Source organism: Xenopus laevis, chromosome 9_10S (assembly GCF_017654675.1).
Source record: "Xenopus laevis strain J_2021 chromosome 9_10S, Xenopus_laevis_v10.1, whole genome shotgun sequence".
Taxonomy (NCBI): Eukaryota; Metazoa; Chordata; class Amphibia; order Anura; family Pipidae; genus Xenopus; species Xenopus laevis.
Window position 1 is genome coordinate 116,520,913 of NC_054388.1, and position 111,030 is coordinate 116,631,942.

The 111,030-nt window shown below is 42.0% G+C and overlaps 1 protein-coding gene across 2 annotated transcripts; it reads left to right on the top strand.

Moving 5' to 3' along the window:
* Nucleotides 1-14,708: 14,708 nt before the first annotated feature.
* Nucleotides 14,709-88,949, top strand: LOC108704218. 2 transcript variants are annotated; one of them, XM_041577892.1, is made up of 15 exons: nucleotides 14,709-14,904; nucleotides 23,192-23,521; nucleotides 23,736-24,035; nucleotides 26,574-26,858; nucleotides 28,780-28,881; nucleotides 31,025-31,339; nucleotides 33,904-34,254; nucleotides 34,476-34,784; nucleotides 41,283-41,630; nucleotides 43,282-43,596; nucleotides 46,094-46,441; nucleotides 67,124-67,429; nucleotides 85,660-85,950; nucleotides 86,334-86,630; nucleotides 88,427-88,949. In XM_041577892.1, the coding sequence occupies exons 1-15, from the start codon at nucleotides 14,850-14,852 to the stop codon at nucleotides 88,573-88,575; spliced, it is 4,101 nt and encodes a 1,366-aa protein (XP_041433826.1). In that variant the 5' UTR covers nucleotides 14,709-14,849; the 3' UTR covers nucleotides 88,576-88,949. The 2 variants fall into 2 exon arrangements, with proteins under 2 accessions (XP_041433826.1, XP_041433827.1); XM_041577893.1 differs by lacking the exons at nucleotides 14,709-14,904; nucleotides 23,192-23,521; nucleotides 23,736-24,035 and adding an exon at nucleotides 24,362-25,644.
* Nucleotides 88,950-111,030: the final 22,081 nt, after the last annotated feature.

Here is a 111,030-nt window from a genome sequence, read left to right on the forward strand (position 1 = left end):
ATTTGGGTATAATGCCTATTTGATTAGGTATAATTCCTAATTTTAAATTACATGTTTATGGATTACAATCGTAGTTAGACTTTAATATGAGTAGTACCTAAGTTTATCCTTGCAGCTGTTTTATGCAGTTTGTTTTAGTATTGCAACAATTGTTGCTATAAGTCAAAATTTGGCTATTTTATTTTACAGTGTGTTAAGTTGTATATCACTATTTCAATTAAAAAGTGGATATATTTATATTGCTATTTCACAGCCATGAATATTCACAGTTTTGTGGACATTATGAATGGTTACTTCTACTGTTTGGACATTTAACTTTGGAGTACCTAATGAGTGGAAGAAGAAATCACTTAGCAGCACTTACAAATTAATTATACTAATTTACAGGGGTGGAGCTGTAAGGTTGGGTTGGTTTTATAAGGTGTGTTTGTATTTTTGTACCTTCACGTGATAAAGGATCCTTCTGATACAAAACATGTTGTGATTCAATTAATAATTATCTGCGGCAGACACTGCGTCTTATGTTCTCCATCCAAACCTATATTTGCTGAAACTGTCTGTGGGTCTTCTGATGTGGCCTGACTGGAGAGTGAGCACGATACACAGGTGAAGGTGACTGAACGAATTTGCTGAAAGCTACAGTTTCTTAGAGTTTCCAGGGGCAAAGCTCTTGGATTGGTGCAGCATGGCTGATCCCAAAGGTCGCCACAAGGTGTCGCTGTGCACCAATATAAAAGGAGAATGCCATGTGCTCACACATCCATCTTGATTTGGCCTGCCAAGGCTGGGCAGGATCCTCCAGTGCCTGAAAGCTCGACCAGGAGGGTTGGAGTTTGGATTGCCGGATTTTCATGTTCACACTATGGAGAGTGTTGAGAGCTGCAGTTCAGCAATGAATGTCTGGAGGCTCACACTATAGACAGCATTGGGAGCAAATACCTGAAGGATTTAAGCCTTGATATGCTCGGCTAGGGGAGCCTGGAGTTAAAAATTGCATCGCTGTGGATGCCTGTCAGCTCTGTGTAAGACTACCAATCTGTGTGACTCCCTTGGGGTGAGTGTTACCTGAGGGAAGGGGTAGGAAATGATAAAGATCCAGAGATCTCCTGTTTGGAGAAACAGGCTGTTTGTGTACCTGCCACATGGGACCAAGCACTTTCCAGCGGGAAAGTATGTGGGCAGTTAGTGCTACCTAGGACTGGTACTCTTTTGGGGGACAAGGGATTGAGAATCTTGGGCTGCCAAAATAGAGTAGTGCGGGACTTTTCCTGGCAGGGAATTACCAGGACTGGACTGCTACAGGTTCCTAAGGTAGTAGGCATTTATATTAATGTGAATGTAAAGTTTTACTTCCCCTTTAAATTTACATAAAAGTTATATTTGTTATATAATAAAGTGTGTGATTGATTTGTTGTCCTAATTGGGCCACTCCAGGTGTATTCCCAGATCCCATTAGGTGGATGTACTGCCAGAAAAGCATTCACAGTACCCTTTCATCTTGCAAAGGGGACTCAGGACTCGAGTTGGTAAGCAGGTATGACCTTGGCACCAGGGGGGTTGGCCAAGTGGGCATTACAATATTCTTTACCTTTATATCTAAATATTCTTTAATTTCTTCCTTAGCTTCCTGTAACTCCGTACTCACATCTTCTCCTACAGATGGAGTCACTTTTTATGGTACATTCAATATGCTGTAACGTTAAATAATTGGCAGCAAGTGAGTTGTCCCATCGAGTTTATCACAGTTACCTGCATGCAGTTCCAGCTGTTGCCACTAGAGGTCGACAAGCGCAAGGTATTTCTATAGCTACTGGCTTGCTGTATGTGATTCACAGTGAAAAATTATAATGTACATTTTACAACATATTAAGCCCAATAATGATATATTAAAGAAAATAAGGAATGAAAAGACACAGTGCCACCATAAATTTTCCAGGGTGGCTCAAGCAATTTCATGACATTTAGCCCCACCAAAAAAGTCCATTCCTGGATAATAAATAATTTGATGGTACCACTATATCTTTTCATTCCTAAACTGCTTAAAGGACAAGGAAAGGCAAAAAACTAAAATCCAATGTTTAGTTTCTTTAATGAATAAGAAACCGATCTCCAATATACTTTAATTAAAAATGCAGTGAAATTCTCCCTTCATTTACTGCTGTGGATAGGAATTGTCAGACGGTCCCTAACTGCTCTGCAGGGAAACAATCATACTTATGTACAGCAGGGGGAGCCCCCGCCTTACTTCCCAGCCATGCAGAACTCAAGCAGCTTTGTTTATGACGATCCCTAAGCAGCCCAGACCACACTGAGCATGTGCAGGGTCAGGCCAAGATGTATAACAAAGTTACAAGATGACAGTCCCCAGTGGCCAACTTTGAAAGCATAAATCATTTGTTAGGCTTTATGGAGCAGTAAGTTCATGTTTATGTTTAGTATACTAAATACAGCATTTCTAGCCTTATTCTATTTTACACTTTCCTTGTCCTTTAACGTGTCATAAAATGGAAATTTCACATGTCAAAACCAATTAAAGAAATTAATACAATTGAAGGCAGAAAAGGTAATTAAACTCATGACATTTGGTTTTAAAAGAAACCACCTAAATCGTTTGGCCACCAATAAGTACATTGGTTTACAGCAGTCAAAACTATATGCTGCTAATACCTGGCCAACTACAGTGTGTATGTGCAAATGATGGTGCTGACATTTTAAAAATTATTGGTGCCACTGTTGGTGTTTTATTCTTCAATAGGGACAGGTGACTTTACCTTTTTTTACAGAAAATTCGCAAAATAGTGGGTGAAGCTCATTGAAGTCAACGGGCATTCTTGGGGTTTCATGATCAGTATGCACGGCTGCCACTAATCTCTCAGTGTGGTCCTCTAGGGCACTCATCAATTATGGAGCGTTAGCTCTGTTGCTTCCTGGCTGCATATTTTTTGCAGTTTTCAGACTAAGAGAAGCAGTGAACCTCCATGCCCCAGCTCTTTTTATCTGCACAGCTTGTACTTGTGTATAGAACAGAGCCGGGCCACACCGGGCAGGCGCCCAAGGCAAGTCGGAGTTGGAATGTGTTGGAATGTCTTGGAATGTCTGATCCTTTTATGGAGCTGGCAGGTCTACCCTTTCTGCTGTGGAGTCGTTTAGGATGAAGCTGGGAGTGTTTTTGCCAAGAAGGATCTGGAAGAGTGTTTAGTCCCGGGCTATGCTTGATGCTTAACATATGGCAATGTGTAGAAATAACAAATCTTGTGATGGAAACTCTTTGGGTGATCTCTGATGCTATAAAAGAGGTTTTAAAGAATAGAGGTGGGAAATTGTACATACTAATTAATGGGGGGTGCTCACCTCACAGATACACACTTTTTGTAGTGTCAGGTGCTGAACTGGAAGACCCACTCCTGTCGCCGGGTCATAACAATATGCAAAAAGGAAACCAGCAGCACACTGTGTTGAATTACAAAAGTGCACCTAAAAATTTAGTAAGCCCACATCATACACAAAGTCAAAATTTCGGCATACCAGGCCCTTTATCAAGCTTAATGAAGGGCCTGGTATGCCCAAAACATTGCCTTTTTGTATGATGTGGGCTTATTAAATTTTTGGTGCACTTTTGCAATTCAACACATTGTGCTGCTGGTTTCCTTTTTGAATAGAGATGGGGTGTGAGATCTATTGTCTGTCACATACAATGCTGTTTTGGCACATCTCCATGGAAGGTTGAATAACACATCAAAGCTCCAATCTTGCTAATACAATCAACACCTAAATTAGTGACATTGATTGGAACAACATTCCAGAGGATATAAAGCAAAGCAAGATCCTATGTACAAGTTATTCTGAATTGAGAAAGCCAGTTGGATGACTGATGAAACGTCTTCAAAAACACAGCAAGTCCAGTTGATTTGACTTATTTCCATAGATATATGGTGTTAGTTTGTTATTTAGCCAACAGGCGGCAGTATAGTTAATACAGTAAGTTAGTTGTAGTACTTTACTCCAACCACTAGAGGCACAAGGGTATAAATGGGCAGCCACACACCCACGCTAGGTGTCTTCAATGGGAGGGAACAGTCAGCGTTACTGGAGAAGGAGAAGAAGAGAGGGTTTAGGTACAAGAGGGTTTGATGGGCTTTGGGCTGGTGGGCTGCCAGTGAGGAGACCTGATCAGAATAGTTAAAGGGGTGCTGAAAGAGCCTGCAAATAAAACTGTGGATGTTTCACTTGCAACTCTTTTTTTCATCTCTGTATGGGAAAAGGAAGGGCATGGCACAGGTCTGGAACTAGGGGTAGGCAGAAGAGGCACCTGCCTAGGGTGCAATAAAAGGGGGTGCTGGGAAGGTTCTTGTCTTCTGCCTACCCCTAGTCTATATTCGTTGCTCTCCCTCCCTGCCGGCTTTTTTTCCTCCCCATCATTGCTTTCCCCTCCCTCTCCATTCCCCTCTTGCACTCACCACTCTCTCTCCACCACATTCCCCTCCCTCTTACCTAAGGCACTCTCCCCTGCCTTTCCCTCCGGTGCTTTGTGTATGTGTGTATACACTGCCCACACATTGCCATCTATCAATCTATACCCAGCAAGCTTCAATCTTCCCATCTCTTACATTACTTTACATTTAAAATTCCCCCCATATACCATAGGGAGAGAAAAACCTACCAAATCCTCTGCTTTTCCATATCAGTCAAAGATGACCAATCACAAGAGGACTTTTCAAACCAGGTTAACAACATAGTCCTTTGCCTAGACTCTATGACAATTTGACTTCACCGCTATCCCGTAATACCATAGGGAGAGAACAACCCACCAAGTCTCCTTCATTTCCATATCAGTCAAAGTTGACCAATCACAAGAGGACTTTCCAATCCATGTTAAAGACTGCCTGGCAACAACATAGCCCTTTGCCTATTATAGATTATCCCCTTCCATACAAAAGAATAGGAAGACCCAACCACTTCTATCACAAGAGCTGTCAGTCACATAAATCTTTGCCTAGACTCTATGACAATTAGAGATTACCCACTTACATGAAAAGGATATAGGATCACCCCAAGCACTTCCATCACAAGAGCTGTCAGTCCAACAAATTGCCATGTGTCAATCTATAACCATCAAACATAAACGTTCCCATCTTTTCCATTACTTGACTTGCAATGTTCCCTCATAACATAGTCAGACCCAGATTTACAAATGTATAGGCCCAATATATTCTACTGTGTCCTTTCCAATTATATTAAAGCAACAATTCAGATTATTAAGGGTGTGATATACATTAGTGTGCCAGTTTTAGGCACAGCATACCCTACTCTTCACTCCAAAATTGGTTTTGCAAGGCAAGTAATGGACTAAAGACTTATAATAACTCTCAACCTACCAAAGACATTATTCAGCACCTGCACTGCTCCCACCTTATTGGCTCATCATATATTGGCCCATCTTATTGCTTTTTATATCTTTGTATTTAGCACCAGTCAGGGCCCTGCAATAATTTAGCAGTTTCCCCTTAGCATCACATACAGAGATAATGATATTTACGGCACTTATGGATTTACTTCAGCATTATTTCACTGGAAACTGCTCACATTATATTCACATTTACCCATTGTCTTGCACTTTGCAAGTTCCTTATGTTACACTGAAGTGCTGCCTATGATACAGAGACACCAATGTGTTCTACATGAGAATTCCTCAGCTGCCCTCACCAGAAACCAACATTTCTGTAGCAGTATAGTAAGTGGCACATAGATTCTTTGGAAAGCACAGGATCTCCCAGAATCCATCACTTCACAGTGGAATAAGATGAGGGAGGTGTTGTATGACACTTTGAGCCTGAGGGATGATGGGAACTGGAGTTTCATGGTTCCTATCAATATGAGGAATCAGCTGTGTGTGTAACAATAATACATGTATATTTATATCTGTCCCCCACTTTTCTACATACCCCCAACTCACTAAGCTCATGTCACACAGGGGAGGAGGGATATTTCCCCTTTAATATCACACAGACACAGTATTGGGATTCCTATCAATGTGAGGAATCAGCTGTGTGTGTAACAATAATACATGTATATTTATATCTGTCCCCCCTTTTCTACATACCCCCCAACTGACTGAGCTCATCTCACACAGGGGAGGGACATTTCCCCTTTAAATCAAATGGCACTGCTGGAAATTCTGTTGTCTCTGACGTCTTTCCTGGAATAGTTGTTTCTATTTCCCAGAAAGAATCTAAGCAGTGTCTGTGTAACAGTGGGGGGAGGAGGAGGAGGATTGGGGCCAGTGCAGATTATGAGACATACAGAATGAGGATAAGCACTGCGTATCTTGACAGCGCTATATAAATAAATGATGATGATGATGATGATACAGAAGGGCTATTAAATTAGATTTACATATTGGGGTTCCTATTAATCTGAGGAATCAGCTGTGTGTGTGTAACAATAATTCATGTATATTTATATCTGTCCCCCCTTTTCTACATACCCCCAACTGACTGAGCTCATGTCACACAGGGGAGGAGGGATAGTTCCCCTTTAATATCACACAGATACAGTATTGGGATTCCTATCAATGTGAGGAATCAGCTGTGTGTGTAACAATAATACATGTATATTTATATCTGTCCCCCCTTTTCTACTTACCCCCCAAATGACTGAGCTCATGTCACACAGGGGAGGAGGGATATTTCCCCTTTAAATCACATGGCAGTGCTGGTTATTCTGTTCTCTCTGACGTCTTTCCTGGAATAGTTGTTTCTATTTCCCAGAAAGAATATAAGCAGTGTCTGTGTAACAGTGGGGGGAGGAGGAGGAGGAGGATTGGGGCCAGTGCAGATTATGAGACATACAGAATGATGATAAGCACTGCGTATCTTGACAGCGCTATATAAATAAATGATGATGATGATACAGAAGGTTATTAGATTAGATTTGATTTAAGAGATAGAGAGCAGAGAAAGAGGGGGATGGTGGCAGCTGATTGGATTTTATTATTATTTGCTCAGCAGAGATGGAAGCATAGAACTAGCAGTAGAAGGGCAATTAAAGGGTTACTGTTCTCCTTAGTTGTCATGGGAAAGCAGTTTCTGGGGGTGAGATTTGCAGCTCATAGAGGGAAGTGATACTCGGCCAATCACAATGTCTCCTCCATGATCTCTCTCACATGCTCTTCTCTTCCCTGCAGGACTGGGGCTACAGAATGTGCAAAGCAATGTCATTAGGCTGAGACTCTATAATAATATTATTATTATTATTATTATTATTATTATTATTATTATTATTATTAATAAAACATATCTCAAGGGATATTTATGGAACGCAACTTCCTTCTCTTCAGTTTGTGCTGAACTCCAACTCCTTATTTTAATTCTACTCCCTATTCTCATCATGTTCCCATCCTGAGAGTTGCTTAAGGGGAGGAATGATCACTATATATAAATATATAAGGGGATATGATCACTATATATAAATATATAAGGGGGATATGATCACTATATATAAATATATAAGGGATATGATCACTATATATAAATATATAAGGGGATATGATCACTATATATAAATATATAAGGGGATATGATCACTATATAAAAATATATAAGGGGGATATGATCACTATATATAAATATATAAGGGGATATGATCACTATATATAAATATATAAGGGGATATGATCACTATAAATATATATATATATAAGGGGATATGATCACTATATATAAATATATAGGGGGATATGATCACTATATATAAATATATAAGGGGATATGATCACTATATATAAATATATAAGGGGGATATGATCACTATATATAAATATATAAGGGGATATGATCACTATATATAAATATATAAGGGGAGGAATGATCACTATACATAAATATATAAGGCATATGATCACTATATATAAATATATAAGGGGAGGAATGATCACTATCTATAAATATATAAGGGGGATATGATCACTATATATAAATATATAAGGGGGATATGATCACTATATATGAATATATAAGGGGATATGATCACTATATATAAATATATAAGGGGGATATGATCACTATATATAAATATATAAGGGGATATGATCACTATATATAAATATATAAGGGGGATATGATCACTATCTATAAATATATAAGGGGAGGAATGATCACTATACATAAATATATAAGGGATATGATCACTATATATAAATATATAAGGGGAGGAATGATCACTATACATAAATATATAAGGGATATGATCACTATATATAAATATATAAGGGGAGGAATGATCACTATACATAAATATATAAGGGATATGATCACTATATATAAATATATAAGGGGAGGAATGATCACTATCTATAAATATATAAGGGGGATATGATCACTATATATGAATATATAAGGGGATATGATCACTATATATAAATATATAAGGGGGGTATGATCACTATATATAAATATATAAGGGGATATGATCACTATATATAAATATATAAGGGGGATATGATCACTATCTATAAATATATAATGGGAAGAATGATCACTATACATAAATATATAAGGGATATGATCACTATATATAAATATATAAGGGGAGGAATGATCACTATCTATAAATATATAAGGGGGATATGATCACTATATATAAATATATAAGGGGATATGATCACTATATATAAATATATAAGGGGATATGATCACTATACATAAATATATAAGGGGGATATGATCACTATACATAAATATATAAGGGGGATATGATCACTATATATAAATATATAAGGGGATATGATCACTATATATAAATATATAAGGGGATATGATCACTATATATAAATATATAAGGGGGATATGATCACTATATATAAATATATAAGGGGGATATGATCACTATACATAAATATATAAGGGGATATGATCACTATATATAAATATATAAGGGGGATATGATCACTATATATAAATATATAAGGGGATATGATCACTATATATAAATATATAAGGGGAGGAATGATCACTATACATAAATATATAAGGGGATATGATCACTATATATAAATATACAAGGGGGATATGATCACTATATATAAATATACAAGGGGGATATGATCACTATATATAAATATATAGGGGGATATGATCACTATATATAAATATATAAGGGGGATATGATCACTATATATAAATATATAAGGGGATATGATCACTATATATATAAATATATAAGGGGATATGATCACTATATATGAATATATAAGGGGATATGATCACTATATATAAATATATAAGGGGGATATGATCACTATATATAAATATATAAGGGGATGTGATCACTATATATAAATATATAAGGGGATATGATCACTATATATAAATATATAAGGGGATATGATCACCATATATAAATATATAAGGGGATATAATCACTATATATAAATATATAAGGGGACATGATCGCTATATATATATGGGGGATATGATCACTATATATAAATATATAAGGGGGATATGATCACTATATATAAATATATAAGGGGATATGATCACTATATATAAATATATAAGGGGATATGATCACTATATATAAATATATAAGGGGATATGATCACTATATATAAATATATAAGGGGATATGATCACTATATATAAATATATAAGGGGATATGATCACTATATATAAATATATAAGAGGGGATATGATCACTATATATAAATATATAAGGGACAGTAGAGAGCGCGTCTAAGCTGATAAAGGAAATGGAAGGGATCAGTTACACTGGAAAAGAGACAGTTAAGGGGAAATGATCACTATATATATAAATATATATGGGCTTATACAATTATTTATTCAGCAGTAGCTCCTCCCATCAGACAGGAGGGAGCCAATGTGATTAGAGGAAAGGAGGTTTCATGTTAAGGAGGGTTTGATACAGTGAGAGCTGAGAAGATGTGGAATTGTCTCCCTGAATCAGGGTTACAGGCTGATACATTAGATAGGTATAAGGAAGGGTCGGATGCTTTATTCCCCAGTAGCTCCTCCCAGCAGACAGGAGGGAGCCAATGAGATTAGAGGAGGGAAAGGGGTGTTACAGGGAGAGCTGGGAAGTGAATCAGGGGTACAGGCTGATACATTAGATAGGTACAAGGAAGGGTCGGATGCTTTATTCACCAGTAGCTCCTCCCAGCAGACAGGAGGGAGCCAATGAGATTAGAGGAGGGAAAGGGGTGTTACAGGGAGAGCTGGGAAGTGAATCAGGGGTACAGGCTGATACATTAGATAGGTATAAGGAAGGGTCGGATGCTTTATTCCCCAGTAGCTCCTCCCAGCAGACAGGAGGGAGCCAATGAGATTAGAGGAGGGAAAGGGGTGTTACAGGGAGAGCTGGGAAGTGAATCAGGGGTACAGGCTGATACATTAGATAGGTACAAGGAAGGGTCGGATGCTTTATTCACCAGTAGCTCCTCCCAGCAGACAGGAGGGAGCCAATGAGATTAGAGGAGGGAAAGGGGTGTTACAGGGAGAGCTGGGAAGTGAATTAGTGGTACAGGCTGATACATTAGATAGGTACAAGGAAGGGTCGGATGCTTTATTCACCAGGAGCTCCTCCCAGCAGACAGGAGGGAGCCAATGAGATTAGAGGAGGGAAAGGGGTGTTACAGGGAGAGCTGGGAAGTGAATCAGGGGTACAGGCTGATACATTAGATAGGTATAAGAAGGGGTTGGATGGTGTTTAGCAAGTGAGGGAATACAGGGATATGGGAGAGAGCTCATAGTACAAGTTGATCCAGGGACTGGTCCCATTGCATTTTGGAGTCAGGAAGGAATTTTTCCCCCTCTGAGGCAAATTGGAGAGGCTTCAGATGGGGTTTTTCACCTTCCTCTGGATCAACTGGCAGTTAGACAGGTTATATATAGACATAAAAGGTTGAACTTGATGGGTGTGTGTCTTTTTTCAGCCTAACTTACTATGTTACAATGGTACCCTGAACTCTCATGCTCTCTCCGTATATCATCCATATCCAACACCCAGTACTGTATCATCTCTCCATCCAGTACCTCATGACACTGGTACCAGGGACACTGAGCTCTCAACCTCCCTCCAGTAGGGACAAAGTTATTTACCAGCAGTGGCGTAACTAGTTGTTACTGGGCCCCATAGCAAATTCAATTTAGGGTCCCAAAATATTTATAAGTTGGCCTATTTTACCAAGATATATTAAAATTGCTAATTAATTAGGGTCTCACTGGGCCCCCTACACTCCTGGGCCCCCCTGCAACCGCAGGGTCTGCTTCCTCTATAGTTATGCCCCTGTTTAGCAGTTTGTGTAATAGTCGCTTCAGGAGCAAACATTAGAGGCAGTGTATTTAGTGAGCAGCTTTCAGCTCCAACAAGGAGAGTAGTTGGGGTTAGCACACTTGGGGTGATCAAGCCACCAAACAGAGACATGAGTGGGTGAGCTGAGGTGCAGGGACAGTGCCAAGGAACAAGATACCCCGTGGCACCCCTAGTGCTGGGGAACATCACCAAGACTATACTGTACTACCCCTGAGCCCCTGAGAGAGTTACTACTACTAAATATACCATGTGTGAAGGATTTCCACTATTTGCACTGAATGACTTTGAAGATGTAATTGGCTGACTGCTGTGAGACAGATCCACTGTCATTCTTCAATAAATAAGTTACTTGTCTGAAGCAATCCTCTGGACTGCTGTCACTTTCACCCTGGTTGTCTGTGCATCACGAGGCACACATGATCCACCTGAGGGGAATATGTTTACCTAGTAACATAGTAACATAGTAAGTAAGGTTGAAAAAAGGCACATGTCCATCGAGTTCAACCTTTTTTTTTTTTTTACAGGGTTAAATAACCCCCTTGGTTGGGCATGGGAGGGTGGCATAGAAAAAGGTTAATTTTATAGTAAGGTTCATTATCCCTTGAAATAAGGTCAGCCTGTTGGAGGGGTTTTGTACTGTGGGCTGGTATATTAACTAAGTTCAATGTGATTGGCTGCACTGGCCCCTTTAATTATAGTGTTGACAATATCAGGGTCCAAGAAGTACAGTGAGGCAAACGCTCGATTGGTTGGAAAGAATCCAAAGTGCACCTTCCAGCTCTGAACCCAATGCAGTGTATAATAAACTGGGAAAGCAACAAGCTGCAAATACATGGTTGTTTATTATACCTGCATTGAGTTCAGAGCTGGAGTTCATAGAACCCTTGGACCCACATATTGTTTCCTCATTAGATTTTCTCAGTCCAAAGGCTGCATCTTGTACAACTAGAAGTGGCATTACAGATGCACTGGTTCCATATAATGGTTTGGGCTGAGAAAAGCATCTGACCCATCTGATAACGATTGCCCCAGTTCTGAGCTTGGAAACACAATGGCATCACCTGAGCTCCCACCAATACCAAAATCTTATTACATTTACTGGTAAAGCAGTAACAATAATATTAAGCAATAATCTGTACTTGTGCAGCCAGAAGTACTTCCTATAGTTCTACTACTGGTTCAGGATATGACATATCTGATAAACTTACCCACCAAGCAGTTTGGCCAATTGTTTTTTGATAAAACTTTGAAAAATCTTGTAATTTTATTACTGTTCTGAATAATGAGCTCCTCCTCCACATCAGAATCAGCAGAATCGGTGTAGGAAGAGATAATGAGCTCCTCCCCCAGGAATCAGCAGAGTCAGTTTAGGAAGAGATAACGAGCTCCTCCCCCAGGAATCAGCAGAGTCAGTGTAGGAAGAGATAATGAGCTCCTCCCCCAGGAATCAGCAGAGTCAGTTTAGGAAGAGATAACGAGCTCCTCCCCCAGGAATCAGCAGAGTCAGTGTAAGGAGAGATAATGAGCCCCTCCCCCAGGAATCAGCAGAGTCAGTTTAGGAAGAGATAACGAGCTCCTCCCCCAGGAATCAGCAGAGTCAGTGTAAGGAGAGATAATGAGCCCCTCCCCCAGGAATCAGCAGAGTCAGTGTAGGAAGAGATAATGAGCTCCTCCCCCAGGAATCAGCAGAGTCAGTTTAGGAAGAGATAACGAGCTCCTCCCCCAGGAATCAGCAGAGTCAGTGTAAGGAGAGATAATGAGCCCCTCCCCCAGGAATCAGCAGAGTCAGTTTAGGAAGAGATAACGAGCTCCTCCCCCAGGAATCAGCAGAGTCAGTGTAAGGAGAGATAATGAGCCCCTCCCCCAGGAATCAGCAGAGTCAGTTTAGGAAGAGATAACGAGCTCCTCCCCCAGGAATCAGCAGAGTCAGTGTAGGAAGAGATAATAAACTCCTCCCCCAGGAATCAGCAGAGTCAGTGTAGGAAGAGATAATGAGCTCCTCCCCCAGGAATCAGCAGAGTCAGTGTAGGAAGAGATAATGAGCTCCTCCCCCAGGAATCAGCAGAGTCAGTGTAGGAAGAGATAATGAGCCCCTCCCCCAGGAATCAGCAGAGTCAGTTTAGGAAGAGATAACGAGCTCCTCCCCCAGGAATCAGCAGAGTCAGTGTAGGAAGAGATAATAAACTCCTCCCCCAGGAATCAGCAGAGTCAGTGTAGGAAGAGATCAGCGCTGGAATAATAATAATTAAAGAGATACAGGACAGTTTTGTGGTGTAATAAATAGAAACATTAAAGCAGAAGTGGCAGCATGAGAAATGTTGTGGCTCTCACGTGTCCCCTGATAACAGCAGCTGTTGGCTGTACAGAATCACCTCTGTCACTAACTAGTTGTCCTGGCTGTACAGTTGTCACCTGACTGGTAAGTTACTGGTCTGGCCGGTAATACTGACACTTGATGCCAATGTTATTAATAGGGAAGCGGCAAGAATATCTCCTGACCTCTGACCACTGACCTCTCACCTCTGACCACTGACCACTACGACACTGCTGCCCCCTCCCCTTCCTGGAAATCTGGACCTACAAGACCCCCCCTCAATGGCTTCTGGACCTTCTGTCCCTCAGTTCTGCTGTTTAATAGCAATATAAAGAGCCCCCAATCATTCATGAGGAGCATGGGGGGGGGCAGGGTTAATAGGGAGGGTGAGAGGGGGTCTCTCTAAGCTGACTACAACTACAGGTAAGCAGGTAGTTAGTATAATAGGCAGGTAGTTAGTATAATAGGCAGGTAGTTAGTATAGTAGGCAGGTAGATAGTATAATAGGCAGGTAGTTAGTATAGTAGGCAGGTAGTTAGTATAGTAGGCAGGTAGTTAGTATAATAGACAGGTAGTTAGTATAATAGGCAGGTAGTAAGTATAATAGGCAGGTAGTTAGTATAATAGGTAGGTAGTTAGTATAATGGACAGGTAGTTAGTATAATAGGTAGGTTGTTAGTATAATAGACAGGTAGTTAGTATAATAGACAGGTAGTTAGTATAGTAGGCAGGTAGCTAGTATAGTAGGCAGTTAGTTAGTATAATAGACAGGTAGTTAGTATAATAGACAGGTAAGCAGCTTCATATCTGTGTTGCATTATTCTCTTCTTTCCTACTTGTGCTGTGAGAGATTTTATTATGGAGGTGACAATGGGGGAAGATGAAGCACATGTGGTGAGGGGGGGTAGGGGAGGGGGTAGCAGGGGGTTATAATAGTTTGGGGGGGGTCTCAGTGGCTGGGTTGGTGGGTCCTTAAAGTATCAGTCCCTCATGGTACTTGGACACCGCAGTCTAACACTACTCAAAGGTGCAGGTTGGGGGGAGGGGGTGAGTAAGTACAGGAGGATCACTTACCCTTTAATAACAAACTGGATCTTTATTACACACAGATCTATTGCTTATATGGGGGATGTTCCCTCATTATGGGAATGTCAGTGAGTAAGTGGAAATAGAAAGTGAAAGTGATTTGAGCAGAAGCTGCAGGACATGGAGCGACAACACATTCTCCTCATTTTCCTCTTCTCATTCCTCCCCCAATCAGGTAACATTCGTCTCTTTATTATCAGCTGGGGGGGCACAATATGTAGGGTGGGGGCATAGATTTATTTTGCTGCCGGAGGGTCACAGACCCCATTACTGTATGAGATCCTATGAACAGACACAGACAGTACAGGGTTAATAAGTGGAGAGATGACAACTGAGCGGGGGGGGTTTGCTGCCCCTCCCCAACTTCTCGTAATGACCCAGAGTTTCTCTCCCCCCCCATTACACAGACTTGATATTCACAACTGTATGGGAAACAATTATCTGTGTTTAGGATCAGGAGTTTGCTGTGATTCAATCAAATGATGTAACAATGAATATCCACAATATCCACAATATCTGCTTCTGGGGCAAAACAGCACCAAATACCTCATCTGCCTCTCATGGTGATACCACAATAGCGACTGTATCAGGGACATGTTTAACTTGATATAATAGTGATACCACAATAGTGACTGTATCAGGGACATGTTTTACTTGATATAATAGTGATACCACAATAGCGACTGTATCAGGGACATGTTTTACTTGATATAATAGTGATACCACAATAGCGACTGTATCAAGGACATTTTATTTGATAAAATAGTGATACCACAATAGTTATGTTACATATGGGAAGGATGGGACACACAATGAAGTGAATTTAGCAGATATATAGTGAATAAAGTACCCCCTATTGTAAAATATAAGGATACTATAAGTTACTGAGGAATTTCATGACCATATAATAACACGAGGCCAAAGGTCATGGAACTAAGAGGTAACTTCTAATATCCTCATATTTTACAACTGGGGGTACTTTATTTATTATAATACACAAGTTTCAGTGAGTCATGTGACAGAAATGACATCAGAACTCACCGTTTATAACTGATGACATCAGAACTCACCGTTTATAAGGATATAATTTACAGGATATTCATGGCTTTTGTGTATTATATAGTGGATAATGTACCCCCTACTGTAATTTATAAAGATATTATGTTACCGAGGAGTTATGTGACCATATAAAAGCACGAGGCCGCAGGCCGAGTGCTTTTATACAGGTCACATAACTCCGAGGTGACTATTAATATCTTTATAAATTTTCAGTGGGGGGTACATTATTCATTATAATCTACAATTTCTGGGTTTAGTTTGTACTTTCTGACGAGTTCTTTGCTTTTTAAATTATGCCATACTTTAGTATATTTAGCTGGGTACCTTTATTTCTTCTTGCTATTGTCATGTCACATGTGTGTTGCAGCTGGGATGTAGTTCTTTCCTTTTTTTCTTCACAGGATTCCTCTCCATTTTTGCGCCCCCCCCGCATTACCAAAGTCTCCTCCCCTTCGTATACACTACCTGGAGTCTCTCTCACCCTCCCTTACATTATCTAAGTCTCGCTCCGCCTCCCATCAACTCTGAAGGCTAGCTCCCGCACTGTGTGACATTTTCTTTCACTGCATCACAGACGGGTGAAGGCAAGGGAAGGAGGCGGAGCGAGTCTTCAGAGAGTGGACGGGAGGTGGAGCGAGACTTTGGAAGGGTAAGGGAGGGGGGGCGAGACTTCAGATAGTTGATGCGAGGGGGAGTGAAAATGGAAAAGAGAAACGCTAGGGAGGCAGCTGCAGATAATGTTTTACTGAAGTGAGATCTGCTATGGAGGAAAGAGAAGCCGAAGGGAGGGGGTGGAGCGCGTTGTGGGAGGTAAGCAATGCAGAGCAGAAAGCTATAGTGGTGGGACGGTCGGGTAGAGGCGATGGCAGCAGCTGCGAGTGCTGTCCCTTTAAGTTTATAAACGGCGCGTTCTGGCGTCAGAACGCGCTGTTTATAAGAATATAATTTACAGTCTGGTCCCATTGGGAAATGACCAGACTGTAGATTATATGAATATATCCTCCTTGTAATGCTTCTGATATAAAGTTCTGCTACTGTTATATATGTAGGGGGTGAATCTATTTATCTTCCCAAGGGATCGAAAGGGAAAGTGAAGATTATTTTGTTTTCATCAGTTTATTGTGAATAGAAGGTCAGTGGGGTGTGTGTGTTACGTGTGTAGGGATGTGAAAATGTTAGACACCCTTACACTTTACAGACAGGCACATCCCTAGTAATATGGAGACCTCAGTGGTTCCTTATGGGGACCTTGTGCTTATGTAACCCCTGTAGTTCACACAGTGTACACCAGATGGCACTGTGCCAGAGTATAAAAGGTTTAGGAACCATGGGCTCTGGGTCCATTGCTTTAGCCCTACCAAGCAGGCTGGAAGGGAATGGGTAGTGCTGACCCTAGGCGCCTTGGCCCTAGTAATTAGACAGCTATACTCATTTATAGATCACTCTAGGAGAGATAGAGAGGTTATTTAGTTGAGCAGCTCAAGGCTCCGCCGAGGAGATTAGAGGGATTAAGATCCCAGGGTATTACTGACCCAGAGTAAGGAACCAAGTGTTGAGATAGGGATGTCAGGAGTTCCCCTAGTCTGCCACTGGAAGATATCCTGAAAACTGGGCAATACCCATCACATGTTGTCAACTTACTCTCTGCTGTATATTCCCTAGCCTGTGGGGATTGAGCCTATATGTGCTGTGAGTATATGCTTCCTTTATGCTGCTGTGTATGTTCTATACTCCATTGTGGATCAATGTGCTAAATGATCTCTGTGCTCTTGTTCAATAAATATTGTTCTTTGTTCAACTGTTAAAGAACTACTGGCGCCCATCATTGTGCTATCGCACCTGGTTACAGTTACACTACACCCTGCCTCCACCCCGCTGCAAGGGCTTATCCCTGAGAAAGAGAGCTCATCTGTGGTCTCAGCCCACCAAGGAAAGTAGCTAAAACTGCCCTAGCACAAGTCAGTTTACTATAGCGCTATACGTGTATATTTCATGGTTCTTCGTTCTCCTGGTGCTGCAGAATCTGTTGGTGTATAATAAATACATTGTTAGTGATAATGATCAGCAGTTATAGATGTAATAAAGGAATAAGCAACAGCAGCTGAATCAAAGTGCAACACTTGAAACACAAACTGCACTTACACTAATACCACTAACTATTGCACTTCATATACTTCATATAGTGAAACAATGGGGGTTTAACTGTATTTCACTGTAGTGCCTTGTGGACATGGGATTGTCCGTGTCTTTATACTGCCCTTATCCTGATCCCTGTCCTCATCCTCCACATGTCACATAAATACAGCGACAGACGCAGCTTTATACAAACTATGAGGGGAGAAACAAATGAAATATTGATATTGCTTAGGTTTTCCTTATGTGCCCATGTCCCCATGTTATCCTGAATCTAGTTGTAGTTGCACAATCCTGCATGTGAGAATAAGCACAATTATGTGGCAGCAATGAGCCAATGGCAGCACTTTCCTGGGTTTGGGACAAGCTGTTACATTGTGACTCCCAATTCTCCCTATTAAAAGATTGAAAGGGAAGCAGAATGTTAGAACCTTTGCAATTTGCTTTGGTTCTCATGTTTGTTACTGTTGTTCCACTACAACCCTGAGCCCAATTCTATTACACTGTGTCCATTAAATGTTTTATACAAATATTAAACTATAACAAATACACCTCTCCTATAGACACTGCTGCACAAACTGAGTGCATCTTATACTTACACAGAAACTACACACTGTATCTCCCAACAGTCCCGTTCTCTGCAGGACAGTCCTGATTTTCACAGCTCAGCCCACAGTCCCGGGTTTCTTACTGAAATCATTCAAATTTCTCTTTGATCTCCTGCACTGACGCCAGAAAACCATACAAAGTTTCTGAAACTTAATTCAGATAAGAGGCTTTTTGGCAGAGAGCCCAGAACACCTGCACTTTGATACATTTGTAATTATTTAAGATAAGCAAAGATACAACTGTAACTATTTAGGATAAACAAGTCTCACTTCTTAAAGGGCAATTTCAGCTTCTTTAGCAAAACCGTTCATTAAAAAAATAATACATAAAACATGGCCCTAAAACGCCCAGAAATGAGCTCAAACTTTCATAACCTGCCAAATTTAGTAAAATGGACTTGGTAATCAGAGTGTGTGGCCATAAAATAGGCGGGGTCAAAAAGATCCACTGGGCAACGTGCAACTGATGTTTTTGTCCCTCTTTACATCCTTCAAATGTTGGGACGTATGTAAACTGTGCAGGACTTGTTCAGACTCTATTTCATTCTGCTGGGTCACTTTATGTCAGTTCCCTTCTATTGCTGAGACAGAGGGGCAGTTTATTGTTCACTTATACAGGATCTATTTATATAGACTGAGGGGCAAAAGTGCACTTACCCTGTGGGCCCCACTAATTTGCTACCCATCCCCCTCATTGCAACCAATTGTTCATTCACATAATGACTCTCAGTGTCAAACAGGCACATTCCAAGAAGGAAACAATAGAAGGATGTGCCGGTCCAACCTCTGGGCTGTTGTTACTGTAGGAAACTCTTATTATAAACTGGACTGTTATTTCCCATGTAATATGAGCCCTTGAGTCCTACTGGGCCCAGCTTGGCTGATTGTATAGACACAAAGGGCCTGGTTACTATAACCTGTAGAAGCAATTCAGCAATCCAGTAGCTATTTGGGCCATTAGTACTTAGAATACCAGTAACTATTCTGAATCTCAGTTCTGACATGTTTTATTACATGGATCATAATAAGATGGTCTATAAATAATGATAATTATATGATATCCTGAGACTGAGATTAATTGAATTGCCCCAGTCCCTGTCACATGGGGGGGGGGGGGGGTTCTGTGTCTTTCTGGGAGTGACCCAACTGCCTCCCCCAATAAAGGGGATATTCACCTCCCAAACACTTTTTTCAATTGAGTTGATTTCAGATTGTTCACAGAAATAACAAACTTTTTTAATTCCCTCCCATCTTTTAATTTCCACAAAACTAAAGTTTAAGATTTACAGTTCCTGTCTTGGGTGTGTGAGTGTGAGTGTGAGTGAGGCAGCTGAGTGATCCAGGGGCAGGTTCCAATTGGCTGATCCGTTAGTTGATCCATTTCCCCTCCCACAGCTGCTTCACATTCATAGTAACATAGTAAGTTAGATTGAAAAAAGACACAAGTCCATCAAGTTCAACCTTTTGTTTGTTTTTTTTAACCTACCTATCTGCCAGTTGATCCAGAGGAAGCAAAAAACCCATCTTAAGTCTCTCCAATTTGCCTCAGAGGGGGAAAAATTCCTTCCTGACTCCAAAATGGAAATGGGACCAGTCCCTGGATCAACTTGTACTATGAGCTCTCTCCCATATCCCTGTATTCCCTCACTTGCTAAACACCATCCAACCCCTTCTTATACCTATCTAATGTATCAGCCTGTACCCCAGATTCACTTCCCAGCTCTCCCTGTAACACCCCTTTCCCTCCTCTAATCTCATTGGCTCCCTCCTGTCTGCTGGGAGGAGCTACTGGTGAATAAAGCATCCGACCCTTCCTTGTACCTATCTAATGTATCAGCCTGTACCCCTGATTCACTTCCCAGCTCTCCCTGTAACACCCCTTTCCCTCCTCTAATCTCATTGGCTCCCTGCTGTCTGCTGGGAGGAGCTACTGGTGAATAAAGCATCCGACCCTTCCTTGTACCTATCTAATGTATCAGCCTGTACCCCTGATTCACTTCCCAGCTCTCCCTGTAACACCCCTTTCCCTCCTCTAATCTCATTGGCTCCCTCCTGTCTGCTGGGAGGAGCTACTGGTGAATAAAGCATCCGACCCTTCCTTGTACCTATCTAATGTATCAGCCTGTACCCCTGATTCACTTCCCAGCTCTCCCTGTAACACCCCTTTCCCTCCTCTAATCTCATTGGCTCCCTCCTGTCTGCTGGGAGGAGCTACTGGTGAATAAAGCATCCGACCCTTCCTTGTACCTATCTAATGTATCAGCCTGTACCCCTGATTCACTTCCCAGCTCTCCCTGTAACACCCCTTTCCCTCCTCTAATCTCATTGGCTCCCTCCTGTCTGCTGGGAGGAGCTACTGGTGAATAAAGCATCCGACCCTTCCTTGTACCTATGTAATGTATCAGCCTGTACGACTGATTCACTTCCCAGCTCTCCCTGTAACACCCCTTTCCCTCCTCTAATCTCATTGGCTCCCTCCTGTCTGCTGGGAGGAGCTACTGGTGAATAAAGCATCCGACCCTTCCTTGTACCTATCTAATGTATCAGCCTGTACCACTGATTCAGAGAGAGAATTCCACATCTTCACAGCTCTCACTGTAACAAACCCCTTCCCAATATTTAGGCGGAACCTCTTTTCTTCGTGTCCTTGTGTCAGCTGGAAAGACCTACTGGTAAATAAATCATTAGAGAGATTATTATATGATCCCCTTATATATTTATACATAGTTATCATATCTCCCCTTAAGCGCCTCTTCTCCAGAGTGAACATCCCCAATTTGGCCAGTCTTTCCTCATAGCTAAGATTTTCCCTTTACCAGCTTAGTTGCCCTTCTCTGTCCCCTCTCTAATACAATAATGTCCTGTTTGAGTGATGGAGACCAAAACTGTAGGGCATATTCTAGATGGGGCCTTACCAGTGCTCTATACAGTGGGACCCCCTCCTCCCGTGACTCTCTGCCCCATTTAATACAACTCAAGACCTTATTTGCCAGTTAGTTAGTTAGTTAGTTAGTTAGTTTAGAAAGCAGTCGTTTGTGGGGCACAGTATCAAACGCTTTGGCAAAATCCAAATAGATCTACTGCCCCCCACTGTCCAGAATCTTACTTACCTCATCATAAAAAGCAATCAAATTAGTCTGACATGACCTATCCTTCATAAAGCCATGCTGATTGCTGCTCATAATGCCATTCACTAGGACAACATTTTGAATGTGATCCCTTAACAAGCCTTCAAATAATTTGCCCACCACAGATGTCAAGCTTACTGGCCTATAATTGCCATGAGGATAGCTATGAGGAAAGACTGGCCAAATTGGGGATGTTCACACTGGAGAAGAGGCGCTTAAGGGGTGATATGATAACTATGTATAAATATATAAGGGGATCATATAATAATCTCTCTAATGATTTATTTACCAGTAGGTCTTTCCAGCTGACACAAGGTCACCCATTCCGATTAGAAGAAAAGAGGTTTCGCCTAAATATTGGGAAGGGGTTTGTTACAGTGAGAGCTGTGAAGATGTGGAATTGTCTCCCTGAATCAGTGGTACAGGCTGATACATTAGATAGGTATAAGGAAGGGTCGGATGCTTTATTCACCAGTAGCTCCTCCCAGCAGACAGGTGGGAGCCAATGAGATTAGAGGAGGGAAAGGGGTGTTACAGGGAGAGCTGGAAAGTGAATTAGGGGTACAGGCTGATACATTAGATAGGTACAAGGAAGGGTCGGATGCTTTATTCACCAGTAGCTCCTCCCAGCAGACAGGAGGGAGCCAATAAGATTAGAGGAGGGAAAGGGGTGTTACAGGGAGAGCTGGGAAGTGAATCAGGGGTACAGGCTGATACATTAGATAGGTACAAGGAAGGGTCGGATGCTTTATTCACCAGTAGCTCCTCCCAGCAGACAGGTGGGAGCCAATGAGATTAGAGGAGGGAAAGGGGTGTTACAGGGAGAGCTGGGAAGTGAATCAGGGGTACAGGCTGATACATTAGATAGGTACAAGGAAGGGTCGGATGCTTTATTCACCAGTAGCTCCTCCCAGCAGACAGGAGGGAGCCAATGAGATTAGAGGAGGGAAAGGGGTGTTACAGGGAGAGCTGGGAAGTGAATCAGGGGTACAGGCTGATACATTAGATAGGTATAAGGAAGGGTCCGATGCTTTATTCACCAGTAGCTCCTCCCAGCAGACAGGGGGGAGCCAATGAGATTAGAGGAGGGAAAGGGGTGTTACAGTGAGAGCTGTGAAGATGTGGAATTGTCTCCCTGAATCAGTTGTACAGGCTGATACATTAGATTTGCACTTACTCCCTTCTTGCACCCAGCACTTCCAGCATGCACAGCAAACACCAACACCTTAAGGTTTTTAATGCTGCTTAACACTTAGTCACATGCGACACTCGCTTTGAATTCACAGGTTTCAACATAAGTTGAGAAAACTTCAATGTTTAAAAAACCGTCACAAATAGAAAATAGAAAGTAATTGGGAAAAGTCTTTATTTCCGGTGAATTGTCTATAACCAACTGTTGGAAGGTGAACAACCCCCCATGATACATTGACTCATTTGTCCCTTATTCTACCCAATCCTGTGTCTGCACCAATCACAGCCTGTGCTGAATCCAGTAGATCCCTCTCCCCTGATGGTTCTGTTCTCTTTATTACAGAATCTGCTCTGGAACTGACAGTTGCTCCCTCCCATAGAGCCACAGTGGGAACAGACACCTCCATCCCCTGCACTTTCCGTGTGGACAGACGATCAGTGGACCCCAAACTTCTCACAATATTGTGGTACTTTCGGGATAAAGAGATTCTCAGGTACCCGGGTACAGAGGGGACCCCAAACTCCAGGTTGTCCCTAAACAAAGACAGGACAAAGGATGGGGTCGCCTCCCTGTCTCTCACTAATGTGCAGATATCAGACGGGGGGCTGTACAAATGTTCTGTGGGTTACGGTTCTGACAGGAAAGAGAAGGAAGTCCGACTCGATATTCAAGGTGAGAATTTAGTTTTACTATGAAATCTTTGGTCACATTTTATAGAGAATTATATATTTATTATATAGATTTGCTGTAAGTGATGTAGGAATAAATATATTGTAACAAACTTCTAATATGATAAAACTTCCTGCTGCTCCTGCTCCAATCACATCAGCTGATACATATTCATTTGTTACATTGATAGAAATCTTTCCTTTGTCTTTCCCTACAGCGCCCCCCAATATCAATATAACTGACAATGTTGTAATTGAGGATAAGGAGAGCGTCCTGAGTGTCTTCATCACCGGCTTCTACCCCGTGGACATTGATGTTAAGTGGCTCCGAGAGGGGGAGATACTCCCTGGTGGAACTGTGATCACCCCCCAGAGAAATGCAGATGGTACATACCGAGTCAACAGCACACTCACCATTGTACCCACCAAGGAGAACCGGACCCAGACCTTCTACTGGCGGGTCCAACATGAGTCTCTCTCTGTCCCTCTCCAGGAAGGATTCAAGTTGGTATATGGAGGTAATGATGGCCTAGTTATACAAAAAGTACCATTAATAGCATCTATTATTATTACAGTAAAGTAACTTATACCGATAGTGAGACCCCCCCCATCCTTGAATCACTCATTCCCCCTCTTTTGGTAGAGAATCCCATGACCTGACTGTCCTTACAGTAAGGAACCCCTTCCTATGCTGATGGTGAGATCTCCTTTCCACCCCACCAATGAATCACTCATTCCCCTCTTTTGGTAGGGAATCCCATAACCTGACTGTCCTTACAGTAAGGAACCCCTTCCTATGCTGATGGTAAGATCTCCTTTCCTCCCCACCAATGAATCACTCATTCCCCTCTTTTGGTAGGGAATCCCATAACCTGACTGTCCTTACAGTAAAGAACCCCTTCCTATGCTGATGGTGAGATCTCCTTTCCTCCCCACCAATGAATCACTCATTCCCCCTCTTTTGGTAGAGAATCCCATGACCTGACTGTCCTTACAGTAAGGAACCCCTTCCTATGCTGATGGTGAGATCTCCTTTCCTCCCCACCAATGAATCACTCATAGGGAATCCCATTTATAGCTAACATCAAGTCAAGTCAAGTGGATTTTATTGTCATTTCAGCCATACAGTAATACAGTACATAATAGAAACAAAATGACGTTCCTCCAGAACCCCTGGTGCTACACATAAGACTACACATAAGACTATACTGGGTACATCAAGTGTGCGTTTTTGGAAAAAGAGCAACTCTAGTACACAGTCACGCTGGGCAAGATGACTATTCCAGTTCCTTATGAATGTATTTAGTTTAGTCCTTTGGAGTTGAGATACCTGACGGCTTGTGGAAATAGACTGTTGGCTGATGGGCCTTCTTCACTATAGAGCTGGTGTTTAGGGACCAGTAGAGGTTCTCTGTCAGATGTACCCCAAGGAATTTGGTGCTCTTCATGATTTCCACCGGAGATCCGTCAATGTACAGTGGAGAATGATCCCCACGTGTTCTCCTGAAGTCGACAACTATTTCCTTTGTTTTGTTTGTATTCATAGACAGATTGTTAACTTTGCACCAGTCCATTATCCATTTCACCTCTTGTCTATATGCTCACTCGTTATTCTTGCTGATAAGACCTACTACGGTTGTATTATCAGTGAACTTGATGATGTGATTGGACCCATGACTTGCCACACAGTCATGAGTCAGCAGTGTGAAGCCATGGGTCCAATCACATCATCAACTTTGCTTGATGATGTGATTGGACCCTGTGTCCCTGGATCACTTAGAATCTGGGTTGGAAGCTCTGTTGACACAAATTTGTAAGTAAAAAGGAAAATACCATAATACCATAAACACAAACTGTAAATGCAGTTAGATATCTATTTTTTTAGTAAATATTCTGTGTCTCTAAAATAAAATATGTTGCCATTCTATATAATTGCATAAATAATATCTCTATTCTGCCCCAGTAGTTCATATAAAGAAAATAACGATACATTTACCCAAAGTCTTTCACCAGTCGCTTACTCACAAGAAAATGTTCCTTTATAAGAGAATGAATATTTTGTGATGGTTTTTGTGGATGACTACTATTAATACTTATGGTTAGCACTCGGCTAAGCCTTTTGGACTGGTGAGTACTGATGGAACTTTGAGTAGATATATATGTATAGAATAATGAAGGATCTGCACACTCATTTGTATCTTGTGAACAAAGTGTTTATTTGGATACAATGTGTTTATTTGGATATCCTTGATAAAGTTCCCCAGGTGGGACCGAAACGTCAGATACAATGATGTGCTACAAATAAACACTTCATTAACAAGATACAAATGAGTGTGCTGATCCTTCATTATTCTGCTTTCCCTACGCTGAGTAGTATTGTTATGTATATATACTGTATATATTGCAAGAGTGATCCAGGAAATCATAATCCAGTTATTTGCTTGAGGAATAAAGAGAATAACCTCACATCTCCGGCTGAACAAATGAGAATGGAACACAAAGCTCATCCTGTATCTGGAATGTAATCAAAGTACAGGTATGGGACCTGTTATCCAGAATGCTTGGCACCTGTCATTTTCTGGATAACAGATCTTTCCGTAATTTGAATCTTCATACCGTAAGTCTACTAGAAAATCAAGTAAACATGAAATAAACCCAAAAGGCTGGTTTTGCTTCCAATAAGGATTCATTATATTTTAGTTGGGATCAAGTACAAGCGACTGTTTTATTATTACACAGAAAAAGTAAATTTGTTTCTTAAAATGTTGATTATTTGGATAAAACAGAGTTGGCCTTTTTGTAATTTGGAGATTTCTGGATAACTGATCCCATACCTGTATGTGGTCTGTGGGTCCCTGAGAGTCGGAGCATTAACACCACTTATTTATCTGAAAGTCTCGCTGTATTCCTGAAGGGCTGGTGCTACACTGTACTCACTAGGATGTGGCATTGGGTGATTTTAGGGTGCATTGCCTTTAATCTTTGCAGCAAAGAGCTCCTATAACTGTATTTCTAAATGATTAATTGAGTAAATACTATTCTGTCTCCTGTACCAGCTGCTCCGTCTGTGTCCATCTCCAACAAACCCTTCCACCAGGACATGGAGCAGACACTCACCTGCCGAGCCTGGGGGTATTACCCAGAATCCATTGTTGTCAGTTGGTTCATGAACGGAACATTTGTGCAGAAGTCTAAGACTCACAGAATTAGTGGCTCTGAGGTGGAGTCAAGCTTTCAGTTTACTCCGATGGTGGAGGACACAGGGATGGAGCTGCTCTGTGTGGTGGAACATGGAACCCTAAAGGAACCGAGTAGCCTCAGGCTGCTGGTGGAGTTCACAGGTGAGAAGTGTGTTATTCAATATTCTACTGGGTGAGGGAGAAACATCAACAGATACTGCAGACTTAATATAACAAATCTTATACTGTGTACTCATTGAGCAACACTCACCAGTCTTAATGCACATGCCCCAGAGCTGACGCTTCAGGAGGAGACCAACAACATTTTCTGCCTCTCACAGAATGACACAAAGACACAATATAACTGTAATCCTTTATTCAAACATCTGTAAAATACACAATAGCCCTACGTGTTTCCTGACAAAGCTCTTACTCATAGGTTGATTACAATATATACCCAGACTGTATCAGTGAGTGTGGTTAGGGCTAGTAATCAATAAGCCAATGGCACAACAAGGGAGGGACATGTAATAAGAACACTGGGAAAACTGGAAAGAAAAAACAAGTATTATCAATACATCATTAATAACAACAGGCATCAGATGCTATATTATTTATAGTAACAGCAAACACCAGAATCTCAAGTCCCACAGGCTGTCTAGTCCTTAATGTAAAGATATACCTACTTTTTATATATAGTTAAAAGAGTTAATATGATCATAGCAGCAGAGGAAGGAGTTAATATGATGAGAGAAAGAGAGGGAGGAGTTAATATGGTGAGAAAAAGAGAGGGAGGAGTTAATGTGATCAGAGAAGGAGAGGAAGGAGTTTATATGATTGGGGAAGAAGAGGGAGGAGTTAAGGTGATCAGAGAAGGAGAGGGAGGAGTTAATATGATCGGGGAAGAAGAGGGAGGAGTTAATATGATCAGAGAAGGAGAGGGAGGAGTTATTATGATCAGGGAAGAAGATGGAGGAGTTAATATGGTGAGATAAGAAGAGGGAGGAGTTAAAGTGATCAAAGAATAAGAAGGAGGAGTTAATATGATCAGGGAAGAAGAAGGAGGAGTTACTATGATCTGGGTAGAAGAGGGAGGAGTTAATGTGGTGAGAGAAGAAGAGGAAGGAGTTAATATGGTCAAAGAAGGAGTGGAGGTGTAAATATGATGAGAGAAAGAGAGGGAGGAGTTCATATGATCAGAGAAGGAGACAGAGGAGTTAAAATGGAGAAAGAAGAAGAGGGAGGAGTTAAAGTGATCAGAGAAGAAGAAGGAGGAGGAGTTAATATAATCAGAGAAGGAGAGAGAGGAGTTAATATGGTGAGAGAAGAAGAGGGAGGAGGGGTTAATATGATCACAAAAGAAGAGGGAGGAGTTACTATGATCAGAGAAGGAGAGGGAGGAGTTAATATAGTCAGAGAAGGAGAGAAAGGCATTAATATGATCAGGGAGGAAGAGGAAGGAGTAACTATGGTAAGAGAAGAAAAGTGAGGCATTAATATGCTCAAAGAAGGAGAGGGAGGCGTTAACATAATAAAAGAAAAGTGAGCAGTTAAAGTGATCAGAGAAGAAGAGGGAGGAGTTAATATGGTGAGAGAAGAAGAGGGAGGAGTTAATATGGTGAGGGAGGAGTTAATATGGTGAGAGAAGAAGAGGGAGGAGTTAATATGGTGAGAGAAGAAGAGGGAGGAGTTAATATAATCACAGAAGGAGAGGGAGGAGTCAGAGAAGGAGAGGGAGGAGTCAAGAGAACCCCCAGACCAAAGGCTTTTTATATGAAATCAATGAGGGATTGTGTAACGTTCACACCACATGGAAATCTACTCACAGTTGATCCCATTTTTTGTGAATCACCTTCTCCACCTCTCCAGGACATTCATTGTACTGACTCACACAAACCAATCTTCCTTTTTTGGGGAATAACATGACTTTCTAAGGGTCTGTCAGACAGTACGTTTATTTTACATGTGTATCAAGTATTAATAGGATTAGGGTGGAAGTAGATAATGTTGGGACTATAGAAGAAATGAAGCCACACACACAGGCTGCACCATTACTGCGCTTTCTGTCCTTGTGTCTCTGCAGATCTGAGAGTGAACATGATGGTGAAGATGATGATGGTCATTTCAGCCGTTGTTTGTGTCCTCTTACTCTTTGCCACATTGTATCACAGGGAGCAGCAGAAACGTAAGAACTTAATTAAGTAGCTTTTCAATCTCATTTAGTCCTGTTACAATCTTTGCTCTACTCACTACAAAGTGGCAGCAGTTGGACTTTACATGTTGCTCCCACAGACGCACTGAACTCGACACAGAACATTGATTGTTAAACCTTCACAGTGTTTAGTAAATAGAAGAGCCTCCCAGCATTGACCTCCCTCACTAGTGTTTCTCCTTAGTTCTCTCTCCCATGACCCACAGGTACTCACATGCCTCAAAGAGGTGCTACTTCTCTTCAGTCCTTCTCTTGTGCCCAACTACTGTAGGTTCCCACTAAACCAGGGGTAGGCAACCCGCGGCTCCGGAGCCTCATGCGGCTCTTCATCCTGCTTGCTGCGGCTCAGTCTTGTGGCTTTGCCGTTCATGTCGTCTATACAGCCCTCGCATCTGCTGGTGGCTTCTTGAGTGTTCGACCATGGTAAGCTAAATGTTGGCTTACCGCGGTCGCACACTCAGGAAGCCACCAGCAGGTGTGAGGGCTGTATAGATGTCCCAGGAGTGACAGGCACGACCGAGCCGCAGCAAGATGATTGATCATGATCCTAACTGCAGCCAAACACACAAGACAAGAGAGGAAAGATCAGCATGGAACTTCAGAAACAGAATTCACATTAAACAGATCAGAACTCTTGCATTCAATAGGGCTATTCAGCGTTTAATTTATTTCAAAGTAGGCCTACACATACACACTAGTGGAAGAGGGGGCAAAATGGCTCTTTTGATAGTAAAGGTTGCTGACCCCTGCACTAAACTAATTGCTAATGACCCTAACTGGTGCCCCAAACCTAGCCAGCCTTGTCCCACTCAGCCTATGCACAGAAAGAACCTACTACTATGGGTCCTGTGCTGTCACCAGGTCTTGGTTAACAAAAAAGCATATGTTTCTAGTTCAACCTCTTTATATGGGTTAGGAAGAAGGAACTGCCCATATATCTCTTGATTTGTGTCTACAGACACATCCCACCCTAAAAGTTGCTGCCTTCTACTGGTAGAACCTCACATTGCATAAATATTTCCAAATCTCTCTATATTTCCCCTTTACAAGAAACGGGATCCAAGAGTCTTGGTAACATCCCATCCCATTTTTGTTCTCCTTATAGCTTTTAAAGTTTGGACAGAAATGACAATGAGACATGTTTTCAGGTGTAATGATGGTGAAATGAGTTTTCTCCCATGTACTTCATGTCACCTTTATTAACATGTATTTATATAGCGCCAACATATTGCGTAGCACCTTAACACAAGAAGGTTTTGTTGTTCTTTTTTTTACGTTTGATCAAAATCCCAATGTAATATGTAACCCCTCCCAGTGGTTCTATAAGCAATGCTACTGTCTAGCTTCTCATTTGAGCAGTAGGACTAATGAAATACTCATATTTCCAGTGCATGAAACATTATCAGTGCCAACTAGTCAGCCAACAATATGAATGCTGAGGGGACACCAGTCTATATGATTAGTTTGATATGGACCAGTTTACCTATAAATCACACAATCGTGTACATGAAAGGCAAAGAGTCTGCCCAGGTGCAGTAACCCATAACAACCAATCATATATTTGCCTTTAAACCATTGGCCGGTAAATGCCACTTGCTGATTGGCTGTTTTATGTAATTAGACAAGTGGCAACATTGCAAAATACAGAAAGGGGGGTTTGTGGGTGCACTCCAAGGCTAAGTTAAAATGAGTTTAAATACAATGGAAGTGCTACTGATTTGGCCAATTAATCAATGCACATTCCCTGGTCCCCTGTCTCATAAGTAATTCAGTATATATACAAGTGCAAGAGTTTACAAAAACAGGGTTTTTTTTAGTTATAAAGTTATGATCATAAAGTTGATAAGTCACCATACCACGTCAAGGTAAACCCCATATGGTGGTCCCTCAATTGTTTACCTCCAGTCATAGAATAAAAATTACTTTACTTCTCTGAATAGTAGCATTACTTGTGTCTCCTGGTTTCAGTCTGAGGGCTAGATCCTCCCCTTTATTGTATTTTAAGTAGCAACATTGGACCTTTTCTTACATTTCTCTGGCTATAGACATTAGTACAATGTTGACCCAAACTCTGATATGGGTGGAGCTGTGTAGTCATCTCCTTCTGTTCCTGCAGATAAACTCAAGGTGAGAGACATTATCTGCTCAGAAAAAGGGGAATTCAGCTTGGAAGTGGACAATGTCTTCCCTGAACCTATCAATATCACTTGGGATGTTGCCCAACCAGCAATGAGTCCAGACTATAAATCTCTACAGTCTTCTCTTCTCATGAGTAGAAACCAGAATGGCACCTTCCATGTCACCAGCACCTGTGAGCACCTGAGGGACCAGATCAACCCCAAGGAGTCATTTTCTCTCCGGGCCACCGTAGCACACTTGCAACTGAAACAGTCAGTTTGTAAGGAATGGAATGGAACAGAATTCATGAAATGTAAGTGAAACTATTGTGGAATTTGTCTCTAGCTGTGAGTGGGGTGGTGTAAAAACAAGAGGAACATTAGTGCTTATTTATAGAGGGAACACATCCATAGAAATATATTGATTTGTCCTTTATAGAGTTGTTTGTACAATCAGTGCCCAATCACATATCTTATTTGACTGTGTAGCGCTATAGTAAACTGCTTTGTATTTAGCAGCTATAGCTACTTTCCTTGGTGGGCTGAGACCACAGATGAGCTCTCTTTCTCAGGGGTAAGCCCTCGCAACGCGGTGGAGGCAGGGTGTAGTGTAACTGTAACCAGGTGCGATAGCACAATGATGGGCGCCAGTAGTTCTTTAACGGTTTAACATAGAACTGTATTTATTAAACAATAGATCATTCAGCACATTGATCCACAATGGAGCATAGAACATACACAGCAGCATAAAGGAAGCATATACTCACAGCACGTATAGGCTGAATCCCCACAGGCTAGGGAATATACAGCAGAGAGTAAGTTGGCAGCGTTTGAGAGGTATTGGCCAGTTTTCAGGATATCTTCCAGTGGCAGACTAGGGGAATTCCTATCATCCCTATCTCAACACTTGGTTCCTTACTCTGGGTCAGTAATACCCTGGGATCTTAATCCCTCTAATCTCCTCGGCGGAGCCTTGAGCTGCTCAACTAAATAACCTCTCTATCACTCCTAGAGTGATCTATAAACGAGTATAGCTGTCTAATTACTAGGGCCAAGGCGCCTAGGGTCAGCACTACCCATTCCCTTCCAGCCTGCTTGGTTGGGCTAAAGCAATGGACCCAGAACACATGGGGCAAATTCATTAAGGTGTGAAGCGCCGAACGCTAGCGTTTTTTCGCTAACGTTCGGCATTTTCGCTACTGCGCAAATTCACTAACGAACGCTGGCGTAGTTTCGCTAGTGTTACTTCGCAACCTTACGCCAGGCGAATTTTCGCTAGCGACGAAACTACGCAAATTCACTAACTTGCGCAGTGTAGCGAACGCTACCTTTTACGCTAGACTTCCTTCGCCACCTCAGACCTGGCAAAGCGCAATAGAGTAGATAGGGATTGTTTCCAAAAAAGTCAAAATTTTTTCTAAGTCCCAAAGAACGATGGCGTGTTTTCTACATGATGGCTGATAGGCTGAAAAAGATCGAAATTTTTTTAGGGCTCCCCTTCCTCCCCCCTACATTTCCTGACTCATGGCAACTTACCAAGACAGGGGGCACATGTGTAGGGCAAAATAAAATTTTTATTTGCAGATTTGAAGGTTTCTAGGCATTTGTAATGCAGATACATGTTCCTCCATTGAAATTTGAATTTCGCGCCGTATGCAAATTAGCCTTCGCTAGCGCAACTTCGCTTTATATAGCGAATTAACGCTGGCGCAACTTCGCAAACTTATGCTACCCCTGTGCGCAAATTCGAAATTTAAGTGAATTTGCCGAGCGCTGGCGAAAATTCGCCAGGCGAAGTGCGGCGAAGAGCGGCGAAGTTGCGCCTGGCGCAACTTCGATTCTTAGTGAATTTGCCCCTTGGTTCTTAAACCTTTTATACTGTGGTACAGTGCCATCTGGTGTACACTGTGTGAACTGCAGGGGTTACATAAGCACAAGGTCCCCATAAGGACCCACTGAGATGTCCATATTACTAGGGATGTGCCTGTCTGTAAAGTGTAAGGGTGTCTAAGATTTTCACATCCCTACAACTGTAATAATCATTTCTGCACATAAAGTTCCTAGGAAAAGAGCACAATATAAGAAATAAAAGAATAATGTTATAAGTTTGCATTGATGCTCAGCCACTGAGCTTTAAAAGGGTAGTTCACCTTTAAACACTTGGTTCAGTTCAGTTGGTTTCATACAGTTCCCCAGAAATAAAGACTTTTCCCAATTACTTTCTATTTGTCACCATTTCTCTAAAATTAAAGAGTAAAGTTTCATGTTTCCCCTTCTTATGTGTTTGTGAAGCAGCTGTGGGAGGGGGGTCAGCGACCCTGTAACTGATCCATGAGTTGACCCATGTGTATGTCCCTGCTGAGCAGAATCCCTGAGTGTCATTAAAGGCAACTGTTAGACTTGATACAATAGTTGCACTTATATTCCCCATAGATCCTACTGAGAAATGGATCAACTAATGGATCAGCCAATTGGAACAGAATCTGCCCTGGGATCACTGAGCTGTCCCATTCACACTCACACCAACATTCAGCTTTAAACTCTAATTATAGTAAATGGTCAAAAATAAAACTTGGAAAGTAATTGAAAAAAGTCATTATTTCTGGGGAACAATCTGGAACCACAAAAAGCTTTTGGAAGGTGAACATCCCCTTTAGAGGCCGGTAAGGGCAGATACTGATCAGATGTCCAACTGAGACCAATATAAAGATGTGCTGCTCATGTGGAACCTCTTCCCTCATACATACACAGGTATTTACGGGCTGCTTTGAGGGCACAATTTGCAACTTGCAGCAAAGTTCCCCATGAGCTATTGCCCTAATGATGGATTTAGAAAGGCATATTTAATCTGCACTATAATGATCTACATTTATTTCAGATGCTGTGTTGAGGCCAGTGATTGGAGAAATAACCAAACCCATTTTCTATCCTAACAAGAAGGCCATGATACAGTTCCAGATCTCTGATTATTTCCCTGATGCTCTGACTGTGAGTTGGTATAGGAAGGAGGCAGGGAAAGAGGATTTGGTTCTGGTAACTAGAAGTGGGAGGTACAAGATCCCAAATATTATACCCCAAAAAGAGAAGGATAAGACTCTCACCTGTACGGCAAATTTATCTTTTACTCCATCACTGAGTGAGGATGAAGGAGCAGAATTTATTTGCAGAGTGGAACATCCTGGCCTGGAGGAGGCGATAGAGAGTCGCACAGGGCTGATACATGTGTGGGGTGAGTACTCACCAGTGAAGTGTGGTTACTAAGAGGAGCATAGGGCTGCTACATCATGAATAGTAGGTGAGAATCTTTACTATACCAATGGGCTTAGTGGCCCCCGGGGTGGTACTTTGCTCCCTGTTTGTGATGAGCTTTTATCCCAAGAAACATTTCATTCATTGGACCTTCCAATAGAGGTTCCCATCCCCTGATTATCTCATGTATTTCTCTTCCAGCAAAACCCCAGGTCTTACAGCCCATAAAACTCTCCATTAGTGACTCCAAGGAGGTTCTCTGCTCCCTGTTTGTGCAGAACTTTTATCCCAAGGAGATTTCCATCATTTGGAGCTGTACAGAAAACATATACCAAAAGATAAAACCGGGAGAGAGCTATGGAGACAATCCAGATTCCACACACAATGTGGTGAGCACATATACAATACCTGGAGATTGGTTAAAGAAGCCAGACTTTAACGTGAACGTGATCTGGAAGCATGTGTCTATGGAAGACCCTGAATCCAAAGAAATGTCCCTCAAACACCCAGGTAAGTTTAGGGCACAGTATGTGGATAAATATGAAACGGTAACAAGAAGTCTTATCATATGTGAGGAACCATATGTACTATAATTAACTGGAAAGTACAAAGCCTGTTGGATGTACTTGACAGTAACAGATAGAAATGGCACATATACATTTAAACCCTCTAGATCATTGATTACTGCCTCCTGGTTGTCGAGGTCTCTGACCCTGGTAATGAATACTTGGGTTTAGCATTTCATTTTATTGTTATTCATATTTGTATTACTTATTTTGTTAAAAACTTTTTTGTAAACCTATATTTGGGCATTCAACTCGGGACTTCGGGGTACTTTTAATTTCTCTCCAATTGCAATGTTGTCCCACACTGTCATTGTGTTGCGCCCATGCTGAGATTTTTATTAGGAAGCTCATTACTCCTAACAGTGAGTCACATACTGACAACTGAAACAATATAAGTGACTCCCCAAGTGTGTGAAGACTTACAGTTCAGTCATTTATATTATTTGTGTATATAAGTGGCCTCTCCCAACGTATGACTTCAAATTTCATGATTTCACTATCACTACATTTGTAACAATGCTACATTACCAGGGCTTTGGTGCAAAACTCTGACTCCACCACATCCACCACATCCAGTCCATTGACCTTCATCTGACGGACACTAGATCTTCTTGCCTTTAACTTACAATTTCTACCTTCTAAGCCATGTTCCCTCCTGGTCTAATTAGTGACATTGTCTCCTTCAACCAGGGCCAGAACTAGGGGTAGGCAGGAGAGACATACGTGCCTTGGGTACAGTTGGGAGAAGGTGCAACTAAGGAGGAAAGATCTGCAGGGGAGACGCTGGGGAAGATGTCAGTCTGGATCCAGTATGGGTGCCTTTATTTAATGGGATTCTGTCATGATGTGTATGGTGTAGTTTTTATTACTTATTGCACTGTAAACATCGCAAATAATGCATTCTACCATTTGCAATGTTTTTTCTTTAACCAATAAAGTATTATTTTTAGCTGTATTATTGGTGTGTAGACAGACATCTCAGTGCATTGTGCATGATCCTGTGCATTCATAAAGAGTCAGCACTTCACAATGGAACTGCTTTCAGATAAGCTAATGTTTCTCCTACTGAATGTCCCAGCTTGACTTGGGATTTTTTTTCATTTCTCCTGCTTGGTTTCAATTCTCATATCTACCAGTAGGGCAACATGGGATCATTTTTATTAATGCAAAAGATCTCTGACTTCATTTTGATCTCTACAATGTTGAAACCTTCTCCTGGCTTCAGGTAGCCTGCATTTTGGAAGGGTAAGGATTGTAGGAGTCATTTTCTCTCACTGTTTTGAATGTATTTGGGGCTAAATTCCCACTGCCTCCCACTGTATTTAATGTATTTGTGGTGTCACAATCCCTCTGCCTTAAGATCTGAGGTCGTTGTTTTTGGAAGTCACCGTTGTTTACAAGTAAATACTGGGGGTCATTTATAAAGTTTGTGCACTGCATATTTTTTTTTGCAAATGGTTTTATTGCCCATTTATTTCCTGAACACTAAAATATTGTGTTTTTTGCAAAATATTCACAATGAGATGTGTGTTTGCTGAATGTGTGGCACTGTGTAAGGTTGTGAACAGTAAATTAAATTTGCAACTTGCGAAAACTGGTTTGCGAAAATGTTCTCCGCCACCAAAGGCATAACTCATAAATATTCGTAATTTGCAAATATATATATATATACACACACACACGTAGTTACATAGTTAAATTGTAAGTCCATCAAGTCCAACCGCTCCAAAGTAAAACCCAGCCCCATACACACACCCCTCCCTACTGTCACATAAATGATATATACCCATATCTATACTAACTATAGAGTTTAGTATCACAATAGCCTTTGTATTATGTCTGTCCAAGAAATCATCCAAGTCCCTCTTATAGTCATTAACTGAATCATCACCCGGCAGTGCATTCCCCAACCTCACTGTCCTCACTGTGATGAACCCCCTACTCTGTTCCTTTAAATGAAACTTCTTTTCCTCTAGTCTGAAGGGGAGGCCTCTGGTACGTGATTCTCTTTATGGGTAAAAAGGTCCCCTGCTATTTGTCTATAATGTCCTCTAATGTACTTGTAAAGTCTAATCATGTCCCCTCACAAGCGCCTTTTTTCCCCCAGAGAAAACAACCCCAACCTTGTCAGTCTCCCCTCATAATTTAACTCTTCCCTCCCTCTAACCAGTTTAGTTGCACTTAGTCTCTGCACTCTCTCCAGCTCATTTATATCCCTCTTAAGGACTGGAGTCCAAAACTGCCCCCATACTCCAGATGAGGCCTCACCAGGGACCTATAAAGAGACACAATTATGTTTCATCCCTTGAGTTAATGCCCTTTTTTATACAAGAACTTTATTTGCTTTAGTAGCCACAGAATGACACTGCCCAGAATTAGACAACTTGTTATCTACAAAAACCCTTTTTCCTTGCTGGGAACTTTAAGTTCTCCCTCATTGGGGCTTTCCCCCTCCCCATGGAATGGCTCTTATCAGCCAGGACTTACAGGAGGGCATTACAGCTCTGACCCCTCTGACCATAGTGAAGAGAGTCCTGTTATGTGTCTGATTTAGGTGAAGAAATGTTTGTTCATGAGACCTTGGCTGGTTTTATTAACTCTATCAGGCCTGTATCATGACAGTTGTATTACTAGAATTGGGACTTTTATGAAGGAAACCTTAATTAACTGATTCTTCATTTGTGTAGACAGACAAAAAATATGAGTTCAGAATCTCAATTTGCCTCAAGTAATTTATATGGCCACTGCAACTTAGCAAGGAATGTGCTTGATGTAAATGTTCTTTAGCAACAGGCATTCCAGCAGTGATTCTATCCTGCATTAGGGTAATATGTTCAATGACACTTCAGTAGGGAGTGGTCTCCTGCTTCTTAGTTCTTTGCAATGTCAAGAAGGCCTTGTGGGAATCTCCCATAGACCAGTTCAAATGGTGAAAGCCCAGTAGGATCCTGGGGTACCAGGACAAACAGTCTCAGTCTGAGGATGAAATATGAATGTTCACAGATGTTTAATGTTCTTCAATTGATACAAAAGTAAGAAATATAGGGTTCATGCCAAAATCCAAAGGACAGGCATCTCTCAATAGTGTGCAGTGCTCTGTTGTGTTTATATGCACCAAATCTTAAAAAGAACAAGAGAGCGCTCTTCAATGGATACCCAGAGTCTGGCACAGAACTCATTTCAGCTGGCTCAGGGCTGTGATCAATTGACCCAGCCTTGGTTACCCATTCCTTCTAATGCTGGGTTTCTGGCTCCGTAAGTTCCAAAATAAGGGAAAATCCCTCTGTAGCTTTGTGCCTTTCTACCAAGCTTATCAACTATTCTTTATCTTTGTGGTCTCCTTGTCCAACCCAGCACTGGATCTTGGTAGGAAGAGACGTGTTTGTCCCATGCCTCTCTCTGGAAGATCTGGCCAGGCATTGACTTGGGTTGCAGTCGTTTCTTTACCAGGTGAAAAACGTTATACATCTGGGATCTTGCTGGGATGTGGCCACATTGGGTTTGAATAGTCAGATCAACTCCCAGCCATGATAGGCTCTCTGTCTTCAGTTTAACACAGTCCTTGGCATCCTTTTCACTTAGATCATGGTAGGCCTTTTGGGCTTCACCAGTAAGATAGAGTGCAATCACCTCAGCCCCCTGCTCTATTGGTAACCTTCTTCTCTCTGCAACTCATGCAAACACCATTATATATGACCAGTCATCAGGTATCATTCTGAGTAGCTTTCCAGCCATGGCCTAGATTTCATGCTGCAAATGACAATTAACTCAATGTTACTGTTCCAAGTCAGGTTTACTGACTGTGCCTTGATTTGAATCATTAGTAATACATTGGTTTCTTGCTAGTTTTGCTGTTACATATCCATGGCTTCCTCATGTATTTGCTGCTGACCTCTCAGAGTTCCTGGTAATTGGAATTCATTTGCTGTTGGATCATTTGAGCCTGAACCAGTTGCTTTATTAACCCCTCCATGACTGCTGCTATGAATAGGTACTACTTGTACAGGTGTCTTTAGGAAAGTGTCATCATTCAACACACCATAAGTAGGCATTCACTCAAATAATAACTTGTTGAGGTACTTTAAATAGATATCCATCTGTTTTATTCACAACTGAGTTCTCAAGAGATGAGAAACTTGTAACAATGTGCAACAAATATAACAGTAACAGAGTTTGTTCTCATAGACTGGCTGCACATGTCCTGCTCTTTACAGCTCCTCTTAGGTACTTAGTCCATATGTCTGTTTAGAAATTCTTGCTTTTTCACAAAAAAAATCCCTTTGCTTCAGAAGCCTCACAGTCTCACAAACGTCCTGCTTCCCACCTGGGAGCTAGAATGCCCATCCCCCCACTTGCTAAAATACAGGACAGCACTGCTCCACCTGCAGCGATATTAGCCCAGAGCAGGGGCAGGAGCATAGAAACAAGGAGCTCCGAAACAGTTCAGGCAGCTGAATCTTTCAGCAGAGGTGTCAGGGAGTTGTTATCCGGTTACCTTCCCATTGTTCTGCTCATTGCCTTCTGGGGGGGAAGGGATGGGAGTGATATCAGTCCAACTTGTGAGGCAGCAGTAAAGAGTGACTGAAGTTTATCAGAGCACAAGTCACATGACTGAGGGCTTTTGTAAAACTTAGAATATGTCTAGCCCCATAACAGATTTCAAAATTAAATATAAAAAATACAGGATTCTGCTGAAGGAGCACTAGTAACTGATTCATTTTCTAAATTGAAATGTATTTTCCTGTGAGACAGAATCCCTTTAAGGAGTAGTATAGGGCTTCAATAAAGTGACTATGGCTCATATATAATACAATATGGAAGGGAAAGTGACCTGCTGTACATCTACTGGTGGGTAACAATGGTTGGGGGAAACATACTCAGTTTCAGAGATAGTTTCAAGGAGAACTAAAGCCTAACTAAAGAAGTAGGTAGAAATGTTGTATATTATATTTTGTGCTTCTGTACCAGCCCAAGGCAACCACAGCCCTTTAGCAGTAAAGATCTGTGTCTCCAAAGATGCCCCAGTAGCTCCCCATCTTCTTTTCTGCTGATTCACTGATTCACATGCTCTGTGCTGCTGTCACTTACTGAGCTTAGGGAGCCACTCACAATATACAGTACACATAGAATAGAAATGTCACAATATAAGGCTGATTAGTAATTAATACACATAATTACTACATGGCAGCACAGAAACCAGTGCAATTAGCATCAGAATTGAATAATCAGCAAACCTGTAGCATCAGCTTATATTACAGCCAGGGAAGCTCATTTTCTGCTGGATAATTAGTGACGAGCCCTAAGCTTAGCTTCTCAACAGCCAATCAGAGCCCACTGAGCATGTGAGTGTCACAGACACTTTCCAAGATGGTGACCCCCTGTGACAAGTTTGAAGTCCTGGATCATTGCTGCTATTGACAAGCTCAAACTTTAGCCTTGCGCAATAAGTTCACTATTTAAAATAGGCCATTTTCAGTCATATTAATCGTTATGGTTTAGTTCTCCTTTAAGGAGATCTTACCTGAAAGCATGAAGGTCACTTCCCAGTGATATATGGTATTACCACTTATTTGCTGCCATATGTAATTTTGATCTGTGGCTGAATTACCTATACAGCTAATTTTTTATGTATCTGTAATCCTGTTTTAAAGGAAAACTATACCCCCAAACAATGTAGGTCTCTATTAAAAGATACCGAGTAAAACAGCACATGTGTAAAACCCTGCTTCATGTAAATGAACCATTATCATAATAATATACTTTTTTAGTAGTATGTGCCATTGGGTAATCATAAATAGAAAATTACCATTTAAAAAAAATAAGGGCCGCCCCCTGAGATCGTAAGATTCACTGTGCTCACATACAAACCACATGTAAGGTCACATGAGCCAATTAACAGACAGAGTTGTGTCTTTTGCTTCCTCACTTCTTTCTGTTACAGTTAGAGCTGTAGTATTTCTGGTCAGATGATCTCTTCCTGTTACAGTTAGAGCTGCAGTATTTCTGGTCAGATGATCTCTTCCTGTTACAGTTAGAGCTGTAGTATTTCTGGTCAGGTGATCTCTTCCTGTTACAGTTAGTGTTGTAGTATTTCTGGTCAGGTGATCTCTGAGACAGCACAGATAGAGTCACGAAATGGTGGTTCAAGGCAAGAGATGTAAAAGGGCAATATTTATGTAAATATATATTCCAGTTTGCTAAGATTCTTTAATATGTCATTCAATTTGATATAAACTATCTGTTGCTTAAGTATTAATTTTGGGGGTATAGTTTTCCTTTAAGCTAATATGAGCCCAAAATGTTGGGCCTCAATGTGGGGTTAAGCCCTGAAGTGAGTATTCAAAAGCTCAGGAAGCTGTTACTCCTGTTATACCTAATATTCCCCTAATGTAAAACAATACTCCTCCCATTATTTTTGTTGTTCTTCTCTTGGCCCATTCAGACTTCCCCTGGAGGCCAACCATAGAAGAGATATCCCAGTTTATCTGGATCCAGGACCAGGAGACGGCTCTGCACTGTAAGATTTCTCCCTACTTCCCTGATGCTCTGACTGTGAGTTGGATGGAGAAGAGAAAGGGAAGGAATCCCCAACCCGTATCTACGAATGGGAAGTACAAAATCTCAGCTATGAAGCCAGAGAGAAGGAATGATAATACTTATAGCTACACAACCCAACTGTCTCTTCCATCATCCTCACGTATAGAGGAAGATCTGGAATTCATCTGTAGGGTGGAACATCCCAGCCTGGAGCGGCCAATAGAGAGAAGCACTGGGAACCCACAGTTTAAAGGTGAGATCCAATCAAGTGTATTGTGGGACTATGCTGCTGACCAAAACAGCTTTTAGTCAGCTATAAAGAGATATTACTGTATTATTTATGGATTAGATATATAACGCTCAAGTCTATTGTCCTCCATCCTATAGGAAATGGATAGGCTCATGGGTGACTGGTTACCCCCATCTCTACTCATTCTCATGGAAAGGGAGGTGGTTCCATGGATGTCCACTCTGAACCGGGTAGAGTTTAGTGGCTTTTAGTATTTAATAACCTGAATTAAAGTTGTAGATTAAGATAAAAGTTACTGTGGGGAAGCCAGGGCCAGATTTACATAGTGGGCGCCCCTAGGCCCACTACCGTTCGTCACCCTGTCCCCTCCAGGGGGACATGAGCAATGGGGATTGGCATACGGGAAATTTAAAAAAATATTGTATCTCCAACGCATCCTCAGTGTTTTTGAACCAATGTGGGTGGGGTTTGGCAGCATGCCGCCCCCCTACAATCCTGCCGTCCTAGGCCCGGGCCAAGGTGGCCTTTCCACAAATCCGGGCCTGGGGGAAGCACCATTCATTCAGTTTAAATACTTGCACTGTAACTATAAATAAGACTTAGGGGGTGCCATAAAGCACCACAAACCACCTTTTTACAGAACCCAGAGGTCATGCTGAAATATCAGTGGTAGGTTGTCAACATTCAGAAATACTTTGACTTCATCGTTACAATATGTTATAAGAAATATAATCATTTTCACTATATTCATTGTAAACTAATTACCCAATATTGTTGGCATTAAATCCCCTTTTGTTACTAACCATTTCCTGCCTTGTGTTCTACTAGATGGCTGGGGTGGTCTTCTCTTACCTGGTTGTGACATAATGTAGTCTTGACTTATCTTCTAAGGCCAGTGGCACCCTAGGCATATTCTCCCCCCTTAGGGCAGCACAGGTATAGAAATGGCCGACCCACTTCATTCAGTTCCTTGTTAAGTGTAAGCAGAAGTAGGAAGGATGTTTGTGGGTAATCAGACCCCTCATTAGTCAGTGGGTTCTTTGTTTTGTTCATAAACCTTTAAATAAAGGCAGATGTCATGGTCCTACTATGTCTGGTTTAAGGCCAAACATATGGACAAGACTGAACACATCTTCCAGGGAAAAGAGTCTCTTCCAAATCGCCAACCCATTTTGGATCCTGAGAAACTTTGAGGAATCTGCCATTTGGCTGCCAGGGAAAGTCCTTTTATGAGCTTCTATGTTCATGCGGCAAAATGTAATCAATCCCTGTCTGAACCCATGACTGAGGATGAGTTGGAGTGGGGGAGGTGGGAGTAGTACAGACCCTTCTCCACATATCTGTGTTAATAAAGTACAGCAATTGCTGAAATATTATTATGAGAAGTTGTTTTGTTGTTGATAAATGGGTGAATACATTGAATATACAGATTTACCTACACAACTATCAATAAATGATACAAAAGGTAAAGAGAATCTTATCCAAAAGAGCTAACAATCTAATTCTATTATTTCTGACAATGCTATCCTTCACACTGTTTCTGTTTTGATTTTCAGTTACCGCCAGACTAAATTTGTAAACTTGTTGACTTTGATACAACAATAGACATGGCCAATTCCCTGATTTGTCTTATTTGTTCTCTTCCCATTCCCAGCGGCCCCCAAGCAGCCAAATCCAGTGCAATGGTCTTTGTCTGATAAAGGGGGAGCTGTCTGTACCCTCAGTCTGCACAACTTTTATCCCAAACCCATAGAAGTCACATGGATCTTTCTGACTGGGTCACAAAAACAAGAAAGTCTCCTCTTAGAACCTCAGTACCAGCCCAATGCTGACCAGACCTTTAATGTTACAAGTTCATGTTCAGTAGCTGAGAATCTGCTCCAACTCCCAGACTGTAAGATCCGAGTCACCTGGAACCACCCGGCCACGAAAACATCTGAATCCAGAGAGATGAGCCCCACAGACCCAGGTAACCCCAATACTATAATTATTATCACAAGTCACATGTGTATGTATCAAACTATAGACGCTTCCTGCTAATGACGGCAGTGCTGTACAGCAATAAGTATTGAACAATCAATGACATTAATAATGAGAATAGACTGACGTTAAATACAGTGTGTAGAGGCACTAGATAAAAACAGATATTAGCAGTAATATTTTGCCTTTAAAGGAAAGGACTTCTCCTGTGAGATTGTATTTTTGGTTTCAAAGCACAATTAATGTAGTTGTACCGTTACATTATAGATCTACTGTCTGACTGATATTTCTCTCTCTGTAGCTTCATTTCTCTACTTGTTTATGGGGAATTCACAAAAGTGGTGATATTGAGACAAAATAAAATTGGAGATAGATTTTTCTGAATTCCTGTCTTATTCACAAACCTCTTATCTCCCCGTCTGTGAATTTGTTTCACAGATTTTTTCTTTGAAACAACATTTTTCTGAATTTGCCTTTAGCTCCTCCTCCTAAACCTGTGAGTCTGACATCAGGTGATTGTTACTGTACCTGTGCCTTGTACTAATGGTTGTGCCCTTCAGAGGAAAGTTTCGCTGACACTTTAACAGGCCAACATGGCAGAACACTTTGTTTTTCTCATATCCATTCCTATTATTTATCTGACATAGGAACAAGTAGCCCAAGATGTCAGTTTAGGTGCCAGTGTGTATGAGCCACTCACTGATAAGATGCTGCTGGGAACAGAAGGGACACAGATAAACGTGGAGCCAACACTGTTGGGCAGTTCTGTAGTTCTGAGCAGAATGGGGGGCTCTGTACTGCTACAAAAACTAACATTAGTCAGGGTGCTTTTACTTCACCTTTAATTAAGGATTTATATACTGACTCTGACTCTAAATGCCAACATTGCCTTATTCATTTAGCAAATAACAGCAAAATAATGCAAATATGAGCTAAAAACCTGTTTTATGTTGGACTTTTATATACAGAAATAATATCAACGTTTTTTGTTGTTTATGAACCTATTGTTATTCGTTTCTGATTACACAGAAAACAGGGGTTGTACCCCGACAATAGGCTGCTGATCCCCATGAATATGTTTATTAGTCCCCCCCATAGTGAAACTAAAAGTGGGTGAATGGAGATTGGGTGAAACAGCGCAGAGCTCACATAGGGGGGAGTGTTACACTGACCATTACTCCATTTTTAAAATGACGGAACAAAATGTTAAAAATATAATTTTTTTCTCTGTTTTTGACATTTTAACGACATATTGACAAAAATGTCTGTAACTGTTCTTTCTTTCACTAGAATATGAAAAGCAGAGGTTGAATCAGTATTTTGTTGCATTTCTGTTTGTGCATATGAAGATTGTATTTACACCAGTTTTACCACTACTTTTATTTCAAAAATATTCTTCCTCCACTTTTGAGAATTCCCTATATACTGTTAAAGCTTTTTAAAATCTTGGAGCTCTGATATGTATCTGACCAGGGCATTAACTGGCCCTACAGTATAAGGAAGCAGTTCTGTTACCTCTGTCTTTTGAGAGGATGGTTTCCCTTACTGGCCAATAATGTATAATGTGCCTGTAGTTCATTAAATCGGGGGGAGTTTGTGGCTCTTTGCACTTCACCTGTGACCAGGAAGGGTGTGTTGGGGAGCAGAAGACCCCAGTGTCAAGTCTTAGGCCCCTAGTTTTAGTGAAGTTGAGACCTGACTTCCTATCTCTTGTTATAGAACATACTATAATATGAGTATAAGATAATCAGAGCAGTCCTGTTCTCACCTGAGGGAAAGTAATGAGTTAGTATTTCCAAGGTCCAACTGGGCAGACCTTAAGGGCCTCAACCTTCATGGGCCCCTATGGCCCAGACCCACTCCCTGTATGAAGCCTTTTCTGTGGCTTCTGACCTTCCTCCCTGGCCCCCGCACACCCACAAGAGGAAGAAGGTAGGTGTGGGGGACTGGAGGGTGGTTGTGACTTGGGCAGAGGGGGCTTTTCATCTGGGACAGGTATGGCAGGAGCCCAGTGGGCTGATGCTGAGTATTCCCCCACGTGACACCCAGTAGAGTAGGGACTCCAGTGGGCTAGGGCTCATCATAATATATAGGTCAATAGTAGGCCAAAATGAATGTTTCCCTTTCTAACCTCAGTAGCCCCTCCTCACACATGGAGAAAAGGAAGAGGAAAAGGGGATGGGAGGAGCTTTCATCACACATAAGGAAGGGGAGGGGTTATAGACAAAGGAAGTTGACCAAGTTGTATTGTTGGACTTTGGTCACTATGTAACAAAATACAATATATGATACATATTTGAAACATATGTAAACAACTATTAAGTGTAGGGTCAGCAGTGCACATACTGTGGAACAAGCTTCATCAGTCTGCAGCTCCCACTAACCCTTTATAATTGGCTCAAGCTCTTTGCTATTGGCTCAAGTTCTGTGCAAATGTCTCACTCACAGATTGTTCATATTCTAACTCTCTGTTTCCCTATTGACAGATTTCCCATGGTGCCCCCAGGTGTCACTGAAGCCCATAGGAACCCTTACACTGGGCAGAGAGGCGACACTACAGTGGGATATTTCTGACTATTTCCCCAATGCCCTGACACTGACCTGGCTACTAAGGAAGGTTGCCCATGAAGAGCAAATCCTGCCACATGATAAACACAATTACAGGATGGAGAATAAACCAAGAAAGACCCCACGTGGGACATATATCAGTACTGGGTATCTGCACTTCATCCCATCAATACTTTCCCACCAAGGGGCAGAAATAGTCTGCAGAGTGGCACATCCCAGCCTGGCACAGCCCATAGACATTGGCACCGGGGCCTTACACATAACAGGTGAGTCTTCTCAGTAAATAATGAGCCTAATAACCCAGTGACTTGAGTAATTCAGCAACATGTGTAATACTAGTGGGTTCCTTGATGCCACTGGCACTGCATAAACAACTGTGGCAAAATAAACCCACTATCTGCAGGGCTGCTAAGCTCCCACTAACCCACTCAATGCCACTATAGTAAAGTGAACAATATAAAGGCACCGATTACAAGTGGGAAAATCACAGTTACCTATAGAGACATTCACTGAATCACTGACACCAAGTCACGATACACTGAGCATAAGGGAACAATTCTAGATCAATATGTCCCATTAAATATAATTATCTGATGAATAGGAGTAACATCTGTCCATTGAATTATCTCTAATAATAGTAATAACCACACAGATAATCACATATGCACTAATTCCCATCAGGAGCACAATCAGTCACCATACAGGAAAAGACCACACAGACAATATGTCACGTTCAGCCCCCTAAATCCAGAACTAGTGATAGGCTCCCTGGTCTCGGCTCTTACTTCTGCCTATAACAGACGCCTTTCACCTCGGGATGAGCCCTCAGCTAATTAGATGCCTCCAGGTCTTACTAATAGAGGAGCAAAGCTAAGGGTTCTGTATGAGCAGAGGGGCACGATGGTCTCACCAAGGATACTGGATGGAAGAACACAACTTGGAAGGCAGAACAGACAACACAGAGTGGAACAGACAGGCCGGTCCAGCACAAGCGGAGTTAGAATAGTCAGGCAGGCCGGGTCAGTACAGGCAGAGTTCAAGGAATAGTCAGGATCAGGATTGTAGAGTTTAGAATAGTCAGGCAGACAAGGTTTCAATAACCAGTAGATCAGACAGGAATCAGTAGGAATTAAGCACCTAGGAACTAGGAACTAGCAAATAGAACCTGACAATGGGCAATGTTTCAATTACTGAGATCCCTTTAAATAGTGTTTGAATTTTGCGCCAATAGCGACGACTTCATCACGCCGGCGTGTAAAACCCGGAAGTGCGCGCCGCACGCGCCATAGGGAAACTGGCACAGGAGGAGAGAGGCAACATGCAGCAGGCGTCCCCACTGCAGACACGGCGAGCGACCCCACTACCCACTAGATCACCAGGGTAATGTATTGTTACACAATATTATATATGCACCACATCCCATCAGCTGACATCTTACCATATGAATATTATAAAGCAGGAGCATTTAGGGCACACACCAATCCACCATGCTGCACATAATTAATAGGGTTGCCAGCTTTATTAAAAAATTTTACCAGCCAGTGGGGGGGCGGGCACCAAAAGGGGGCGGAGCTACACGGTGGGACGCTAAAAGGGGGCGGAGCCACGCAGCATGACGCTAAAAGGGGCAGAGCTACATCGCACAGCGCTGGAAAAAAGGTAAGTTATTTTCGAATTGGGGGCAGGCCAGGAGCTTTTTTTAAAGGGTATTTCAAATTACCGGCAATTGCATTGCTGGTAAATTTGCAATACCGGCCCCGGCCTTGGCAGGTGGCAACTCTAATAATTAACCCAAAGTGTGCCTTGATTTGACTAAACATTGCCTACTTAATGCATAGTAACATAGTAAGTGAGGTTGAAAAAAAGACATGTCCATCAAGTTCAACCTTTTAAGTCTATATATAACCTGCCTCACTGCCAGTTGATCCAGAGAAAGGTGAAAAACCCCATCTGAAGCCTCTCCAATTTGCCTCAGAGTGGGAAAAATTCCTTCCTGACTCCAAAATGCAATGGGACCAGTCCCTGGATCAACTTGTACTATGAGCTATTTCCCATATCCCTGTATTCCCTCACTTGCTAAACACCATCCAACCCCTTCTTATACCTATCTAATGTATCAGCCTGTACCACTGATTCACTTCCCAGCTCTCCCTGTAACACCCCTTTCCTCTAATCTCATTGGCTCCCTCCTGTCTGCTGGGAGGAGCTACTGGCGAATAAAGCATCCGACCCTTCCTTGTACCTATCTAATGTATCAGCCTGTACCCCTGATTCACTTCCCAGCTCTCCCTGTAACACCCCTTTCCCTCCTCTAATCTCATTGGCTCCCTCCTGTCTGCTGGGAGGAGCTACTGGTGAATAAAGCATCCGACCCTTCCTTGTACCTATCTAATGTATCAGCCTGTACCCCTGATTCACTTCCCAGCTCTCCCTGTAACACCCCTTTCCCTCCTCTAATCTCATTGGCTCCCTCCTGTCTGCTGGGAGGAGCTACTGGTGAATAAAGCATCCGACCCTTCCTTGTACCTATCTAATGTATCAGCCTGTACCCCTGATTCACTTCCCAGCTCTCCCTGTAACACCCCTTTCCCTCCTCTAATCTCATTGGCTCCCTCCTGTCTGCTGGGAGGAGCTACTGGTGAATAAAGCATCCGACCCTTCCTTGTACCTATCTAATGTATCAGCCTGTACCCCTGATTCACTTCCCAGCTCTCCCTGTAACACCCCTTTCCCTCCTCTAATCTCATTGGCTCCCTCCTGTCTGCTGGGAGGAGCTACTGGTGAATAAAGCATCCGACCCTTCCTTGTACCTATCTAATGTATCAGCCTGTACCACTGATTCACTTCCCAGCTCTCCCTGTAACACCCCTTTCCCTCCTCTAATCTCATTGGTTCCCTCCTGTCTGCTGGGAGGAGCTACTGGTGAATAAAGCATCCGACCCTTCCTTGTATCTATCTAATGTATCAGCCTGTACCCCTGATTCACTTCCCAGCTCTCCCTGTAACACCCCTTTCCCTCCTCTAATCTCATTGGCTCCCTCCTGTCTGCTGGGAGGAGCTACTGGTGAATAAAGCATCCAACCCTTCCTTATACCTATCCAATGTATCAGCCTGTACCCCTGATTCACTTCCCAGCTCTCCCTGTAACACCCCTTTCCCTCCTCTAATCTCATTGGTTCCCTCCTGTCTGCTGGGAGGAGCTACTGGTGAATAAAGCATCCGACCCTTCCTTGTACCTATCTAATGTATCAGCCTGTACCCCTGATTCACTTCCCAGCTCTCCCTGTAACACCCCTTTCCCTCCTCTAATCTCATTGGCTCCCTCCTGTCTGCTGGGAGGAGCTACTGGTGAATAGGGATGTAGCGAACGTCGGAAAAAAAGTTCGCGAACATATTCGCGAACTTGCGCAAAAACGCGAGCGGTTCGCGAACGGTTCGCGAACCCCATAGACTTCAATGGGAAGGCGAACTTTAACATCTAAAAAAAAAATTTCTGGCCAGAAAAATGATTTTAAAGTTGTTTAAAGGGTGCAACGACCTGGACAGTGGCATGCCAGAGGGGGATCAAGGGCAAAAATGTATCTGAAAAATCTGCCTGTGTGTGCTTGGAAGAGATAGTGTAGGGGGAGAGCTGTTAGTGATTTCAGGGACAGATGATAGTAAGTTTGCTGGCTAGTAATCTGCTTGATACTGCTCTGTATTGGAGGGACAGAAGTCTGCAGGGATTTGAGGGACATTTTAGCTTAGGTAGCTTTGCTGGCTAGTAATCTACTGTTCTCTTTAAACAACTGCCATACGTTGACCTTGTAGGCATTGTTTGCCCAGTTTTTTTGGCCGCAGCCACTGAAGCACAGTTGCCAGAAAAAATATGCCATATAAATGCTGAAAATAGTCATTTTTCGCCATACGTTGACCTTGTAGACATTGTTTGCCCAGTTTTTTTGGTTGCAGCCACTGAAGCACAGTTGCCAGAAAAAATATGCCATATAAATGCTGAAAATAGTCATTTTTCGCCATACGTTGACCTTGTAGACATTGTTTGCCCAGTTTTTTTGGTTGCAGCCACTGAAGCACAGTTGCCAGAAAAAATATGCCATATAAATGCTGAAAATAGTCATTTTTTGCCATACGTTGACTCAACGTATATGGCAAAAAATGACTATTTTCAGCATTTATATGGCATATTTTTTCTGGCCTCTGTGCTTCAGTGGCTGCGGCCAAAAAAACTGGGCAAACAATGCCTACAAGGTCAACGTCGTTGACCTTGTAGGCATTGTTTGCCCAGTTTTTTTGGCCGCAGCCACTGAAGCACAGAGGCCAGAAAAAATATGCCATATAAATGCTGAAAATAGTCATTTTTTTGGTCGCAGCCACTGAAGCACAGTTGCCAGAAAAATTATGCCATATAAATGCTGAAAATATGCATTTTTTTGGTTGCAGCCACTGAAGCACAGAGGCCAGAAAAATTATGCCATATAAATGCTGAAAATATGCATTTTTTTGGTTGCAGCCACTGAAGCACAGAGGCCAGAAAAATTATGCCATATAAATGCTGAAAATATAAATTTTTTTGGTTGCAGCCACTGAAGCACAGAGGCCAGAAAAATTATGCCATATAAATGCTGAAAATATGCATTTTTTTGGTTGCAGCCACTGAAGCACAGAGGCCAGAAAAATTATGCCATATAAATGCAGAAAATATGCATTTTTTTGGACGCAGCCACTGAAGCACAGTTGCCAGAAAAAATATGCCATATAAATGCTGAAAATAGTAATTTTTTGCCATACGTTGACCTTGTAGACATTGTTTGCCCAGTTTTTTTGGTTGCAGCCACTGAAGCACAGAGGCCAGAAAAAAATTAAACCAGTAGGGTTTGCACCCTAGTTTGTAACGGTGGCGGAGGGAGGAGGAGGACGCTAAAGGACAGCTGTGTGTGGAGTCATGAGGCTTGAAGGACAGCTGCATAGAAGTCAGAACAAGTCTTCCGGCGTGCAGTAACCCTCCGAGATCCACCCCTCATTCATTTTAATAAAGGTCAGGTAATCGACACTTTTGTGACCTAGGCGAGTTCTCTTCTCAGTTACAATCCCTCCTGCTGCACTGAAGGTCCTTTCTGAGAGCACACTTGAGGCTGGGCAAGACAAGAGGTTCATGGCAAATTGTGACAGCTCTGGCCACAGATCAAGCCTGCGCACCCAGTAGTCCAGGGGTTCATTGCTCCTCAGAGTGTCGATATCTGCAGTTAATGCCAGGTAGTCCGCTACCTGCCGGTCGAGGCGTTCTTTGAGGGTGGATCCAGAAGGGTTGTGGCGCTGCCTTGGACAGAAAAACATTTGCATGTCTGACGTTACAGACTGGCCAAAGGGCTTTGTCCTTGCAGGTGTGCTCGTGGCAGGATTACTGGCACCTCTGCCCCTGGAATGTTGATGAGTTCCTGAAGTGACATCACCCTTAAAAGCATTGTACAACATGTTTTGCAGGCTGGTTTGTAAATGCCGCATCTTTTCGGACTTGTGGTATGTTGGTAACATTTCTGACACTTTATGCTTGTACCGAGGGTCTAGTAGCGTTGCGACCCAGTACAGGTCCTTCTCCTTAAGCCTCTTGATACGGGGGTCCTTCAACAGGCATGACAGCATGAAAGACCCCATTCTCACAAGGTTGGATGCAGAGCTATCCATCTCCGCTTCCTCATTATCAAGGACTGCATCATCCACGGTCTCCTCCCCCCAGCCACGTACAAGACCAGGGGTCCCCAAAAGGTCACCACTAGCCCCCTGGGAAGCCTGCTCCTGTTGGTCCTCCTCCTCCTCCTCCACAAAGCCACCTTCCTCCTCTGACTCCACTTCTGGCACCTCTCCCTGCGTTGCAGCAGGTGCCTGGGTTCGTTCTGGTGATTCCGACCAGAAATCGTGCGCTTCCAGCTCCTCGTCACGCTGGTCTACAGCCTCATCTGTCACTCGTCGCACGGCACGCTCCAGGAATAAAGCGAAGGGTATTAGGTCGCTGATGGTGCCTTCGGTGCGACTGACCATATTTGTCACCTCTTCAAAAGGTCGCATGAGCCTGCAGGCATCGCGCATAAGCACCCAGTAACGGGGGAAAAAAATCCCCAGCTGTGCAGATCCAGTCCTACCACCCAGTTCAAAAAGGTACTCGTTGACGGCCCTTTGTTGTTGCAGCAGACGTTCCAACATAAGGAGCGTTGAATTCCAGCGAGTCTGGCTGTCAGAAATCAAACGCCTGACTGGCATGTTGTAGCGCTGCTGAATGTCAGCAAGGCGTGCCATGGCTGTGTAGGAACGTCTGAAATGGGCCGACACCTTTCTGGACTGGGTGAGAACGTCCTGGAATCCTGGGTACTTGGAGACAAAACGTTGGACTATTAAATTTAACACATGTGCCATGCAGGGCACATGTGTTAAATTGCCTAGTCTCAACGCTGCCAACAGATTGCTTCCATTGTCACACACCACTTTTCCGATCTGCAGTTGGTGTGGGGTCAGCCACCGATCGGCCTGTGACTGCAGAGATGACAGGAGTACAGATCCGGTATGGTTTTTGCTTTCCAGGCACGTCATCCCCAAGACAGCGTGACAACGGCGTACCTGGCACGTCGAATAGCCTAGGGGGAGCTGGGGGTGCACAGGTGTGGAGGAGGAGAAGGAGGACCCAGCAGCAGAGTAAGAAGAAGAAGAAGACGAGGTAGAGAGCGATGGAGGAGTAGAGGTGGTGGCAGAACCGCGTGCAATCCGTGGCGGTGACACCAACTCCACTGTTGTTGTTGAGCTACCCATTCCCTGCTTCCCAGCCATTACCAAGTTCACCCAGTGGGCAGTGTAGGTGACATACCTGCCCTGACCATGCTTGGAGGACCATGCGTCAGTAGTCATATGGACCTTTGGCCCAACACTAAGTGACAGAGATGCGGTAACTTGGCTCTGCACATGTTGGTACAGGTGTGGTATTCCCTTTTTAGAAAAAAAATTGCGGCTGGGTACCTTCCACTGCGGTGTCCCAATTGCTACAAATTTGCGGAAGGCCTCAGAGTCCACCAGCTGGTATGGTAAAAGCTGGCGGGCTAAGAGTGCAGACAAGCCAGCTGTCAGACGCCGGGCAAGGGGGTGACAGTCAGACATTGGCTTCTTACGCTCAAACATGGCCCTCACAGAAACTTGGCTGGGGGCAGATGACTGGGAATGGGAACAGGTGGTCAAGGTGGAAGGCGGAGTGGAGGGTGGTTCAGACGGGTCAAGGAGAGCAGAGGTAGAGCAGTAAGATGCTGGACCAGAAGGAGTGTGGCTTTTAGTTTGCCTGTTGCCTTTGAGGTGTTGCTCCCAAAGTGCTTTGTGCTTGCCGCTCATGTGCCTTCGCATAGAAGTTGTACCTATGTGGCTGTTGGGCTTACCAAGGCTCAGTTTCTGACTGCACTCATTGCAAATTACAATGCTTTTGTCAGAGGCACACACATTAAAAAAATCCCACACTGCTGACTTTTTGGAAGTGTGCGATCTGGCGGTAACAGTAGAAGTTGGCGGCATTGGCGGCAATGGCGGGTGCGTTGGCCGGCTGAACACAGGTGCCGATACATGTTGTTGCCCTACTGATCCCTGCGGGCTGTCCTCCCTGCTTCTTCTAAGTCTTATTCTCCTACTGCCTCTCTGACTCTCCGTCTCTCCATCTGAACTACCCTCCTCTTGCTCTCTTCTACTAGGCACCCACAAAACATCAATCTCCTCATCATCATTCTCCTCAGATGCATCAATTTCTTCTGACACATCACAGAAGGAAGCAGCAGCGGGGACCTCCTCCTCATCACTCATTATGTCCATCTCTGTCGTGTTCTCTGCCAGAATTAAATCTGGTGTAAGGTCCTCATCTCCTTCTGGCAATAATGGTTGCGCATTACTCAGTTCAAGAAACTCATGGGAAAATAACTCCTCTGACCCCAGTGAAGAAGGGGCACCGGTGGTGGAGGAAGTGTTACGTGGGGTGGCCATAGCAGTGGAGGATGAGGAGGATGTTGTGGTAAAGTTAGAAACGGTAGAGGATGGGGTGTGCTGTGTAAGCCAGTCAACTACCTCTTCAGCATTTTGGGAGTTCAGGGTCATTGGCTTTTTAAAACTGGGCAATTTGCTAGGGCCACAGGATTGCATAGCAGCACGGCCCCTAGCACGGCCTCTGCGTGGCGGGCTTGCCTTTGCCTGGCATTATTTTTTAAAAAACAACAACAACAACAAAAACTCAGTTGGTTTTTCTGGAAACGATAATACACACAGCTAGATGGCGGGTTGAAGAAAACAGTGTGCAAATAATGCCTACAAGGTCAACGTATACACTACTACAGCGGTGGATACGGATTACGTAAAATATATTATGGCTGCTTGAAAAAAGTCACTCCGGTGTTTTTTCTGGAGACGGTAATATTATGGATATTTAGACAGAATGTGAACAAGGTCACACAGCTAGATGGCGGGTTGAAGAAAACACTGTGCAAATAATGCCTACAAGGTCAACGTATACACTACTACAGCGGTGGATACGGATTACGTAAAATATATTATGGCTGCTTGAAAAAAGTCACTCCGGTGTTTTTTCTGGAGACGGTAATATTATGGATATTTAGACAGAATGTGAACAAGGTCACACAGCTAGATGGCGGGTTGAAGAAAACACTGTGCAAATAATGCCTACAAGGTCAACGTATACACTACTACAGCGGTGGATACGGATTACGTAAAATATATTATGGCTGCTTGAAAAAAGTCACTCCGGTGTTTTTTCTGGAGACGGTAATATTATGGATATTTAGACAGAATGTGAACAAGGTCACACAGCTAGATGGCGGGTTGAAGAAAACACTGTGCAAATAATGCCTACAAGGTCAACGTATACACTACTACAGCGGTGGATACGGATTACGTAAAATATATTATGGCTGCTTGAAAAAAGTCACTTTGGTGTTTTTTCTGGAGACGGTAATATTATGGATATTTAGACAGAATGTGAACAAGGTCACACAGCTAGATGGCGGGTTGAAGAAAACAGTGTGCAAATAATGCCTACAAGGTCAACGTATACACTACTACAGCGGTGGATACGGATTACGTAAAATATATTATGGCTGCTTGAAAAAAGTCACTCCGGTGTTTTTTCTGGAGACGGTAATATTATGGATATTTAGACAGAATGTGAACAAGGTCACACAGCTAGATGGCGGGTTGAAGAAAACACTGTGCAAATAATGCCTACAAGGTCAACGTATACACTACTACAGCGGTGGATACGGATTACGTAAAATATATTATGGCTGCTTGAAAAAAGTCACTCCGGTGTTTTTTCTGGAGACGGTAATATTATGGATATTTAGACAGAATGTGAACAAGGTCACACAGCTAGATGGCGGGTTGAAGAAAACACTGTGCAAATAATGCCTACAAGGTCAACGTATACACTACTACAGCGGTGGATACGGATTACGTAAAATATATTATGGCTGCTTGAAAAAAGTCACTCCGGTGTTTTTTCTGGAGACGGTAATATTATGGATATTTAGACAGAATGTGAACAAGGTCACACAGCTAGATGGCGGGTTGAAGAAAACACTGTGCAAATAATGCCTACAAGGTCAACGTATACACTACTACAGCGGTGGATACGGATTACGTAAAATATATTATGGCTGCTTGAAAAAAGTCACTCCGGTGTTTTTTCTGGAGACGGTAATATTATGGATATTTAGACAGAATGTGAACAAGGTCACACAGCTAGATGGCGGGTTGAAGAAAACACTGTGCAAATAATGCCTACAAGGTCAACGTATACACTACTACAGCGGTGGATACGGATTACGTAAAATATATTATGGCTGCTTGAAAAAGTCACTCCGGTGTTTTTTCTGGAGACGGTAATATTATGGATATTTAGACAGAATGTGAACAAGGTCACACAGCTAGATGGCGGGTTGAAGAAAACACTGTGCAAATAATGCCTACAAGGTCAACGTATACACTACTACAGCGGTGGATACGGATTACGTAAAATATATTATGGCTGCTTGAAAAAAGTCACTCCGGTGTTTTTTCTGGAGACGGTAATATTATGGATATTTAGACAGAATGTGAACAAGGTCACACAGCTAGATGGCGGGTTGAAGAAAACACTGTGCAAATAATGCCTACAAGGTCAACGTATACACTACTACAGCGGTGGATACGGATTACGTAAAATATATTATGGCTGCTTGAAAAAAGTCACTCCGGTGTTTTTTCTGGAGACGGTAATATTATGGATATTTAGACAGAATGTGAACAAGGTCACACAGCTAGATGGCGGGTTGAAGAAAACACTGTGCAAATAATGCCTACAGGGCAAATAATGCCTAAAAGGTCAACTTATACACTACTACAGCGGTAGTAAAATAAAAAAAAGTAAAATAAAAAAAAATGAATATTAAAAAAAAAAAATTAAAGTTGGTGCTGCTGAACTACTAGGAGCAGCAGATTAGCACACCAGTCCCACTCCCCAACACTGCTAGACTAATAGCACTGGGCTCTTATAGTAGTAGTAGTAGTAGTAGTAAAACAACAAAAAAATAAATAAAAGCAGTCCTTACAAGGACTACTGTTATTGCAGCAGTCAGCAGATGAGATCAGAAGCAGGACAGCTGCCCACTGCAGCTACATACAGAGCACTGCAGTAGAAGGTAGATTACTAGCCAGCAAAGCTACCTAAGCTTAAATGTCCCTCAAACCCCTGCAGACTTCTGTCCCTCCAATAACAGAGCAGTATCAAAACGATTACTAGCCAGCAAACTTTCAACTGTCCCTGAAATCCCTAACAGGCAGCAGCTCTCTCCCTACACTATCTCTTCAGCACACACAGGCAGAGTGAAAAAATGCTGCAGGGCTTCGGTTTTTATAGGGAAGGGGAGTGGTCCAGGGGAGAGCTTCCTGATTGGCTGCCATGTACCTGCTGGTCTGGGGTGAGAGGGCAAAAAATGGCGAACCCAAAATGGCGAACGTCGCGCGACGTTCGCGAACTTCCGGCGAGCGCGAACACCCGATGTTCGCGCGAACAAGTTCGCCGGCGAACAGTTCGCGACATCTCTACTGGTGAATAAAGCATCCGGCCCTTCCTTGTACCTATCTAATGTATCAGCCTGTACCACTGATTCAGGGAGACAATTCCACATCTTCACAGCTCTCACTGTAACAAACCCCTTCCCAATATTTAGCTGGAACCTCTTTTCTTCTAATCGGAATGGGTGACCTTGTGTCAGCTGGAAAGACCTACTGGTAAATAAATCATTAGAGAGATTATTATATGATCCCCTTATATATTTATACATAGTTATCATATCACCCCTTAAGCCCCTCTTCTCCAGAGTGAACATCCCCAATTTGGCCAGTCTTTCCTCATAGCTAAGATTTTCCCTTTACCAGCTTAGTTGCCCTTCTCTGTCCCCTCTCTAATACAATAATGTCCTGTTTGAGTGATGGAGACCAAAACTGTAGGGCATATTCTAGATGGGGCCTTACCAGTGCTCTATACAGTGGGACCCCCTCCTCCCGTGACTCTCTGCCCCATTTAATACAAGTCAAGACCTTATTTGCCCTTGATGCTGCTGACTGGCATTGCTTGCTACAGACAAGTTTATTATCTACAAGGACTCCAAGCTCCGTCTCCATTATGGATTTGCCTAGTGCAGTCCCATTAAGGGTATAAGTGGATATTGTTACATCCCAGGTGCAGGACTTTACATTTATCAACATTGAATCTCATTTGCCACTTAGCTGCCCAGATTGCCAGTTAGTCAAGATCCTGTTGCAAGTGCCACATCCTGGATGGAATTAATTGGGCTGATAGTTTTGTCTCATCTGCAAACACTGATACATTACTTACAATCCCCTCCCCTAAGTCATTAATGAACAAGTTAAATAAAAGTGGCCCCAATACTGAGCCCTGGGGGACCCCACTAAGAACCTTACTCCAAGTAGAGAATGTCCCATTAACAACCCCCCTCTGTACCCGATCCTGTAGCCAGTTTCCTATCCATGTGCAAACGACTTCATTAAGCCCAACAGACCTTAGTTTAGAAAGCAGTCGTTTGTGGGGCACAGTATCAAACGCTTTGGCAAAATCCAAATAGATCTACTGCCCCCCCCCCACTGTCCAGCATCTTACTTACCTCATCATAAAAAGCAATCAAATTTGTCTGACATGACCTATCCTTCATAAAGCCATGCTGATCCCATTTTTAATTTATTTAATGAAAAAAATAACCTCCAATATACTTTAATTAAAAAAGAATTTTTTGAGAAACCTGACTATATGCTGTGAAATTCTCCCTTCATTTACTTTCTCTGACTGATGTGGATATGAAACTTCAGATGGTCCCTAACTGCTCTGCAGGGAAAGGATCATACTTTCAAACAGCAGGGGGGAGGGACTTCCCATAACTTGAGCAGCTTTGTTTGTTTCCCTGTAGAGCAGCCAGAGACCATGTAGAGATTCATATCTGCAGCAGTCAGAGCAAATAAATGAAGGGAGAATTTCACTGCATACAGTCAAGTTTCTTATAAAAACTGTACAGATTTTGTAATTGAAGTATATTGAGGATAGGTTTCTTTTTCAGTTAATAAAGTAAAAATAGGATTTTATTTTACATCCCCTTTAATGTTTCCAACTCCAGCTGCAGGGACAAAGATCACGGAGCCAGATTTAAACAGATAAACTGGGATTCTATTTGGAGGATTATTTTGCTGCAGTCACTGGTTCTGCAGAGTTGTAAAAGTTTGTATTAAACAATAGAAAAACTATAAAATACACATTAGATTACATGACAACACAGGACCCAGTGCAGTCTGTATATTCTGATTATTAATCAGTCTTGTTGTATCGGCTTCTGGCAGATATTATTTGACTTGTGCTGTTTTGATAATTTATGACGATCCCTAAGCAGCCCAGACCACACTGAGCATGTGCACAGTCTTGGTCTTGCAAAGATGTATAACAAAGTTACAAGATGGTGACCTCCTGTGGCCAACTTTGAAAGATCATTTGTTTGATTAGACTTCTTGTGCAGTAAGTTTATGTTTAGTATACAAAATACAGCATTTCTAGCCTTATTCTATTTTATACTTTAGTTTCCCATTAAATAAATTGAGAACAGTAATGATTTAATATCAGTATAAAGGACAACCATTCTGTTCTGTGTTTTTAGCTGAAAACCTAATGCCCCAATCAATACTCTGTAGGGCAGCCCTCAAGGCACTAAAATTAGCTTTTCCAAAATTCCTGGTTTTTGTTGCCCCAGTATATATTTGTTTTTTGCACCAGACATTAAATGATATAACATTATGGTCACTATTACCCAGGGGTTCAATGACTTGCACATTTGCTATAAGTTCTGGCTCATTAGAGATCACTAGATCCACAATAGCATTTTTTCTGGTTGGCTCCTCAACAACCTGTGCCATAAAATTGTCATGTAACAGTTTATAAACTTGTTCCCATTAACTGATCTGGCAGTACTGTTGCTCCAGTCAATATCTGGGTAATTAAAATCCCCCATTATCAATACTTTACCCAAACTAGCAGCCTTTTCTATTTGCATCAGGAGCTTCACCTCCTCCTCGTCACTTACATTAGGGGGTCTATAGTGACTCCTACAATTAATTTGCTGGACTCTTTACAATTGAAGAACTCCACCCATACGACTTCTGCCCCCTCATTTTCTAACATAACCTCCTCCTTTATATTAGATTTAAATCCTGCCTAACATACAGACATACCCCTCCTCCTTTTCTATTGCTTCTGTCCCTGGGAAACAAAGTATAGCCACTGATATTAACTGCCCAGTCATGTGACTCATTCAGCCATGTTTCATCCAATCACATCATATTTTCCCACCAGCACCTCCAGTTCTCCCATTTTTGTTTTGTAAACATACATTTAATACTGGTCCCATATTGAACATATGACATGTGCTCCTCCCTATCCTTAACCCCCAGCCAAATCTCCTCCCCCATTTTCCCTTTCTTTGCCCACTATCTCATCTAACCTGTCTTCCACTGAATCTTTTACTGAACCCTCCCCCCCCACACCTAGTTTAAAATCTCCTCCAACCGTCTAATCATCTTCTCTCCCAAAACAGCTGCCCCATCATCATTGAGGTGCCCCCATCCCTAGCAAAGAGCCTGTAGCCGACTGAGAAATCAGCCCAGTTCTCCAAAACCCAAAACCCTCCTCCCTACACCAATCTCTTAGCCACACATTAATCTAAGCTCCCACTATCTTCTTAGTGTTGCTCTGATAAAATTACCTTGGAAGTCCTCAACTTTATACCTATTTTTTTTAAAATTGTTTTTGAGGACTTCACCTCCTCCTCTATCTTTGTCATTGGTACCCCAACCACCGGGTCTTCACCAGCAGACTGTTCCACCCAGGGCCGCCATTAGAAATCACGGGGCCCCGTACAACAAAATTTTTGGGGCCCCCTGGGCCCCGCCCACACTGACGACCAAGCTCCGCCCCATATCCCGCCCACATCGCAGTTAAAAGACCACACAGACATCAGCGCTAAAAAAGTAACCCCCCCCACACAAGTTGTAAAAAGCTATTGATGGTCAGGGCCCCCTTATAAAAAAAATTGGGGCCCCAAAAAAAAAAAAATGTACATTTTTTTTTTTTTTTAAAACATTGGTGGCAGGGGCCCCCTTATAAGTTAAAAAAAACTTGGGGCCCCAACAAAAAAAAATGTAAAAAAAACTAAAAAATAAACAAACATTGGTGGCAGGGGCCCCCTTATAAGTTAAAAACAAATTGGGGCCCCAAAAAAAAAATTTGAAAAAAATTAATTTTTTTTGAAAAAAAAAAAAAACATTGGCGGCAGGGGCCCCCTTATAATTTAAAAACAAATTGGGGCCCCAAAAAACAAAAATTTGGAAAAAAAAAATTTTTTTTGAAAAAAAAAAAAACTGGTGGCAGGGGCCCCCTTACAAGTTAAAAACAAATTGGGGCCCCAAAAAAAAATTTAAAAAAAATAAATTTTTTTTTGAAAAAAAAAAAAACTGGTGGCAGGGGCCCCCTTACAAGTTAAAAACATTTGGAGCCACCAAAAAGAAAATTATTTTTTTTTTTAAAAAAAAACAAAAAAAAACCAATGGTGGCAAGGGGCCCCTTACGAGTTAAAAAAAAATTGGGGCCCCAAAAAAAAAGTTTTAAAAAAAAGATTGGTGGCAGGGGCCTATAGAATATTAAAATAATACATTGGTGGCCAGGGGATTAAAAAAAAAAAAAACACAAACTGGTGTTCAGTAGAATTGAACTCATGGCTTCAGTACTTCAACTTCGCCTCCTTTCGTGACTTCGGGTCTTTTCACCGCTTCAGGACTTCAATTTCGGCTGTTTTCGTGACTTCGGGTCTTTGCGCTGCTTCAGTACTTCGGCTTCGGCTGTTTTCGTGACTTCGGGTCTTTTCGGCGCTTCGTGACTTCGGCTTTTTCCGTGACTTCGGGTCTTTTCGGCGCATCGGCTTCGGCTTTTCGGCACTTCCGCATTCGGCACTGAAGAGGCAAGACGTACGGCTCGGGCGCTCGTAAGGGGGGCCTGGATCTTCAAAAAAATGCAGCGCTGCCGGGCCCCCCTTCATGCCCGGGCCCGGTACGCTTGTCCCCCCTGTCCCCCCCTGATGGCGGCCCTGGTTCCACCACATGCCGAACCCTAGCACCAGGAAAGCAGCAGACTGTTGGGCATGAAGGGTCCTTACGGCAGATTACCATATCTACCTTTCTAATAATTGAATCCCCTATAACTAGAAACCTGCCTTTCCTTCCTTGCACTCCCCCCAGAGCTGTCCTCCCCAGTATCTTCGGCCAAAATGGTGAATCTGTTGTTTTGGACAAGCTGTGGAGCATTCCCCCTATACTTCTGTCCCCTACTTCCCCTCCTGACTGTCCCAAACCTTCCTCCCTCATTAGCCTCCACTGCCCCTTCTCCTCCCCCCACTCCACTAGCCCCTGCCAGTGGTTGCTCTGTGACCTTCTTTCCTCCCCCACGTTTGCCCCTCAGTGCTGCAAGTTCCCCCCTTAGATTCCGAGATGAAAACATCTCTCACATGTAAATACTGCCTGGAACTGCTGCTCCAACACCACATACATGTGACACTGAGTGATACCAGCAAACCCACTTACACTCATATATACATTGGTACTTACAGTCTCCCAAGTGCAATTCCTCAGAAATGCCTTAAGGGTTTTAATGCTGCTAAACACTTAATTCACATGCAACACTTAATTCCCACACTTGCTCTGCAGTCACAGACTTATTGAGGTAACAAACTCAAATGGGGAGCTCAACAGTTTTGGGGTCTGTAACTGCCTGTCCTAAATCAGAAATACAGGTTGTTGTGTATCGGGGAGTCCAGTCATAAGTAATAAGCACACAGAGTTCTCTGCATGACACTATGATCCTGAATCTACAGGGATAATCCCTGCCATAAAGCAAAACACAGCTGCTGTGCTTTTGTTAGTTTCTTTGCATCTTCTTTGTAATTTCTGTGTCTTCATACATAAGTATAAATAAGATATAGACACAAAATGTATCATAGGTTTGGATATTATTGGATATTATGTCTGTCCAAGAAATCCTCCAAGTCCCTCTTATAGTCATTAACTGAATCAGCATCACAACATCACCCGGCAGTGCATTCCCCAACCTCACTGTCCTCACTGTGATGAACCCCCTACTTTGCTTCGACTGAAACTTCTGGTGCATTGGTCTTTTCTATTGGCATAAAATAGCCTGTAATGTATTTGTTTATAGTAATAATATCCCCTCATAAGTTCCCTTCCCAGTTTAGTTGCACTTAGTCTCTGCACTCTCTCCAGCTCATTTATATCCCTCTTAAGGACTGGAGTCCAAAACTGCACTGTATACCCTAAACCCAAAAATGTACCAAGTGGATCACCTAAAGACACGATCCTCAGAATCCACTTTCACCAAACTGAAGAGGACTTGATGCGCTATACCAGGCAGCACAAAGCAATGCCACAGTCGTATAACAAAATACAAATCCCTCGCAAGTATTTACTAGCATTAGCAGAATATAGACGGCAGCATGCTGACCTTATTTGGGTTCAAGAAACGCACTTTCGAGAGAAATACCAAAGTTCAATTGGAAATAAACACTATAAAATGAAAGCAGCCGCAACATCCACAACAAAAAAAAGGTGCAGCTATAATAGCCAGACGATCCCTAAACATATCAAGTGTAAAACATTTGACTCATCCCAACGGCAGATGTTTAATTCTTATCTGTAATTGAAATCAACAGAAATACACCCTGGTAAACCTCTATTCTCCAAACTCTAATCTCAGCAAGTTTTAGAGCCAGTAATCAACTTCAGCCAAGGCACGGTTATAATAGGTAGAGATTTTAATAATGTACTAGACCCCAACATGGATAGAACACCACAAGCAGATGCATTACCCACACATTATCACAAACAGTAATTAAGAAATCTTACAATTTTTCTAAACTTTTATCCCATTACAACTTGTATGATGTATGGAGGGTTCACAATCCTACAAGGACTTCTCTTACTATTCGGCCCATCATAAACTAACTCAAACTAACCTCCCAATGTACAATAAAAAATACGACATGGACAGACCACTCAATAGCAGCACTCACACTCCAGGAATAACACCAGTTTAGCACAAGACCCCCATGGAGGCTTAACAATGACAAGGCTAAGAACATTGACAAGGCCAGTTTAAATAAACTACATTTCAGCTGGGTTAAATACATGGTCATTTTTAATGTTTTCATGGCTTTTATCACTTATCAAAAGTTTTAATATATGTTTGAGTTAAACATTTTGTTAACTAATTAATGATGTCACCCGATTTGTGATTTAAGTAGCCATTAGATAGTTGTGTTAATCTTGCCTAGAACTACGTATCTTAGGATACGAAACGCGTCAGGATTTGATGATTTAAAACTGCTGAAATAAATTGCTTTTAACTTCACGAGTGGCGTCCGCGGTGCTTGCCGGTTTTTCTTCAATTGAACTGATCAGCCACACACAAAGCAAAGCCAGAACAAAACAAGAACAATTACTAATAAAAATAAATGAAATAGAACAACAAAAGTGAAACGCACCTTCTTCTGAAATATTAGAACAACTAAAAAAAAACTTAAAGCAGAAGTAAACCTTTTCATTTTAGGCAGATGTCAACACCAGTTCCCAAAGCTAAAAAGTATAAACTATGTTATGGGTAACACAGCAACAGTTATCATAAAAAAGTAACTAATTCAACAAGTCTCGCAACACAGAATATGGAGAATACAATTTGCCATTCAGAAATTTAAAATCAACCCAAAAGACAAGGCAGACACATTTGCCCAATTTTATACTGACCTCTAACTTGAAGGATAATCCTTCTATAATTACGTCCTCAGAGACAGACATCCGCATATTCTTAGAACACTTACAATTACCGGGCCTACCAGCCTCAACAATCTCTACCCTAACTGGCCCAATAATGTCAGAAGAAGTCCTGAACGTGATAAAGAACATGTCACAGAACAAAGCCCCAGGCCCAGATGGCTATACCGACAAGTATTACAAAACCTTTGCCCCTTTACTATCCCCATATTTTACAAGAGCCCTAAATGCGGCAGCTAGTACAGGAAAATTCTCCCAAGAAATGTTGAAATCATATATTTTGACAATACCTAAACCAGAGAAAGACAGCACCAAATGCCCAAACTACCGCCCCATACACTTACTAAACAGTGATCTAATAATGTATGCATCCATACTGGCAAAACGATTGCAGTCGACCCTATCACATCTAATTAACAGATGTAGTATTAGCATTGGACACTGAGAAAGCGTTCGATCGAGTATATTGGACATACCTGATTGGTGCCATAAACATTCAAAATCCCTATGTCATTAATAACTGCCATTATGGCTTTATATTCTGACCCGACTGTCCAAGTTAACAGATTCCTGTCAAACCCTTTTTCTCTAACAAATAGAACCAGGCAGGGGTGCCCACACTCCCCTTATCTATATTCTGAGTATTGAACCTCTAGACGCAGACGCATAACAATTGGCCCCCAGGAACATAAGATCTTATTATTTGCCGATGATATTGCACTGTGACCATGACTAACCCTGAATTTGCCTTACAGCAATTATTTGAACTGATTGAACATTTTGGACCCTTTCACACTACAAACTTAGCATCACTAAAACCTAGGCACTACCAATCCTTATGTCAGTACCAGAAATTAAAAAGGAAATATAAATTGGATTGGCAAACCACTAACTAACTATTTGGGAATCAAAATAATAGCAAACCAGTGGTTGAACTACCAGGAGAGTAGGGGGTGCAAGTGTACCAGGGACCGTACCCCTGCAGCCTGGCCGGCAGTTCCCGCTAGCACGTAGGCGCTAACAAAAACGCTTCCGGAGGGGGCCCGGCTGCACGGTCTACACCTGGGCCTGACGCACCATAGTTCCGTTACTACAGCAATCCTAATGTATTTTTACCAACAGAACTATGTTCTAATACTAAACGACATCCAAACAACTCTACAATCATGAAAAACTACCTATGTATCTTGGTTGGGCAGGATCAATGCTGAGAAAATGCTGATACTACCTAAAATCCCATACAAATTTAGAGTCCTACCCATTCCATAATATAACTCCTTCTTTCAACAAATTCAAAGACTACTACTAGTCTTCATTTGGGATCAAAAGAAACCAAGAATCTCACAAGAAATAATGTATGTCAGTAAACAAAAGCTGGGCTAGCATGCCCAAACTGGCATTTACCTCAAGGAGTAGAAATTGGTAGATTTGGAAAATTGGATCTACAAAACCCACATTAGTCATTATGGAACATCACATATATGGACTATGGGGAAACATTAAGAAACAAACTTAGAGAACATACCTCTACAAATGAAAGCAACCTTAATGACCTGGTACACAGTCAAGACAAATCACAACCTAACCAAACCTTTGACCACACTACTCTGTTGTTGCAAAAAAACACAGACAAACCCTTATCAGCAATGGAAGCATGGGAGAAGGATTTACAATTACAACTAAACACAGAACTATGGGAAGGACTATTAACACAAACATCTAAATTCTCTCAGGGACACTCAACCATCACAAACTGACCATAAAAATGATGTACAGATGGTGTATGACCCCAGAAAGAATACAGAAAGCCTTTCCCACTACATCAAACCTCTGCTGGAGATGCCAACAGGAATTGAGCACCTTGTTGAATATATGGTGGTCGTGCCCAACCACAAAAACATACTGGTACATTGTTAGTCAACTTGTAAGGGAAACTACAGGCTTACGCATTAAACTCCAACCTGCACTAGCCCTAGTAGGTTACACTACACAACAAATGGATAAAGATTCCAAAAGAATAATTATGTAAATATTCCTAGCAAGCAGAGGCCTTCTAACTAAGAGTTGGAAAAAAAGCACACTTCCAACAAAAAGGTAATAAAAACGGAACTAAAACGCATACAACTATATGAGCGAACATTTACTCAATTCCTCTACAGGTCATAAGGCTAAGCATAAGGGTAAACTATGAATAAAGAATTTGTCTCTAGCCCCTCCTACAAATATCTGTATCTGTTCATGTATGTGGACACATGGACAGTGTAGAACTTCACATGTTTGTTCCATTCATTTAATGACTTACCTCGATTAGGAATAAAGCTCGTACTCCTCTCTCTCTCCTTTCACTTCTTTCCTTTTCTCTTCTTCTTCTATCTGTAAGAAAAAACATGTAAGACTTCTAGAATTGTTCATAATTGTTCATGCAGGACAAGGGAAGTATGTTTTTGTTATCCATTCATCATTCCCCTCCTGATCGTTATCTTCTATTTCAGTGGCACCAGGAGACCCAGAGCCTGTGAGATTGTCCATCAGTGACTCAGGGAAGGAGATTGTGTGCTCTCTCATTGTCACAAGATTCTACCCCAAAGATATTCATATAGACTGGACCAGAACCAAGTCCCACAATCATCACCAAAAGATAATTCCATCCCACAAAGTGATTCAGGTTAATGATGATGAGACATTTAATGCTGTGAGTGATGTCACAATCCCATCACATGACTTCACTTTCCCACTGACAGTGACCTGGAACCATAAATCTACAGGACAGACTGGGAAAAGAGAGATTTACCTAAAAGGTAAGGGGTTTGTGTAATATGTACAGGTGGGATTTATGGGAGGAAATGATGATGATAAGACATTTATTGCTGTGAGTTATGTCACAATCCCATTACATGACTTCAGTCTCCCACTGACAGTGTCCTGGAACCATAAATCTATGGGACAGACTGGGAACAGACAAAAAGTAAGGGGATACAGGTGGGATTTATAGAAAGAAAGGGATTCGGTTAATGATGATGAGACATGTATTGCTGTGAGTGATGCATTATCCTATCACATGACTTCATTCTAATAAAGAGGGTTACTTGGGGCAGACCAAGGAATAAGAGTTCTACACAACCGGCAGGTGATCATCATTAGGGTATTTTTTGTCTTTGGGGGCACCTTGCCCTAATTAAATTCCATGTTTTTTCAGTGTCTGTGTATGCAGTGTTGTCTGCATTTAGGGGTCACGTGGTGAGATCCCCGAGAAGGTGCTTCATTGAGAACATGTACACTGGGGAGCACCAGGGAAAGCTGGAGAATTCCACTTCTTAAGCCCATTACAGTATCTTTTCAGCCCCTCAATAGTAAACTGCAATCACTGTGTAACATCAGCAAAACCATAAAATAAGAATATACAACTGGCAATAAACATTGGTTTAAATGTCACAGCTGCTGCATACACAGGTACTGGTGCTACTGATAATTGTTATCATTTATTTGCATGGGAAGCAAAGGTTTAATGAGCTGTAATGTCAATAAAATCCAGACCCACCTGTTTATGTGACTATGTTGAGCCGGCTCCATGATGGTGCAACTGATTCCTTCACAATGTACCCAAAGCTATTTAAATATTTACTCTTTTTAGTAGTAGTATGCAACATATCAACATTTTATATATTACAGAAGTTTTCTTATCCCATAAAGGTAGTAGAGATCAATTGAGAAATCAGTTGAGTTGATACTGGGTGTATTTATACCACATGCAATGGGGGATCCAGGTGCATGTGCCCCAGACCTTCAGCAAAGGGAGTTTACACAGGAATACGCACCAATCAGGACCAACTTCACCAGAGGCCATAAATTTGTTTAAAAGAATTAGAATTTTATTTTACATCACAAATAAAGAGAAAACCCATAAAGGTTGTACCCTTACATGTGTCAGATTGGCCCATTGGGATACGAGGAAAACTCCCGGTGGGCCCAGGTGTCAGTGGGCCTCTTGCTTCTAAACATCTAAACTATTTCATGGTCATTCCCTATGGGGAAAAAGAGGCTCAATAATGGAAGAATATAGAAAGTAGATATAAAAGATTAGTAGAATACAGAAGTTCAGTGAGGAGAGGAGGAATAATAGTTTGGAAAGTGAGCCCACAGTCTAAGGTTTTCTGGTAGCCCCTGGTATCCCAATCCCACACTTGTTAGAGCCCCCGGTGCACAGCAGAGGCTTCTTTTCAGTGTGAGAGCCCTTGAGCAAGGATTCACACAGTGCACTTTATCTTTTCAAAAAGATTTAGGAAGAACAAAACTGTTCTATAGATGGAATGGAATGAGTGCAAGTTTCCTGAAACATGTGACATTCTTTCCATTGAAATTGCTTTGTCTATGGTTGTCAGGGCCTTACTGGCTCAGATGCAGAAGTCAGAACCAAGGAGCAAGCCAAGATAGGGTAGCAAAGTCCCAGCAACGTATCCAAAGGGTTAAACAAACTTTGTGGTCTTTATCCAGGCAGAAGGTCAGTAGGCAGACAGATAGATTCGTAGTCAGAAGAAGCCGAAGCCAAGATCAGGAAAACAGTCCAAGAATATAAGCACAACACACCCAGGAATGCAGAATACAAATCCTATACATGAGCAGTGTATCTGGTCTTTTGTTGGCTTTTAAAATTTGAATTTGGTGCACTGTGTGTTGACGCCGGCATCACGTGCCAGCGTCATGATGCATCGTCTTTCTTTGGTGCCGCCATTTTGAGAGCGTCGTGGCGGAGGAAAGGAGTGCCGTCGAGCGCTCCTCACAGTACCCCCTTCCCCACGGGGGGCCTCAGGACCTCCACGATCTGGTTTGAAAGGAAACTGTGAAATTTACGCAAAAGTTGGGGAGCATGAATATCCGACTGCTTCACCTAAGAACATTCTTCAGGACCGAAACCTTTCTACTGAATCAAATATTTTAGGGCACCTCTTGAGATCCTAGAATCTAGAACTTCTTCAACTTCATATTCTTGCTGACAATCCAGGATTATTGGAGCAGGAGGAGAAGATCTAGAAGAAGATTGGCCAGGTGTGACAGACTTGACAAGAGACACATGGAAGGCATTGGGAATCTGCATTTCAGGAGGAAGTTGAAGTCGAACAGCCACAGGGTTAATAATTTCTAAAATAGGAAAAGGACCAATGAACTTAGGGCCTAGCTTAGGAGAAAGTATCTTTAAATGGATATTCCTGGTGGAAAGCCAAACCATGTCTCCCACGAAATATTGAGGGGAAGGTTGCTGTTTCTTATCAGCGAATGACTTTTGAGATTGGCTTTCGTAGCATACCAAATTGCAGACATATGGGTAATTTGATCATTGGCTGCGGGTACATCAGACAAGAGGAGATCTTGGGGAAAAGCCAAAGAATGTTGTCAGTAGATACACAAAAAAGGGGATCTTCCAGTAGAGATATGGGAATTATTATTGTAAGAGAACTCAGCCCAAGGGAGGAGATTGGACCCGTCATTTTAGCATAAAGAAACATGGCATCTCAGAAATTGCTCAAGAGCCTGATTCCCACGTTCAACTGCTCCATTAGATTGGGGATGGTAGGCAGAAGAAAATTGCAATGAGATGCCCAAAGATTTGCATAAGGACCAACAAAATCTTGAGACAAATTGAGTGCCTCTATCCAAAACTATTTCCGCTGAAAATATGTGAAATGAACAATAGAGAGAGTTCTGCTGCAGAGGGTAATTTCAGTGACGGAATGAAGTGTGCCATCTTGCTTATTCGATCAATTACCACCCATATAACTGTATTACCCGAAGAAGGAGGTAATTCCAAACTAAAGTCCATTGCCAGATGAGTCCATGGACGGGAAGGAACAGGTAATGGGTGGAGTACCCCACTTTGACATGAATGACTAGATTTAGAGACGGCACAGATGGAGCAAGAGGCCACTAATTCCTTGACATCCTTCTGTAGTGAGGGCCACCAGACCAGACAATTCAGAAAATCAATAGTTCTTCTCACCCTGGGATGGCCGGCCTGTTTGGAACTGTGGGTCTGTTGTAAAATTGAGTGGCGAAGTTCCAGAGGAACATAAACTATACCTACAGGGGTGTTGGAGGGAGCTGAGAAGATGAAAAGCAAATTGTGGAAGTAGTGAAGCAATGATTCTGGAAGGTGCAATAATAGGATTGTTGTTTTCAAAGTAACGATCTTCTGGGGAGAAACTTCTCGAAAGAGCATCAGCCTTTTTGTTCCTAGAACCAGGACAGAAAGTGATAATAAAGTTAAAGCTGGAGAAAAAGAGAGCCCAGCGGACCTGACGAAGATTCAATAGCTTAAGGGCTTGGTATACTCAAGGTTTTTATGATCAGTGAAGATGGTGTCTAGTAGAGAAGAACCTTCCAACAGATGTCTCTATTCTTCTGATGCTAACTTGACAGCTAAATGTTCTCGGTTTCCAAAATCATAATTCCCACCTGAAGTCTGCCTTTGTGATAATATAGCCCCAGCTCCGATGCCAGATGCATCTAGTAAGAGGGGATACGGGTGTCTGAGGACTAGGGCAGAAGTAAAGGCTTTCTTCAGGAAGTCAAACACCTCTAAAGCTTGTGGATGCCAGCAACTAGGTTATCCCCCTTTTTTGATGAGAGCAAGAATAGGAGAAATGTTGGACAAAAAACCTTTAATGAATTGCCTATAGTAGTTGGCAAATCCAAGGAATCTCTGAATCACCTTAGTACTGGAAGGAAGAGGCCAGTTCTGGATTCAGAAGGTGAAAGAGGATAGGTGCGTCCTTGAGGAGGCATTGTGCCTGGAAGCAGGTCAACAGGGCAATCGTAGGGACGATGAGGTGGTATCTTTTTGGCGGATTTCTTGCAGAAAACATCAGTGAATTCTCTATAAGCTGGGGGAATGGGCAGGAAGCCAAAGCAAGGGAGATGTGCTGAATAGAATTAGGAAAAGACAGTTCTTCTGGCAGTAGGACCTCCAACAGGAAATCTGAGAAGATGACCAATCAATGGAGGGATTGTCCAAATGAATCCAAGGTAGTCCCAAAACTACTGGAGCAGAAGGACAGGAAATGAGAATAATTTTCCACGTGAAGAGAACCAACAGTCATGGTTAGTTCCAGCATACAGGAAGGGGTGGGACCCTCACTATCAGAGGGGGATCAGCTGGTTGATGAAAACAAAATAAAAGCGCAGATTCTGAACTCATATTTTTCATCTGTCTACACAAATGAGGAGCCAGTAAGTGAAGGTTTCCTTCTTAATAGTCCCAATTCTAGTAATACAACTAATGATGCATGGTTCACACATGATGAAATTCAAAAGAGACTAGAACATGTTAAGATTAACAAAGGTCCAGGGCCAGATAGTATTCATCCCAGGGTACTTAGAGAGCTTAGCTCTGTGATTGCCAAACCTCTTTGCTTAATTTTTCAGGATTCATTGAGATCTGGCATAGTGCCGAAAGACTGGCAAGTTGCTAATGTGGTGCCTCTATTCAAAAAAGGATCCCGTTCTCAGCCTCAAAACTATAGGCCAGTTAGTCTGACCTCAGTGGTAGGAAAGCTTTTCGAAGGGTTAATAAAGGATAAGATACTGGACTTCATAGCAAATCATAATACTATGAGTTTGTGCCAGCATGGTTTTATGGGTAATAGATCTTGCCTGACTAACTTAATTTCTTTTTATGAGAAGGTAAGTAGAGACCTCGATTCTGGGATGGCAGTGGATGTGGTTTACTTAGACTTTGCTAAAGCATTTGATACAGTGTCACACAAAAGGTTACTGGTTAAATGAAGGAATGTTGGCCTGGAACATAGTATTTGTACCTGGATAGAGAACTGGCTAAAAGATAGACTACAAAGAGTGGTGGTAAATGGAACATTTTCTAATTGGACCAGTGTTGTTAGTGGAGTACCGCAGGGCTCTGTACTAGGTCCCTTGCTTTTCAACTTGTTTATTAATGACCTGGAGGTGGCCATTGAAAGTACTGTTTCTATTTGTGCAGATGAGACTAAATTGTGCAGAACTATAGGTTCCATGCAGGATGCTGCCACTTTGCACAGTGATTTGTCTAAACTGGAAAACTGGGCAGCAAACTGGAAAATGAGGTTCAATGTTGATAAATGCAGGTTATGCACTTTGGCAAAAATAATATAAATGCAAGTTTTACACTAAAGGGCAGTGTGTTGGGAGAAAGTTCTTGTATAAAAAAGGGCATTAACTCAAGGGATGAAACATAATTGTGTCTCTTTATAGGTCCCTGGTGAGGCCTCATCTGGAGTATGGGGGCAGTTTTGGACTCCAGTCCTTAAGAGGGATATAAATGAGCTGGAGAGAGTGCAGAGACTAAGTGCAACTAAACTGGTTAGAGGGAGGGAAGAGTTAAATTATGAGGGGAGACTGACAAGGTTGGGGTTGTTTTCTCTGGGGGAAAAAAGGCGCTTGTGAGGGGACATGATTAGACTTTACAAGTACATTAGAGGACATTATAGACAAATAGCAGGGGACCTTTTTACCCATAAAGTTAGTATAGATATGGGTATATATCATTTATGTGACAGTAGGGAGGGGTGTGTGTATGGGGCTGGGTTTTCATTTGGAGGGGTTGAACTTGATGGACTTTGTCTTTTTTCAACCCAATTTAACTATGTAACTGTGTAACTATGTAACTATGTAGTCTTGAAAATGAAAGCAGTAGACAAGAGTCTATCGTCTATTGCTAGGACCCATAGTGGTAGAAATGGTAGAAGAGGAATCTGTAGACTTTCGGCGAATGCTTGGTCCATAAAGTTTCTAGCTACTCCAGAATCAAGGAAGGCTTGCACATTAATGATGGCTGCAGACAGTTGGATCTGTAATGGAAGCAGGAATCTATGAGAGTTCATTTGGGGAGAGGATTTAACCCTGCCCAGATAAGGCTCCCCAATCTTACCTAGGTACTGGAGTTTCCTGGCTTTAGTGGGCAATTGTTGGCAAAATGAGCCTTACCACCACAGTACAGGCATAAACCTGCTGAGCGTCTATGATATTTTTCTTGCTCAGAAAGACATGCTCTGCCAATCTGCATAGGCTCTTCAGTGGTACTCACAGAAAGGAGAAGCCCACTCCAGAGCCTTGCCCTTTAAACGAGAAATGATGTAGCCCACCTTTGCTCGCTCAGAAACATACTGTGAAGGCTGAAATTCAAATTGAATCAGGCACTGATTCCCATATCCCCGACACACCACAGGATCTCCGGTGAGGCGGCGGAATAATAGGTTCATTTGGAGAAGCCGAAGCCACTGGGACACGATGGAAGTGATGAGGCCACAGTCGTGCTTTGCAGAAGGGCATCAAGAACCTGCCCAATGCAGACTTGCTGATTCTCATACACCTCCATCCGGCTTGCAATACCGCGGAAAGCTTTTCCAATATTCGGGTCCATGAGCTTCCTCAGATGGGTCCATGGCCCGTGTATAGTGTCAGGGCCTTACCGGCTCAGATGTGGAAGTCAGGGCCAAGGAGGAAGCCAAGATAGGGTAGCAAAGTCCCCGCAAAGTATCCAAAGGATTAAACAAAGTTTGTGGTCTTTATCCAGGCAGAAGGTCTGTAGGCAGGCAGATAGATTCATAGTCAGAAGAAAGCCGAGGTCAAGATCAGGAAAACAGTCCAAGAATATAAGCACAGCACACCCAGGAATGCAAAATACAAATCCTATACACGGGCAGTGTATCTGGTCTTTCGGCGGCCTTTAAGATTTGCCAACTTCCCTTGGGCGCCGCCATCTTGAGAGTGTTGTGGCAGAGGAGTGCAGTCGGGCACTCCTCACAATGGTGCTCATTCTATGCATTAAAACACAATAACTTGAGTTCCAGCTGTCTGTATAGTTTCTGATTCTACAGACACTGAATTTGTTGTGGTCATTGTCTGCCAATCACTATGAATTCCCGTAAAACTTTTGAGAGTTTGCTGGAGACTGAGCAAACCTGAAAAATCACTCCACTCAGCTTTTGGGGTCCCAGGAATATGTGCCCCCCATTGGTTACTTTCTAACTAGGGTGTTTGTTCTGGAACCTTCATGCTGGAAATGATAGTCAGTTCAGTAGGTCTGGCATATGAAGAAGTATCAGTGGTCACCTCCTTCTTCTCTTCACTTTGCAGCACATGATGGTGTAATGGAGGTTTTTCTAACTCCTCTGGTGTTTCTTTGGCTTCAGTTCCAAGGCAAAAAACTGTTCTCAAGCCCCTGTTCCAGGAATTACTCAGCCGTGAGCTCCCCTCATTAGGCTGATCCAATTAAATCCCTCTGATGACATCTTCATAACATTACCACTTGCTGTGTGTGCCTGGGGTAATGCACAACTACAAACTAAATAATGATAGATAAGTATAGACCCCCTACAAGAAAACTTGCTGTGAAATACAATCAAACCTTATATACCCAATCTTCTAGGCTGAGTTGACAAGTTCAGCAATGATTCCTATGGGGATTTATAAGTATCCATGTTTAACATTATTATTCTTTGCGCCCAGTAATGTCACAGATACTCACTCCTAATGTGTATGTGGGCACTGAGGCAGAAATACACTGTAATATCTCTGGCTATTTCCCTGATAAACTCACTGTCACTTGGTATAAGAAGAAGGAGAATGGCAGAGAGGAACTGGTTAATAATGGTGGGAGGTACCAGATCCCAAATATCCAATCCCAGTACCAACCTATTTGGACTATCACCTGTACGGCACGTTTGCTTTTCTCTCCATCACTGACTGAGGAACATGGGGCACAATTTATCTGCAGAGTTAAACACCCCAGTCTGGGGGAGGAGATAGAGAGACGCACAGGGACATTATATGTGAGGGGTGAGTAGCACCTAATAACCCACTGGCACCCACTGACCTACAGACACATCCCAGCATGGGGGAGGAGATAGAGAAGAGCAAAGGGACATTATATGTGAGGGGTGAGTATCACCTAATAACCCACTGGCACCCACTGACCTACAGACACACCCCAGCCTGGGGGAGGAGATAGAGAAGAGCACAGGGACATTATATGTGATTACAGTAGGGGAGATAAAGAAGTGTACAGAGCTATTACATTCAATATCATTACATGTGACCTGTTGAGTGGAACATGCTTCTGGGGAGATATTGTAACCCTTTGTTGGCACACTCACACTCACACTCACTCACTGTTGGCACAGTTTATTATAGGTAGCCTGAATTCACTTTGCATGAAAAATACTGGGAACTGGGATTTACAGAACAGTTCCTCCACCTGGTGGGTACTAAGGAATTCCACCTCAAGGGAATTCCACCAGGGAAATAAATCACGCAGTTTGCAGTAACCAAGTATACGTTTGTATAAAACTTAAGAAAAATAAATTGGGCAACTCATACACAATGCACTCCTGCACTAGAGAAATATGGGGACTAACGGTTTAATAACCACACAGTATAGTTTAAAAGGGAAGATTGTATCATACTTAAGGTGATCTTCCTTTCCTGGACACTCCATGTCATACTTACCGGGATAGCCCCGCCCCAGTGCTCCCATCAGAAGGACCCTCCCCAAAGCTTTAAAAGCCCAACCCCACCCCCAAGTCCGGTGTCTCGTAATAAGCTTCTAGAAACTACCGAAAAAGGGATGGGAAACCTGACATGGAGTGTCCAGGAAAGGAAGATCACGGTAAGTATGATACAATCTTCCCTTTTCCTGGACACTCCATGTCATACTTACCGGGACTTAGCAAGCTAATATCCCAATGGGAGGGAATTTGTTACACATAAGGAAGTGGCCGAGTATAATCTATACCAGATAAAACTCAGAAGAATGAAACCCCCAAAGGTGGACCAAAATCACCTTGTGGAAATCTGTTAACTCTATTTTCAGAGGAAATGGACTGGAAGAGAATAAAAGGAAATAGTACTCCTTAAAGGACCCCACACCAAAGTAATGATACCGAGTGTGAAACCAGCATGACAATTACATTTAAAAAGAGAGAACTATCTCTTAATTAAATAGAAGCGGATAGGAACCCAGAGTAACACTTCTACATAGTCTTACTCCTACTACATACCAGCACGTTTATTCCAACCGCATAACATCCACAAGAGGACTCTTGGAAATGGCTCAAAGCATGGTACCTGCAAAAGAGGATTTAGTAGGGGGAAAGAAAAATACCATCACTAGTATTCTACATGACCCCGCTCTGTATGACACTACCGGTACATGGCATCACCTAGTGTAGTTCCCAGTCTCTTTAATACTAAGGAACCTGTATTTATTCTAGACCATAACCAATACACCTCTCAATGAGAGGTCCGTAGAATGACTTATGGAGAAGGAGTGCTGCCAATGTGGGAATACCTTACCTGCCCTGTGAGGTATCTAGAAGCATTCTGCAGTCTGTACAGATTGAAATTGTTTTTATCTTTAGCTCATGATCCAACACCAAACAAGACTGGATAGTATTAAAGATCAGCGTGCCCTGGAGTAGACCAGGTAAAAGAAATGCCTTCAGATATGCATAACCTTGCTATGATACAGTCCTCGAGCCTTCACAGATGTGACCTGTACATAGCTGGAGTTATTGTACCCCATAGATTGGGCCTATAAACAATCTGTATGGCCTGCTCCCATGAGTTTACCATATAGGAAGAAATTTGAATGACTCAAGGAAGTATTACAACCAACAATACTGCTAGAGATTGGTTATTCTCAAATCCCCGGACATGGACAGTACCATCCTTAAGTGTTCAAGATTAAAATTAATCTAGGTATGGAGATATAATTATTTACCTATTATTCTGCAATGGAACTCCCCTACTAACCATACATGCATGTCCAAGCCTGTTGGCAAGAGATGCAATAACCAGGACCTTGCCTAAGGCCGATACTGCAGCCTTGGTCTAAAAGGATAAAGTGTATAAGACCCTTTTTATAGCTTGATGTTAAGCCCTATGATACTTACCTCAACTAGCCAGGCCAGTCTATGGTGGTGTAAAAGGCTAAACCCAGAGTAACATAGCCCTTTAGAAAACCCAGCATGCCAAGATTGCATGCTTCCTGTCCACCATATGGATTAACATTACAGAATAGCCTGTTATAACGAACCTGTGGATCAAAACTTTTAGCTATAACTGAATTGATGGAGAATACCTAATTTTACAGCCAGCTTTATATGGTACCCATTAATATAATAATATGTCCCATGAATATATAGTCCAAGAGCTGACCCCTATTGTATTGGAGACAAACTAAATAGGTCTGTACTATAAAATACCTCATTGCAAAGCTCTAAAACCCTGTGGCAGTAGTGAATACAGTATACAGTGTGTGATTTAACCAAACATTTGCACTGACTGATGCACCCACTGTCTTCCAGACTGAGACCAGATAAGTTGCACTCCTGTAACCAAGAAAGAGATCCTGATGAATATCATACCAGTTTTATAAATAGACCTTGATTTATCATTGGAATATACAGAACATTTATCTTGCCTGATATCCAGCTGTGGCGATATTAGAATCCTTGTTAAATGTATATATGACTGTATACATGTCTACGTCCATTTAGCCCCAGGCCAATCCTATCGCAGAAGCAGGATACGTATTTATTTTATTTTCTTAATCAGCAGGAATAAGTCCAGTCGTAGAACATAGATTCTAATTAGTGAGATCCTTAAGACTGATAACTATTCCAACAGCCTATAGTTGAATGTAAGCAAATATATGGACCACGTTGACTTCAAAAGTTGTGGTCTACAAGTTCATGTTATAATACAGCCATTGTATAATACCTACCTGCTGTTTGACTATTGCATAACACCCATATGCAATATAGTCGTATACCTTTAAACCAGAATTGGCCACTACTCTCACACCATCTTTGTAACGGTGCATAATCCTATATATTACATAACATTTATATGAATCAGAATTGGCCTTAGCCAATCCATTTAGACAAGATACATGTCTACATCAGTTACCACCTTTACTGTATCTGTAACCCATATACCGATTGTGGAATACTTACCGGGACACAGTCCCCTAAGCCATTATGGACTGCTGTAAATAAGGGTATAATACTTATCTGCAACACAGCTGACGTACTTAATTAAGTTCATAATACCTATATCTGACTTGGCTAGCGCCTTTAAGTCAGTCTTGGCTGCTGTTATCAGCAAGCATACGTTACCCTATTGGTTTATTTGCAAGAGTAATCCATGCTTATAACCTAAATCAAAGTTACTTGAAACAGACATGACCCAGGGATACTGGAGCCTTAACTTGTGTTACTATGCTTACATACAAACCTGAAGGTTATATAGGCACGCTCCGGAAATGCCTAGAACCTTACCACACCCATTACTCATCAGTTTAACATTTACCTTCAGTTTGGTTGTTCTATTGATTGGTGTCCAAACCAGAGAGATGTATAGCATGTTCATTTACTTTAGTTATAACCTTAGTAAGCACCAAAGCCACTGAAATGTTTAAGCATATACATACAGTAAGGTTATAGTAGTGACCAGTGGCTGGCCCAATTAATGTATGACATGTGCATTAGTATGTGGTTATTATAGCCAGCTCCGAACCACTGATGTTACCCCATCTACATTCAGTTTGGTGTAATATTAAAAAGTGCCTATACCAAAAATGTCTAACATGTACATTCATATTTGGTTATTAAAACCAGCTCTGGAACCACTAAAAAGTTTCCACATATACAGTCAGTTTGGTTACCACATAATGCAGCAACAGGCCCAGAAATGTATAACATATGCATTTGTATTTGGTTATTCAAGCTAGCTCTAGAATCACTGAAATGTTTCCACGTATACAGTCAGTTTGGTTACTGCCTTATGCAGTGACCGGCCCATAAATGTATAACATATGCATTTGTATTTGGTTATTAAAGTCAGTTCTAAAATCACTGAAATGTTTCCACATATACAGTCAGTTTGATTACTAGAAAATGCAGTGATAGACCCATAAATGTAGAACATATGCCTTTGTATTTGATTATTCAAGCCAGCTCTAGAATCACTGAAATGTTTCCACATATACAGTCAGTTTGGTTACTGCCTTATGCAGTGATAGACCCATAAATGTATAACATACACATTTTGTTTCCACATATACAGACAGTTTGGTTACTGCCTTATGCAGCGACAGGCCCATAAATGTATAACATATGCATTTGTATTTGGTTATTAAAGCCAGCTCTAGAATCACTGAAACAAACAGTCAGTTTGGTTGCAATATTCAGTAGTGACAGGACTAGGAATTCCTACATAATGCAGACAGAGCACTCGGCCCAAGAGTAAAGAGGCCCCTTTCTCTGGCTGCCCATCCAGCTAGCCATTATCAACATGCTCACACATATACACACGCATATACACACATATATAAACACATATATATACTGGCTAAACAGTTTACTTCCTTCCATACAGCAATGTCTAAGCTTCTAAGCTAGCTAAATCAGAAGCAGAGTAGAAGAAGTACATGTTAATTTAGTTCACAAACCTATACTATAAAGGAAAGAGTCGTAACACAGAACCTTACCTGATGTTTCAGATAATCAATCTGAGCTGCTAAGGGAGGGGCTGGGAGGGGATCTACCTGTTCATTAACTGAACTTGAACACTGACCTGCAGACTAATTACCCAATTACCTGCAGCTGCTGTTAACCAAACCTGCAGATCAACATAGTATTCTCAGCGCTCAAATAAGAAGGCTAACATTGTATTTGCAACATTCACATCACATATAGACAAGTCTTGCCTTAATGCTGCTTTCAGACCCTGCAGATCATTGCATAGAACTGCTCTCAGCTGCTCTCAGCACGTAGAAACAGTATTGCATTATCACTGCATTGCATTATCATTGCTCATAGAACGTATATATCAGCCTTGCAGCTGCACAGTTCTTCCAATGGCCAACATGGCTCATACTTTTTTAAGAGTTAGGAGACTCTGGAACAAGGTGGCATTCTCAGCTTAAATTTAGCTTTAACTGCCAGTAGATTTAAGACCTCAGGGTTTTCTTTTATTTAACCCTGGAAGCTGCCAATTACCTCAACCTTGGGAAAGTCTTTTGAGGGAGGCAGCTGGCTCTGACACCTAAATTCCTCCAGAAGAAAAAAATAATACCCCCATGTGGGGGAAAAAAGAGAAGGAGGCCATAAGGTTCAGGCCGCTAACTAAATATTTGTCATCAGAATAACGTACCTAACTGCCACCTCCCTCTCCCATCCGTAAAAATCATAAAGGGTGTATGAGCCATATAACCCAATGCCGCTGGACACTTTTTAGACATGCCCAGGTAGGCATACGGATGGGGGGACATAGCACTTGCCACAGACCTGGATGTAATCAGGCTGGAGGGCACATGGATCAAGGAAAGCAATGATATCAGCCACAGTAAAAACTGTGCCTACCTGATCCAGATGTTTAAACACTGAAGATTCCACCTGAGGTAATGTGCTTAGGGGTAAAAGATCACCAGGACCAACCCGAGTCCCTAGGATGCTAACAGCAGCCCTACTGCTTCCCCAAGGTTAAAAAGAAAACTTGCTTCTAACAGGAGCAAAAAAAAACTAACTGAAGCAGAAGGAAAAAAAGACACCGGACTTGGGGGTGGGGTTGGGCTTTTAAAGCTTTGGGGAGGGTCCTTCTGATGGGAGCACTGGGGCGGGGCTATCCCGGTAAGTATGACATGGAGTGTCCAGGAAATGGAATGTCCCTTCCCAAGAGCTCTTATACCCCAGGTAGCGCTACCTTTCCCAAAAGTACCTTTCTCTTTTGAACTTAGCAGCTACTCCCACGTAGCAGGAGAATTCACAAGAACTATCCTCACACATGGGCCCCATGCTTGTATCCATACCAACATCCTCCCTTGGGTGTCTCACTCACTGGGGTGCTCTCAGAGGCAATCACACTAGAGATTACAGGCAGCTCTGCAGCAGGATCAATCTCATCAGTGACACCTTTCAACTCCTGAGTCTCTAGCAGCTTTGGACTTGGAATGGACTCTCTCTGTACTTCTAGAAATGCAGACCTCTCAACTAAAACTGCATAGCATGAAGTAGCAGTCTATCTGCACTCCTGGACAGTTTCACACACACACACACAAACTGGTTCTGGCTGGATGCTGCAGCAGGGGCTCATTTATAACCTCTCTCACACAACCCCTGGCAGTTGGCTCCAAACCCAGGCTCTCTCTGGATCCTCCTTTTTTCCCCAGACGCCTCTGGGGCTTCCAGTCACTCGGTCACTCCCCTGCCTGTAACCAGGCAGAACAGGGGATGGAGTGTCTGATCCCCTCCCCTACTAGATGATAAAGAAGCACTGTTTATATGGGTGAGGCACATTGGTTATAATATTTTGCAGCACCAAGAGACCTGCATGTGGAACTGTCCAACCTGGTAGAGGAGAGATATATGATGGTCCGTTCCATTGGGTGTTACCCCTGAATAGTAGAGTGAACATCTCAGTTGAGGCAATAGAGAGCTTCTATATGGAGCAGTTACTTGGAGGGCAGGGTGAGTACCTGACACAACCTAATGGGTTGCACTGGGCATCACAAACTGTCACATCCCAAATAATAATCACATCCCTGATAATAATACTCTGTCTTTAGTCTTACAAATACAGTGTACATAGCACAGTGGCCCCTAGAATAAAAACTTGAACCTTATTTACAAATCCCAGGTGCAGAAACTAAGCCCTAAGGACCAAACTATAGAGCATTTGCACCCTTGAGATTTTGGGACACATTGCACTTTGGCTTTAATTACATTAATTACATGAGGTAAATGGGTGGTAAGTAGACTGTTCTCCTGTGTCTTGTGCCTGCTGGCACTCCCTAATTTGCCTCTATAAATAATGCCTAATCTGGGGGGGGGGGTGCCAAGGGGATGCTCACATACTGTGCAAAGAACTGTGCAAGTGGGCTATAAGTGTGGGCCAAGGCTCTCTGCTCCTTTTTTTTCTGTAGACATTGTCCAAAAGGGACCTTTCACCTTTCAGAGCCCAAATATAATGTCCTGCACATCACTTACCTGTAGGCACTGGTGTTGTCCCTGAAACCTTCTCTTTCTTTGTCTGTTCCACAATAAATGATTTTGGGCCCACAAAAATTCCCTGTGCCTCTGCCCCTTCCTTCCTGCAATAACTTGCACTTACACATAATAGTAAAATTAAAAATCAGACCATTTCTTTAGCTTTATTTAATGGAAGTTACAGAGATACAGTTCTGCACAATTGAGGAACCCATCAAGCTATGGTGTGGCCCTTAGGTTCCTGATGAACCAAAAGTCCTGGTCTCACTCTGTAGTCTGACTTAAAGCTACTGACCCCAGGTGGGAGCAATTCCCTTATATGCTACAGCCTGCCTATATATAATTATACAACATTATACAATATCATTTCAGTACATACACTGTTCCCATCAGCAAAAAAGTCAGCAATTGTAACTGATCTGCATTAGCTTTGTGTCTCTCCAGCTAAGTCTTATTATGTTGTGTGAGTTATTTGTCTGTCTGTCTGTCTGTCTGTTTGTTTACCCACGTGGAATCGTCACCCCCCTTTCCCTTATTATATATTCACAACAGAACTTGATTGCCCAAACCAGTAGATACCCTTTCCAAATCTATACATTAAGAGAATAATAAAACACCTCTGTCTGACCTACAAAGTATAAATGGAAAGTGTTACAGTCCTGGAAATACTCCAACATGACAATCCAAGTGAAAGGATAGAATGACAGTTACAGTAACCAAAGTCAACCAGGAAAGGAAAGAGGGCCCTCTAGTGACCAGTACTGGGAAAAATCAAAATCCCAAAATGTATGTATGTATGTATAACTTTATTTGTAAAGTGCTGTTAAGGAGCTGCAGTGCTGTACAGTGCATAAAAGTACAATATATATCAAAGTATACATGGGGGAGACAAATCACATAATAAATATATATAGAATCATAGGACAAAGGGCTTAAGTGGTAAGAGACATAGTGGGAAGGAAGCCCCTGCCCTGTAGAGCTTACAGTCTAAGTGGATGGGAGGCTAACATACAGGTACAAATTGGAGATGAAAAAGTGCACAAGGTAAGGCATAGTCAGTAGGGACAGGACTAGGCTAATGTTCTAGTGCTCCAGAAGATAGGGGCAAATTCACTAAGATGCGAAGTTGCGCCAGGCGCAACTTCGCCGCACTTCGCCGCACTTCGCCGCACTTCGCCAGGCATAGTTTTGCCAGCGGTTCGCAAATTCACTAAATTCCGAAGTTGCGCACAGGGGTAGCATAAGGTTGCGGAGTTGCGCTAGCGTTGTTTCGCTATATAAAGCGAAGTTGCGCTAGCGAAGGCTAATTTGCATGCGGCGCGAAATTCAAATTTCAATGGAGGAACATGTATCTGCACTACAAATGCCTAGAAAACCTTCAAATCTGCAAATAAAATTTTTATTTTGCCCTACACATGTGCCCACTGTCTAGGTAAGTTGCCATGAGTCAGGAAATGTAGGGGGGAGGAAGTTAGTGAATTTGCGTAGTTTCGTCGCTAGCGAAGATTCGCCTGGCGTAAGGTTGCGAAGTAACACTAGCGAAACTACGCCAGCGTTCGTTAGTGAATTTGCGCAGTAGCGAAAATGGCCAACGCTAGCGAATTAATGCTAGCGTTCGGCGCTTTAGTGAATTTGCCCCTTAGTTTTTTCTTTGAAGAAATTGAGAGAGGATTCCTTATGGAGGAATTCAGGGATGGAATTCCAGAGGGAAGGAGCAGTAAGATAGAAGGGTTTGAGACGAGAGATGGCAGTGGATGTGGATGGTGTGAAGAGAAGGTGACTCTGAGAAGAGCGGAGAATACGACCAGGAACGTATAGTGAGACAAGAGAAGAAATGTAGTGAGGAGCAGAGGAGTGAAGGTTTGAGTGTTAGTAGAAAAGTTTTATATGTTATCCTTTGCTTAACAGGCAGCCACGCTAAGGATTTTAGTTGGGGTTGAGCAGGTTCCCTTTTAGGAGAGAGCAGAAGGATCCTGGTAGCAGAGTTTAAGATTGATTGGAGGGGAGAGAGATGGGAGTCAGGAAGACCAGTTAGGAGGAGATTGCAATAGTCTAAATGGGATAAGATAAGGGCATGGATTAGTGTTTTGGCTGTTGTTTATGAAAGAAACGGGCGTATCTTGGCTATATTGCAGAGGAAGAAACGACAGGTTTTGGCAGTATTATTAATATGATTAGAGAAGGAGAGGGACTGGTCAAAGATGACCCCTAAGCAGCGTGCTGAGTTAACCGGGTTAATAGTCATGCCATCAATAGTAATAGTGAAATGAAGAGAAGGGCTCGGTTTGGGTTGAAAGACCATGAGCTCAGTCTTGGCCAAGTTGAGTTTGAGGTGGGGTCGGTTCATCCAGGAAGAGAGAGCTACTAACAGTCTGATATCTGGGATTGAATGTCAGAGGTTAGTGAGGGAGAGTCTAAATATATCTGAATGTCATCGGCATAGAGGTGATATTTAAGGCCAAATGAAGATATAAGGTCTCCTAAAGAGAGAGTGTACAAGGAGAACAAGAGAGGAGCAAGTACAGAACCCTGAGGCACCCCCACATTGAGATGAACAGGAGGAGAGGATTTGTTTGCAAAAGTAACAGAGAAGGAGAGGTCAGAAAGGTACGAAGAGAACCAGGATGCAGCTTGATGATGATGATGATCACAGATACTAATTGAATGGAGAACTTACATAGAACAGAATGGTTATCAGTATCAGAAGCAGAAGATAAGTCCAGGAGAATGAGGACAGAGTAATGCCCTTTGGCCTTAGCAGTCTGGAGATCATTTGTAACTCTACATAAGGAGTCTCAGTGGAGTGAGCAGGTGGACTGGCCAACCAGAAATAAGTGCCACAAATCATAAGGCAAAGGAATATGTGTTAGTGTATGTGGCAACTCATAAACCCCAATATCTGACACTGGTCCCCAGGGCTGGCACTCAGAAATTGAGGATTTTACGAACAGACATGAACTTTGTTTGATTTTCCTGTTTTTTTACTCTGACAGCTCGTCCCACAGTGAATGAGATTAAACTGGGAGAGGACGGCAGGTTCTATTTGGATGCAAATGGGTTTTATCCCCAAAAGATGACAATTTCATGGCAACTGATTCAGGGAAAAGCACAGAAAAAGGTTCTCAGCCCTGAGCCTGAATATGTGGAAAATGCAGATGGGACGTACAAAGTCAGAAGCACGTGTGAGATCCCCATAGAAGTGAATAGGAATATTCTGTATATTCTCCGTGCCACTATACAGCATGAAACTCTGCCTGAGCCAATTAGTACTGAGATAAAGCAAGGTAAGTGGGGGTACACCTGCACCCCAGATTATATTATTATACTGAATGTCCAGAGATCTGTCTCTTCTCACTGTTCATTTAAGATGTTTTGTTTCTTGCTGCCGTCATATATAGACTGTACTGGGCAAGCACTTTGTATAGATGGATATCTGTATATAAAGTATAAGGATATTATAAGGACAGTTCCGGTTGAAGTTGAATCCCAGTCACATTGGGGGTGAAGTTGAATCAATAGAGAACATTGGACAAAGTGATCTGGACATCATCGAAGTCACATAATAAATGGGCCCCAAAGGGACTTTATGGGAACCCCTTTATCTTTACCAATGGGGAATAAAGTTGAGCTTGGGGGACTCACATTGACTGTTTGATTCTATTTCCAGCTGTACCCCAGATAGTGGAACCAGTGGAATTCATACAGCTGGAATCAGGGAACGTTCTCTATTCAGTGCATTTCCGTCAATTCTACCCAAAGAATATTGTCATTAAGTGGCTCACTAGAGATGGTAAATACCCAATAATGAAGCCAACAAAGAAAATCATTCAGACGGATGAAGAAGAAACATTTGATGTCGTCAGTAAGTGTGAGATTCCCGGGAAGTTCCGCCAACAAGAAATTCGAGTCATTTGGGAACATGAATCCCTGGCGGTGCCTCAGCACATAGACCTGTGGGTACCAGGTGAGTGGGTGATGGGCACAGTGATGGGATTCAGTGGGAGGGAGACAATGAGGGGATACAGACAGACAGACATTGGACACTAAACAGGACAAACCCCCCTATCCTGGTTCTGATTACAGACAGATGATACAGTTGCTTTAGGCTGATTTATCTGTGAATCCCACTGAATTTATTAACACTCACTGGACTCCATAATAATTACTGTTCCTCTTCCTGTTGTTTAATTAGGAAATATCTAGAGATTTTGTTCTTTTCTTGCAATTAACAGAATTAGAATTGGCAAATTCTACTTTCTGGTTCATATGAGCACAATCCAAAAAATTAGCCCCGAAAAATGTATGAGCAGGGGTGGGGTTGGGAGGCAAAATTACACCCCTGTGTAAGGATTTGTTGCATGTATGGGGTAAATACAGCGTAGTACTCTGACTGTCACCCACTGAGCAGCAGGGAAAATACTATTTGTTGGGCAGTAATAAAGAGCTTTATTGGGGGTGGGGAGTAAAATTCCAGTTCACATATGAAATCATTGCTGCATTATCCATTCAACCACACTTTTGTAGATCTCTAGGGCAGCAAATAAGTGATAGGGACCTTAAATTGTAAGCTCACTGGGCAGCGACTGATGTGAATGTGATAGGGACCTTACATTGTAAGCTCACTGGGGCAGGGGCTGATGGGAATATGATAGGGATCTTAGATTGTAAGCTCACTGGGGGCAGGGACTGATGTGAATGTGATAGGGATCTTAAATTGTAAGCTCACTGGAACAGGGACTGATGGGAATGTGATAGGGACCTTAAATTTTAAGCTCACTGGGGCAGTGACTGATGTGAATGTGATAGGGACCTTAGATTGTAAATTCACTGGGGCAGGGGCTGATGGTAATATGATAGGGATCTTAGATTGTAAGCTCATTGGGGGCAGGGACTGATGTGAATGTGAAAGGGATCTTAGATTGTAAGCTTACTGGGACAGGGACTGATGGGAATGTTATAGGGACCTTAGATTGCAAGCTCTCTGAGGCAGACACTTATGGGAATGTGATAGGGACTTTAGATTGTAAGCTCACTGGGACAGGGACTGATGGGAATGTGATAGAGACCTTAGATTGTAAGCTCACTGGGGCAGGTACAGATGGGAATGGGATAGGGACCTTAGATTGTAAGCTCACTGGGGCAGGTACTGATGTGAATGTGAAAGGGACTTTAGATTGCAAGCTCACTGGGACAGGGACTGATGGGAATGTAATAGAGACATTAGGCTTCCTTTATATCATAGAAATCTCTTTTTCTTTCAAAATTCATGGAGAATGCAGCAGGGAGTTGGGTTTGGGTGGGAGCTGCTGTGCGTTGGGCCCCTCCAAAGATTTTTTTTATACAGGGAGCCTGGGGCCCTCTTGTTATGCCTGTGGAATGATGTATTATCTCTGTACAGTACTATATGTGGCACTATATAAATAATATCATTATATAATATTATAGCTGTGCACATTTTATCCCTAATTATAATAAATTCCCACATAATGTGGTTTATGTAATATCTCTTGGGAGAGTTGTGTAGGGGATACAAGGTATATTTGGGGGATCCCCCTTGCCCCTTAGTTAATAATACAGGACAGGTATTGGTACAGGGACAGTTGATTGGCTCAGCACATACAGTAACACCCAGCAGCACAGAGTCAATGAGAAGCTGTAAAGCTGCAGGAAACCCTGACTGTCATTTGGATATGAACAGAATATACAGATCTGTGAGGTTAAACTGACGAAATCTTTATTTTCTCTCATTTTGTTCTGTAGAGAAAGCGATTGGATCAGAACCACTGGGACGACTGGGTCTGGCGCAGGATCAACAGACAAGAATAAATACAGTCAAGAAAACCTCAAATCTGGCAAAACCTCCAGTTCTGGACAGAAATGAAAAACAGACTTTCTTTAAGAAAACATAAGATCCAGACAAAACCAAATACAACATGGGGGGAGATACACAAGGAGGGATATAAGTAAAACCCCACTGATCCCTGTACCTGATGGTTGTGTCTCTGTTCAGTATTAATGTAATAATATTACCTGTGCGGCGGGGTCGCCCGCCGCGCCATCGGCGGGGATGCCCGCCGCGTAGCTCCTTGGCGCCGGATCCAGAGCCATCTTGTTTTCTAGGGCGCGCCTCTTACAGGAACAGGCGTGATTACGTCAGCATGCATTCGCCCACGTTTTGGCGAGAAAATTTTTTGTATTTAAGGCCCATTCTGACCCCCAGCCAGTGCCCGTGATAGAACTTGTTTCTAGTGGTTTCCTGAGCCTTGTGCATCCGATCTGTTCCGTATCTAGTCTGTTTGATTACCCGTGTTTGACCCAGCCTGTTCCAGACTACTCTGCATTCTGTATCCTGACCTTTGCCTGCCTACGACAACTCTTCCTGCTTAACCCCTTGATTGACTACCCGGTTTGACCCTTGCCTGCCTGACGATTCTTGATATCTGCCTGCCTCGACCCAGCCTGTCTGACGATTCTCTTGCCTGCTCCATTTGTACCGTGACCTTCGGCCTAAAGACTCTGCTAAACAGCCGTGCCCCTTCGCCAGCCAGAACATCTCGCCTTGTACCCCTCGTTAGGTCCAGGTGGCACCCAAGTAAGCTGAGGGCTCCTCCCGAAGCCCAACGGTGGTCACACTACTGGTGAAGCCGAGCCGAGACCAGGGTGCTTGGCATTTGTTCTGGTATTGGGTGCCGGCCATGACAATTATCTGCTGTGTGTGTATTTATGTGTTTATATAGAAATAAGATGGAATGTGACCTGTAACCTGTGTGTTTATAGCAACCAATAAACTGTATCACTCACCTACAGAACGTTTATCACTGATCACTAAGGGGCCCATTTACTTAGTTCGAGTGAAGGAATAGAGGAAAATTAGTTTGAATTTCGAATGGTCGAATATGGCTACTTCGACCATCGAATGGGCTACTTTGACCTTCGACTTTGAATCGAACGATTCGAACTAAAATCGTTCGACTATTTGACCATTCGATAGTCGAAGTACTGTCTCTTTAAAAATTTCTTTGACCCCCTAGTTCGCCACCTAAAACCTACCGAGGCCAATGTTAGCCTATGGGGAAGGTCCCCATAGGCTTCCTAACTATTTCCTGATCGAAGGAATATCCTTTGATCGATGGATTAAAATCCTTCGAATCGTTAGATTCAAAGGATTTAATCATTCGATCAAACGATTATTCCTTCGATCATTCGATCGTAGGAATAGCGCAAAATCCTTTGACTTCAATATTTGAAGTCGAAAGATTTTACTTCGACTGTCGAATATCGAGGGTTAATTAACCCTCAATATTCGACCCTAGGTAAATGTGCCCCTAACTGTCAGTTATTGCTTCAATGTATATAAGGCAATGGATCCCATAAGGGAATAGAAAGGTTTCATCCCAGGATTGGATGACCAATAATTCTGCTCGTTACTAATGATATAATCACAATGTGCTGCAGCTCTGGGTTTCTCAAGTCTCCACACACCTGCATGAGAACAACGGGGACTTACTGGGAGGCTGGGCCAGTAGGGGAATAACAAGAGTCACCAGGAGAGACTTGTAGTTGGTCTTTAGAGATAGAGGAAAGGTCTTCTGCACATTGGTTCTACTGCTTCACTACTCCTGCCCATTATCTACTTGGACTTTTCTTGGGACTGTGGAAAGACTTTTGTTGGACATTGGAACTGCCTTTTTGTGTTATCCATAGAAGAATGTGTTACTGTTGTGTTACTGCTGGGCTTACCAAATATACTGAAACAATTCCACTCGGCTACTCTCCAATGCTCTTACATACTTATATTGGATCATTTTATTCATTTTTTCAGCAAATACAAAAATTGCAATTATGTATTTTAAATTGTTTTTACAATTGCAACTCTGCATTTGTATAATAGTGTGATATTGTGTCTTGCCACTAGAGGTCACTGTAATGTGAGGGGTATAAATGTTTGAGCACTCGCTGGCACAGCCCATAGCTGAATAAAGGCTTTTAAGAAGATTTTCTTGGGTTGGTGAAGTCTATTAGTCTTTAGTGATGGGCAAATTTGACCAGTTACACCTAAAATTCACGAAATGGTGGAAATTAAACAAAATGTGCTAAAGTCTATGGCAACAACATTTTTTCACCCATTAGATTCTATGGGCATAATTTTGGCAGAAAACTTTCACTCATCACTATTAATCTTCTGGATAAGCCGATGGACATGGCCATGATGTGACCTGCACCCACTACTGGTATGAAAAACAGGTGCTGATATTGAAATCATTAAAGGGCACATTAAACATAAAACTTGGCCTGTATTTAATTCTTGTTCCCATGGTGACCAGCCTCTCTCTCCCATGTCCTAACATGTTGTAACATCCATTGTTCTGATGGGGGGACAGGTACATTTTGTATTTGTACTGGGATTGGACTGATCTGCCGGGTACCAGGGAATCTCCCAGTGGTCCAATGCCCTATTGACTCTTTTATTTAAACCATAAATCCACATTGAACATCCACATTGTTGTATCTAATAACCCTGTGCCCAGTGAGGAACATCACACTCTCTGTACATCTGTAAATGTAACTCATATTATGGCTAATCTGTATAATATTCCTGTTTTTGTACAAAAACTGTGCCCCCTCTCCCATTCCCTCCCCATCCACTTCCCTCTCCCATTCTTCCTCCCCCCTTTCCCTCTCCACTTCCCTCTCCCCTTCCCTATCCCAATGTGTTTGTCCCTGCTGAGCAGAATCCCTGAGTGTCATTAAAGGAATTGTTCAGTGTAAAAATAAAAACTGGGTAAATAGATAGTCTGTGCAAAATAAAAAATGTTTCTAATATAATTAGTTAGCCAAAAATGTAATGTATAAAGGCTGGAGTGATTTGATGTATAACATGTCAGTCAGTACAATACTTCCTGCTTTTCAGCTCTCTTGGTTTACACTGACTGGTTACCCTGGTTACCAGGCAGTAACCAATCAGAGACTTGATGGGGGGGCACATGGGTCATATCTGTTGCTTTTGAATCTGAGCTGAATGCTGAGGATCAATTACAAACTCACTGAACAGAAATGTACCATGTGGCCCCCCTTCAAGTCTCTGACTAACTCAGAGTTAGAGAGCTGAAAAGCAGGAAGTTGTACTCTGGCTGTTTTATTAGACGTCTGTGCACTCCAGCCTTTATATATTACATTTTTGGCTAACTAACTATATTAGATACATTTTTATTTTGCACAGCCTATCCATTTACCCAGTTTTTATTTTCACACTGAACTATTCCTTTAAAGGCAACTGTTAGACTTGATACAATAGTTACACTTATATTCCCCATAGATCCTACTGAGAAATGGATCAACTAATGGATCAGCCAATTGGAACCTGCCCCTGGATCACTGAGCTGCCCCACTCACACTCACACTCATGCCAGCATTCAACTTTCAACATGAAAGATGGAAATCAGCTGAAATAAGCCCCTATTTCTGGGGAACAATCTGAGTGAAAAAAAGTGTTTGGAAGGTGAACATCCCCTTTATTATCAGCTTTGTATTATGGAAATAATAATAAATGGAGGCTGCGTGTGTGTACTCTCTGTACAAGTAAAATACACAGCAGTGTCCCAGCAGGTGTCTGACATCTCACTGACCAACCTAGAATACATCTATTAGATATATATTTATATATACATACATATATGTGCTTATGTAATACCAAAAGCAGCCAGTAGGACTGGAATTCTGGGGAGGATTCATGGTGATTTTCTTTTTCATTTTTATTTGCACAACTTACCTATGAATTCTCTAATGAAAGCACCGAGAGCTCAGATTCCTATTAGAGACCGACTCATTGGACACTTGTTGCTTCCAAGTTGAACTATGACAAAAATGAAAATGTCATATAAGCTTCCTGTCACGGTCGGCACCCAACACCAGAACAAACACCAGGCACCCTGGTCTCGGCTCGTGCTTCACCAGTAGTGTGACCGCCGTTGGCCTCGGGAGGAGCCCTCAGCTACTTGGATGCCACCAGGACTTAAATGAGAGGTGCAAGATGAGGGTTCTGGATAGACAGAGGGGCACGACTGATAGCAAAGTCTTTGGGCAGAAGGTCGTAGTACAAGGCGTTAGGCAATAGAGTAGTCAGAACAGGCCGGGTCGGGGCAGGCAGAGAATAAACGTAGTCAGGCAGGCAAGGGTCAAACCAGGAAGTCAATCAGAGGGTTAATCAGAAGAGGTAGTCAGTATTCAGGCAGGGGGTCAGGATCCAGAGGTCAGAATAGTCAAATAGCCAGGCAGGGGTCACAACAGGGATCAAACAGGTTCAGGATATAACAACGAATAGCACAAGGCTCAGAAGCACCAGGAAACGATATCCTATCACGGGCAAGGTCCCACAGCCCTAATGGGCTTTAAATAGGGTTTGAATTACGTGCCATTGTGCGCTGACGTCACTACGTTTAAATTACACAAGAGTGCGCCGCGCGCGCCCTAAGACGCCAGCGCCTGCGGCCTAAATGAAGCCGCTCGTCGCGGCGGGCATCCCCACCGAGGGGGCGGCAGGCGTCCCTGCCACCCCCCCACTAGACCACCAGGTACGTTCCTTACACTTCCTCATACTGAAATAAGAAACTTTCTAAATACAATCAATTACATATTCTGTACTGTTTCTGAAATAATCAAGTTTATATTCACTATCCCTCAGTGTCAGATGAATGATCCAATATATCTTATAGGGGGGGCTCCTTTTGCCTAGAAGATGTATTAGAGGTCACTCTATTAAACTCACCAGACATCATGTCTCTCTACATGCAGGATTTGTGCAAAAGGCAGTTATTTTGTTTGTACTGGAATCAGTTATTTGAGTGAGCTCTAATACATCTGGCAGGAAAGGAGCCCCTTTATGTCTTTACTACTGGAATAGTAAAATAGAATCAGACACATAAACCAGTGAACATAATAAACATGCCCTGTCCTGTCTAGCGCCCCCTAGTGTAGGAGACTGGAAATTTCCATTTGTCATCCTTATGTGTGTGTGTGAAGCAGGGACCCATATTACATAATGACATAGTTACATAGTTACATAGTTACATAGTTACATAGTTACATAGTTAAATTGGGTTGAAAAAAGACAAAGTCCATCAAGTTCAACCCCTCCAAATGAAAACCCAGCCCCATACACACACCCCTCCCTACTTTTAATTAAATTCTATATACCCATATCTATACTAACTATAGAGTTTAGTATCACAATAGCCTTGGATATTATGTCTGTCCAAGAAATCATCCAAGTCCCTCTTATAGTCATTAACTGAATCATCACCCGGCAGTGCATTCCCCAACCTCACTGTCCTCACTGTGATGAACCCCCTACTCTGTTCCTTTAAATGAAACTTCTTTTCCTCTAGTCTGAAGGGGAGGCCTCTGGTACGTGATTCTCTTTATGGGTAAAAAGGTCCCCTGCTATTTGTCTATAATGTCCTCTAATGTACTTGTAAAGTCTAATCATGTCCCCTCACAAGCGCCTTTTTTCCCCCAGAGAAAACAACCCCAACCTTGTCAGTCTCCCCTCATCATTTAACTCTTCCCTCCCTCTAACCAGTTTAGTTGCACTTAGTCTCTGCACTCTCTCCAGCTCATTTATATCCCTCTTAAGGACTGGAGTCCAAAACTGCCCCCATACTCCAGATGAGGCCTCACCAGGGACCTATAAAGAGACACAATTATGTTTCATCCCTTGAGTTAATGCCCTTTTTTATACAAGAACTTTATTTGCTTTAGTAGCCACAGAATGACACTGCCCAGAATTAGACAACTTGTTATCTACAAAGACCCCAAGATCCTTCTCATTTAAGGAAACTCCCAACACACTCTTTTATTAACTCTTTCCTGCCCTGTATTTCCATTAATTCCCAGGGAAGTTCTAGGGTTTCCCCCTGAAATGAAATAAACAGAGTGAGATTCTGGGGTGGGGGACAAAGCTCCTTAGTGGCTGAGACTGATGAGAATAATAAAGGTTCAAAGGAAAAGATAGTAAGAGCCCCCGTACTCTCAAATGAATTAACTAACTTATTTAAATTATATAGTGAACCAATGAGTCGATAATTATAAAGTGCTTGTGCTAATAAAAAAGAATTTGCTTGATTGATTAAAGCCTTTTGATAGGCTTAAAATAGATAACACAACAACAAGTTCAGAGAAGCATAAAGTTGCTTTTTCTGTGTATTAAAAAATAGCCAGTGCCAACTTGTTGATTTATGTACTTAGTCTATAAGCAATAGATTCAGGATTCCAATAAATTATAAAGTGCAAGTGCTCAACCGTTACTCAGTTGCCGACTGAGTGTGGTTCAAAAAAATTAATTTATGCAAGTGCTAGTGCATTATAAAATCACAAGGTAATTCGTTAATGATATAGTTTTACAAAAAAAGGAACCAGGACCAACATTCAAGGAAGTTTGAGTAGGAAAAGGAAAATAGTGTAGAGGTGGAGAAGTCCCAAAGAAACTGCTGCCTATTATTTTCTAAGCCCTGGGACTCCACACGAGAATAATAAAGGCCAATCGCTGTAGTGCTCTGTGGAATATGATGATAATGACACTGGGATATGTATATATATATATATATATATATAATGTCTGTATCACAGCATTGCTCTGGGATCTTTCACAGCTTGTTCAACAAATGGGACACACTACAACAACTAGAACACAACTGCTTGAGATTGTAAACTCTTTTGCACAGGTCACTGTACATCTTGAATCCCATATCAGTAATTTATGATTATAAATCTGTATTTTTAGTGGATGCATCCATTGATTGTACAGCACTGCAGAATATGTTATTATTATTATTTATTATTAATTATAATAGGATTAGTCCTGGATCTTTGTCCTTCCTTATCACAGCCCCCTCTCCATTCACATGTAGGATAAAGCAGCAGCAGGTTAGTCAGTGCATTAGAATCATTAGCAGGGATCCTATAGGGATGTAACAAACACGGGGTTCAGAATAAGCACTAGGGTAAATAGCCATAGGATGGTGCTGTTACTATAACACAAGTGCAGCTGCACTGGGACAATTGACTGGGTGTCAGGAAGAGGTTAATGAAAATGAAATTAACTAGTTCAGCGGCAGAAGAAAATGGCACTGACATCAATTCTGTCCTTGTTCTTATTTCTCCTGATCAGATCAGGGTACGTTACTTTAAGTGGGAGGGGGTTGTTTATACAAATCTTCTGTCTGAGGCTCTGGGTTATACATTCTGGGAGATATATACTGTATGTATGGCTGCACATGTCTATCTATATATATATATATGTATTTATAGAGTGTCACAGATATAGACAGAGCTTTACAAAGCACAAACACAAACAAGGAGACAGTTATAATAGATTAGACAGTGAATAAATCAGTACGTAAGTGCTTGGTGTTGCAATACACAGTTGGGTGAGGTCACTGCTGCAGAGAGCTTACAATCTATTAGCAAGACGAGACAGAAAGAGAAAGGGGTGGGAAAAAAGTGCATGAGTGGGGGGGGGGGGAGTTACTGCAGAGGAGACTGTGGAAGTGCTGCCAATGGAAGGAAAGATCTAGAAGGAGATACAAGCAGAGATGTAACTAGAGGGGGGCAGGCCCTGGCGCGGGACGTGCAGCCGGGCCCCGCCCCCCTCCGTATGCATTAGAACAGAGTGGCGCGAGCTGCAGGGGGGCCCTGAGGGGGTGTGGGCCCTGGCCCAATCGCACCCCATGCTCCCCCGGTAGTTACGCCACTGGATACAAGTGACCCTTATGCACATACCTGCCCTGCTGCCCCTCATTGCACTCCCCTTTAGCAGCACAGCTTGCACCCCTGTATTTGTTGTACCCCATTAGGTGGATCTGGGATTCGACAATCACTGCGTCTTACTATATGTTGTACTGCACAAATGTGAGCTTAGCTGATACCTTTTGTTGTCTGAGTAACAAAAAACTGCCAGCTTTGGAGGTGATAGTATTACATCTCTTGTTCAGGTGTAAAGATGTTTTATGTTGTATCAAATGTGCAGTAAATCAACTGACCCCAGTTCTACAGGACAAATCTGTGTCACACCCTCATGTGTAACTATAGGCTGCAAGGACTTATTCTAATGTGTTCAGTATCAGTTCAGTTAATAAAACAAACTCTCACTAATCCCTGGCAATTGTTAATTGAAAACAATAAAAAATGACATTTAGGAAATAAGTCATATTACTTGGCTCATGTCAAATATAATGACATATTGGCTCCTCTCAGCAGGAGGATTCTTACATGGAAGGCAGGGAAGGTGGATTTCTGGCAATGGAGACAATAGAAAGAGGGGTAAGAAGGAAAGGACTTTAAAGTATCTAGGCCTAAAAAGGGGACTTAACCTCCGGGACTCTATCACTGAATAGAAGAATTTCTGAAGTAATCCAAACAATTCTTCTAAAAAGGCAATATTTATTCACAACCATGCCCCAAATGTCAGTTAAAAACAAATTTAAAAACAAAGGTGCAACACATAAGAGGAGGGATCCCTCTCCTTAGATTATTTGACTACACAACCCTATTTAGATAGATCAGATAGGAGGAACAAATAGTTAATATAATAAAGACAGCTGTGAGACACCAACCCAATCTATGGAGAATATGAACATTCAAATCATTAAGCATACATCTATGCCACTGGTAAGGTCCATCAATTAGTTGCCACGCAGCTGATTAAGCAATGTGTTGAAACAATAGATGGTATAATGCGCAACGAAGTATAGAAAATGGGCACTGTCCAGAACGTTGTATATATTTGAAATTATCCCAATAACACAAGTGCTGGGTCTCCTCCAGAGGACAACGTTCCAGGGTGTTAGTCAGGGACAGGATATAAAGTTTGTATAATATGGATTGGCAGTGAGGTCTGTATGTTAAAGGTAATGACCGATGGTATTAGGAATCCATATGTGAAAGTCGTAATACTGCATAAAGGATTTTCTTGTGGCCATAGTATACATAGCAAGACTCATGGGATCCTTAAAGGGCACCTATCACAGCCAAAATCAAACACATATTAACAATCTGACCAGTACAAGCTAAACACGTTTAATCAAACTACATATATAGTTTTTTGAAAAAACTGCAGGTTTTAAAAAAATCCCTTACTTTGTCAAATGGGTTCTTTCACTGAGGGAGGCCATATTGAGACTCTAACAGAGACTCTAATGTGCAAATTTCAGGAGCATGCTCAGATTGTAACACTGCTTTGATTATTCTACCCAGAATGCCTTGTTCTAGTAAACTCCTCCACTAGAAGTATCCACTAGAAGTGCTGCCACCTGCTAACTTCCAGCAGGGGGCAGCACTACTGTACAGCAGCTAACACACAGGTTTGGCTGATTTGAAAATAGCTTAGAAGGGTTGATCAGCAAGCAAGGAATTTGAACTGAGCATGTGCGAGATTTCAGAGCTACAGTTGGCTGGGAAGATATAGTTAGGAGGAGCCAGTGAAATCCAAGATGGCTGCCTCAGCTAGAACTGCAGTGGAGATGGGGGAGATCTTGCAGAAGGAATAGTGAGCTGATCATTTACATTATACAAACAATTCTAACTGTTTTAAAAATCGTATTTCTTGAACTTTCACACAGTGTATTTACTTAGGAAATGATTTTGGTCATGATTGGTGCCCTTTAAATGTCACTGTCCTGTCTGATCCAAAATAAGTGAATATACAGACCGTGTTCCTGAGGTTTCACCACTGAGCCAGTTTAGGTAAGTGAATAAATTCAGCATCCATGATTCAATGCCTTGTCACCACAAATCTTTGGAGAGGGGCCCCTCCTCCCAGAACGCTGCACCAACCTCAATGACCATTTCGCCGCCAACCGCAGCTTTGTCAAGAGGCCGACTGTGGAACAATGGACGAATCTTAAGGGTTTTGTCACGTGACCCTTCGCGTGCGTGTGACGTCACATGTCCTCGGCGTGATATGCCCTGTTAAAATCCTTAAAGGGGTAACGGTCTTTTAACCAGTACATTTCCACCATCAGTTTTAAGGCATTCACATCCAAGTACAGGCATGTCCCAATCTCAGTGATCATCCACAGGCACAAAGTGCCAATTATTTATTAAATAATATATCAAATGCAAAATATGCAATATAATCAAGGCATTCCCACGACATGTCTCACCCTGCGGGCATGGTTGTGAAATTATTAACAATGAATTCAAATATTAAAGTCAATTTTAAACAAAATTATAATAATATAGGCGTTTCAACCCTGAGGAAGTGCCGATACTATAGGCATGAAACGCATAGGTTTGGAGCTTGCACACCCACTGTAACCTTTTTGCCACACTGTGTGAATGAATAAAGCCGAATTTTCTTACCAAATACAACGTCTCCTGTGTGGACTGGTCAGCGCTGACAGTCAGCCACATCTAAAGCTACCCAATGTTTTGCAAAGATTTATTGGGTTGCTTTTAAAAATGACTTTGTGTCAATAAATTACCAATACTGGTGTTTTTCTTATAGGTAAATAATGGACAGGGAGTGACCAATTGACTTTGAGTGGGGTCCTTGGATAGAATATCCCAATGTTTGTGGATTATGTTCCGTATATCCTCATCATTATAAGTCAAAATAAGTCGAGTCTGGCCCTGATTTTTAATGCCAATTTTATTAGATTTGGATTTTGTGGGTTTATAGAGTAAGTCCTCCCTATTTTGAGAAAGTGCCCATTGGTAAGCTCTATGGAGGGACCGTGATTTATACCCTCTCATTTTAAATCTCTGGTATAATTTGTATGCCTCATGTTTGAAATCCTCATCTGAGGAACAAATCCTCCTCCTCAGTATTGTCCCTTAGGATTGCCCTCAATGCATTTGAAGGGGTGCATAGATTTGGTGTGGCGCTGTTTTCTTTCTAACTAAATTGGTGGATAGTAGACCCTGATGATCTTTCTTAATTTCTATATCCAAAAATTCGAATTGAGAGCTATCAAAATTCATGGTAAATGAAAGATTGAAATTATTGGTCACAAATTCTCTCAAAAGTTGTTACGAGCCCTGCCATATCATCATGATGTCATCGATGTACCTGTGCCATCTAATAATGTGGCACAGGTACATGTCATAACCATCATGGCGCTCCCATTTGCCCAGATATAAATTTGCATCACTAGGGGCGCATTTGGCGCCCATAGCTACGCCCTGACATTGTAAGTAAAGCTATGTTGTTCAGTAATAGGTGTTTGAATTCTTTCAAAAATTTACCTGATAGCTCCCAACCCCAAGGAATGTGGTATGCTCATATAAAGAGCCTCCACATCTAATCCTACCAGTATACAGTCAGAATCTAAGGTAAGTCCATTGGTTTCCCTTAGCAGGTGGGATGTGTCTAATACAAATGAATCCAATTGGGTCACCAAAGGTTGATATACCAAATCTATAAATGCACATGAATATGTTCCGTGAGTGATCCACATCCAGAGACAATGGGTCTCCCGGGGGGATCACTGACGGACTTGTCCACCTTTGGTAAGGCATAAAAGGTTGGAATTCTAGGATGTTTAACTATTAGGAAGTCAAATGTATGTTGGTCAATGACACCATCATGGAAAGCCTGATCCACCATGTTGAATACTTTCTCTCTATATTTATGTAACTGTGGCAGGAGCAAGGGTTTATATCAGTGTTTGTTGTCTAATGTTAGAACCCTTATCCGAGGGCTTTATTATTATGTTTGGATTATTGCTCAATTGTTTCAATTCCAGAGATTCATCTCTGGTAAGACTGGAATATTAAGGGGTAAATTTATCAAAGAGTGAAGTTCCGCCACTAGAGTGAAATTCCGCAGCTCTCAATTCATTTCTATGGGATTTTGAAAGGCGTATTTATCAATGGGTGAAAGTGAAAGTTCACCCTTTGATAAATACGCCTATAAAAATCCCATAGAAATGAATGGAAAGTGGCGGAATTTCACTCTAGTGGCGGAACTTCACTATTAATTTCACTCTTTGATAAATATACCCCCTAGTATTTTTCACAATTTTTAATATATCATCGGTCACTCTGTGTACAAATATTTGAATTGCCCCATTTTCAGAGATATTGGGATAGCGAATTGATTTGTTATGACAAGATGGGAACTTTAAGTGATCCCCTGAATTTTCAAGCCATAGTTCTTGATGTCCTGCAGTGCCTCACAGTCTAATTTTTCCTCAACGCGTGGGTCATCCCACATAACCTTGAGGGTTTTAAAATCATTTCTGTCAAATTGACTATAATCAAAATGCCCCCTCTGATTATTCTTGAAAAGGACTTTTTCATAGTCAGCAAAAGAAGAAGAAGACTGCCCAGCTCCATACTTCTTGTTTTGTTGATGCTGATAATGTTCCGCGGTCTGTGGTTGGGTCCGATGTAGGGTCTGTGGTTGGGTCTGATGTTGGGTCTGTGGTTGGGTCTGATGTTGGGTCTGATGTTGGGTCTGTGGTTGGGTCTGTGGTTGTGTCTGATGTTGGGTCTGTGGTTGGGTCTGTTGTTGGGTCTGTGGTTGGGTCTGTAGTCAGAGCAGCTAAGGTGAGGGTGATTATAAGAGGAAGCTTATGATAGGAAATAGTGATGAGACTACACATTTTATAGAAGTGGTTACAATGTGGTTGAGCTACAGGTTCCGTAATGGCTGCAGTCTGTACAGTGGTTCCAAAATCTGCTCTTCCAATGCTGCATCCAGGGTGGGACTCACTGGATCATTTTCTTCTGCCCAATCTGCTATAATGTGAATAATAACTAATTGCAACACTGGTTGGTTAGAAAGGTCAAAATCATCTAAATGCCCCATCATATCACTCATGCATGGACATATTTATAATCCAGGAATTGCTACAAAAACCCTTTCTTGGAACATCCAAAATGATTATGTAAACAACTAAAAAGTTATTCTGGGTTGTCCGTTCCTATCATTACACCCCTTGTGAAAGTTTCCTGTATTTAGTGCAATAATACCAGACAAACCTGCCCAAGAACATAAATAAAGAGTTAGACTGTCCTATTGTCCCAAACCCTCCACCAATCACAGCTCTCATCCCAAGAGAATGCTCCTCCCACATCTTAATGTTTCCTTCATTCCAGGTGCCGCTCTAGAGCTGATGGTTCCTTCCTCCCACCGAGCAACATTAGGAACCAATACCATGATCACCTGCACATTCTGTGTAGATAACACCTGTCAAATTTCTGGTACTTTCAGGATAAGGAGATCCTTAAAGGGAAACTAAAGTCTAAAATAGAATAAAGCTAGAAATGCTGTATTTTGTATACTAAACATAAACATGAATTTACTGCACCAGAAGCCTAATTAAATAATATGCTTTCAAAGTTGGCCACAGGGGGTCACCATCTTGTAACTTTGTTAAACATCTTTGCAAGACCAAGACTGTGCACATGCTCAGTGTGTTCAGAGGTGCTGCTTAGGGATCATCATTAATTATCAAAACAGCACAAGTCAAATAATCCCAGTTTACCTGTTTAAATCTGGCTCCATGATCGTTGTCCCTGCCACTGGAGTAGGAAACATTAAAGGGGATAAAAAGGCAAAAATAAAATCCAATACAAATCTCTACTGGGAAACAAACAAAGCTGCTAGAGTTCTGGGAAGTAAAGTGGGGGAGCTTCCCCTTCTGTTCGAAAGTTTGATCGTTTCCCTGCAGAGCAGTTAGGGACCATCTGAAGTTTCCTATCTGCAGCAGTCAGAGAACGTAAATGAAGGGAGAATTTCACTGCATACAGTCAGGTTTCTTATAAATACAGTAGACATTTTTTAATTAACGTATATTGGAGATATAGGTTTCTTTTTCATTAAAGAAAGTAAAAATTGGATTTTATTTGTTTGCCTTTATACCTCCTTTAAAAGCTCAAGTACAGTGTGGACATTGAATCCCAGATTGTCCATAAACAAAGGTTCCATGGATGGAGTGGCTTCCCTCTCTAACATTGAGCTATCGGATGGTGGGCTTTACAGGTGCTCGGTACAAGTACAAGGACAGTTCAAGGAGGTCCGACTTGATATTTATGGTGAGAAATTATGTTTTATGAATCAAAGAAAATGTAATACTTCTAGATTTTACTCCTGCTGGTTCCCCAGTAACTATAATTCTGATCATTTGTATGAATTATAGTTTACTATACTGTACTGTATTTATATTGTATGGTGCTCTGGTTCCTTAATATCACTTAACAAATAAAGTTATACATACATAGGTCTCATTTACAAAACTTGCCGACGGCAAAAAAAAATTTTCTAAAAAACGGGCGCCGGCGTCAAAAACGGGCGCCGGTGTCGGAAAACCGGGCGCCGGCGTCAAAAACGGGCGCCGGCGTCAAAAACTAGACGCCGGCGCCGTTTCGCGAATTTTTCACCGTTTCGCAAATTTTGCGCGAAATTCGCAAATTATTCGGCAAAGCGAAACGGAGCAAATTCGCCCATCACTAGAAACAATGAACCCCTAATCTGTACAACTTCACTTTGTTGTTCAGAATAATTAATTGTCTGAATCCAGATTTTATTCACTATAAAGAGAGATAAAATAAAAGAACTTTTCTTTGCACTATTTCCTTCTGAAACCTAATGTGAGATTTGCTTCTCTCCCAACACAGCTCCCCCCAGGATCACGGTCACTAATAATATTGTGATTAAGCATATTGAGAGTTCCCTGAGTGCCTCCATCACCGGGTTCTACCCCATGGACATTGGCATTAAGTGGCTCAGGGAGGTGGAGATACTCCCTGGTGGAACTGTGCTCCCCCCCCCCAGAGAAATGCAGATAGTACATTCTGAGTCAACAACACATTGACCATTGTACCCACCAAGAAGAACAAGAACCAGATCTTCTCTATCCAAGTCCAAAATGAGTTTCTCATTGCCCTCTCCAGGAGGATTTCCGGCTGATCTGTGGAGGTAATGATGGTTCTAAGATCTGGCTTATTTGTACCAGAACAGACAGTATAATACATGCCATAACCCAAATTGTTCTTCAGTTTTTCCAGCCACAGCACCTTCTGCTTGTTAGACATATGGGAGCATAAAGTTCTAGAAACTGACTTTTTGCACCCTATATCTACCTATCAGTCTGCATAAACTCCTTCCACAGGTACTGCTGGGTGGGGCTATCACAGGCATTATTTGAATCTGATACAAAAAAAGGGGGATTGTGGGTGCACTCATAAGGCTAAGTTAAAATGTGTTTAAATACAATGGAAGTGCTACTGATTTGGCCAATGTAGAATGGAGCAGATCAGCTGATAAATAAAAACTTCCCCTGTGCTCTGCAATATCACAGGAGCCAGAGCCACATATTTATTTATAACTATGAAGATTTTCATTCATCCAGGTCATGGTATATCTAATATAAGTAATTATAACAACTGGACTTGCTGAGTAATCAATGAAGACGTATCACATCCGAGCAGCTTCTTCAGTACAACTGACTGGTGTGGGAAGTTCTCGCCATATAAACTCTTCCACTAATCCAATCACAATGGCACATTGTAACTCTTCAAAGAGGTGACATCTGAAGAAATTCACAGAGGTGTAGATTCTGTGTAGTTACTGTGATAGGATTATCCAATGTGTCATGTGACTCCTAGAAAGAGGTGTTACTTGTGGGAGTTGCATGAATGGATGTGTGAAGAGTTCTAAATCTGCCGGGGTACAGTAGTTAGAACAGTATTGTATGTAGCAGACAGGTGGTGTCGAAGGCCCCCGCCTCGGGGATGGTTTCTCCACCTTGACATGAATCGCCTCTTTCATGCCTCTTTCAAACCAGCGTCTACTTTATCCAAGATTTGGACCTTGTTATCTTCAAAGGAGTGTCCCTTGTCTTTTAGGTGTAGAAAGACAGCTGAGTTTTGCCCTGTAAAGTTCGCCCTCCTATACTGAGCCATTCGCTTGGTGAGCAGTTGTTTTGTCTCCCCAATGTATAGATCATATGAACTCTTCCACTAATACAATCACAATGGCACATTGTAACTCTTCAAAGAGGTAACATCTGAAGAAATTCACAAAGGTGTTGATTCTGTATAATTATTGTGATAGCAGTGTCGGACTGGCCCGGTAGTCCGACACTGGCCTCGACCCTAATGCCCATACCAAGGGGCAGAAATTGTCTGCAGAGTGGCACATCCCAGCCTGGCATTTGGCACCGGGGCCTTACAGATAACAAGTGAGTCTCTAACACTAATTTCTGTAAGACTGTGTATGAGTGTGTATGAGTGTAATAACTAAGTAACATAGTAATATAGTAACATAGTTAGGTTGAAAAAAGACACACGTCCATCCAGAGGAAGGCAAAAAACCCATCTGAATCCTCCCCAATTTGCCTCAGAGGGGCAAATTCCTTCCTGGCTCCAAAATTTCCCTCCCTGCCCCTAATTTGCATATGCAAATTCGGATTTGGTTTCGGTTCGGCCGGTTCGAATCCTGCTGAAAAAGGCTGAATCCTGGCTGAATCCCTAACCGAATACTGGATTCGGTGCATCCCTAATTGAATCTCATTTGCCACTTAACTGCCCAGATTGCCAGTTAGTCAAGATCCTGTTGCAAGTGCCACATCCTGGATGGAATTAATTGGGCTGATAATTTTGTCTCATCTGCAAACACTGATACATTACTTACAATACCCTCCCCTAAGTCATTAATGAACAAGTTAAATAAAAGTGGCCCCAATACTGAGCCCTGAGGGACCCCACTAAGAACCTTACTCCAAGTAGAGAATGTCCCATTAACAACCACCCTCTGTACCCGATCCTGTAGCCAGTTTGAGTGCGTGTGTACAAGTGTGGGTGAGTGTGTGTGAGTGTGTGTGAGCGCGTGTGAGTGTGTAGGAGTATGTGTGAGTGTGTATGGGTGTGTGTGAGTATGTATGAGTGTGTATGAGTGTGTGTGTGAGTGTGTGTGAGTGTGTATGAGAGTGTGAGTGTGTATGAGAGTGTGTGTGAGTGTGTAGAAGTGTGTGTGTGAGTGTGTGTGTAGGAGTGTGTAGGAGTGTGTGTATAAAATATTGTGTATTGGAAAATATGTTATACTCCAGTTTTGATTAAGTTAAAGTGGACCTGTCATCCAGACACAAAAATCTGTATAATAAAAGTCCTTTTCAAATTAAACATGAAATCCAATTTCTATTTTTTATTAAAGCATTCATAGCTGCTGTAAGCTCATTTAAAAAACTCAGCTGTCAATCAAATATTGTCTGCCCCTCCTCTATGCCCGTGGCATAGAGGCGGGGCAGACAATTACTTTCACTTTCCATTCAGCACTTCTTTGATGTCACTGCTCTCTACATATTCCCCAGTTCTCTTTACCATTTAATTGTGTAGCCAGGACATGGGGATGGACATCAGGTCCCACATTCTGGTGCACTAACAAGATTCTGAGATGATGCAAGGCTCCTCTTAATAACAGTGTCCACAAAATGGCTGCTGCCTGCTTGTTATAATTATGAATTCCCAGACTAAAGGAAACAAGATTCAAATAATTTACATAGTGTAATTAAAGTTCATTTTGCTTGACTAATGTGATAAAATAGGACTTTGAATCATTTTTTTGGGTGACGGGTCCCCTTTAAAATATGTTCCATTTGTACACTCCTGACTTGCCATTCACACATCCTGCTCACATCTGTTCCCATCCTCCTTTTGTTGGGATTAGGTTTCAGGAAACATATGGAATGTCTTATGGGAAGGCTGGGGGAGGTGTATCTCACAGGTTTTGTATAAATATCCCTGTACAAAGAGCAGTTTGCTCTCTCTCACACTGGACACACACACATACACACACTGACTCTCACACTACAGACACACACACAACTTTTATACATACATACATACATATTAATACATATATATATTTTTGTGTTATCTTGTTAGGCTGTCAATAGAGCATTTGACTGGCTAAATATCTGATAATTTGTATGTATTTTCTGTAGCACATTTTTACACATTAAATATACTTAACTATCACCTCGGTGAGTGGTGTTTGTTGACCATAGAACGTATACAAATTATTTAAAAAGAAGGTATTTTCTACAGTGTGTGAGTGTGTGTGAGTGTGTATGAGTGTGTGTGAGTGTGTGTGTGAGTGTGTATGAGTGTGTGTGAGTGTGTGTAAGTGTGTATGAGTGTGTGTGAGTGTGTATGAGTGTGAGTGTGTGTGTATGAGTGTGTGTGTGTGTGTATGAGTGTGTATGACTGTGTGAAAGTGTGTGTGATTGTGTGCGTGAGTGTGTGTGAGTGCGTTTGAGTGTGTAGGAGTGTGGGTGTAGGAGTGTGTGTGTAGGAGTGTGTGTGAGTGCGTGTGTACGAGTGTGTGTGTGAGTGCGTATGAGTGCGTGTGAGTGTGAAGGCGTGTGTGTGAGTGTGTATGAGTGTGTGTGAGTATGCACGAGTGTGTGTGTGTGTGTATGAGTGTGTATGAGTGTGTATGAGTGTGTGAGTGAGTATGAGAGTGTGAGTGTGTATGAGAGTGTGTGTGAGTGTGTAGGAGTGTGTATGAGTGTGTGTGAGTGTATGTGAGTGTGTAGGAGTGTGTGTATAAAATATTGTGTATTGGAAAATATGTTATACTCCAGTATTGATTAAGTTAAATATGTTTCATTTGTACACTCATGACTTGCCATTCACACATCCTGCTCACATCCGTTCCCATCCTCCTTTTGTTGGGATTAGGTTTCAGGAAACATATGGAATGTCTTATGGGAAGGCTGGGGGAGGTGTATCTCACAGGTTTTGTATAAATATCCCTGTACAAAGAGCAGTTTGCTCTCTCTCACACTGGACACACACACAGACACACACTGACTCTCACACTACAGACACACACACAACTTTTATACAACATATTAATACATACATAGATTTTTGTGTTATCTTGTTAGGCTGTCAATAGAGCATTTGATTGGCTAAATATCTGATAATTTGTATGTATTTTCTGTAGCACATTTTTACACATTAAATATACTTAAATATCACCTTGGTGAGTGGTGTTTGTTCACCATAGAACGTATACAAATTATTTAAAAAGAAGGTATTTTTTACAGTGTGTGAGTGTGTGTGAGTGTGTGTGAGTGTGTATGAGTGTGTATGAGTGTGTGTGAGTGTGTGTGTGAGTGTGTGTGAGTGTGTATGAGTGTGTGTGAGTGTGTGTGAGTGTGTGTGAGTGTGTATGAGTGTGTGTGAGTGTGCGTGAGTGTGTGTGAGTGTGCGTGAGTGTGCGTGAGTGTGTGTGAGTGTGTGTGAGTGTGTATGAGTGTGTGTGAGTGTGTGTGAGTGTGTATGAGTGTGCGTGAGTGTGCGTGAGTGTGTGTGAGTGTGTGTGAGTGTGTGTGAGTGTGTATGAGTGTGAGTGTGTGTGCGAGTGTGTATGAGTGTGTGTGTGTGTGTGTGTGTGTGTGTGTGAGTGTGTATGAGTGTGTAGCTCTGTGAATATAATGAAATACATCAGTAATATGGGGGTATCACTGTAGGTTAGATCCTGGGGATGTTTGAACTTATTGGAAGTGATTTGCATTTAGACAAAATAATATTTTTCCCATTTACCAAGTAAAAAGGTTTTGTTTGCCCCCCCTGTGCCTTCAAACATTATTACTTGACATATGTGAAACCATTGGAACATTTGCTAATAGTTTGGGCAGTGGCACAATCTGTATCATTAGGGTCTGTGGAGGGGGGTTACCTGAGCATATGAATAATAAATGAATAATAAATCAATACAAATCTACAGATACATAGGGCTCCCTGGGTAGAACCAATATGATGTGTAGAACATAAGCTTTTGTGTCAAGTTAAATCTAAAAGGCCAAACTGGAGAAATACACTGGCTATGATTTACACACAGCAATTTCTGTATTTACTGGGCACAGCTTTGAATAGCATTTTAGCTCCGAAAACTGCACTTTATTTCTAAATAATCCCTATATACTTGGGTCAGTCTGATAGTCCACACGTGGGGAGATACACTATATGGAATCAAAAGAATGTGATATAAATTGGTAGAAAACAACATTCCATCTCTCACTCATTAATTATTGTTCATTTTCTATTTCAGTGGCACCGGGAGACCCAGAGCCTGTGACATTGTCCCTGTGGATTGTGGATTTATTGCTTCTTTATTGTATTTAATGAGAGAGGGAGGATTACAAATTGACTCCATACTTACCTATAACAAGGAATAAAGATATTCCATGTTCAGATCAATCCCCAATGAACACTACATGGAAAAAGAAGGGAATTTGTTATTTACAGGATATTATATCTCCCAAAATTCTAGGATGGGATGGAGGGGATGGGATGGATTCAAACTAAAATTTCAAATTCCAGACAAAGAAAAATGATTCTATCTTCAACTCTTACACTGATTTAACAGACTTGATTTAAAAAATTTATTAATTGGCTACAATTCCAATATATCCTCCTTTTTTAATAAATGTTTGGATTCCAAACTAGAGGTTAATATTAGACTCATTCAATCAAACCTATGAAATAATATGGACTTAACAGCTAAACGATGGTCTAAATATATTCAAAAAGAAGGTTCCACAGAGACTTTGTTTAATGCTAGAAATAATTTTGACAAATTAATTACATCTGAAATCTGGAGAGAACAAAATTTTAGATTAGTCCATTTAGCATACAAAGGTTTTAATATTCATTCAAAGGACTTTAACTTTCTCAAATCCTGTCCTAAATGTGATGTTCCTGCTCCAAATTCATTTCATCTACTTTGGGAATGTGCGTTAATTAAGAATTTTTGGAAAGACATTGGAATTCATCTTAAAACTATTTTACATTCACAGATCTCATTATCTCCTCAAACAGCCTCTTAGGGATGACCAACAATTAACATCAATAGCACAAAGAAAAGGGAAAATTTAACTACAATACTTACCGAAATTTTCCTTTCCTGGTTACTATGGGCAGCCTTCACACCTATGAGATTCCCCGCCCTCTTACCAGTGATAGGACAGAATTCACCAATGTAAATCCACCTACATATATAGTATAACTCCTCCCTTTATGCTATGTCTTTGTGTCCGAGCTTAACATAACACCTTTTTTTTTTTTTTTTCTCTTAGGGAGGGAAATGGTGTGAAGGCTGCCCATAGTAACCAGGAAAGGAAAATTTCGGTAAGTATTGTAGTTAAATTTTCCCTTTTCCCTGGTCACTATGGCAGCCTCCACACCTATGAAATCATACCCAAGTAATCAGAATGGGTGGGTCCTCCTAAAAGAAAACCACATACACTCAATTCTGCTACACACAAAAAGATTTTATTCCTATAATTATTTAGGCAATGCCGCCATTAATACTTTATTTCCAAATTCCTCCTGAGATCTGGGTTGCACTCCCACATGATAGTGCCTTAAGAACGTTCTTGTTGAACTCCATGATGCTGCCTTGCAAATTTTCTCCATCGGAACTTCTGCCTGCAATGCCCATGAAGTACTTAACGCCCTTGTGGAGTGTGCCTTTACCCCTTTAGGAAATTGTTTTCCTTTGTTCTGATAGGCAATGCGTATACAATTTACTATCCATCTGCTGATAGTAGATACTGAGGCCGCTTGCCCCCTCCTACTGCCACTTGGTATAATGAAAAGTCTATCCGACTTTCTCCAAGTCTCCGTCTTCTTTAGATACACTGATATGCATCTGACTAAATCCAACCTATGACACTTCCTCTTTTCTGAAGTGCCCTCTTGATATATCGCTGGGAAAACTGTTTCCCAGTTTAGATGCTGTAACCTTACCACCTTTGGCAGGTATTCTGGTACTGTCCTCAGCGTTATCTTATTCTCTTGAATAACAGTAAATGGCGGTTTTGATGAGAGGGCTTGTAGGTCACTAACCCTTCTGGCCGATACCACTGCCGTTAAAAAAACCGCTTTCAAGGTAAGTAGCATGTCAGTTATGCCTCTAAGAGGTTCAAATGGCTCAACTGTGAGAGCCTGTAGCACCAATGACAAATCCCATACAGCTGAGAGTGTCCTGCTCGGTGGCCTAAGGTGCATTACCCCGGTTACAAACCTTATTACTTTGGAATTTCTTGCCCATTGTTCTCCTGTTAAAGCTGATATAGCAGAAATCTGCAGCTTTAAAGTTCTCAGGCTTAGTCCCTTATCGAAACCCGCCTGCAAGAAGTCCAAAACCTGTGTCACTGACAGTTCTTCAATTGTCAATTCCTTATGCACTAGCCAAGGAATAAAAACTTTCCACACTCTTTCATAGGTTTTGTTCGTAGAACCTTTCCTAGCCGCCACAATTGTATCTATTACAGGTTCCGACAGTCCCTCCTGTCTTAATCTTTGCCTCTCAATCTCCAAGCCTTTAGAGACAACCCCTGCGGGTTTGG

What these genes read in the sequence shown, in the direction of transcription:
- LOC108704218 (XM_041577892.1), top strand. Translation starts at nt 14,850, where the DNA reads ATGGAGCGACAACACATTCTCCTCATTTTCCTCTTCTCATTCCTCCCC. An exon ending in CTCATTCCTCCCCCAATCAG is followed by an intron (nt 14,905 to 23,191) that starts GTAACATTCGTC and finishes TCTTTATTACAG; the next exon opens with AATCTGCTCTGGAACTGACA. An exon ending in TAGTACTGAGATAAAGCAAG is followed by an intron (nt 85,951 to 86,333) that starts GTAAGTGGGGGT and finishes TTCTATTTCCAG; the next exon opens with CTGTACCCCAGATAGTGGAA.